A 107416-nucleotide genomic window follows, 5' to 3' on the forward strand; every position below is an offset into this window, starting at 1 on the left:
TCCAGCTGTAAGAGTTTTCTTTCCAACTCTTTTCGCCGCTCCATCTCCTCTTTGAGGTACCTCTCAGTTTCCTTCTGTTTCTCCCGCTCCTGCTCTAATTGTTCCAGGCGGCTATGGACTAATCCCATTAATTCAGCTACGTGGGATGGTCCGCCTTTTTCTGATTCGCGTCCATCTGAGGAATTTACCTTCGGATTTTTCACTCCAGAGGTACCCTCTCTGTGTTGGTTGTTATCTTCCTGGTGTTGGGCCAGGTCTTCGTTGTCATTACCCATGTCTAGATTCTCTTGTTCAGAATCTGTTTCCACATGGCCTTCTTCGTGGGATCTGTCCGCCATCGATGGATGATCTCTCGGGTCCCCGGCAACAGCGCCAATGTTACGGTGGGTAACCGGAGATTAATAGGATGGATGGCGTTTGGTGGCCCAAGTGTATGAAGGAGGAGGCTTCCGGATGGATCTGCAACTCGGGAGGCTCCGTCCGACTTGTGCTCGCGAGCGAATGGGGGGTGGTACCTGCAAAGACACTCCGATGCCTAAGTTAGCAAGAGTGTAAGCAGGTCTAGAGAGTATTGGGCTTAGAGATACCTGAGGGGTGTCAGTGTATTTATAGTGGTGAGCCAATAACCACCGTTGGTGTAGTGCCGTATCTTTAGGATATTAACCGCCCCATTATCTTGGGGAGGTTAAGATATGACTTTAGGTTAGAGAGATTTTAGGGGCGGTTACTCATTTGAATGAGTGTTTATCTGCCAACTAATCTCATATCCGACTTCTTCAGACCAAGTCGTTGTTGACACCGACTTCTTAAGTGGAGTGCGGCGATTAGGTAGGCTTAATCCTTTGGATAGGCCTTTTATTTGGACCTGAGCCTTTGATATTGGGCCAGGGTATGAACAACACTACTCGCATACCCACTCCATCCACACTTTGAGGTTTTCTTAAACCTCATCTTAGTTTTAGCTGGAGTTTAAACTTGGTGCAGCTTGATGCAGCTTGATTAAGAGAGGCAATTTGATTGCCACGTGGCCTAGGCCTCCGCTGCAGGGCCCTTTCGCTTTAACTTCACCTCTTTTTGTTTTGAATTTCTTCTCACTCCAAATTTCCAAACAACATGCTCTTCTATTTGGGTCTTTTTAAGTTTTAATAGCTCATCAAAACTGAGGCCCTTTGGGCTTAAAAAAAAACAGAAAAAACACAAAATAATATATCTTCGAAAATGGGGACCGGCGAGTATGGTGGACGCGCTTCCATGGTAGCTTAGAAGAGAGTCAGAAACTACTCCACCATAGTCTACAGCTGAGTCCACACTCCACAGTCTCGCCTCTCGAGCGAACGAGTGAGTGCGTCACGGCCTTGTTTTCACTCGCTGAAAAACCTAACTCCCCAAAACACATCGGAAACAATCTCATGCAATCAATGTGACTCAATTACTGACACAGTTAGGCCCAGGTAAAATCATGCATCATCTTACTATCGTCGTCATCATCATAAAAAAATTACGATAATGAAATGGTTATCATATTGTAATTATAATAATAATTTCGCCCTACATTTCTCTAATTAAATTTTCCTCTCCCTCCTTCAACCATACTCAAAAAATATCCCTTCTCTCTGCTCCTGTCAGGTTTCGACGCTTTCATTTTTCCCTCCTTTTACTACTAAATCAAATGCGTCAGCCTTTTACATTTTGTTTCTTAATCTCCATTGCGGAAGCTTTGACTTTCACGTTTCTCATTTTTTTCCTCTTACGTTGTTTTCGTTTTCATTTTTTTTTCAGGTTTTCGGTCGCTTTTAGGTTTTGATTTTTGGACTCTGTATTCGATCAGCACTCTCCAGGTAAGATATTAGTGCTGAAGATTTGTGCAAATTTATCGTTGCATGTTCTTGTCACTGTGATTTGTTTTGCATCTTGCTGATTGAGTTAGGCTGTGAGCTTGTTCTCTGTTTCTATATGTGTGCTTTTTTTGTTTGTTCGTTTCAGCTGTTAATTTTCACTTAGTGCATTCTTTCATTCAATTCGATAGCTGAAACAAAAAGATTTCATGTTTTTCTGCCATTATTGATATGTGGCACCAGCTTGTTGTGCTTGATAGCAGCACAAGCCAATTACTTGATAAGCTGATCAAGGCTTTTTGTTCAACAATCAGCATTTTTGAGTTATGTTGACCTAACACCCCCATCACCCGCCCGCGCGCCCGCCGCCGCCACCAAATGCAAAGCAGTATTGTATCGGTAAAATAACACAGTACAATATTTTTCTTTTAAATGGATTTATTTCTTGATTGTTATATGGAAATGAACTAACAATTTGGAGTTAAGTTAGGTTCTCAATCTTAAAACAAGGCAGTGTGTAGTCTGTTTTCTGCTTGGATTTCATGTTGAGCTTGATACGTTTTCATTGATATTATATTATTGTTATTATATTTATTTGTGTCCAATTTTTCATTTTCTTTTCTTAAGTTATGCTAAAATTTTTTGAAAAGGGGAACTGAATTTAATTATATCTAGTTTTTTAAATTAGTGGTGACAACATATAAACTGAAAATGGAAGAAAAAAGGCCCTACTTTTCTGTAATCAACCATTCCTTTTGTTTTCTACGGTATTATAAAATCAGTATCAAAGAGCAGTTTAATGACTATAAATCATATTGTATTTTTCCCATCTCTGGCATCTTTGAAATTTAATTACATTTTGCATTTCAGAGCTTGTACCAAAGTTTCCGTTGGCTGGTTGGAAATGGCGCCAAATCCAAAGGTGGTAGCAGCCTATCGTGCAATGGCAAATCTTGGGATTCATGAATCAAAAGTGAAGCCAGTACTAAAGAAGCTCCTTAAGTTGTATGATAAAAACTGGGAGCTTATTGAAGAAGAGAACTATAGAGCTCTGGCAGATGCAATATTTGAGGAGGAGGAAAATCCGGTCTATTTCCTACTGTATTGATTACTGGGTTATTTATTTATTTATTCACTTTTATTAATACTCTGGTCTATTCAACATAGGATCATCCATTTGTTTGTATATGTAACAGGTGCCGGAGCAAGAGCAGGAAAAGAAAAACAAGAGAGTTGATGTAAATGAAAGTGATTTTTATGTCGCTAAGTTATCTGCATTTCTTTGTTGATCTTATTCACATGCCTGATTGGATGTCATCCTTACTTGTAAATAATCAGGAAGCAGAGTTAGATGATGAAGTGCAAGATCAGCCACTGCGACCTAAAAAGAGGTTGCGCTTGAGAGGTCCAGAGTTTCAGTCTTCAAATAATCAGATTAGCTGTGGTCCCAGTTCAGCTGCTTTTCCATTGAAAACTCCTAAATTAGAAGATGACACAGTACCTGGAAATGGTTCTATACTGCATGCTCAAAGTGCTGCAGCATTATCTGATGGAAATGGAATGATTGAAGCTCATCAAGTTCATTCACAAGATGACATTATTGACAAGGGAAAGAAACCTGTATCACCTCAAGTTACTCCCAGAGGAAGAAGATCTACATCGGATGGAGTGCCACCAGCAGTACTACCTAAAGAACCAGCAGTTGAACCGCTGAGCACTTTGTCTCCAAGAAGCAAAATGGCCCATCCTCTTGTATGGATCAAGCCCAAGGACGAGCCAATTGATGACGCACGAGATAATGAGGCTCCCATTTCAATGATTCTTCCTGGTATTTATCTGATTGTGCATTCATGAGGGATTATTTATTTATTTATTTTTCCTCCAGTGGTTTAATATCTTGGCAGTGTCTTTTCCTTCATGATCAACTTTTGTTGAATCTGATGATAAATAATGGGGTTTCAAAGTATATGGGAAAATTTTCATGGGAAGATACAAGATTTTTTACCTAAGTTTAAGGGTTAACTAAGAGTGTAAGACAAAGGACTTGTTTGGGTGAGCTTTTAATAAAAGATCTTTTTTCGAGTTATCTTTTTTCGAAAGATCTTTTAAAAAGTAAAAGTAATTTTATGTTTGGATATTTCATGTAAAAAGATCTTTTTATCTATCAATTATATTTAGGTACAACACTATAAAAGTACTTTTTTGTTTATTTATTACGTGAAAACATCTTTTTCTTTTTGAAGTAAAAAAGATCTTTTTAAAAAAGATATAAATTGTAGCTTCTAAAAAGACATTTTTTATTTTTTAGTGCTTTTGCTTTTACTATTAAAACTTTGCCAAACACGCTGAAAAATGAAACAAAGATATTTTTTCAACAACTTAATGACACTCAAACAAGCTCAAAATATGTGTGATATAGTTTTTGTAGAAAACTGTGAATTTTCGCTTAGATACTGAAGATGGCACCATACAGCAAGTCACATGGTTTAAGTATTTTAGGCCTGTTTTGCAGAATGCTGGGGGAGTGCTTTGAGAGTTATTTGTGATAAAACAAGTTTCTAAGGGAAAACTTTACTAGATGGCTATATGTTGACTGGGCTGTATATTGGTTGTGGAAAATTAACAAAGAGAAGGAGCTTAATATTGCATAGATTGGATTGATGGATACACTAAGCAAGATAGGGTTAGGAATGGATGTAATAGGAGTGCTTGGGTGGCACCTATAATATAAAAGATGGCAGAGTCACGCCTTTGGTATTGGTTAAGTGGAGGATAGCATAATAGCTAGATATGATATCCGTTGAAAATGTCTGCAATATGATATTATGGCTTCATCTGATCCTTATAAGTTGTAACTGATACTATCTAGCAGAGAAAATGTCCAGTTATTATTGTATGTCCTCAAAAGATGTAATTTGCAACATTCTGCTTAGCTGCCGACTATTTGAGTTGAATTGGCCATGATTAAAAATTCTTTATCATCAAGTGTCCTCTCATAAATGAGAATTATCAGTTAGCATATGATTCAATTGGCATATGCAGTGTGCAAGTCCTGAATTGTAGGTGTTGCATACTGTATGACTTTTGTGTTTCTAGAAAGTCTCTAATCCAATGCTCAGATTTGGCATTTGCTTGCATACAAGAGAGGAGCCATGGTTACTGGTTCCAGAAGTGGTCCTCTACTTCAGTCTTAAACCAACCAGATGTTACATCTCTGCCATTTATTTTTCTTTCAATATAGATTTCCATTTTCTTCTATTAGTTACTGTGCTTCCAACACAGATTCAACTTTGATTGATGAGTTTTATTCTGGATTTGTTCTCCCTCAAAAGAACCATCTAGTGGAAAGGATTCTTCAATGATGAATGGTGCAGCTGGACAGCAAGATTGTGACGACACTGTGGCATCACATTGCTTAAATGATGAAGTTGCTGGTGAAGATAACCTTCGCTCTTCAAATGAAGATGCCCCTTCTACTGTAGAGATAGGCTCATCACCTGTACAAGAGGTAAAAATTTTGGAGCTCTAGTTCAGTTCTTAGCGGATTGGTTTTACATTTTTCTAGTTGTAATCTGCTTCTAAAAATGGAGGATAAATATTTATTATCTGATAAAATTGTGACTTTCTTGTCCTTGCTTGTGAATCTGCTGAGAGATTTTGTTGATTTTATGTTCCAATTACTGATTTGAATGATGACTCACAGGAAGGATCTGCAAAGATAACACCAAACATCAGCATGCCAAAGGAATCTGAGTCACATGATGCTCTGGTTGCCGGAGGAAATGAAGATCTAGTTACACCTTGCATTTCAAATGGATCTGCCAATGTTAATTCTCATTCTTCCTTGCCCAATACTGAAATTCCAGTATCTCTGCCCTGCTCGTGTGGTCTGGATGACACTTCACCAGTTCCCCAGGAGGTTGGAAATAATGATTGCTTAGCAAGTGATGATGGAAGGGAGCTAGTGGATCCTATATCTAATAATTCTCATAGCTTAGTTACTGTTCCAAAGAATCAGCTTACTACTAATGCCATATTGACTGTTCACGATGTTAATGACATATCAAAGGGTGAAGAAAAAGTGAAAATTTCATGGGTCAATAACATTACTGATGATTTCCCACCATCCTTTCATTACATACCCCGAAACCTTGTATTCCAAAATGCTTATGTTAGTATTTCTCTGTCTCGTATTGGGAATGAAGATTGCTGTTCTACTTGCATAGGCAATTGTGTCTTGTCTTCTGAATCATGTTCTTGTGCGAATAAAACTGGAGGTGGATTTGCCTACACTGCACAAGGCCTACTGAAGGAAGAGTTCTTGGATGAGTGCATTGTCATCAGCTGCAACCCTAAAAATTGTTTCTATTGTGAAGACTGCCCAGTTGAAAGATCAAAGAATGATGATTGTTCAGAACCATGTAAAGGACACTTAAGGAGGAAGTTTATTAAGGAATGCTGGAGTAAATGTGGCTGTGGTAAAAAATGTGGCAATCGGGTTGTCCAGCGAGGAATAACTTGCAACTTGCAGGTGGGTGGGTGTTTAAGTATTCTTAACAATTGCTTTCTTCAATGTGGAGGTTGTATACTGTGTACATTGTTTAATGCATTTCCCACCTGGGGTTTGTTTTGATGAGTATCTACTAATAATTATGTGATTCAGGTGTTTTTAACTTCTGAAGGAAAAGGTTGGGGTCTTCGGACGTTAGAGGACCTTCCCAAAGGGGCATTTGTGTGCGAGTTTGTTGGAGAAATTCTAACCGTCAAAGAATTGCATGAGAGGAGCCTAAAATATCCCAAAAATAGGAAATATACATACCCAATTCTATTGGATGCAGATTGGGAATCAGGAGGTGTGGGGGATAAAGAAGCACTTTGCTTGTATGCAGCATCTTATGGAAATGCTGCTAGGTTTATTAATCACAGGTATTAAAATTTCTATTTTTTCACCAGGACACTTTTGTAATTCATATATCTAGATTCTCTTGTAAATAAGCTATGAGTTTTTCCTTTTTAATTCATCCACCAAACAAGCGACTATTAAGTCAAATTTCAGTTGAAAAAGCAGCTAAATATAGTTTACATACCATGGGTTTTTTCAAAACTGGCTGCCTACGGCCAATGGTTCAAGTCTTGTGTAAGTAAGCGATTTGTATACTCCATAGATCTTTGGCTGCAAAACTCGCCCTACAGATTTGACTTTGACACTGTTTAAGCAAATAACCTCCTCCTTTGTTCGGTCATTTCTCCAGTATCGGTATAATTGTTGACAGCTATTTTGTTATTTAGACATGCACATCTCTCTGCTTGTGTGCATTTTTGTGGATACTGGAAATAACTAAAGATTATAGAAGGCGAAAAGTTCATCTATATTGTGATTTGAAGAGTTTGATGCAATTGTGATGTTTATTGAACTCTCTGATTGTGATGACAAGTACTTAATACAACAGATGAAGTCGGTAAGGATGGAAAACCTTTTTATCTGAAGTTGTTAGTTGTGTGCATGTGTTATTGGATTTTTGTTATCTATATAAACTTCACTATAAGAGTGAATAGGCATATTTTAGTTTTGACTAATTAATTAGAAATTGTAAACTAGAAGATTTCTAATAGTTCTATTTTGTTTTGGCAGATGTTTAGATGCTAACTTGATTGAGATCCCCGTTGAAATTGAGGGCCCAGATCATCACTACTATCATGTGAGAAGTTAGCAAATCCTCTGAATTGCATCTGAAGTTTTTTAGTTGCTTTTGTTGGCATGAGTCGGATGACAGGCTCTCTGTAAGATACACTGCTTACATACGCTTTTAACATCCAATTTGCAGCTTGCCTTATTCACATCCAGAGAAATAGCAGCACAGGAGGAGCTCACTTGGGTGCGTGGTTTTGGTTTTGTTTGGTGAATGGTCTTATATTGCATTGATTACATCAGTTTTTTCAGTAATGCTAATTTATTGCGCTTTACTGTAAACTTTTGAACAAAACAGCAATGAAAAACAGAGTTGTGATTATTTAACTGAGAAATGCCAGTCTGATGGCTAGTGGCTGTGTGGCACTTGGCATGCTATACTGACTACTAAGCATTATTGAGGCATCTCGTTTATTGTGTAGTTCACATTCTAAATATCATTTTAGTTTATTTTGCAATGTATGTTTCTGCAGGATTATGGCATCAACTTCGATGATCATGATCAGCCTGTTGAGCTGTTTGGGTGCAAATGTGGAAGTAAATTCTGCAGGAATATGAAGCGATCAAGTAGTAAGTTCAATCATCTATTTATGGTAACGTGCGAATTTGTTTCTTTTCGACATTAAAATTGTGACTCTTCACCTTTTTTGGATAATGCAAGCTTCTTTGTGTGGCCTGGTGGCCTCCTCCACTTTTGGTCTAGTCTGTTTCAATATTTGTTTTGTATAGTGTATTTCAAGTTTTCAGCCTTCCTGGTAGTAACAAGTATACTTCTTCTGCAGCCGAGTTAGTGTGATATCGTATTTGATAGAAGATCTTCTATCTTTCTTTCTTCGGCACTTTTATGTCTGATTCATGTGAAATCATGACAAAATGTCTAAATCTGCTCTCGAAGCTATTGGAAAAAGATAATATTGAAAATTGTGATTGCTAACTCAAGCAAATATTTGACTATCATAACTTTATGATTTACACTAGATAACCTATTCATCTTTTTTCATTTGATTGAGTAAAACGCAGTCAAATTCAATCTTGGTATATTTTATTCTCGTGCTTTATGTACGAAAAATGAAGTAACTTGTTGGCTTTGTTGAATGCGCCCTTAGTTTATGATTCAGTTGAGCTCAATGAATAGGGTTCATGATCATGATTGTATTAGAGGAACTCATGTCATGATTTGCATGTGGGACTTCTTGGTTTGTTCTTTAGTCAATCTTTGCTCGTCATAAACTCGGAAACCAATACTTCATGTTACTAATTTCACTTTTTCGTAATGTAGGATCCGCAAGATCGTTGGCTGCAAGATGATATAGTCATTCTGTGTTACCACCAATTTTGCTTTAGACCAATGTCAGCAATGATTAGTAACGAGTTTCAAACTACTGGATTTATATATTTTTGTTAGTCATTTTGCGTGGAATTTGGAGACTAGTTGCTTTTTACGCCCATCTATATACATGCACCAAAAAAATGAGACCTGCTAACATTACTCGAAATATAATGCTCTTTAAAGAAGGGTATTCTTGGTGTATTGGATCGTTGGACCAATCTTTCTGGTTCGACAAATGAAAACAAGAGGACTTTTTGGTAGTGAATGTTCCTTATGTTCATATTAGTGATTCGAATTTCAAGGTGCAAGATGTTTGGAGGGATGGCAGGTGGTGTTTAAAGAAGTGTTATTCCTCTATTTTTAATAATGTGCGGTTGAGCTCAATAGATACAATCCTATTGTTCAATGTAGACCAACCCTTCTGGTTAGGCCATAAGGATCGGACACCCATATCCCAGGATCACACAATCCTGTTACATGAAATGCGCCAAAACCAAAACAAGCCACTCTTGCAAGAAATAAATGAATTCCAAAGATTTTTGGCAAATCCAAAGAGGGCTTGCCTGTACGTTCATCACAAAAGATTTTTAGATCCTAATAGACCCAATGACAGATAGCCGTCAAAAAGCACAAGTCCGAAAACACAATATGTGCTCCAGCCACACCTTTATAACTCCAAATACCCATAATTGGCGTAGTACCTCCTGTGATACTCCAACTGCCCCACGAATTGGTTATTCCTAAACGAGTCATGAAGGGTATAACAAGAACAGGGCTAGTTGGATATGGGAATATTCTAACTTTTATACAATTAAGAATGGGTATGACTGGGTTGCATAGAAGATCTTTAATTGGCAGCATAACAATAATTGACAGTGAGTACGAAGATTAAAAATTTTGAAAAGATCAAATTTTTTGTGTGACTTGCTCTTCATGAGGTTTTGTCTACTGTGTCTCTGAGTTAAAAAGAGATTTTACTAATTTCGATATTTGTCCTCGTTGCTACAATGAAGTGGAGTCCGTTTTTCATTGTTTGCGTGACTGAAGTATGGCTAAAAATATGTGGCATATGATCGACTTTTCTTCTCAATCTTTTTTTTTTCTCGAACTATAACTTACAGAATTGGTTTGCTTTAAATGTTAAGAAGGATGATTTTCTTTTCTTGTCTGCTGTGTGGTGGATTTGGTGAAGCCGCAACAATGACATTTTCAATTCTGATAAATTTTGGTTTCCAACTAAGCTTCAAATCCTTGTATATAATTCTTGTAAAGATTTCAACAAATCAGTTCATGCCCGAGAAGTTGGTGTCTCTCCTTCTTTGTTGATTGATTGGGTAGTTCCACCAGTGAATAAGTTCAAGATAAACTATGATGCCAGTTTTATGGGAGATATTGGTTCAACGAATTTTGGTTGTATCATTAGAAATTTAGTTGGCGAGTGCATGAAATGTTGTGTTGGTCATCTTCCATCTAGTTCAGTTCTCAGAGGGGAGCTTTTTGCTATTTGGTGGGGTTTTGACTATAGCTTGGGAGATAGGTCTTCGTGATCTCATTTGTGAAACGGATTGTCTCGAGACTATTTTTTCTTATACAAGCTACAAATACCTCTCTTCATGCCTTGGATAAATATATTATGGGTAAAGTACGAAATCGGTCCTCTACGTTTGGGCGTAATTCTGTTTTGGTCTTTAAAGTTTAAAGTGTCCTATTTAAATGTAAAAAAGTTTCATTTAGCTTCAATTTAGTCTCATCGTGAGATCAAAGTTAAATAATTAATAGAATATCTTATATGACAGTAGTACAAAAACAAGGTCGATAATTTGGAAAACAAGTGCAAGCTCTAAAGGCACAAAATCAACCGTGGATACATCAATCCATTTATTTATCATTCTCCTTAGTTCTATAGAAAATATTTCATTTAAATTGTAAGAAGAATGATAAATAAATGTATTGATGCATTCACGGTTGATTTTGTGCCTCTAAAGTTTGTACTTGTTTTTCAGATTATCGATATTGTTCTTATACTGTTATCATGTAGGACATTCTATTAATTATTTAACTTTGACCTCACGGTAAGCTAAATAAAACTTTTTTAGATTCAAATAAGATATCTTAAACTTTAAGGACCAAAATAAAATTAATCCCAAATATAAGAGACCAATTTAATACTTTACCCATATATTATAAAAAAAATTCAACATATATTAGTTAGAGACTCCCATGCTTTTCTTAATTCGGTGTTGTGTTCTGCTAATATTCTTGCTAACTCCTTAACAAAGAAGCTACAAGGCATAATGAATCTTATAAGGAATGGACTATTTCTGCTGAGCATATTAGAAGGCTAATTCGAGAGGATTTAAAAAAACTTTCAACTTTTTAGTTGAGGAGTTTGCTATTTTTTTGTTTTTCTATTCTTTATCAAACACAAAGAAAAAAAAAAGACTTGGTTTATAAAAAAAAATTTATGTATAATATTACTCAAAAAAAATATATCTCATTTTTTTGTAAGATGAGTTGGATAACCCCATTCATACTTGACGGATTTAAAATTTCAATATTTTTCTTTTTCGGATGTATTAAGATTTCCCATTCATTATTTAATATTTGATGTTACCCAAGTTCGGGCGTGGTTACTTTTTATTTGATTAGTACAAAAATTAAAAAAGGATATTCAATGCGAGCGCCTGCCTGTTGGGGGGCCAGGCCCATAGTACTCCATAAACCCTAGTTAGAGTCTGAGAGTGGCATATATATACCCCAGAAAGACACAAAATTAGGGTTTGTGTTTGTGATCTCTAGAGAACCAACAATGGCGTCCAAGAGAGGTGCCTCTCCTCTACTTATTCAATTCTTCTCTAAATCCAACTAACCTTCATTTTCTACTAATTCACAATTTGATTCTTTTCTATTTTGTTGTTCGATTTCTGTTCAGGTCGCGGTGGAAATGCGGGTAACAAGTTCAGGATGTCGCTCGGTCTTCCGGTGGCGGCTACGGTGAACTGCGCTGACAACACTGGTGCCAAGAACCTCTACATCATCTCCGTTAAGGGGATCAAGGGCCGCCTTAACCGTTTGCCTTCCGCTTGCGTCGGCGACATGGTGATGGCCACCGTCAAGAAGGGGAAGCCTGATCTCCGTAAGAAGGTGCTGCCAGCTGTCATCGTCCGCCAGCGCAAGCCCTTCCGCCGAAAGGACGGTGTTTACATGTACTTCGAAGGTCATAACAATAAAGTCCCTTCGCTTCTTTTATTTGCTTCAGTCATGTTTTATTCTTTTAATTTTTAGCTTTAATGAGGATTCATCTTTGATTTTGGTTAGATCATTATAGGTTAGCCTCTGATTATGGTTATTATTTTTTATTACTGATTATTGTTGATTAGGATTAGCATTTTATTTGTGTACTAACTTAACTATTTTTATGTTTGGAAAATGGTTTTTGATTGGGGTTTTTTGAATTGTGCAGATAATGCTGGAGTAATTGTGAATCCCAAGGGTGAAATGAAAGGTAAATTATTTCAATAGTTTTTTTCCTTTCTGCTTTTAATTTGACAATAATGGTGAAGAAATGTTTGTGAGCTTGTTCCTTTAAGAAAAATGAACTAGCTGTTGTATTGGATTATGATGTTACATTATTTTCTCTACATGTTTTTAAATTTATAAGCGGTTCTTTGTGTTGTGAATTTGTGGTTGTGGTTTTGATTTGTTGTCATTGTTGTTACTGTAGGTTCTGCCATCACTGGTCCAATTGGAAAGGAGTGTGCTGATCTATGGCCTAGGATTGCAAGCGCAGCCAATGCCATTGTTTGAGTTTGATTTCTAGCAATTATATATGTTAAAGTTTCTGCTTGTTAAAGAAGCCTCCGATTTTGGTTTTAGCTTCAGCTGTACTGAATGTGATAGAGATTTATATTATTATAACTTATGTGAGAAACTTTTTATGGCATTAAGTGGTAGTTTTAAAGTTGTGTTTTTCTTTGTTTTTTATTTTATTTTTATTCACTCTATTTGTTGGGATTCATGAGTATCTGGGTCTATCAATTTAGTTTTATGATAATCCTATGAATGGGTACCTGTTTAGTGTGGGGGGGGGGGTAGTAGTGATTTTAAAGGTTTAAATTTTTACTCTCCTCATTCATTGGATATGAAACACTTAATTCGAGTGTCTGCGTGGCACTCAATGTTGCTAATTGGTTTCTTTGCGGTGAATAATTCAAGTCTTAAACACTCCCCCAACAAAAAAAAAATCATTTTGTTAGTCTGTAATGCAGGACCAGTGTGTAATTTAAGAGGATTCTCACTACTCAGTCAATGAATTTTAATGCTGAAATGTTCTGGTGAATGTTCACCCTATTAACTATTGAGGTCGATATTTGAGATCCAACTTTTAGGAAAAGTGTTTAATGGGACTATGAAAACGGCACAACCACATCCACTGGTGTCTGTCACCAAGAACAGCACTGCGATCACTGTTGAGCTGCCATGACCCAGATGCTCCCTTGCCGCATCCACGGTGTTTCGGATAGGTCAACACACCCCATCACCATCTAAGATTGTCGCACAAGATGATCCTCTGCCTACTTTGAAGCCACCTTTTGCTCAAGCTGCTGCAGGGATACACTGAACACGGCACTAAATTTTCCCTAATTTTGAGAAGTGGTCCAAAATGGTCTCCAAGCTTGCGAAATTTGATCCGAGAACTAAAGTCCAAATCTTGTGAAGTGGGCAGAAAGCTGCTGGCATTGGTGTAGGCGGTGGATTACGTAGCAATATATCTTCGGGTATACGGTGCCTCATCCAACCCAAAAATGTTACTTGGGTTGTTTGGGACTCTTATTGGATTTTATGTTAAATGTGATCGTACATTCATACTTTTGAAGTAGTGGAGAATAGCAAAAATGCAAGAGTGGAGAATATCGATAAAATTTTTTTTAAAGCATCTCCAAACAGAAGCAAGAGGAACTTGAGAGGAAATCTTCCATCAGCACCATCTCCACTTATTGCTAATCAATAATCGTCCTCCTATCTATTGTTTCCCTTGAATATTGTTTTTCTTATTATAAAGTGGATCCACAATATATTATCTATTTAAAAAAAATCAAAATAACAAATAAATAAAGTCATGTGATGAAATATATTTGGAATGTTTGGCATCATTTTCGTACTTTATTGTACTTTGTTTCGTCTTCGATCAATCAGTTTGTCATTAAGAAAGTGTCCATGAATTTGATTTACTAGTGGATAATCTCAAACTTTGCATGAGAATGAATAAAATACTAATGTCGTCTCTATTCATATTCAGTTTCTGAATTAAAATTTTGTTACCGTGGGCATTTCTCTTATGGTATCTAATAAGCCATTATTTTTTTGGAAAATGCTATGGTATAGATCAATAAAAATATCTATACCTATAGAAATTAAATAACGTGTTAATTCTTAAAGTGACAAGTGATCACTTATTGTTTTTGGTTGGTCAAAGTTGTCATACCTTGATTAACAACGGACATTACTTTCAGTAATTTGTCTGCTTGAAATATAATTAATTTTTTTGTTTTTATAATTATTTCTTTTTTATTCAAATATCACAATGAAAATTTGTCTTGACCAGAAGAATATTGTATCGCCCTCCTCTCAGATTAAACAACCCTTCGTCTGTTCTTTCTTTTTTTGCTTGTTATGTTATTAATATTATATCTATTATAAGCATTTCGAATTTTAAATGTTATTTAGAAATTAATTCTAATATTCAAGTAAAATAGCATTTTATGTGATATAAAACAATCATTTAAAATTTAGAAGGATTTTAGTTGAGAGGAATTCAGACATGAACGTATTGTGATTTGAAAAGAGATGACCAGGTTTAGGATTTATCTATTTATTTATTTATTTATTTTTGGCAAAAAAGACCTTCCAATACATTTTTTTGTTTACTTTTCTTTTTATTTTATTCAAGTGAAAAATCCAAATTTAATAATTATTAACATAAAATCCCAAACTTAAAGCAGGTTCTTATAGTCACCAAAAAAAAAAAGCAGGTTCTTATTATTTCTACGAAAAGGAAAAAACTAGTTTCCCAACAAATTCTAATACTATATGTTTATATTATGATTTTGTTTTTTTATTTTCATAACCCATCACTATTTTAAAATGCCTTACTCTAAGTTTTAAGTGATTGCTTTATGCCATATAAAATTTTATTTTACTTAAAATGAGAATTATTTTCTAAACAATTATAATATACATAATATTAAGGGCAAAACACTAAAATAAGCCAAGGGGAGAAAATTTTTACGCAAATTCGCCAAACCAAAATCTGGTTCATAAATCAACTAATGCATGTTTATCTCGATCTACACATAATTCGATTTCGTCCCTCGGCTTTTTTTCGCTTTAAAAAGGTCCTGAGGTTCCGGTTTGTTTTAAAATCGTCCTTTTTACCAATTATATTTTTTTTATTACCAAATTACCCTTTATTAAAAAAATTATAAAATAAAATAAATATAAAATAAATAAATAAAAAAAGAAAAGAAAGAAAGAAAGGAGGGGATAACAGAAGCGGGGGTGGGTGGGGAGAAAAGGGGGAGGGAGAAAAGGGAGGGAGGGGGTGGGGAGGGAGAAAAGGGGGGGAGGGGGTGGAGGGGGGAGACCCATGCCGCTGCACCGTCGCTGCCCGCCGCCTCCGCCCGCCGCTGCACCGCCGCCGCCCGCCGCCTCCGCCCGCCGCTGCACCGCCGCCCATGCCCGCCGTCACACCGCTTTTTTCTTCTTCTTCTCCCGCCGCCGCACTCACCGCCGCCCCACCCACCGCCGCCCCCTTTTTCTTCTTCTTCTTCATCTTCTCCCGCCGCCATACCCACCGCCGCCCCCCTTCTTCTTCTTCTTCTTCTTCTTCTTCTTCTTCTTCCCACCGCCACACCCACCGCCGCCCCCCACTTCTTCCCGCCGCCGTCCCCCGCTTCTTCTTCTTCTTCTGTGAATTCTGTGAATTGAATTTTTTTGTGAAATTTCTGGATCTGAATTTTTGTTTATCTGAGTTGAGTTCTGGATCTTTTATGATGATTTTATGAGTTGAGTTTTTGTTTGTCTGAATTTGAATTATGGATCTGAGTTTTGGATCTGAGTTCTGATGAGGATGACGATGATGATGTTGATTTTCTGAGTTTGGCAGTGGATGGGGGTGGTGGTGGTGGTTCTGGTTCTGGTGGTGGTGGTGGTGGTGGTGGCATGATTTTGGGGAAGAAGGGGTAGGGGCATTTTGGTCCGAAGGACCATTTTAAAACAAACTGAAATTTTGGGGACCATTTTAAAGCGAAAAAAAGCCGAGGGACGAAATCGATTTTTGGCCCCTACGTTAGGGACCAAAATCATACTTAACCCTGCTTCGAATTATACACAAAATTCACACACACTAATTCGAATCCTGATTCGAATTACATATATACAATAATTCGAATCAGGGTAATTCGAATTACACCCTAATTATTAAAAAATTAATAATTTATTAAAAAAATAATAATTTAAAATTTAAAAAATATATATTTTATTTCATGCATTAAAAAAAGCTTAACAAAATATTTAATTATAAGATTTCTTTAAAATATTAATGAGCTATCAATTTGAATTTCATACGATACTCTTTTGTCCATTTTTAATAGCTCATGAATATTTTTTAATTAATTTTTTTAAAATATATGGTGAGATATTACATGATTCGAATTACGCATGGGAAGTTCAATCACTCTAATTCGAATTATATGGTGAGCAATTCGAATTCTATACAATACTCTTCTACCCATTCTTGATAGCTCATGAATATTTTTTAATAAATTTATTTTAGTTATACCACAAAAAAATATTTTATTCTATGCAAAATAATTTAAAAAATGGCTTAAAAAATGTTAGGAGTACTATAAAAATTTGTAATGTTCTAATGACTTAGGTAAATATATGCATGTATACAAATTTTAAATAAAATACTCTACATAGTCAATAATAATTTAGACATTAAAGAAAATATTTTATTCCATCCAAAATAATTAAAAAATATATTTTATTCTATACAAAATAAATTTAAAAAAATGGCTTAAAAAATGTTATGAATACTATAAAAGTTTGTCATATTCTAGTGATTTAGGTAAATACATGATAAAAATATATTTTCTTTAATTTCTAAATTATTATCGACTATGTAGAGTATTTCTTTAATGTCCTAAGTCATTACAAATTTTTATAGTACTCCTAACATCTTTTAAGCCATTTTTTAAATTATTTTGCATAGAATAAAATATTTTTTTGTGGTATAATTAAAATAAATTTATTAAAAAATATTCATGAGCTATCAAGAATGGGCAGAAGAGTATTGTATAGAATTTGAATTGCTCACCATATAATTCGAATCAGAGTGATTGAACTTCCCATGCGTAATTCGAATCATGTAATATCTCACCATATAATTTAAAAAAATTTATTAAAAAATATTCATGAGCTATTTAAAATGGACAAAAGAGTATTGTATGGAATTCGAATTGATAGCTCGTTAATATTTTAAAGAATTCTCGTAATTAAATATTTTGTTAGCTTTTTTTTAATAAATGAAATAAAATATATATTTTTTTAATTTTAAATTATTATTTTTTTAATAAATTTTTTAATAAATTATTTTTTTTTTTAATAATCAGGGTGTAATTCGAATGATTGTATGTGTGTAATTCGAATCAGGTTGATTTGAATTAGTGTGTGTGTGAGTTTTGTGTATAATTCGAAGCAACATGATTCAAATTATGTATAGATCGAGTTCGAATCTAATTGATTCGAATTACATATAAACATGCATTGGTTGATTTATGAACCAGATTTTGGTTTGACGGATTTGCGTAAAAATTTCCTTCCCTTAGGTTTATTTTAGTGTTTTGCCCTAATATTAATAACATAAATTGAGAAAAATGAAAGAAGCGAAGAAAGAAGGCATGTCAGTCTAAATAGGGATATTTTCAAAATGAGGTATTCCTTTCTATTACATGCGAAACAATGCCAAAATTTCTGATAAAAGAAATCACAGAATGAAACGCAAAAACTAAACAGCAAGAAAATATGCTCCAATTCCAAAGTTAAACAATAAGAAGGGAGCAACGTTAAATCTAGAATTGTGCCTCCTTTTAGCATTTTTTTTCCTTTTAAATTTTATTTCGTCCAGATAAAGAAAGAGTTCAAGTTGGAGCTGTTGTACATAGTAGATAGTACAAGAAATTTGGACTGTTTGGACTATAGGAGGGTGGTAAGACTTATCTGAACTGTACACTAGAATCTCACACTGACCAAGGTATCAAATGTGGATTACCAAAACTTTTTATCATTTTTCAGCTAAATTAAAAGTAAACATGCAAGTCCTTATTGAACAAAACAGGACAGGAAGATCTCGTTAAGTTACGGAGCTCTAGATATCAATCAGACTAGCCTTCCTTACTTAAAATAGAATCTTTAATGAATCAGTATCGTCTTTTCTCAGTTCAATGCTGATTCAACAGATCACATTGCCTCACTCATCTGTCCTCGGACGCTTTGGGGGATGACCACTATCTTCACTTTCAGAAGCAAGTTGCTTAGGATCTTCGGGAGCATCTTGCTTCCCACTCACTTCCAGTGATTTTTTCTCAGCTGTGGCATTGCCATTAGCTTGATGAGGCGCTGAACTGCAAAGGTCCACTGGGGTGGCTTCCATTTCACTTTTGGCAGGTGAATCTTTCATGGCATCAGAGGACACTCCAGATGTACTATCAATGGCAGATGATGATGCCTTGAATGGTTCAATGCCACCAGATTTGCATTGCTTCTCAAACATCATCTGGAGATACCTTCCTTGTTCTTCTATACGTAACTGTAGATTTCTTTGAATCTGATGCAAAAAGAAGGGGGAGAAAACTGTATCAGCTAAGGCAAAAAAGGACATTATAAATGTAAGAGAAATAAGTGTAGAGTCCTGACAGTTCATCAAAGAGATTTAACAAAAACATAAATTCTATAGGCATATTTGCTGATTACCAAATTCCACATGGCTAAATATAGTAACGATATTTTGTTACTCTTAAATCAAGGAAAACGGAATATAAGAATCAAGAGGAGTTCAAAGGCCTTGAAAAATGTCCCATGCATTGTTAGTAGCAGTAAAAAGGAAAGAGAAACGACTGAGATGCTGACCTCCTTTTGCAGTGTAAGATACTTCCGTAACTATTTTGTAAGCTATTTTAGACTAATCAGAGACTACTGAATGTTTCTGTTTGACTTGGAGTTTATATATGTTCAGTGTATTTGTTTACTGTGAAATTCAACTAATTTTACCAATACATAAATTCCTCCTTAACTTCTATGGAATGGCTGGGTTGCTCTTATAGCTGATGTATTTTGTTTCCCCTTACTATTTGCAGCTTCTGGAGGATTTATAACTAGTAAGTAATTGTTGGTCCTTTCTTTATGCTATAATTTCCTATCAACAAGCTCACAAACCTCACTTGAAGTTCATTTCAAAACTAGCAACTCTTAAACTGTTATTCTCACTAATTCCACTTAGCTATAAATGATGAAATTCTATAGTATTGCAACAGAAATAAAGCTTGCAAACAAACTCCTTAAAACATGTCTTAGCCATGTAACAATTCACCAAACATATCCTACTGTAGATTCCCAAATAAAGGAAGCACATACCTCAAGCTGCTCGTGCAAGCGCTTCTGAACCTCCATCTGCATTCGCAGAGCTTCAGTGATTTCAATACCACTGTACAACACAATGATGAAGTCAGAAAAAAAAAATCGTGTCTGTCCATGGAAAATGACCTAATATTTAAAATTATGGATATTGCTTTAATTAGCAACATCAGATTGCATTAGAGAACAAAACGTTGTCTAACAATTGATGCATCAATAGTCACAAGAACCCAGAAATACTACATAACAGAAGTTACTTAAAATAGCAGTAGATAATTAACTTTCATTTTTAAATCTAGAGATGGCATATAATTAACTTACATTTTTAAATCTAGAGATGGCATCTCTTCAATGTCACAAAAACACAGCAATATTACATAACAAAAGGTACTTAAAATAGCAGTAAATAATTAACTTACGTCTTCAAATCTAAAGATGGCATCTCTTCAATGGTACCTAGTTTTTTCTCAGAAGATCCTGTGAACACAATATAAACTGTCAACCAATAGCCCATTATCTAACTACATATACAAAGAAAATGCTACAGATTTCAAGGAAGCGACTTAAGACACAGTACTAGATTTCACAGAGCTAAGGTTTCACAAGATTACCAATATACAAGATTGACCTAAAATTGATTTTTTTAAGGAAATAATAGAACTACATACTATTACTTTTGTAGTTATATAATATCAAAACTCTACTTCTTTTCGGTTTTCGCATAAAAGTATAAAATAGAAAAGTGGATTTATATGCATGTTAATGCTCAATAAGATACTCAAATCTACTTCATGTAGCCTAGAATTTTCACCCAATTTCCATATATATATATATATATATATATATATATATATATATATATATATATATGGAAATGGAAGATAGCATATAGATATGGTTTAATAGTTTGCCTTTAGAAACTTCAAAACATATTTATGCAAACTGTAGGATAATATGCAGTGGGAACTTGCATTTAAACAGAAGGATAAAACGGCAGAGAAAAATTGACACCAAGAATAGAAGGAGAATCAATTAAAACATATAATCATTTTATACAAAGTGTTGAGCCATTTACACCAATGTAATGCTTTAGACTCCTACCCCATCCAATAACTTCTTATATAATGTGATTCTTTTTCTTCCTTTTTCTTCAGCATATTTTATGTGAATTTCAAAACTTTTGGATCAAGAGCAAACAAATTTCCAGTAAATTTTGCAAAAAGTTTGATAAAGTCATCCTAACAAATATACAAAATTATATTAATACAATGCATATTTTATGTACCTTCAGATGACTCTGGTCTATATCTAGCTGTCCTGTATTTCTGCATTTCATAGAGCAATTAATTTCATAAAAGACATGTAACAAAACAAACTTAGAAAGATAAAGCAAATTGCACATACCTGTAAGTGGCTTTTAACATGGTATATAGTTAGTCCTTCAACTTTCATGAGTTTCAGCACGCCCTTAGGAGTAGCTCCTGCAAAAAGAAAACGGGAAAAAAAGAATGATCAAGAAAATGAACAAACCAAAGCCCTTAATTAGCAAAGTAGAGAAAGAGGGCTGGACTTACTTTCACTCCCACCTAGTTGATTGACAGCATCCACAAAGGCCTCATGAAGCTCGGGTGTCCAACGCATCCGGGGCTTGGCAGGTGCAGAATTTGCTGAGGAAGATGGCGTGGCACCCACATGATTTTCTCCAGATGAAGCAGGTAGTTGTTGATGGCCTGCTGGAAATTGTGAAGATGATTTTGGAACCTGGAACACCACCTAAAACAACAAAATGAAGTCAATACATTCCTAAAACCGTTAAGCTAATATAAATTTGAGGAATAAAAAAGTCTAACCTTTGGTTCAAGATCTTGAATGTTGTCAACAAGAATATCATTCCAATTTGAAGTCAAAGTGTCATCGTCACTGATTAGCTGGTCAGCCCACTCCTGCCAATTATTTTGCTTAGAATAATCCTCAGATGCCATAATATTGCAGGCACTGCTTTCTACTTGACTGCGGTCAATGGGGTTACTAGTGGGCAAATCAAGAAAGCTATTCAGGGAATTTGCATGCCAGGAAGCACTGTTTCCTTTGGAATAATGGGTTGGTGTGGTCGAAGGTATTGGTCCATTATTTGAAGAATAAGGTAATGGCAACGAAGCAATGTTACCGAATGTCGGTGACAAAAAATGAGTATTTTTAGATTGTTTATCATGAGGTGAAAGGGATGAATGATGAAGATCGGTTGAATATCCCGGAGAAGAAGAAAACATAGGCCCAACTACTCCACTAGAACTTGAATGAGTAAAAGGTCTTGTTGTAAGCTCATTTTCCACAAAAGTAGGCTGTGAATCAGATAATTTGGAGTATGTATCTTCTAGAGACGGTGGAAGGCCGGCCAACGAGGAAGGAAGTGCTCCTGACATCCCCATGTTATTGAGTTGCTTTGCAGGGTGTGCTTTCATTGTTTTCCTACATTGTTAATTGAAAGATAAAAGTGTCAATTATCCCAGTCAACTAATGTATGCACAGGCCTCAGGTCTTCCAACGGATTATAATGCTCACCAGAAAAATACTACACAAATTGCATTCTGTTCTTGACGCCCAGACTAGACAAGTTGTCATCAATGTTCACACTGATTAAGACAAAAATTCTTCAGTCTCAGCATGAAAACTTATTGATCACAAGTCTTAACTTTATAGAAGGAAAATAATGTACAAAGACCCTAAACCATCATCATAGCTGTTATGATCCAAAACTCAAAAGCTGCATGCAAGATATATATGCAATGCCTAATAATACTTCGTAGTCAATTAGGTATACTCGTCAGTCGTCAAAATTTAGTCCAGAAATCATCAGATGCCGCAGCCCCTTTTTTCTTTTATCAAGCAATATACATAATCAAACATATTCAAAATTATCCTGAGGTTTACTATTATGCAGTTTACCATTTAACCAATATAGAAAACATCAGTTTAAGGTTTTCCAGGAAAACAAAAAAGTCAAAGTGAGCAGTTGGGTTAAGCAAAAAAAAAAAAACAAAACAAAACAAAACAAAACAAAACGAAAAGAAAAAAGAAAAGGAAAAACACATAGAGACACAAGTATATGCTATCCCGATAAACACAAAACCCAATGGACCAATGAGTGCTATGCATAAAGCCACAGTTCACACATAAATTCGCATATGAATTCTGTTTCAAAATTATCCCAACACAAATCTTTTGTTTGGTTTTGGTGGTTTTTTTTGGGGAGAAAGGGGGGGGGGGGGGGGGTTGGTAAATTGCCAACCCCAATCAACTATGAAATACAAATTACTGCATTTACTTCTTCTCAGTATTACAACAGAGACTGGAAGAAGGAAGGGAGCTGAACCAAGTCTTAAGAGATTCAAACTTGATGAAATTTGGTGATCCTTTAAAAGAGTTTTTTCTCCTTTTTTTCAATTAAAACAAACAAAAGCCATGACTATCATCGAGCAACAAGAATCATGTTTTGACAACTAAACATCCAATAGTAGTATGAGCATATAACAATCTCATGGTTCAGAACTCAAAGTGCTCAAACTAAGGTTTTACTTCACATCACAAACAAAAACACTAATTAACAGCGTTAAGCTTTAAAAAAAATTATTTTCCTCTCTCCATGTAAGTAAGCACGAAACTTACGAAGAAAAAGATGCTGAAAAATCTATTGAATTAACCTTAAAAAAAAAACTGATAAACAATGAACTGTTTAATAAGCAATAGAGAGTTGGTAGACGGAGAAGAAAATGAAAGCTAAAGGGAATAGGTGAAAAGAAGAAAAGTGAATCAATTGCGAATTGGACCGCAACAAACATTGGAAAAAGAGGAATTAATTGCATGAAATGAAAATCTAACCTCGAAGCGAAGAAAAACGTAGGGTTTCGGTTTCAGTTTCAGTTAATTAGCGGATTGGAGGCGCAGAGAGAGGTGGTTTTTGAATTCCGTCAGCGGCAGCGGCAAGCTAAGGTAGCGGAGCCACCCGAAAGGCGAAGAATTGCGATTTGCGAGTGAAAGAATGGAACGAATGCGTCTCCATCTCTTGGGAATACCCACCGTGCCTCTCCCACGCGCCAATCCCCGCGCGTGTGTTGACGTGGACGTGTTTGTGATTGGTGATTCACTCACATTCCCCTCACTAAGCTTCAAAAAGAATTCCCCAAACTAACTAACTATCTTTCTGTCTATCATTCATTCATTCATTCTAATAAAGGGTGCCATTCATGTACTACAATTCTTACTCTTACTAACATAATTAGAATGATCTAAAATATAAATATATATTATATCAAATAATTAGTTCAGTTATCTGTTTAAATAAAGAGAAAATACAGGGAGTCAATGGAATATTTGTACAATATGTATAATGAAGATTTAGAGATATAATTATTAGTGTTACCTTTTTCTATCAGCTCAAGCTTTTGGGATGAGTGGTATTATGACATGGTATTAGAATCCAGAAGGTAAAGAATTCGATTCTTAATAAACCCCAAAATTAATTAAGTATCACTTAAATTTATGAAAAATTAGTAAAAAAAATAAAAAAATCTAAATTTATTGTATTTCAAGTAGTATATTTATGATGAACAATTACTAAAATGTAAAATTAAAACATTATATTAAATAAATGAAGAGATTTCTATTTTTATCTTTAAAATTTTATTAAAAAAATATTGAAAAATAAAAATATAAATAAAATAAGTCTTGAGTTCTTAACATTTATCAATATTAGCTGCTATTGTTATGACTCAAATTGAGTAGATAATTATGTTTTGGATTTGACTCTGCCTCAAGTCATAACGGTTATTTACCAATTTGACTCTGTTTTTTTTTTTTTGTCAAAATCTAGAAATTCAACTGTAATATCTGCTATTAAATATATCTGCAACCATGTGACTAAGTTGCTTTAATACAACACTAGAGTATCTAATTCTAATCTTACTAAGAAAAGCAGATTTGCGTTAATTATGTTTCTTTGTGGTGACAAATAAAGTTACCTAGTGATCCTTTTAAATAGCCCTTTTATTAAAAAATAAATTATTTTCTCCCATCATAAAAAGTTCATTTAGACTCGATTTGGCGCAATAGAGTAATAGAATAACATATGTTCCATATTCATATTCATAAAGCCTTTGACATAGATGAAGGGTTAATTAGCACCACAAGAAAAAGAAGAGACAAAAGCTTATTATGCTCACGCAATATAATAATGGGTAAATTAAACAATATAATTATAATTAAAGAAATTATCTATTAAGCAATGCAGTAAATGGAATTTGGTAGTTTGAAGGTTCTCTGCACAATTGGAATGATATTTTCTAGCTTCCATTATTTCATCATCAAGACCCCTGCCGACATAAATTTTTCACCTTAGTTCTTACTTTAATTAATTGATAAAATTGATTTGGTTTGTAATGTGTGGCTGGGGAAATAAAGTTATATAAATATAATTACTATATACGAGAAATTATTGGGTGAGTACACTAGCAAAATCACATGAAATTTATGAGTGTGTCACAGATATATGAGTGTGTTTATCATGAACTCAATGCTCACTAAAAGAAAGAAAAACGGTTAATTTTACTTTAGTCTAACTCGTTTTAATTTATGCGTACTTCCTTATCTGGATTTTAAAACCGGTGATGCTAAATACACACTTTATATGCGTTACACATCTAAATTATTTTGAGAATAGGGTCTAATTAAATAGTCTAAATTTAACAAAAATTAATTTCATTAATAAAAGTGTGTTTATACATTTCAATTTTTACTTAACATTCTTTTCTTTATCATTATTCTTTTATTATTATTGTATTTTTTTTTCTAGTAATTTGTAGTATTATGTATTTTTTTGTTTAATTTTTTTATTTTTATTCTTATTAAAAAAGTAATTAAAACAAAAAAATTATAAAAAAAAAAGAACAAAAAAAGAAGAAGGAGATCATGATGATGAAGAAGCTAAGAAAAAGAGGATGAGAGTTTTGAATTATGCAAAATTGAAGGTTGTGGTAGGCTTAGAGAAGGGGGGTTGAATCTATGCCTTCCTTTTAATTTGCTGTTTTGACCCTTTTTAAGCAAAGCTTTGAATCTGATTCTGTTTGAACTCAGCAGCGGAAATTTATGAGACAATTTATTTTTGTCTCATGAAAAACAGAAAACAGAACATGACAGAGAAGAAGAAGCTAACACCAGCATATATCCTGGTTCGGTTGCTTTGTGCTATGCAACCTACATCCAGTATCCTCCACAAATATGGAAGAATTTCACTATAGTTAACAGTATTACATACACCAATTTCACACTCAAGTTCTAGCCTAACTTGACATTGGCTATGCTAACACCTAACTATCTTCTCTTAGTGCTAACCCAACTAAGAAAGGGAAACCAAACAAGTGCAAGATACAAGACAATTAACCAACCTAAAGAAATCTGAAAACAACTCTAGGCTTTTCTCTCAAGTGTATCTCTCAACTATTTCACTCATGGCTTTTTCTTAAGCTTTCTCACTTTGCCTTTTCTCTCAAGAAATTACAGAAAGATAAGCTTAGAAAAGTACATTACAATCAGAAAAACATGAAGGAGATTGACTTCATCAACAGCCTCTAAGTTATGTGAAAAACCAGCTTTGCAAACCTCTGAATTTGTTCTTCAGTATTGGCAGAATGCTTCTTTGATAGAGAGCATTGTCCAAGTAGAGAAACTTCACAGGGAATACTTCACAGAACTCAACTTATCAAACTCTGGTTTTCTCTCCTTACCTTGAATGAACAGCAAGCTCTTCTTTTATCTTCTTGCACGTTCTTTGGTTCTTCATCCAAGGTCAACACCTTGAGCCTTGAGCTTCACCAACCACAGATTCACTTTTTCTATTCAATCATCAAATTGGAACCTTTCCTTCTGACTTTTCCAACTTGACCGAAAGCCATGAATATGTAACTGAACTTGTTTTCCAATGGTCAACCAAATCTGAACCCTTGAATACCAACTTGGTCCCCAAGTCTTGAGTAAGACCGTAGATACACAGCAGAATAGGGCAGAGTGCAACTTTCCCTTCACAGCCATTTTCGGATAGAGCAGAGAGTAGGGAAGAAAGGATGAAGATCTGATTCATGCAAGATGATATGGTTTACCTTTCTTAAGCTTGATTTAGCTTGGGATTTCTGTTTTAGCTTCTGTGCTTCAAGCTTCAACTCTCTCTCTCTTGCTTCTTTGGTTAATGGCTTATGGAAGAAGCTTTTCTTCTCTTTCTCTTTCTTGCTTTTTCTGAAATCTTGATGTGACTTGATTAGAAGGAAGAAGAACGTTGCTTTTAGTTAAGCAGGAGAGAGGGAATTTCAATTCTGAAACCAGTTCGGGCTTGGATCATGTAACCCGTTTGGCCCATCTGATTTCTTTGGCTTTTATCCTTTGCTTTTGTTTGGACTTTACCCATTAGCCTTGCTGCATTGTCCTTATACCTTTTGGGCTATTAACATTTTGGCCTGCAACAATAAACAATTAGTTAATAAGTAGATATAATTAATCAACACTAATTATTTATTTTGCTCAAAAATAATGTTTGTCATCATTAATTAATTTAGTTAATTTCTTAACTCAACAATCTCCCCCTTGATGACAAACATAATTTAAGCAATAATCAAAAGGAAATAAGTTTGAGTTAGGTTTAGAAAAACTCCCTTTGATTTTATGTTGCTCCCCCTATCCTTTTCAACAGTAGCTCCCCTTGAATTTATGCTTTCCTCTTTATCCCTGTTTCACATTGTTCTTAAAGAAAGCACGATAAAGAGTTATGTACAATATATCTTGTACAAGGGTTATCAAATGAGCAACATCACATAATCATCCTATCATTAATTGTATGTTAGCAGCACAAGGATTCGAATGAACTACTAGCAGCTGCATCAACATCAAAATTACCAAAAAATACTATCCTATCCTTACTCCCCCTTTTGTCATCAAGGGTGGACAACCCAAAAACATCAATTCAAACCCTGCAAGGAAAGGTTAGATAGTAATTCAAAAGTTCTAACTAAAACAACAAAAGTGCAACAGTATTTAGAGTTATTACAGTCATCCAAAAAATTGAAAAAGTTCAACATATGCAGAATAAATAAAATTCATGAGACAAAACGAGAGCAGCAGCAGCAGTCTTCATGAGACAAATCTTAGGCATCAGAACCATCTCCTTCCGAGGCAGCATCCTCTTCCACATCAGTGGTAATGTCCTCATCATTGTTAAGGTTATCAATGAAGGTCATGAGCACAGCCACTCTATCCCTTGATTTCTTCAGAAAGTTCTCATGCTTGCTAGCTAACTTCCTTTGTTCCTTGCTCAAGGCAATCATGTGATTTGATTGAGACACAAACTCTTGAGCTACATCCTTGACCACATTCAGCAGAGTGGATTTCTTCCCAGTGGAAATTGAAGTACCCTCGGTGGAAGGAGCAGGAGAATCCTCATGGACACATTCTTCATCTTCATCATCTAGTACGACTCTTTCAGATCTAGTGGTTCCTTTGTTCTGTTTCACTGAACCACCCCCCTTTAGGTATGAATGTCTATTTTCATATGTCTCATTGGTCAAGTCAACACCAAAATACTCAAATATGCAAGTTAGAAACATGCCATAAGGAAGTGCTTTATCTTTTGTACTTCGAACAGAATCAAACATGTATCTAGCCATCAAGTATGCAAAAGAAATTTCTGTTTTTGTAATAATGGCATATAAAACAAGTGTGTCAGTGTAAGAAACCCTTTGATATGAACCACTTTGAGGAATCAAAATGTGGTTGACAATGCGGTGTAATTGAGCACGTTCATATCCTAGGGCTTTGTGAGTGGGTGTGATTCCATCAATTAAAGAAACATGTTCACAAATGTGAGCCAATGCATCAAGATAAGAAATTCCAACACCTTCATCCCACTTAACCGAAGTGTAAGCACAAGGCCCAACATCAGTATACTTCAATGCATCACTGACAGTTTCATTATTTAAAAAGATGTCTCTGCCCTTAACATAAGAATGCACACTTCCTTCATGATAGGTCATGTTCGCATAAAATTCTTTGACCAACTGAGGATATACAGGTTTTTTGATGTCAAAAAGGTGATTCCAGTCTAAAAATTCTAAGTTTGCAACAAAAGGAAAACCTTTCTTTTTCAAATCAGGTAAGTCAGCCAGAAAAGATGGACATAGAGTACGGTACTTAATAACTCCATCATAGAAATCGTGGTTCATGGAAGATTTGAAACGATGGGGGTTAAAATCAGAGTGAGAAGTCATATAGTGTGATTTGTGAGCAAAAGGATCAACTTCAGGTTCTCTAACAGATGAGAGAGGAACTCGAGCTTTACCTCTCTGTGAACGCACAGGTACTGACCTTGCCCTGGGTTGTTGTGGCTCGGGAACAGGTTCCTCCGTCGCCGGACGCTTCCCTTTGGATAAGGGTGGCTTTGAAGAGCTAGGTTTTGAAGAGGCAGGTTTAGAAGGCGTTGCCTTTGGTGGTGGAGTAGGTTTGGCAGGGGCAGGATACCTTGGAGTAGTCTTAGTTCGAGCCATGGGATCACACCGAGGAGGAGAGGTTGGAGGAGAAGGAGAAGGGGTAAAGGTTCGGTCTTGAGAGCGAGTGGAAGGTTTTGTGGGCAGTTTGTATATCTTTTCACGAGGAGCCCTTTTTGCAATGACTTTCTTCCTCATAGTGGTGTGAGAGGGAAGAAACCGAAGGGTTGAGGAGAAGTTATGGAGGGAAGAGAGGGAGTGTTGGTAACCGTACCCAAAAGCAAGTTTCTAAAACCATGCAACTGCATCACCATTTGAAAAGACTTGACAAGACATGACCTCATAAAAGAAAGATTTTATTTGATTTTTAAAATTTGAAAACAACAAATTTAACCTGAAACCCTTTTTCGGCCAAAATTAAATTTACTTGAAAACCTTTTGGGCCACAAAACATTTAGTGAAAGCCTTTTATGAAACACAAAAAAAACAAACAGGATTGTAACATTCACAATTGGGCCTTGAGGTGGTATGAAATCAATGAAACACACTTGGACCACTCTTGATCTGAATAATGAGGTTGGCCCCAGATTGAATTTTACTTGAAACAAGCCCAGATCATACTGACTAGATGGAAACGTTCATCACTTGCCCAGAATTGTCTCATGCCTGTTTATGAGACAAAAAGCTACAGCAAATACATCAGTGTTTTTCAAACAAGGAATCATAACTCAAAATTCCTAGACACGTCCTAAGCATGCAAAATCTATCCTCAGCCAATGGTTTTGTGAAAATATCTGCTAATTGTTCTTCTGATTTAACAAATTTAATGCAAATATCCCCCTTTTGGACATGTTCTCTTATAGAGTGAAATTTCACTTCAATGTGTTTGGTCCTAGAGTGCAAGACTGGATTTTTAGAAATATTGATGGCACTCATATTATCACACATTAAAGGAATATTTTCAGCATTTAATTTGTAATCAGCAAGCTGAGTTTTTAACCATAAAAGCTGAGAACAACAAGAAGAAGCAGCTATATACTCAGCCTCTGCAGTGGATAATGCCACTGTTGGTTGCTTCTTGCTTGACCAAACATTTAAGGACTTTCCAAGGAAGCAACATAAACCAGAAGTGCTCCTTCTATCAACTCTGTCACCAGCAAAGTCTGCATCACAATAACCAACTGCAGAAAAGTTATTAGTCTTAGGATACCAAAGACCAAAGTTGGATGTGCCATGAACATATCTAATGATCCTTTTAACTGCAGAAAGATGTGACTCCTTAGGTTTGGATTGGAACCTAGAACACAATCCAACACTTTGCACAATATCGGGTCTAGAGGAGGTTAAGTACATAAGAGAACCAATCATCCCTCTATACCTAGTTTCATCAACATCTTTCTCATTTTCTCCCTTATCCAATTTAGAATTCGGGTGCATGGGAGTTCCCATGGTTTTAGCATTTTCAAGACCAAATTTCTTAACTAATTCCTTGGCATACTTTTCTTGATGAATGAAAATACCATTTTCAGTTTGTTTAATTTGTAGCCCAAGGAAGAAATTAAGTTCACCCATCATACTCATGTCAAATTCACTTGTCATGAGCTTTCCAAATTCAGTACAAAGGGATTCATTAGCTGATCCAAAAATAATGTCATCAACATATATTTGGACTAAAATAAAAGAATTATTAGAATTCTTGATAAATAGAGTTGTATCAGTGGTGCCTCTTTGAAAACCATTTTTCAAAAGAAAAGAGCTAAGTCTCTCATACCAAGCTCTAGGAGCTTGTCTTAAACCATAGAGAGCTTTAGACAATTTAAAGACATGATTAGAATGCTCTTTATTTTCAAAACCAGGGGGCTGCTCCACATATACCTCTCTATCTATCACCCCATTCAAAAATGCACATTTCACATCCATTTGGTATAATTTAAAACCACAAAATGCAGCATAGGCTAAGAGAAGTCTTATGGCTTCCATTCGGGCAACAGGGGCAAAGGATTCATCAAAGTCTATTCCTTCTTCTTGGTCATATCCTTGTGCCACTAGTCTTGCCTTGTTCCTTACAATGCTGCCATCTTCTCCCAACTTGTTCCGGAATATCCACTTGGTGCCGGTCACTTTCTTTCCACTTGGCCTTGGAACCAACGTCCACACTTGGTTCTTTTCAAACTCAAGAAGCTCATCCTCCATAGCCTTAATCCAAGATGGGTCACTAAGGGCTTCCTTGACGTTTTGAGGCTCCATTTGTGAAAGAAGGGCAATGTTTGAACCTTCATTTGCCTTTCTAGTGGAAGACCTAGTTTGCACTCCATGAGAGACGTCCCCAATGACAAATTCCTCAGGATAATTCTTTAAGAACCTCCATTCACGAGGTTTAGTGGACTTGGAGGCAGATTCGGTCACCAAAGGAATCTGTATGCTGCTGTCTGCAGAATTTCCCTCAGGTTCATGAGACAAAATGGAATTGTCTCTTGAATTTTCAGCATTTGCTGTTTCTGGTTCAGCTTGTCCAGAATTTTCTTTTCCATGATTCTGAGCTGATTCATCATCCTTTTGAGCTTGATTTCCTGCATCACCATCTTCCAAAATGCTTTGCACCAAGTTAGTATCACAAAATGTGACATGTATGGACTCTTCAATAATTCTAGCATCTTGATGATAGACCCTATATGCTTTACTAGTTGTGGAATATCCTACAAACAAGCACTCATAAGCCTTTGGATCAAATTTTCCCAAATTTTCTTTGTTATTTAAAACAAAACATTTGCATCCAAAAATGTGCAAGTAATCCAAGTTTGGTGGGTAGCCTTTCCAAAGTTCATAAGGGGTTTTCTTCAAAAATTTCCTTATGATTGTTCTATTCAAAATGTGGCAAGCTGTGTTAACCGCTTCAGCCCAAAGGAATTTTGGAACATTACTCTCACAAAGCATGGCTCTTGTTATCTCTTGTATGCTTCTATTTCTTCTTTTCACAACACCATTTTGTTGTGGAGTTCTTGGACAAGAGAAGTTGTGAGATATTCCAAATTCCTCACAAAAGGATTCAAACAGATTGTTTTCAAATTCAGTTCCATGATCACTTCTTATAGAAGAGATTTTCAAATCCTTTTCATTTTGAATTTTCTTGCAAAAAGGTTCAAAGGCCGAAAAGGCTTCATTTTTGTGAGCAAGAAATAAAACCCAACCAAACCTAGTATAGTCATCCACAATTACTAAACCATAATGTTTACCACCTAGGCTTTGAGTTCTTGTTGGACCAAATAAATCAATGTGTAGCAACTCAAGTGGTCTTTTAGTAGAGATGTCTTCCTTTGGTTTAAAAGAACTTTTTGTTTGTTTTCCCATTTGGCAAGCATCACAAGTGATGTCTTTGTCAAATTTAATCAAAGGGAGACCTCTCACTAACTCTTTCTTTACAAGTTTGTTTATTTGAAACATACTTGCATGGCCCAATCTCTTGTGCCACAACCACTTTTCAGATTCTTTAGAGTGAAGACAAGCTACATTTTGATCCTTTAGTTCATCAAGAGTAAGTCCATACATATTATTGAAACGCTTGGCAACAAACATAACTTCATTTGTTTTTTCATTAACCACACAGCATTCAAGTCTTTTGAAAACAACTAAATATCCTAAATCACACAGTTGGCTAATACTCAAAAGATTGTGCTTTAAACCACAAACAAGAAGCACATCATCAATGAAGGTTGATTCCTCATTACCTACTTTTCCAACAGCAATGATTTTACCTTTACCATCATCTCCAAAGGTCACAAAACCTCCATCATACTTGTTTAGTTTGATGAAGTAGGTTGACCTTCCAGTCATGTGCCTTGAACATCCACTATCCATGTACCACATGTCCTTTTTGTTCTTGGATGCTAGGCAAATCTGCATGATGAGTTTCAAGTAGCCTTAGGTATCCAAATTAATTTGGATCCTTTGAAGTTAATCCATCTTGGTTGCCCAAGTGCATTGAAATCACAAACAACATTGTAGACTTTGTTTCCTACAACTCTCTTTTCAATGAAGCATTGTACATATGAGTGACCAAATTTCTTGCAATTAACACAATGATTTTCTTGAGTGTGTTGCTGAAACTGATGTGAGTTATATTGCTTGAAATGATTAAAGCTTTGAAATTTTCTGGTTTTTGGAGGAGATGCATTTCTTTTAACAAACTGATTTTTGTTAAAGTTTTTCCTCTTTGCAAGAGTATTTTCACCAGAATTTTTTTGGACATTATTGCCTTTCGAATATGAGGTTTTGTTGTAAAATAATGGTTTCTTGAAAACAGCCTCATTTTTTGTGACATAGCCCAAACCTGGTCGGTTTGGACTCGGACCAGTTCTTGGTGAAATTTCAGTTTTATTTGTGTATTCTTCATCAGATTTTTCTTCACAAGTGGAAACATATCCGATACCTGATTTATTTGGTATGGATTTTGTATTTGATGAAGAGGCCACAAATTTTATAGAGGAAGTGTTGGAAACAGCATCTTCCTTGGCTATGTATCCTAAACCAGATTTTTCAAACAATGGTCTTTGTCTTGCAAGTAATTTGTCCAAGTTACTAGAACCTTGTGCAAATTTTGCCAAGTCACCATTCAGCCTTTTAATTTTGTCATTTAATCTTTCATTTTCAGCAATTAACTCATGTGAGGGATCCACAATGTGCTTTCCTTTTAATTTTTCAAGTTCAGATTTTAGAAATCTGTTTTCTTCAATGATGTCTAAAGCACATTCAGTTTCCTTCACTTTTTCTTTTAAAAACTCATTTTCAGCTCTTAACACATCTCTTTCAGATCTGCATTCATTGTATTTGTCAAGCAGTTTTGAGGTGTTTAAGGTAAGATCATCAATAATAGCATGCAAGTCCTCAATGGTCAAATCATAATAGTTTACCTCATCGAGATTGTTGTTTCCAGCCATGAAACAGTCCTTGTCATCTCCTTCAGATTCTTCTTCTTCATTTGAGTCATTCTCAAGATCTTCCCAAGCTGCCATGAGTACTCTCTTCCTTTCCTTCTTTCCTTTGTCCTCCTTTTTGAGCTTTGGACAGTTTGACTTGAAGTGTCCAGCCTCCTTGCAATGATGACATGTCACCTTGCTCAAGTCTATCTTGTGCTCCTTTGAACTTGAGCCCTTGTATTTGCCTTTGCTCTTCAACATCCTTCTAAATCTCCTAGCAAAAAACAAAAGCTCGTCATCTGAAATACCATCACTTAACTCACTCTCTTTCGGTTCTATTTGTGACTTAAGGGCTATTCCCTTTTTCTTTGAGTCTGTGTTTGTGTGTGTGGCTTCATAGGCAAGGAGTTTTCCTCTCAGCTCATCATAGGTTATAGGACTTATGTTGTTACTCTCGGTTAGGACAGTGGCAGTGTTTTCCCACTCTTTTGTGAGGCTTCTAAGGAGTTTTCTCACCAAGGTTTGTTCTGCATAGTTTGTACCCATAGCATCAAGGTTGTTGATTATGATTGAGAATCTCTCAAATGCTTCATCAATGCTTTCTCCATCCTTCATGCTAAACATCTCGTACTCTTTTCGCAGCATATCAATCCTCGTTTCTTTGACTTGTTTGGTGCCTTCATGTGTAACCTGGAGTTTTTCCCAGATTTCTTTGGCTGTCTTGCATCTAGACACCTTCCGGTATTCTTCAAAGCTGATAGCACAGTGAAGAAAGTTGATTGCTTTCGTGTTCAACTCTATCTTCTTCTTATCATCTTCATTCCATTCAGCTTCTTCTTTTGGAGTCACCACTCCATCAGCACTTGTTTTTGTTGGGATCTTTGGACCACTCACAACGATCTTCCATAGGTTGTAGTCAATGGATTGGATGAAGATCCTTATCCTTTCTTTCCAGTAGGAATAGTTCTTCCCGTTGAAGAAAGGTGGTCGGTTGTTTGACTGACCTTCAGTGAGGGTGTAGGCAACTGTGGTGGTGCCCAAGTTGTTCGCCATTGGATCTTTGCTCCAAGCGGTTAAGCTTGATTCTTGAGACCTTAGCTCCTGATACCAATTGAAGGTTGTGGTAGGCTTAGAGAAGGGGGGTTGAATCTATGCCTTCCTTTTAATTTGCTGTTTTGACCCTTTTTAAGCAAAGCTTTGAATCTGATTCTGTTTGAACTCAGCAGCGGAAATTTATGAGACAATTTATTTTTGTCTCATGAAAAACAGAAAACAGAACATGACAGAGAAGAAGAAGCTAACACCAGCATATATCCTGGTTCGGTTGCTTTGTGCTATGCAACCTACATCCAGTATCCTCCACAAATATGGAAGAATTTCACTATAGTTAACAGTATTACATACACCAATTTCACACTCAAGTTCTAGCCTAACTTGACATTGGCTATGCTAACACCTAACTATCTTCTCTTAGTGCTAACCCAACTAAGAAAGGGAAACCAAACAAGTGCAAGATACAAGACAATTAACCAACCTAAAGAAATCTGAAAACAACTCTAGGCTTTTCTCTCAAGTGTATCTCTCAACTATTTCACTCATGGCTTTTTCTTAAGCTTTCTCACTTTGCCTTTTCTCTCAAGAAATTACAGAAAGATAAGCTTAGAAAAGTACATTACAATCAGAAAAACATGAAGGAGATTGACTTCATCAACAGCCTCTAAGTTATGTGAAAAACCAGCTTTGCAAACCTCTGAATTTGTTCTTCAGTATTGGCAGAATGCTTCTTTGATAGAGAGCATTGTCCAAGTAGAGAAACTTCACAGGGAATACTTCACAGAACTCAACTTATCAAACTCTGGTTTTCTCTCCTTACCTTGAATGAACAGCAAGCTCTTCTTTTATCTTCTTGCACGTTCTTTGGTTCTTCATCCAAGGTCAACACCTTGAGCCTTGAGCTTCACCAACCACAGATTCACTTTTTCTATTCAATCATCAAATTGGAACCTTTCCTTCTGACTTTTCCAACTTGACCGAAAGCCATGAATATGTAACTGAACTTGTTTTCCAATGGTCAACCAAATCTGAACCCTTGAATACCAACTTGGTCCCCAAGTCTTGAGTAAGACCGTAGATACACAGCAGAATAGGGCAGAGTGCAACTTTCCCTTCACAGCCATTTTCGGATAGAGCAGAGAGTAGGGAAGAAAGGATGAAGATCTGATTCATGCAAGATGATATGGTTTACCTTTCTTAAGCTTGATTTAGCTTGGGATTTCTGTTTTAGCTTCTGTGCTTCAAGCTTCAACTCTCTCTCTCTTGCTTCTTTGGTTAATGGCTTATGGAAGAAGCTTTTCTTCTCTTTCTCTTTCTTGCTTTTTCTGAAATCTTGATGTGACTTGATTAGAAGGAAGAAGAACGTTGCTTTTAGTTAAGCAGGAGAGAGGGAATTTCAATTCTGAAACCAGTTCGGGCTTGGATCATGTAACCCGTTTGGCCCATCTGATTTCTTTGGCTTTTATCCTTTGCTTTTGTTTGGACTTTACCCATTAGCCTTGCTGCATTGTCCTTATACCTTTTGGGCTATTAACATTTTGGCCTGCAACAATAAACAATTAGTTAATAAGTAGATATAATTAATCAACACTAATTATTTATTTTGCTCAAAAATAATGTTTGTCATCATTAATTAATTTAGTTAATTTCTTAACTCAACAAAAATTTATTAAAAAATAACACTGGAATTTTTTAAGCGTGACACAAAAATTTCTCAATTTTGATACCAAAATTTATTAATTGTGATATAAGTTCTTGTTAAGAGTATGAAACAAGAATTATGATAATATGGATGGTAATAATGATGATGACGACGACGACGATGAAAAAGAGAAGGAGGAGGAAGGAGAGTTTTAAATTGTGAAGAATTTATCGAAAAATAACACCAAAATTTTTGTTTCTTCTTTTTTTCCTCTTCCTCATGTGTTATTGTAGTTATTTATTCTTTTTTGTTTGATTTTTTCTTCTCTTTTTCTTGATTTTATTCCTTTTAAGAGAATGAAATAAAAAAAATTATGGAAAAATGAAATAAAAAGGAGGAGATGAAGAAGAAAAATATGAAAAAGAAGAAAAAAAAGTAATAGTAAAAGATGAGGAGGAAGAGTTTTGAATTGTGCAAAGTTTATCAGAAAAAATAACACTAAAATTTCTTAATAATCATACAAATTTTTTTTTGTTTTAACACCAAAATTTGCTAAAAAAATATAAAAATATCTTCTTTAATGCTGTATTTTTTTTCTTCTTTCTTTCTTTTATTGTTGCTCTTACTTTTTCTTTTAGAAGTATTGATTCTCATACAATAATTTATTTTTTGTGGTTACTTTGATATATGATTTTGTGGTTGATGTTGTTAGTTTTTATGCTATACAAACAAGTACACAAACAAGACTATAAATCATGAACAAAAATACATCCAAATCAATTTTGGATCAGCCAACGTCATCAACATGGCTATGACACCGAAACCACTACAACTACATTCGATGACCTAATTACACCAAATCTAAGTGAATGAGACCGAATGCTTCTCAATTAACTCAGAAATGCATTGAAATTACTTAATAATTACGACACACAAATTCGGTTCTAAAATTAACATACAAACAATACTGAATTATGAATGAAAATACATCCAAATCAATTTTGGATCAAACAACATCATCAATATAACAAAAATTCGACAATAAGAATAAAAATAATGACAACAACGATAACGACGATATGTATAAAAAGAAGATGATAATGACAATGATGATAATGGTGGTGGTGCTGGAGGAGGAGGATGAGAAGGAGGAGGAGGAGGAGGAAGAGGAGGAGGAGGAGGTGGTGGGGGTGGTGATGATGGTGGTGATGACGATAACGAAAGAGAAAAATAACGAAAAAGAAAGAGAGGAAGAAGAAGACAGCATTAGGAGTGAAGAAGAAGGAGGGTGAAAAAGGACGTGCGCGAGTGAATTTGAAACATGAAGAAGAAGAAGTGGCAGAGGTAAAGAAGGACAAGCGCGCATAAATTTGAAACATTTTATAATAACTTGGTTAAATTTGGTGAAATATTTTCTTTGGTTGTAAAGCTTTATTTATAAGACAAAGTTTAGGGAATAAACTATGCATAATACGTGTAGTCAACTTAAACAACCTTTTAAAAATTCTGATTTTGAAATTCAAAAAATTAGGATTAGGTTTAGAAACAGGCGCCACCCAACATCAACCACTACTTTGACTTCCCGCTCCAATCACTCTTCCCCGAAGCCGCCACCTCCATCGACGATTCCAGTCTTTTGCGTCCTCCCCCTCCACTGCATCTTGCCACTGTGTCCTCCCTCCTTCCCTACGTTTGTGAGTCGCCCCTGTGGTTTCTCCTTTCAACGCGTGTGCCACTTGTCCATGTGTCTTTCACGCACCTCCACTGCGTCTGCCAGTTGCCCCTGCATCCTCCCTTTCTATGGAGTCTCTCGGCAGTGTTGTTCCATCTTCATCCAGCCCCGATCGTGCATGATATCCTTGCAATACAACATGATATTATTTTAAAAAAATTTGACATAATCTCCCCTAAAATTGGACATATATCCACATATACAGTTTTCATATATCCAACCAACCTCAATCCACTGCATCAGTCAAAACTTAATTAAATTCACAACATATAACTAAGGCACTAATTAGCATATGATAACCAAATCCTAAATCCTAAATTAACATATAACTATATCCTAAATTAACTTAAACCAAAATTCTAAATTAGCATATGATAACCAAATTCTAAATCCTAAATTAACATATAACTAAATCCAAATTAACTTAATACTACATCCTAAATTAGCATAAGATCACCAAATCTATATGAAAATAGTGCTAAATTTTAACTAGATTATAGAAACAATGTTATCATCAATAATAAGAACAAAGTAAGTACTAATTATACAAAAATCATTTCAATCATCAACACGATGAATGAAAGTTAGGGCACAAGAAAACTAATAGAGTAACAAAATCCAAACTCTAAATCCAATGTCACAGTAATTAATTCTAAATCTTAAATTTAATTTCATATTAACATAATTTAAACTTTAAATCTCAATTTCACATAAATTTCATCAATTTGAAATTAAAACATATATTAAAACCAATTTCACAGCAAAATCCAAACCTTAAACCTAATTTCATAGTATTCAATTCTAAAACCCAATTTCATAGTAACATAATTTAAACTCTAAATTCAAATTTCTCAGAAATTTCATCAATTTGGAATTAACACATATTAAAACCAAGTTCATAGCAAAATCCAAATATTAATTTCAAAAAAATCTAATGGTAGAAACGGCCAACTTACTTGCAATGGAAAAGATGGCTAGCAGCATAGCAAATTCTTTGTCGTAGAGCAGAAGCAGTACATATTCTTTATGAAGTAGAGGCGCGACTTGAGCAAAATTGTCATCACGGAGAAGCGATAATACAAGGAGAGGAGGCGGCAGGACTGACGGAGCGGCGGGGAGAGAAGAGGGTTAGAGAGTATGGGAGAAAAGAGGTTAGAGAGAGAGAGGGGATTTCAAAATGAAGGGAAGAGGGTTTGAGCTTCGAATTTTAGGGCTCGTAACCGTTAGATTTACCAGTGGATAAATCCGATGGTAACGCATTGCAGGTCACCAAAATGCAACGATCCACTAATGGGTTTACTGGCAAACTTTTCACGCTACATTTCACACCTATTTTTCTCGTTTTCCCTCCAATTATTACCAACGAATTTACCGCTGAAAATGTAAATCCGCCGATAATGATTTGACCTGATGGATTTCACATTAAAACTGTCCCAAAATCCATCGATAAAGCCGACGCTAAATCTGACGGTATTCAGCGCATCTTTTATAGTGATAGCCCCAACATTTTTCAACCTAAAGGGCATTACTACATAATAGTAGTTTGCCTTAGGAGTGATGAAAGATGTTTTCTCCTTATCCGGCTTGTACATCAAAATTTGATTATATCTTGCGTATGCATCCACAATGGATAGGTATTTGTAGCCCGAAGCTGAGTCTACTAAAGCATCAATACTGGGTAGATGGTAAGGGTCGTTGGGACAGGCTTTGTTGAGATCGTTATAGTCAATGCACATTCTCCATTTTTCGTTCTGTTTCTTCACAAGTACCACATTAGAGAGCCATAACGGGTATTTGACCTCTCTTATAAATCCGACTTCTAACAACATTTGGATTTGCTCTTCTACAATTTTTGCTCTTTCGGGGCTTAGCTTTTATCATTTCTGTTGTATAGGTCGTGAGCCCGGATAAACAGCAAGCTTGTGGCTCATGAGGTCGGGATGAATCTGGGCATGTCAGAGATTTTTCAGACAAAGAGGTCGGAATTGTTCTGTAGAAAATTAATGAGCTCTTGTTGCAGCTGTTTTTCTAGGTTTTCCCCTATGTTCGTCTTTTTTCCAACCTCGTCCCCAATCTGGACCTCTTCAATTTTTTCTTTTAGTTGGGTCTTAGTTTCTCCTGAGCTCAGACACCTTCGAGTTCTATGGTATTGACTTCTTTCCCTTTTGCATACCCCCGTAGGTTCAGGCTTTCGTTATAACACCTCCTTATCAATTTCTGATTTCCTTTTACTGTTGCTATTCCCTCTAGAGTAGAGAATTTCATGCAAAGATGGGAAGTCGAAACTATTGCTACCAATCGATTTAGGCCTATACCAAAGGTGGTGTCAAGAGGGATGAACCCCAGAGGTCAGATAGGAGTATCTCCCAAGTCGAGGAGGGTGTTTGAGTATGCTTTCAAGTCCTTTTCCTCAAGGCTCAACTTATCAAAAGCTGGTTTGAATAGAATATCTGTCGAACTCCCTTGATCTATCAAGGTTCCGTGAAGGTTTGCATTGGCGAGGATCATTGTGATTACCATCAGGTCGTCGTGTCTGGGCATTACTCCTCGTGTGTCTTTTTTAGTGAAGGCAATTGTAAGCAGATCAGGAATTTCGACATCTTCACCGACCTGGTATACTTTTTTCAAGTGTCTCTTTCGAGAAGATTTTGTTATTTCCCCTTCTGAAAATCTTCCAATGATCATATAGACATGCCTTTCGAGAGTTCGTTGAAGTCGGTCTTGCTTATCCTTGTCTTCATCTCTCTTTCTTTTACTATGATTGTCCATCTTATGAGCTAGGAATCTGTCTAGCCGACCTTCTCTAGCTAATTGCTCAATCACATTCTTTAAATCGTTGCAATCATTGGTGGAATGGCCTTACATCTTGTTGTATTCACAATATTCAGATCAGATTTTACCTTTCTTGCTTTTAATGTGTCTAGGATGTGGTATCTTCTTAATGTGGCAGATTTCTCTGTATACGTCAACAAGGAAGACTCGTAGCAGGGTATAAGAATGGTATCTTCGAGGTCTCTCCGAGTTATACTCTTCTTTTTTCTTTACCTCTTTTTCCTTTCCTTGGGCTTGATTCTGGTTGTTCTGTCGTGATATGGGTTCCCTTAGTCTTGTTGTTTCTTCCATTTTATTGCCACCTTAGTTAACATAGTTGAGAAAGCTTCACAGCAAGTTGCATCCGACGCGTTTGCAAAATACATGCGACTTTTGAATTACTCAGATAATGTCTCAGATCGATCATTTTGCCATAGAGGTTCATCTCTGGACTTTTAAAGTTTCTGAAAACTTTAGCTTGCATGATTTCTTCTATGAATGGGTCTTCGCCTCCTAAAGGCATTTCTTCTCTATCAACTCGGGCTCTCCTTCCCTTGAAGTTGGATTCCAGCTTCTCGGATTTTTTTTCCAGTTCTCTTTATCGTCGTATCTCCCTTTGTAGAGCTTGTTCCAATTGACGTTGTCATTCTAGCTCATTCTCAAGCTTATCTAACCAACCTTGATGTTTGTGAATCAATCCCATGAACTCAGTAGGATCTCTTTCTCCCGATCCTCTCGATTGATGGACTTTTGGGCTTATTTTTTGTCCTCCTTGATTTATAGGATGTGGATCTCCAGTAACACCCTTTCCCTTGTAGGGTCGGGGAGGTATGACAAGTGCGTGATCGTTGTTATGTTGCTCTTCCTCATAGGCCTCGAAATGGGAAGTCGTATGTCCGTCTTCTAGGATGTCGTTCGCTATGACACGGTGTTGATTTTCAGGCCCCCAACAACGATGCCAATGTTCCAAGCTTACCTAGAACCAATGTGATTTAGGCTTGAACGTGAGGTCCAAACTTTTTTTGAGTGAGATACTCCTTTGTCTCCTCCGGCGAAACGATGCCATTCAAGCTCTTTGAAAAGGATGGGTGGTGGTACCTATAAAGGATTCCAATACTTATGTTAGCAAGGGTTTTAGGCATGTATTTAGTGAATTGGAGTTTGAGGAATACCTGTGGGTGTCTAGGTATTTATGAGTATAAAAGTGGAGTCAATAACCACTTTTTAAGTAGTTCCACCTTTGATGGTGGATTAGTTACTCCCTTTTGGTACGGAGGTTATTGAGATCTCTTTTTTAGATGAATAGGAGAGATTGTAGAAGTTAATTACTTATTTAAATAAGGATAAACCCATGTCGCTGCATCCAACATAGTGTAGGTATGAATATGGATATTTGTAGAATGTTGATTGAGCTCCATTCATTTTTGGGCCTGGCTGAGTTTTAGGCCTAGGTACATATAGTTACATAACGAAATTAATTTTATAATTAATGAACAAAAATAGTTTTAATTGTTTATAATTATGCATAGTTCATGCAAAAAAAAAATATTTAAAAGATAATACAAAATCAATTTAAAATAATTTAAAATTATTTTATCTTTTATTTTTAATTACTGTTTAATTTATTTTGTATTTAATAATTAATCAAATAATATTAAATTAAATAAAATAATTTTATATTGTTGCCTTTTTAATATGATAAAACAAAAAATTAGAATAATTTTTTGCACATTAATTAAAAAGTATCTCTCGACTTTTGGGATGTGTATTTAGCATCATCATTTTAAAAAATGAATTTAGCTAACATATTAATTTTATTAATTGAATTTTTTTTATTAAAAAGACAGACAAAATTAAAATTTCATTTCCTAGTTTTTCTGCGGTCGATAATTATTGAACTTTTCTTTCTTTCTTTTTTTTTTTTTTTTTAACTAGTGGCCTAGTGGAAAAAAAATTATCAACATCGAAAGGTCAATTTTGTATATTTTTAGAGTTCAGAGGCTAATGCACAAGGAAATAAAAGTACAACAACTAAAAGAAGATACTTTTGAAAATTTTTTAAATATTTTAAAAATTTCGGTGTTTGAATACGTGAAATTATTTCTATATTTTTTAGCAAAGAAAAAGGGTAAGGTTAGTTACCTCATTGTAAGCGAGTCCATCAATGATACCCAACATTAACAAGGTTATCTCCAGTGAAAGATCTAAGCCTAGGTTTGTTTTTTAGAATACGATAGGATAAGACACTAAAAATAAAATAGGATAAGATATTGATAGATAAAAATATAAAATTTTGTGTTCTTATATTTTGTTTGATGATAAATTAGAATAAATTATGAAAATTTAATTTATTCTCATTTTTTTCATTTAAAAAATTTGAGATAAAAAATATAATAATAAAAAAATATAATTATAAAAAATAAAAAAATAATAAAAAAATAAAAAATAAATTATATCCCTTATTAGTGTTCCTATATTCTTTATGTTAAGATAAATACAAAATACACTAATTCAATATCTCTGAACACACTACATAATTTTGTGTCTCTATATCTATGTTTCAGTGTCTTGTTTTTGTAAACAAATGCAGTCTAAGAGATTCTTTTCTTGAAGAAATAAATTTTTTTTATGCCTCTGTTTTTTATTTCATGGAAGAGCCCTAGTGTGATCTAGAGCTGGTGCCTTGCTTTCCATCATCCATGCTTCCAAAGAGCTTGAGTTCAGCTTTTCTCCCCTAATTAGTGTTTAGTAAATAATTAATTAATTAAATATTAATTGTATCCTAGGACATTAAAATCGTATCTAAATAAAGTAATTTAAAAAATAAACTAAAAAAGTACGTAACATGAGTGATGATGTGACTGTGACACTACAATGTTGTTGTGATTAAGATCAGACAATTGTTTTGCTTAAATCTAAGGTAAAAAAACTCATTGGCTATAGAGATTATCATCAGCTTAGAGCAGGTAGGTAACCAATCACCTAATTCAACTTTTAGCAATTGAAATATAAAATTATTTAGACATAAAAGTAGCAAGCAAGCATGGAGACAGGATTTTGGTCCTAAGTCCTAAAATACTCGTATCAAGACCGGATTTTGAACCAAATTCTTGAAACAACTTTTGAAAATTTCTTCAGTAAATTTTTTTAGAAAAAATGGGAAAAAGATAAATAAGTCCTAACTTTTTGTCCTGTGGATATTTTTAAGCTTTTGACTTTTACAAAATTTAGACGGATCAGTCTCTGACAGAGACATTTGGACGAAGGGACTGATCCGTCCAAGTTTTGTGAAAGTCAGGGACTTAAAAATATTTTTCATTGGTCAAAAATAAAAATATCTGCGGAATAAGAGGTCAGGAACTTATTTGTCATTTTCTCAAAAAATTAATAAAAAGTAAAAAAGGTGTAGTGGATTGCATACACCACTATATGACATATCATATTATATATCATACTGAACTTCTTTAATTTACGGAAGACTTAGCATAAAATATACAAAGTTGAACCAATTAAACTTAATTAAATAGACTTCATTAGATGTTAACTAGTGAAGTATAGAACCAGTATTCGGACCAGTTGGATCCAAGTTGCAAAAAATTTACCTAATTAATTAATAACAAATCTGCTAAAATAAAAAAATAGCCATGATATTTAGTAATATAGATTCGCAGCTGCTAAAATATGGTCAAAGATAATTAACAAACAGCACAAATATTTTCTCACGGTATGAAGAAAACTAACAAATAATCAACCATAACAAAGTCATATCCCATTAAATAAAATTGGCTAATAAAAAAAACCAACCATTTATAATATTTTTCTTATCTCATTGTAAACATGACCAACTTGAATTCAATCAAAGCTAAAAAATTGTCTGCTACACATTCAAATTAACAACTACGGCATAAATCTATTTGCACCATTTTATTTCATTGAATTTAAATGCTCTCATAATGTTATATTCGCACATTAATTCTCCTTTATTTATTTATTTTATTTTTCAGTATATATATATATATATATATATATATATATATATAGATATAGGTGTATTTTAGTATAGATCAAAATTGTATAAAGAGTATAGATTTTTTTTGCAGCTATTTTTGATTATACGAGAAAATTTGTTTTTAGAGATTGAATTTGTTAATAGTACTATTTGATTACATAAAAAGAAAATATCTATAAACTTACATTTTTACCATATAATTCACCTTATTTGCATCTACATATATTAATCGAATCATATATAAAAAATCAGTAATAATAGATAAAAGATAAATACAGTACTAGAAAAAAAATATCAGCTTCTTTTTTAATTTCTCATTTGAGATGAATTCATAAACCTTGAGTGCATTGTGTGGACTCCACCTAGATCTACACATCATAGTTACAAAAAATAAAAAATTAAATAAAAATATGTATAAACTATAAAGGGCTACCACAACTAATATAGAGTAAGTAACACCAAATTAAAAGATAGACTAAATAGATATGCACTAATAATAATTAAAAAATATTAACAACAACAATAAAAGGCTACAGTAGTAGCCATTTGGAACTTACCCAAAACCCTGCTTCTTAAAATAAGGAATTGTGGAGAAAAGGGTCTCATCAATATCAAAAATCCAAGAATCTTTGCCATCGCCTTTCAAAGTGCAACATCCACTACTCTTTCACCACTGCCCTCTCAGAATCAGCTTTGTAGTGAGATGAAGTCATGTACCTGAAAGAGTCTAGCAGTTGAAACAATACAAGAAGAATATGAAAGCACTTACAACACAATATGACAGCAACTATAATAAGTAAATATAGCAAGTAAGACAATAACAAGAACACACCGATATTTTAACATGGAAAATTCTTAAAAACTACGGGTAATCCAAATCAATGAAATAGTTTCACTATAATCAAACGAGGTACAAGAGAGTCTCAAACAAAATACAAAAACATGCATATAACCAACCAAAACATCAAATTCCAAAACTTACAAATGAGAAGCAAGAAGATGAAATATACCCAAAAAAACAGATGAAATATACCCAAAAAACAGAGCTGCTGTCGAAGCCAATTTCTCCCTCTACAGACCTTCAATTAAAATCTTCACCGTTCACAATGAAAAATAAAATGTGAAGAATCTACAGTCTAAAAAAATGAGAAACTGCCGTTCAAAGATCGTTGCTCTGTGTAAGAACGGAAAACCTAATTTATTCCACTGCAAACCTCTAATAAACATCTCCACCAACCAGAATAAAGAACAAGATCAGAGGAACACACAGTTTAAATTTCAAGCCGTTCCAACAGTAAACAAATGAGAAACTGCCATTTGAAGTTTACAGCTTTTGATAAAAATGAAAATTCTATTTTCCCTCTTCTTTCTCTTTTTGGTGGCTACTCTTTCTCACTCTCAAAAGACTTCAAAATCTGAATTAGAGTTGTAACACTAGAATGTAAGAATACACCCTAAAAAATTGAGTTTGGGCCTCACAAATGAGAGAAAAAACCCAATCGTACTTCCTCACATGATCCACATATTCTTGTGGCACCACACTGAACCTCTTATGTTGTTTAATTCCACATTGATCCTCCAACTCTCACAGTATGTCTTCAAGGTGTTTGTTGTTTTGTCTACTACTTTGAATCTCCATTTTTGGTTCAATATGTTCCAATATGCACTACTCACTATGCCAATGAAAAGGCCTAAGATGGTGATTAGTGATAATAGAAAGTTATTTGCCATTTTGCACAAAATAGAGGTGGAAGATTCCTATGAAAATTGGGGATTGTGTAATGAAACATATAGGCATGAAATGCAACTGTGGGACATCCTTTGATGATTTTGGCCTTCTGCCTAAAAAGGAGTTATTATTAATCGAAACCTTTTAGCTTTTACTCTATTTTTCGATATTACTCTCTTGATTTTACTTTTATTTTTTTATCTCTCAATACAAAAAAATTGATATATCAACTTATACTTTGATATGTTAGTTTAATAATGTAACATTTTCACAAATTAAAAATAACAAAGATAATAGCCAAGTGAAAAATCTTTGGCACAGTTGAATACACATATATTGGCTATAGTATAGTGCATTTGGAAAGGAAAACTCAAATGACACTATCTTTCTTAGGATATGTTACTCATGGTTTTCATACCTCAAATATATGCAATTATAATTTTGTTATACATAAGTAAACGATCCATCTACAGGCAAAATGCCGTAATCTATAAAATGTATAAAGAAAATTGTTATTAGATGGCTTTGGATGCAATTAAAAGGTGTTATTCGAATTGGACAACAGTGAGGAGAGATAATAATAGTTGACAAACTCAGATATTGTCCCTCATTTGTAAATACATATTATTAGTTAGCGGCAATGAGTTATAATTATAAAGTAGGACGCACATGGTCTGATCTAGTCCAAAGATTCGATCCGAACCAAAATTTTTTTTTGTGTACGTCAGCTCGAATTTGAAGTAGTTCGAATTTGATTTGGGAAAAGAAAATGAAACTGGCGAGAATACCTCAACCGAGTCCGAGCTATAGTTCGGGTCACGTTGTCCGAGTTTAGGTATTCTCTCAGATTTGATATTCACTGGACGATGGGAATGAAACTTGTTTGCTTGGAAGAGTCGTCCACTTTGTGCCTCTGCAGTATCTGAGAGATTAGTCATTGGACTTCCGACCTGATGGATACCCTGTTGCAGACCAATATATATATATAACATACTGCACTTAGGGCATAGAGTTAGCCAGGAACGCACAACCCCCTTTTGTCTCAGTCCTTCACATGCAGCACTGAAGGTCTGAACCTTTTCCCTCTCAGCCCACTCTCTATCTCTCACCACCCGCCACCGTCAGTACTGTCACCACTCACCAGCTCGCCACCATTGTCTCCCTGTCTCTTCAGCGAAGTGCGACGACGCTTCTCTGTGTAAAATCTGGTTATTTAATAAATAATTAACTCATAAATTAAGATTTATTCTAGAAAATTAGAAATGTGAATTTTATGGTTTAATATAATAAAGAAAATTAAAACGAGAATTTCGACACTAATTTTAAAAAATTTGAACCAAGATTGGGTCGAACGGGCTAAATCGAACAAATCAGGCCGTATTGGGCCTAAGGCCCAACCCATTCAGCCAAGACACATTAAATAACCATGTTTTCCTCTCTCCTTCAGCAAAACACGCTGAAGCATCTGGAGAAGAGGGGGAAGAACACTCCGTGAACCTAACCCTTGGTATAACTTCAATCCTTGATAATTTTTGATCTGGAGTTCCGATCGCCGCACCGTTTGCGGCCACGCGACCACAGTGTCGAGCTCTACAAAGTCCACAATTTTATTTAGGAGGTGAGCCATGAATTCATTTCAGTTTCTCCAGCCCTTGATTTCGAAATTCTTGGGTAAATATGTTGAGATTTTGGGTTCTTTGATGTTATAGGATCCAATTAGTTTGAAGAAAATACTCAATCTCACCCCTTTGATCTTTGGATATGGTAAGATTCTCAACCTTAGGTGAAATACTTGAAGTTTTGTGATTAGTGATTTAGTTGGTATGTGTGGGTGTATGTTATGTGTATTAGGATATGTATGTATGAATGTTGGAGCTTGATTGAGGTCTTGGGAAGGATTGGAGTGGGCTTTTGGTGCTGGAAGATCCATTTGAAAGGTGTTGGAGTCTTGAAGGGTTGAGGAAAGTGAAAATTTGAGGTGTTCCGGATTTGAGCGGGAAATTGGCCAAGGTATAGTTTCGATTTCCTATGTCTAAAATGTAATGTAATTATGAAAACTTAGGCTAGTGACCCATAGGGTAGGATTGAATTAAATTTGATTGTTGGAATTGTTGTAGGATGATGTACGATGATTTGATGATTTGGGTTGTTTTGATGAATTGTGATGTTGGTGTTGATAATACGGTGTTGAAGATTGAGATTGAGATTGATCATGATGATTATTGGCAATATAATGATGATGTGTGATTGTGTTTGTTGAAAAATGTGTTAGTGTGAAATATTTGATAATTGAGGTGGAGGAAGGTATAATGTGAATGAAAATTGGTGTAAAAGAGTGATTTGTGGTACAAAAGGTATGTTATGAAGTATATTGGAGCTTGGTGTAGTTTAGGTTTGGTTTTGGTTGAAAATTTGGTAAGTTGAGAATTTAGTGAACTTTTGTAAAAAATGAATTTTTGATGAACTTCAACGGATCATATCTTGAGCTACCATTTTTGAAATTTAATGCTTTTTATATCAAATAAAAGATAATTTAACAAGCTTTAAAATAGTTTAAATTTTGTGAAAATTTGAATTCTGTAGAAAAAGATATGATCGTTGAAAGTTGGTGTCTGAAATCTGAATTCTGTGAATGCTGTAGAATTTGTGATTTCTGGTTTGTGTGCGCATGCACAGCCTTGTGCTCACGTACACCCTGTGGATTTTTGAAACTGTGCGTACGCACACACGGGGATATAGTTACTGCTGGGAGCGCTAGCACGCTCTGTGCGCGCACACAACCAATAAAGTTTTGCAAACTGTGCGCACGCACAATCCTATGTGCGCGCACACGTTGAGAGCTGTATCATAGCAGAGAGCATCCGTTCAAGTTCTTTTCGGGACTTTGGTGGATATGGCAACTAAGGAATAATGACATCTTTAATCCTCATGAAACTTGGCCTCCGAAAAAAGTGATCTGTGTGGCATTAACTTTAGAAAAGGAGCTTATGAATATTTTTGAATTATATCATATGTCCCTTCCCTCTACTCTAAATGGTTTTTGGAATCCCCGAGATTGTAATGGTAGTTGGCAAATGGAGTATTTGGGAATGATTGAGAGTAATAGTATTCTTCAAGGAGAATTGTTTGCTATTTGAAGAGGATATCTCTTAGTTTGGGATGTGGGTTAACGAGATGTTATTTGTGAGATGGATTGTGTGTGGAAGCATTTAATCTTGTTACTCAAGATGGTTTTGGGTTTATTGATCCATTGATGCTCAAAATAAGAGATATTATGTATTAGAATTTGCGTGTTGACTTTCGTTTGATTATGAGAAATGCAAACACGATGGTAGATACCATGGCAAAGATGTCGATGAAGTTACAACTTTCGCATGTGAAATTTCTTTCACCTTGGGAGGAGTTTAAGAGTAGTTTTAAATAGAACTGTCCTTCTATTTAAACAGTTTCTTATTTTATTTGTTTTGTTTTTCTTTATTTAGTTTATTTCAGTAAAAAAAAAAAACATAATAACAATAAGATATCCAAAAAAAAATTAATAATAATAATAATAATAATAATAAATAAATAACAATAATAATAACAGTAAAAACTAAAAAGACTCAGGGGCGAAGGTTGTAGATGAGGAACGGCTTCGAAAAATGTAGTGTGATTCCCAGAAAGCTCCATATATCATTAATTCATTATGTAGAGGGACGGCCTCGAAATATGTGAAAGTATGATTTTGGTATGTGGTAATTTGTGAATTGATCTCTCTATCTTTCATTAATTTTTTTTATTATCTGATCCTTTAAAGTCTAGAAGATACTTTCCACACAGTAGAAAGCCCCTTCTTTGAATAGTGGCGACTCACGGGCGATGAGTTGTGTAATCTGAAGTGAGGATTTGCAGTAGTTTATCCTGCTTGAGTTGTTGTTACTTGCCACCAAAAACTCACTAACTTCATCTTCTTCATCTGTGTCGGTGATTTCATCTTTCTCTTTCTCTGCTCTATGCTTAAACTGTGCTGATAAGCTATGCTCTGTAGCTTGTGTGCGTCTTCGTGCTTAGAATATCGATATGCTATTTAGTTACTTGGGATATGTGATTGACCTCATAATTTATCATTACTTTGAATAATTTGACTTTCAAGAATTTTGTCATATTCGAATGTATTGGTTCCAGCATCAAAATGTCGTCTAGCAGTTAAATGTGGATGCAAAGCTCCATCCAAACTCTGAGGAGTCCGGTAGTTCCTTCGACAACTCGAATTCGGTGCGGTTGTCTTCCGGTACAGCCAAGGTGTGACAGGGTTACAACAGCTTATCTTCATCATATGCAGAAGGGGAAGTTCGTCCAGCCCTTTGGATGAGAAGACATTTAGGGTCATTGCATACAGTCAGAATGCATCTGAAATGCTTACCATGGTTAGCCATGCTGTTGATCACCCTGCTCTTGCCATTGGCACCGACGGCCTTAAGTGCTGCTGCTTTGCAAAAGGCCCTTGCAGTTCCCGTGGTTTCACTTCTTAACCCCATTCTAGTTCATTGCATGACTTCTGAGAATCCCTTCTATGAAATTGTCCATCGTGTTAAGCCTCATGAAGTTCCCATGACTCGGCCAGAGCGCCCAATCTTACAAGCTTGCGGCAAAAGCAATAACTAGATTGCAGTCTTTGCCCAGTGACAGCATGGAAATGCTTTGTGACACCACGGGTTATGACAGGGTGATGGCTTTAAATTTCATGAGGATGATCATGGGGAAGTAAATGCTGAGGTTGCAAAGCCAGGCCTTGAGCCATATCTGGATTTTCTCCAAGGTCCATATTATAGTTGATTGTCATGCAAAGCATGTGAAGATGAGTTTCCATTGATTTAACTTTGTGCGGTTCAACTTCAAGAGCTGCTCATAGTTTCCACTTGCCACTTGCAATATATGAATTCAATTGCTTCCCTAGTTATGGCAGTTGTGGTCAATGATCATGAAGATGGGGATGGCTCTGATGTTGTTCAGCCACAAAAGAGAAAGAGACTTTGAGGTTTAGTAGTTTGCCATAACACTAATCCAAGGTTTGTTCCCTTTCCTCTAAGGTATGCTTGTGAATTTTTGGCTCAAGTATTTGCCATCCATGTGAATAAGGAATTAGAGTTAGAATATCAGATTGTTGCACACGCAGACACTCTTGTGCAATATGCTAATGCGAGATGCACCCTTTGGCATCGTATCACAGAGCACTAATATAATTGATCTTGTGAGATGCGATGAAGCAACACTCTTGTATAGAGACAAGGTATGGAGATTAGGTGTGGCTCCAAGTGAATCTCGGATAAGAGAGTTAGCTTTATGGCCCTCAAAGTGCCATAAGGACTCCACGGGTTTGAGTACAGATAGCTTGTCTAATGCAGGCTTCCCAAGAGTTGCTGCTCTTGGTGACGTTGTTTGTGGAATGGTAGCTGTGAAAATTTCTTCCATGGATGTAGTTTTCTGGTTTAATCACACACTGCTGCAGAAATCAGATGGGATGGTGTAAAGTGTTAGAATATAATTAGGATCAATTAGTATTATTTAGTATATCTGAATATTTATTATGGAGATTACAATCTTTATTATTACAATTCTCTTAGTACCTATAAATACCCTTTTACATTGTATCATTACAGACAACTTAAATAGACAACTTGATTACACTCAATAATACACAAATCTTTTCTCTTGTTTAGTCTCTTGTTTCTAAGAGCATGAACCTGGTCACGTCTTGGTAGAAGGGACAAGCAGTGACGAGTGAGATAGTTCGATTAATTGAAACAGCATCAATGCCAATTTTGGTAGTTAATATTGATGGTATGGTCAATCCATTACAAGAACTGCAGGGTATGTTTTTTTTCTATTCCCTTTTGGTCATCCATGAATGTTGCATTGATGAAGAATTAACAAAAAGATACCTACAATCTCAGACTTTCCATATTCGCTATACATCATTTATTTATTTGTTTTGTTACTTTGTCATTAGGTAAAGAAGAAAAGAATTTTCAATTTGAGATCAAAACACATGGTGAGAAGACAGTCATGGACAAATTCACTCAAATTGAAGGTGGCTATAGGGCGTTTGTACTTTGTACAGAACCCGAACCCACTGATCCCCCCAATATTTGGCACGAATGAATTTGGCTGGTGTTGTGAACGGAATTCAGCCATGACAAAGATAACTGGATGGAAGAAAGATGATGCGATGGATAAAATATTTGAAAAATAAATTAAAAAGAAAAGGAACAAAATCAATTTGAATAAACTACTAAAATTGTACTTGAAAATACGTATCGTTGATAAAATAAATCCTAAAAAATGCTAATTATGTTCTAGTTCTTCACGACTATCTTAACCATTGCCACATACAAAAAATATTTCCAAATGGGATTGCACATAATTAGACACAACAGAACTAACCTTAAAGTCGGTTGCCCGATGTAATGTGATGTCTTCAGCCTGTTGATGTTTCCGTCGTTTTTCGTCTGACGCACCATCGCAATATCAGTCAATAATAGAGAGGAGAAAGTGCTTGACAAGGTCAAACTGGTCCAGAAACACACTGTGAATGACATATATTTTTAGCCGTCAATAGGCCTTATCTCCTTTACAGTGTAAACGAGATAAGTATGTACGTATCTTGTTTATATACACGTGTAAACGAGATAAAAGAAGGTATTTATTTCGATAAATATTTTTTAAAAGATTTATTTCAGTAATTATTATAATGATTTTATTTATTAAAATAAAAAAATCCAATTTTTTTATTTATTGATTTTTTTTATAGGTTAACAAAAGAACCAAAAATATCGTATAGTATTATTTTCAATTTATATTATTATCTCATGTGATTTTTTTACTCCTTTCTAATGAAGTGTTGAGAGATCAAAGAATATAACCACCTAGCTATAGGTTCTATCAACTTGAGAAAATTATATTCATCTAAAGACATTTAGTGGTGCTAGTAATTATTCAGGAGATAAAATTTGTGGTCGAATAATGAACCATATATTGACTCCAAACGCATGAGATGATGGGTAAGATGAAAAACAAAAAGGAAGTGGATTCTTGAGTAGGCCACCTGAAAGCTGAAACTATTTTCCATAATTTACTACTCCTAACAAAGTTGGCACTAACCTTCTACTTTTAATGTGAGTGGTCAAAATTATGATTTCAATGACGATTTGATGGCAATAATGTAAGTTTATTATATAATATCTATAAGGTGGAAACTCAAGTGCAGTCGACTTCATGTGAAGTTGATAGCCGAGAGCCGTTTGATAAAAATTTAGTCAAATCAGTCAAATCATCTAACGGCTCTCAACTATCAACTTCATGTGAAGTCAACTGCACCTAAGTTTTCACCTATCTATATCTATGTATGGAATTATGAGTTTATGACTAAGAGATTGTATTGTAGCCAATATATCATGGAAATTTTCATCTGGAAAATTTCTGTTTTAACAATTACAATGTCATAAGCCCAGAAATACATAATGACAAAAACAAGTAATTATGCTAAATAATCCTATAATTACAAGGCAAAATATATACATACAAAACTTGTTTGATGCAAGACTAGTTATTATTTTTGAAACCTGTAAGCTTGCTCATTGTTATCATCTCAAATGGCTCCAAAAGACAAGCCTGTGTAGTAGCTGATAGGTCTTGTGCCACAGAACGCATTGTGGGTCTGGACTCTGGAGCCAAACGTGTGCATGCCAAAGCTATGCTCACTGTGAACACCACTGCCTCAGCTAATTCCCCTGTTGGAGGTGGCAGCCTCTGGTCTAACACATCCCTCAGAAGCACCTCTGAATCTTCCATGCATGACAAGGACATGTTTGTCAACAGTTCTCCAGGGTGTTTTCCCATTATTATCTCCAACACCACCACTCCGAAACTATACACATCACACTTGTCACTGACCCTCATTGTTTGGGCTAGTTCTGCAAATTACACATTTTGTTAGACACTACATTCAACTCAAAAATTTTAAAATAATAAATTAATGAGTTTCTCATCTTATAAATTCCTCACTCTTCTTTGCTTTTAGTCCACTACTCCTCACACTTGCAACATTAACAGAAAGCAAGTTATACTAGAATTGAAATTGGTTGGAGTGAATAGTAGTAATGCATACATACCTGGAGCCATGTAGCCATAAGAACCAGCCACTGAGGTCCATGTTGAAGCCTCAGAGCTTAAAAGCTTTGCAGTGCCGAAATCTGCAAGACGAGGTTCAAAGTCCAAGTCTAATAATATGTTATTCATTGTTACATCTCTGTGCACAACTGGTGGATAGCAATCAGTGTGTAAGTAGGCAAGTGCATGTGCTATTCCCTGCACAACTTTCATCCTCTTCTTCCAACTTAGCTCCAATATTCCTTCCTCTCCATACAGCACTTTTCTCAAGCTTCCTTTCTCTACATATTCATAAACCAAGAACATCTGTTTCCTCCTTGAGCAAAAACCATATAGTTTGATTATGTTCCGGTGTCTCACACCTGTCAGTGTTCTTATCTCATTCTCAAAGCTCCGCCGGTTTACTGGTGAAATGTCATTAGAGTCCGAGATATTGAGTCTTTTGACAGCAACAACTTGACCTGTGCCTAATTCTGCTTTGTAAACACTTCCAAATCCTCCCTTTCCAATGCAATGCCTATCATTGAACTCATCAGTGGCCTTGGCAAGTTCAGAGAATGTGAATTGTCCATCCCTTCCCCACACAATGCTAAGAGCTTTATCACTAGTTTGAGTGCTTTCGGACTCTTCGTCATTGAGTTTGGGGTGTTGTCGCCATACAAGGATTGCAACACATATCAGTCCCAATAGTAATCCACAAATTGGTATAAGAACACCAAGAAGGACCCTTTTGTTAACTCCTCCAGATTTGTTTCTGTTTGTAATGCATGGATGTAAACCTTTTACCTCACCACACAGACCTGGGTTTCCTTCATATTTAGCATTTGCTGTTTGGAAAATACCATCACTTGGGATTGGACCAGTCAAGTTATTGTAAGAAAAGTCAACGGAATCAAGGCTGAGCATGTTGTCCAAAGACTCTGGGATTCTGCTAGATAAATAGTTGTGTGAGACATTGAGAACCTCCAATTTTGCAAGCTTTTCAAGGTTCTGAGGAATTTCTCCTGTAAGAGAGTTGCTGCTGAGATCCAAGAGGATCTGGAGTGATAACAGATTGCCAAGTTCGGATGGCATCTCCCCTGATTGATTATTATGGCTTAAATTCAGGCTTACTAATCTTTGAAGATTACCAAGCTCTTTAGGAATGCTTCCAATAAAATTGTTGTCTGAAAAATCAAGAAAATTAAGATTAGCCAAACTGCCAATACTTTGAGGGACTTCTCCAGACATATGATTCTTGCTCATGTTGAACATGAAGAGCTTGGTTAGTTTCCCCATTTCAGGTGGGATATTGCCTGTGAATTCATTGGAGTCCAAACGCAGATATGCCAGTTCATTCAGCTTACTCAACTCGGAGGGGATTGTTCCTGAAAGTTTATTTTTACTCATTTCCATCCTGGTCAGGTTGACACATTCACCCCACTTTGGAGATAGCTCACCAACAAGAAGATTTTCACTGAGTGAGATAAACTCAAGACTTGGATAAACCCCAAATGCTTCTGTGATGTTACCAGAGAATTGATTAACATCAAGCCGAAGTTTAACTAGTCTTGAACAATTTCTCAAAGACTTTGGCAAAGATCCAGAAAAACTGTTATTATTGGCTGCCAAAATAGTTAACACAGTACCATTACACAAGTCAGGTGGCAATTCTCCTGAGAAACTGTTGTTTGAAAGGTAGATTGTATCCAAATCAGGACTATACTTTCCAAATTCTTGAGTAATGTTACCCGAGAATTTATTGCTAAACACAGAAAAATGCACTAGAGCAGGCAGTTGAGCTATGGTATCTGGTAACTCTCCACTTAATTTGTTGTTGTTGACATCAAAATATTGTAGTGATTTAAGTTTCCAATATCCTTGGGAATAGTCCCTGATAACTGATTGAAGAAAAGGTTCAAGATTGTAATATTTGTAAGATTCCAAATAGTTAGAGGAATCTTACCAGAGAAATGGTTATCTGAAAGGTCTAATTGTATCATTTCCTTCAGGTTTCCAATCTCCACAGGTATTGGACCTGACAATGTGTTATTGTACAAGAAAAGGTAATTGATTTTTGTGAGCAAGCCAATTTCTGGAGGAACTCTTCCTGTTAAATTATTGTTTTGGAGTTGCAGAGATATCAACTTGGTCCAGTTTGAGATCAATGAAGCAGAAATTTGACCAGAAAAAGAATTTTCAGATAATCCCAAATGTAAAAGTTTGGTCAGATTGGATAATGATAAAGGTAAAGAACCAGTCAAAGTATTGCCTGCTAAAGCAAGAAAAGTTAGATTGCTGCATAGGCCAAGTTCAAAAGGGATTGAAGAATTCAAAAAGTTAGTGCTAAGATCAAGATGCTGGAGTTCTTTGAGTTGGCCTAAGGATGCAGGGATTGCCCCATGGGCTGAAATGTTATTCAATTCAAGAAACTGAAGGCCAGATATCAATCCTATATTTTCCGGAATAGGACCAGTAAACATGTTGTTTCCCATTCGAAGTTCTTTGAGATTTGAGAGCTTGGACAAATTGGATGATAGTGGTCCTTGCATACCACAGTTTGTAAGGTTAAGGTACTCAAGCTTGGTCAAATTGGTGAACATGGATTCTGGTATTGTGGCATTGAAAGTGTTTTGGGAGAGGTCAAGGAAAGTTAAGTTGTGGCAGTTGAGCACAAAACTTGGAAATTCAGGGGTGAATGAATTGAGATCCAAGTCAAGGTGTGTTAGTGAAGGCAAGCATGAATATTGAGACCAGTTTTGAGATTCAAAGTAGTTTGATCCAAAGTCAAGGTACCATACCTTGGGGAGACTTGTGAGATGATAGGGAATGATGCCAATGAAATTGTTGTTGTGAAAACTGAGATATTGAAGTTCCCTTAACTGGCCTAGCTCTGAAGGCAAAGTGTCTGCAAAAAAATTGTTTCCCAAGTCTAAGAAAGTGAGCTTGGAGAGTCTTCCAATGGAAGATGGCAATGATCCATTGAAGTTGTTGCCGTTGAGGTTGAAATAGGTGAGGTTTGGAAGAGAAGAAAAAGCCAAGGAATCAAGAGTACCATTTAGGTAGAAATCAGAGAGGTTTATGTGTGTGATTGTTGTGTTTGTTTTGTCACAAAGAATGGCTTCCCAACTGCAAAGTTTGTCAAAGTTGTTGAGTGACCATGATTTGAGTGAAGAAGGAAGAGGAAGGGATAGAGTATTTTTCCATTTAACAAGTTCTTGTGCTTCTGTTATTGGTGATGCTGTGACTGAGGTATTTATTGTAAGTAGAGATACAAGAAATACCAGAAAGACAATAGAATGTGTTTGTTGGAAGGTTGTCATGTCTAACAACCAAGTAAAATGCAAAGCTTTCTCATGGTGTTAAGGATGCTTCCTTCTTATATATAGTTGGTGTATGAAATTTGTTAGTGCCGGTCAAAGTGAAATGTTTCTTGAAAGAGATCCGTATGGTAGCGTTCCGGACAGAAAGACTAAGACTGAGAGACAGAAAGGAAGAGACAGAGATTGAAATAAATCTTAGTATTCTGTTTAATTTGCACAAAGGATAAAAATTGGAATTAATTAATTGAAATGAGAGTATTTTAGGTATAAAATGTTATTAAAGTTTCAATCTCCATCTCTAAAAACTTTAGTCCTATGTGTCTCTACTTTTTGGAAATACTGAAATTTTAGAGACAGAGACAGAAATTTTAGTACCAATTTCTGAACCAACAAAAATAATACTAAATTTTAATTTCTCAGTACCTCAAAACAAACACTACCTATATGAATAACAGGGTCTTTGTAATAAATTAAACTACTAAAATTGATTGAAAGTGAGTTCCTGTTTTTTGTATATAATAAATATATGGTCCATCATATGTGGGTTGTGTTAGGACCTAGGATTATAATATCATTGATATGTGTTCAATGTTCATTATTCTTTTTAAAAAGAGAAATACAAGCTGGAATGTCTTGTTGACTTAGTTCATGTGTTCATCTATTTTTCACATGCTTAGTGTCATAATAAGTGGTAGTATTTGTTGCACTTGCTAATTTGCTATGAACTTTTTTATTGATATTATTAACCTTTAATTTAAATTTCACTTCACTTCTTGTAGCAAGTATTTTATTTAGTCCAAATCATCTTAACTTGTTTCAACTATCATTACCTAAATTACTTAGAATTTTCTTAATAAAGTTCATTAATTTTGCATATTTATTTTTTATATTCAAACTAATAAGTTTATGTGTTTTTCAACTAGTTTAGCTAAAAAATACACCAAAGAGTGGATAGATTATATATATATAAAATCTGTGTTTTTGGCCTCGTATAACTTACAGACCAATTCTCAGTTTTGAATATTAATTAGGGTTTAGTCATTCCATATTTGATAATAAAAAATATTATGTATATAATAAAATTAATTATTATATATTTATATATAAATATATATTATTTATATATAAATAATGTATATTTTATATTTTAATATATATTTATATTAATAATTGTTTTTAATGTATAATTAATAATGGTTTAATAATAAGGCCCCAAAATATTGAAAGAATTTGCTAGCAACATCATCTTTTTACAGTTATATATTGTTGTCTCTTTCCTCAAATTAGTCTCAAATAACAGTTTCATATTGTCAGTTTACTCGTTCGCTTAACTAAGTGTCGGGAGTTTGAATCTCACCTTATACATGCAGTAACCTATTAACTAGCAGTAGACCCTTAAATAAAAATTAGAAACGCAAAAAATTAGTTCTTGACCGATCGAGTTGAGGGATACCGTAAAAAAAAAAAAAAAAAAGTCTCTTTTCTATATGAGCATAATTTGGTTGACTCTTATATCTGTCACTATTGTATGTCTTGCATATGCTAATATATATTCCGTTGTCCAATTAATTGACCCAACTTGCCAGTCAATTAGTTTTGTAAATTAGTGCGTGGTACTTTTGACGGGGTCTAAGGATTTATAAGATTTTAACATCGATTTTCTTTTTAAAGGTGAAGTAAAAAACTAAGGTATCTAATTATTTTGAAATTAAAGTAGTTATAAACATAATCAAAATTGCAAATTTAATATGATTAGACTTTTACCTTTTTTTCTTATTTTACTAATTTATTAATTTTAAAATGATTTTTAAAAAATATTTAAATATTGAGTTAATGTTCACATCTTTTACGGTATCTTTAAGATGTGTAGATGTTAATAGAACTATAGAAGTCTTTCTAGCTGAATGGATAACTAGTAACCCTTTCACTTTACAAGCATGGGTTCAATTTTTATTTCTTACATTTTTTAACTTTTATTTAATGAATTTTTTTATATATTGTTCGTTTTACCTTTTACTTTTTACTTTTTCCCCTTAATTCTTGAGTCTGTTATTCTTTCCTGCTTAATTCTTGCATCTATTATATAAAAAACATTTAATTTTTATAACAACTAATTAAATGTAATAGGAAAATCTATGTATATAAATGAAGTTATTTAAAAATTTATCTATTTTCTCATGATATTAACTAAATTATTTATTAATATGAATATATTTTAATATCTTATTTATTAATTTATTTTAAATACATATATCAAAAGTATTAGAGTAAATAATCTATATTTATGCTACATTCTTTATAATAATAAAGAATAAAAAAATCAGAATTTTATGTGAAAAGAAAAAAAAACTTTATATAGATGAGTTTTTTAAAAAATTTCTTTAGTTACGAAGGATATTAACACTACAAGAAACACTGTTATAATCGACGGCAAAATCGATGGCGTGATACGTCGCTTTTAAATGTGTCGATTTTTCAAAAATCTAATAAAATCGACAGCTTGTCAAACCGTCAATAAATTTTAAATAAAATCGACAACCTTTTCGTTAATAATATGAATTTAAGATTTTTAGATATTTAACACTCTGACTGTTGATAATCTTATGTAAAATTGACGATACGGCTGTCAATATTTGATTTATTAAAATTGACAAATTAACTGTCGATTAAATTATTAAAGTACCGATAATATCGTGATCTATTTTTATTCTTTTTATCTATTTTAAATTAAAAAAAAAGCAGTTACATTGGTGCTGATTTTTAATAGCCATATTTTTTAAATTATTTTTTTTCATTTGAAAACAGTAGACAATTAATGCAAATAAAATTTTAAATATAAAAATAAAATTTATACAAAATATTAGATAATTAATGAGACAAATAAACTTTTAAATATAAAAATAAAATTTATACTAAATATTAGATAACAAACAATCTTTTAACATAAATATTCAAGACAAAGATAAATAACTATGTTTTGATTATTTACTATTTAGACAAATCTTGACTATATTATTACTATGTTTTATATAAATTGTTCAGATTTATAATACCAATTTAGTTGACCAATTTTTTTTATAATATAGTATTTGATATAAAAATTTAAATAACATCATATATTAAAACTTGAATTTTTAATTTAAAATATAAATATATAAAATATTTTACCTGCTACACAGAAAATATTGCACTTTCTATATTTTATTTATTTTACGAAAAAATATTTTTTGTGTTTTATAATATTTATTTATCTCTTAATTTTGTCTTTCGATTATTTTTCACTCACCTTGTCTCGCATATGAATGTCAATGGATAATAAATGATGGATTGTCTTTGGGTTGAATAGAATGAGAGATTGAAACATCAAATGTGAAACGAGAATGAATGTATGAATAATAGGAAATATCAATTTTAAAGTCTAAAATGTGTAGCCAGTAGCCTAGTAGAGTGCGAAAAGTGTGACCCAGTTAGTTATTAGTTAAAGAAATTTTATAACATTGAATATACGGATATAAGGTGGAATTCAAACTAATAATATTTATTTATTGGATTCTAGTAGGGATGGTCAAGGATGGAACTCTTAACATTTTGGATCTAAAATTCTAATATTATATTATGATACCACTCATCTCAAAAATTTTAACTGATTAGAAAAAATAACACTAATAATTATATCTCTAATACTCTCTAAATTTTTATTGTCCATATTATACAAATATTCTATTAACTCCTCGTACTTCAATATTTGACTAAATCAAATTCATAATGGCACTGAAAATCTATAATTATGAAAATAGGTCCCCCTACATCTATTAAAAGAGGTTTTTTAGTTGCTTTCATAGTAAACGAGAGATCAATTTATATCATATAAATTAAATTTATTTATTTAGCTCAAAATTTAAAAGTTACTAAAATAGAAAGAATAAGAGTTTGACTTAAAAAAAATTTTTAAAAAAAAAAATTAAATAGAAAAAAATTATTTTATAAACATTTTAAAAATAATTTTTAAGTATTAGATATGCGTTATCTACTCCTTTTTTCTCCTTTTTCTTTTTTTTTTCCTTACAACGAGGTCATCTTTTTCTTTTGTTTTTCTTCAACATTTTTTTCTTCTCTTTTTTTATTTCTTCTTCTCATTCTTCTTTTTTTTTTTTTAATCCTCCTTCATTATTGGATGTTAACGTCATCTTTTCCATCTTCTTTTATTCTTATATATGTTTAATTATTTTGATTCACAACACAATTTTTTGTTCTCTCTATCATTCATTTATTATATAATTGATTTAATGGTACGTGTATTTAATGCATGAAATAAATTTCACTAAGTATTTTATTTGAATAAAAAATATTGTATTTAAATTAACTTCTACTCCTATAGTAAGTAATACAAAGTTAGAGAAATATTTATATAATCTTAATATATGTTATACGGGTATTTCAAAATTTATTTTTGTTCAAACTTTAACTTTAAATTTAATTGACAAAACTATCTAACAAATTATTTGTTTTAAATAATTTTATCGTACTAACTTAATTTTTAATAAATTATAAACATCAAATTAAATTGTGCTCATCATCTTAGAATTAATAATACTAATCTTCTCCGATAAAAAGTAATAATTTTTAAATTGTTTGAGTATCTCTGTTTGGTCTGGACAGTAATAATGTGAGTGATTTAAAATAATTTTAGAAATTATCCAAAGACTAACATTTTTCGTTATGTATACGTAAATTTTGGCCGGACAATTTAATCTAATTGAAGGCTTTATCTTTAAAGTTGGAGATATCTTGGATTTTCACCTCTCCTCTCTAGTGCATACGATTAGTTGATTCTTAATCCTGTCTCTGTTCTAAGTCGTGTTCCTTATTTTCGTAAAAAAATCGGCAAGCTTGGATTTGAAATAATATTTGTAGAACTTTTCAACTTCTTCTAATGTCTTAAAAAGCATTCCCATCTTTGGGACAAATTTTTCATCCACAACACAACTGGTCTGCATGGTGAACCGAAAAGCTTTATTACAGTAAAACAATTATATAGTGCACAGTAAACAAAACAAAATATATTCCTCTAATTTTTTTAAGACTCCTTTCTGCATACCAAACCGAACCCATGCTCATAGTGAAACAACTCTATAATACTAAACGAACCAAAAAATTTCTCACAGTGAACGAAATATAATACATTATACAAAACCAAATTTAAAACAACTCTGTTTACAATTTAGATATTATCATTTCAATTCAGATTTAGATCACCTCCGTCTATTCAATTAAATTCAAATAAAATTAGCAATTTTATTCCATTGAATTCGACTCAAAATTCAATAATCCAAACCTCATCAAATTGATGCGTTTCAGAAGAATAATCCAAATCGCACTCATTCAATTGATTTGAAGTTGATTCATTCATTGTTTCAATTTAGAAATCAAGATTGAAGAAGAAAACGAAGAAGAAAAAGAACAACGAAACTAATTACTTCGAAGTCAATCCAAATTCATAATGTAGAAAAGAAAAATGCAAACAGAGGAGAACAAAGAATTTTATTAGGTTGAAGAAGAAGAAGAAGAAGAATAAGAACAGAAAAGAAGAAAAAGAACGAAAACACAAGAAAAGAACAAGGTTTACGTTGAGAAAGGTTTATCACGTAATAAAAAGTTTATGTTATATACATTATATGAGACGCGTGTATAACAAACGACTGTGGAGTAGAAGAACGCGCGTATAAAAAGAAAGTTACTTAAATAACATCCATATATTTTTTACATGGATATAGAATTTTTCCGTAAATTAGATGTATGATTTTATTTCATGTAATAACCACGAATACGTTACCAAAACTCCAAAAGAAAAATCAATTATCAATTCTTTCTTTGTTTTGCTTTATTTTTTGAAAGTGAAATTGAAAGTGTTTAGTTTTTTTCTTAAACAATATTAATTAACTCATAAAAGTTTGAGCGCAGCCTACAAAATTTGATCGAATATCTCGCCTTCTATAAATTCGCGTTGATCAACCAAATAATTATATGTATCAATCAACACGATAATCATAGAAATAAAAAAATTCGTTCACATTTTGTAGGTTCAGAACTTTATGAATTAATTAATATTATTTGAGAAAAAAAAACTAAAGCACTCTCACTTTCACTTTAAACAAAAAAGCAAACATAAAGGAAGAATTGATAATTGATTTTTCTTTTGGGATAATATTAGATAATTAATAATTTTTTGAATAATATAAACAATTATCAATTAAATTAAAATATATTATATTTTTAAATTATTTATCTAAATTTTAATATTAAAATAATCATTCGTACACCTAGTAAAATGAGCATTCGATATATCTATTATTCACATAATTTAATATTTTCATTATCCACCTATATTTTTTCTTTCTTTTAAAATTTTATAATTAATATTATTTGAGAAAGAAAAAACTAAAGCACTCTCACTTTCACTGTAAACAATAAAGCAAAAATAAAGAAAGAATTGACAATTGATTTTTCTTTTAAAATTTTGGTAATGTATTTGTGGTTATTGAAGAAAATAAAATCATATATTTTTTATTTAATTGTTAGATCTAAAAATGGAGTAGAAATCTAGAATACAAAATTTATAAATAGATGAATAAATTAAGTGATTCAATTACCCGTTATTTATTCTTTGACTTCCTCTTATTTTTATTTTTATTTTTCATATACGAGATAAGATGATAACTTCGAATTTTACTAATTAAAAAAAAAACTTGTATGTAAAACAATCCATACATATACAATAGTTATTTGGTTTCCCCTTACTTTTATTTTAGGTCAACCCCTTGGTAATAATAATAGTTTAATTGCATTAGGATGCTTTGGAAATCAACTTCAACTTGTTCAACCTCGACTATTCGAGCCCAAACCAACCTACTTATTTTATTTTTATTTCAATGCCCAATTAAGCATTTATTTTTTAAAATAATTTGATTATTTATTGATATATTTTTCAAAATATTTATATTTTTCTTTTATTTCCTATTTTATTGTCCATACAAATGAGATACTAATACTCATATCTTATTATCATAGTCAATAAAATACGTTCAATCTAATTTTTGAATTTATGATTAACGAGATACATATCTCATTAGTGGTGACAATGAAATATGTATATTAATATCTTTTAAATAATAAAAAATAAATATTTTTCAAATATGATATATTAATAAATAATTAATTTATCTTATTTATTTATTTAAAAAATCCATTAACATTTTGCCTAACTGTTTGCTTTTGAAATATTTGCCACACTCTACCCCACACGTCATTCAGTGTTTAACATTTATAAACACTAGTTAGTGAGTTGTCATTTAATTAATTAATATATGTAAGAGTTATAATTTATACCCGAAACATCCAATAATTTTTCCTTCGGAGTGTAATTTGCACACCCAATTTTTGAAGTTGTGTTGTGTTTTTTACACCCAAAAGGTGTAAACTGTAAAGTCAAATAAGAGATAAACAAGATTTATATTATATTAAAATTTAAAGATAACAATAAAATGAATGCCAATAAAAAGTTCCATCCATAATTAAGTAAATGTTTCGAAAAATATTTTTTGATTTTTTCCAGTCCAAAATACGTGATGCTTCATTTAGCTGTCATCAACCAGGAGTGGTAATATGACAGGTAAGAGTAAATTTTTGTCCTCTTTAATTTTGTTCTATTCTATAATAATTCGTATTAAATCTGTTTCGTTTTTATCTGTAGATAGTAAATAATTAAATTTTAATCTGTTTTTATTTATTTTTATAATTATTAAAAATTTAAAATTTAACAAATAAAATTAAATTTTAAAATTTATATAATTATTATTATATATATAACATAAATTAAAAAAATAAATATAATATAATAGTATTAATATTTTATTAATTATTTTATATATATTATATATTAAAAATATGATAAAAATTTAAGTACAGTTAATTTTACGTAAAATTAATATTTAAAAGTTATTATATAAAAATTTAATCAAATTAGTCAAATTATTTAATGATTCTCAAATGTGAGATAGGTACCCACGGATTCAAATAGGTCCACTTTCCGTTTCATATGAATTCATGATCCGATTATTGATTCATTGAATGGTCAAATAATTCATTGGGCACTTTCACACTGGGACGCAAATATTGACATATTGTTATTCAAATATGCGGGCCGAGTTAAACGTTCTGCTTCGAGGGGTCCAACACCAAAGACATCATTTGAGAAGAGGCAAAAATAAATTATAAATAGATAAATAACAGATAAATTAATCTAATTTGAATGAGTTTAATAGTTAGTTTATTAATTTATTGAAATAAGTATTATTATTAAATTTTTTAATACACTTATAAAAATATTCCGAATTTTTTATATTGTTAAATATATATTTTTTAAAATATTTTATAAATTGAATTTAAATATAATTTTTTATAAACATGATTAAAAAATAAAATATTTTTATTATTAAAATTTGATAATTTTATGCCAAATATAATTTTTTGTAATTTTTTGTTAATGACTAAAAATATTTTTAAAAAATAAAAAAGTTTCTAAAAATTGAATTTCGATTCAATTTTTTATTTACTTTTTAAATAGTTATTTAAATATTCTTATAAAATTTTAAATCATATTCTTAAGAGATTTATTAAATGTAAAATTTAGAATTATTTTTGTCACTATTTTAAAAAATTACAGATAATTTTAATAGTTTAATCATAAATAAAATAAAACTAAAGAGGACAAACTGAAAAATAAAGATCCTTATGTTATAAAAATTATTTTGGAAAGCAATCCCCCTCCTTGCCAATGAATATTAGGGGTGATAAAACAGATTGTACTGATCCGTCGAACCTGCTAAAAAAGTTGGGTCAGTTAGGATCTGAAATTCGTTAAATTCGTATCGCTAAATTTGAGAGTTTTGATAGAGCGGGATTGCCGTACCAAAGATTTTTATTTTTTTATTAAATAAAAGAGTAATTAGTGCTACAAAATTAATAATTATATAATTTTTAAACACTATTTTTTTTATTTTTTATTTTTATTCTTCTTTTAGTTATTAATTTTATTTATTTTATTTTATAATTTTGTATATATGCTCAATGCTCAAATTATGTGACTTGTTTTTTAAAATAAAAATAATTTTATTGACAAATAATATTTTAAACAATTTTATTAAAGTTAAAAATTAAAAAAAGATAGTAAAAAAATTATATTGTAATTTGACTATTTTTTATTTGTATTTGATTTTTTAATTATTATTTTTTATTAATTTTAATAAATTTTAATTTTTTTTAAAAAAAGAGTTAAACGGGCTAGCCTGCCGACCCGCAAATCCGCCATAAAACGTAGCGAACTAACATTTTAAATTCACTTTAGTTGGCAGGACAGACTGTTCTGCCCCATTTTATGGCGTGAGCCTAAGCAGAACAGGCGGGTTGGAGTAGGTCGATCCGTTTTTTCACCCTACATTGAATATGCTCCATAACAAAAAAAAAAAAAAAACACTAAATTAGTTATCATAATAATAAATACCAAAATCAGTCATTATTTTTTATATATATATTTTATATTTTATATTTTAATACATATTTTATATTCTTTAAAAAAATATATATTTTATACTAATTACTAATTTTGATTATATTTTATATGTTGTAACAATAAATTATAAAAATAATAAAATAATTATATCTTTTAAACACTAAAGATTATCAATTAAATATATTTTTTATGTTTTATTTATATTTTAATTATAAATATAAATACAATTAAATTTAATTATTTATAAAAATTGATTATAAATATAATCCTAAATTACTCTGTATTTTTATACAAAAAGCTAATCTTTGTATCCATGTCTTATGGTTGTTTTTTATATATGAAGTCAAATACCCATTCATATACAGCATACCTTCCTCCTATAACATCCAACTAGCACTGAATGGAACATTCACATAAAACTTCCAATCTTATAATACACCACTCAAGTGTCTCAGAACGTAACTTGTTTATTATTTTCGCTGCACTACTTTTTTCAACGTCAAAAGAAGCATACATCACCAAACATAGTTATAAACTTATAATAAAATGTAACTGAAAAGGTGAAAACTCTGTTGCAGTTAACTTCACGTGAAGTTAAAATCGTTAAATAAAAATTTAGTCAAATCAGTCAAATCATTTATCGTCTCTCAATTATCAACTTCACGTGAAATTGACTGTACATGAATTTTCACCAACTGAAAAAGAATAATATTATTAGTTCCAAGTATCAAAACCAGGGAACAGTGGAACAAAAAAGTCATACCAAAATAATAAAATCAAGCTAACATATCAACTAGCAAATATGATCTTCCTTAATATATATATATATATATATATATATATATATACTTTGAAAAGAAGGACCATTAAATTTTCCAACATGAAGATAACTTTTCATGTAATGTATGCCATTCTAGTTTTTTCATCAACACTTGCACAAATTTCAGCACAGAAAGAAGCAGAATCACTGATGAGATGGATGAAAAGTTTGAACTCTCCCATGTTGTCTTCATGGAACATCACAAATAACAACACAAGTCCATGCAACTGGAAAGGAATCAAGTGTAACAATGGTGGAAGTGTTGTTGAGATAAAGCTTCCAAATTCAGGCCTTGATGGAACTCTCAACAGGTTTGATTTCTCTTCTTTTCCTAATCTCACTACACTCAATCTCACCATGAACAACCTTGTTGGAAAAATCCCATCTGAGATAGGAAATTTAACAAAATTGCAAGTTCTTGATCTTAGTAGCAACAATTTCACATATCAAATGCCACCAAAAATAGGTAACCTCTTAGAGCTACAAGTTCTAATCCTATCAAACAATTCATTGTTGCAACAAATTCCATATGAACTTAGCAATCTGCAGAATTTAAGAATTCTTGAACTAGGTGGTAACTTTTTAAGCAATCCTGACCCAAAATTCAAGGGCATGACATCCCTAACAGACCTTAACCTCACATATAATTCTCTCACAGAATTTCCACCATTTGTTCTTAAATGTCCAAAGCTTGTGTCTCTTGCTCTTTCAATGAATACTATTGGGAAAGTTCCAGTTCAATTGTTCAACAGTCTCAAGAACCTAACAACCCTTGACCTTACACAAATCCAATTAGAGGGTCCAATTCCAACAGATATTAAGAATCTTTCAAAGCTTAAACACCTTGGTCTTGGAATCAACCAACTAAATGGTACAATTCCAAAGGAGATAGGTCTATTATCATCACTTGAGATTCTTGAACTGCATGAAAATTCCTTCCAAGGACCAATACCATCCACAATTGGAAATCTCAAAATGCTTCAGAGACTTGATCTTCACAGCTCAGGGATAAATGCTAGCATCCCAGATGAAATAGGCTTCTGCACAAACCTTACTTTTATCGATATGTCCGGAAATAACCTCACAGGTTCCTTACCTCTTTCAATGGCTTCACTAACAAGAATCAAAGAGATGGGAATATCTGCTAACTATCTATCTGGAGAACTTCATCCATCTCTTCTTTCCAATTGGACAGAAATCAGCTCCTTGCAACTCCAAATGAATTATTTGTCAGGAAAACTTCATCCTGAGCTTGGTTTGCTTCAAAATCTTACTCTCTTGTTCCTCTACTCCAACCGGTTTTCTGGACCAATTCCACCAGAGATTGGAAACTTATCAAGCATAGAAGATCTTGAACTTTCTGACAACAATTTCAATGGTTCTATACCATCAACCATTGGAAAGTTGCAGAGCCTCACCCAGCTAACACTGGCCACAAACCAACTCAGTGGAATCCTTCCTCCTGAAATAGGTGATTTGGAAAGTCTTCAATCCCTTGACTTGAGTGGAAACAACCTTGCAGGGTCTTTGCCATCATCAATAGTTCGTTTGGAAAACCTCAATCTCCTTTATCTTCACAACAACAATTTCTCAGGAAGCATTCCACAAGATCTTGCACCTTCTTTCTTAACCAATTTGACCTTTTCCAACAATAGTTTCTCCGGGAAGCTACCTTCAGGAGTATGCAGGGGAGGGAACCTTGTCTACTTAGCTGCCAATCAGAACAATCTAGAAGGTCCAATCCCAGAAAGCCTGAGAAACTGCACTGGACTAGTCAGAGTTCGTCTTGAGAAGAACTCTCTTAGTGGAGATATCACGAATGCATTCGGCATATACCCGAATCTGAGCTTCATTGATTTAGGACAAAATCAGCTTACTGGTTCATTGACAAATAACTGGGGAGAGTGCAAAAATCTCTCAAGCTTTAGCATATCTTCCAATAAGATTCAAGGGAACATCCCTCGTGAGCTTGGAAGTTTGCCAAAGCTGCAAAATCTTGATCTCTCAAACAACAATCTAACAGGAAGCATCCCAGTGAAGCTCTTCAGTCCATCTTCCCAGCTGCTTAAACTAAACATGAGCAACAATAATCTCTCGGGTCAGTTACCGACCAGCATTGGAGCACTTTCACAGCTGCAATTTCTGGATTTATCAGCAAACAATATGAGAGGGTCAATTCCAAAAGAATTTGGAAACTGCAGAAAGCTTATATCACTGAAGCTGAGTATGAACCAGTTAGATGGCAATATGCCAATTGAGCTTGGGAATTTAGTGGAGTTGCAGCCTCTGTTGGATCTCAGCGGACAGATAATCACACAGCTGGGAAATCTGATAGCCTTGGAAATTTTGAACCTTTCCCATAATCAGCTTTCTGGGACAGTTCCTTCTGCTTTGGAAGGACTAATAAGCCTTCAGTCAGTGGATATTTCTTATAACAAACTTGTAGGTCCCCTCCCGGACCTAGCTGCTTTTCAAAATGCTTCGTCCGAAGCTCTAGCCGGCAATGCAGGTTTGTGTGCTGGTACTGCTAGCAATAGCAAAGCAAATTTGATTCCTTGTGTTGGAAGCAAAAGCAGCAAATCAAATAAACATAAGGTGGTCATTGCAGTAGTCATTCCACTTGCTGTTCTATTCATTTTATTAGTTTCCCTTGGAGTCTTCGCCTTGCTGCGCTACAAGAGAGTCGATCAAGAAGAAGAGGACAAGAGTGAAGAAGGAAAGGACTCACTCTTTGTATGGAATCACAGGAGCATAGTAGAGTTTAAGGACATTCGCAAGGCGACTGAGAATTTTGGTGACAAGTACTGCATAGGCATAGGAGGACAGGGAAGTGTCTACAAAGCAGTGCTTCCAACAGGTGATATCTTCGCAGTGAAGCGTCTCCACCAAATTGAGGATATAGACTTCTCCGGACACCAGACAAAGAATTTCATGTCTGAAGTTCATGCCTTAACCAATATTCGCCACAGAAACATTGTTACAATGTGTGGTTTTAGTTACTCGGACGGGTCTATATTTTTCATATATGAGCATGTGGAGAGAGGATCTTTGCAGAAGCTGTTGCAGGACGACGAGGAGGCGAAGATGCTGACCTGGAATATCAGGCTGCAGATAATAAAAGGACTTGCAAATGCATTGTCTTACTTGCACCATGATTGCAAGCCCAGCATTGTTCACAGAGACATAACAGGGAACAATATTCTCTTGGACATTGATTATGAGCCTAAACTATCTGATTTTGGGACAGCAAGGTTGCTGAAAGAAGAAGAATCAAATTGGACAGCTCCTGCTGGATCATACGGCTATATAGCACCAGGTAACTTGTTCAAAATTTAGTCCATAATTTCCATTTTTCTACCATGTATTTAAGTAACATTATCATAGCTTTTAAATATTTAATTTTCATGATTTGTTTCTACTAATATGTTGTGGCCCTTTTAATGTTCTTGCAGAGCTTGCATTTACCATGAAAGTGACTGAAAAATGTGATGTATATAGTTTCGGAATTGTTGCACTAGAGATTTTGGCAGGGAAGTACCCTCATGAACTACTTTCGTGTCTAGAATCTGGGGGATTTGATCAACACCTTGTGGATTTTTTAGATAAGAGAATTGATCCTCCAACAAGAAATTCTGTTCAACTCCTGGTATTGGTGGCAAGGATGATTCTAAAATGTGTTGATAAAGATCCTATGGCAAGACCCACCATGCACCAAGTATGCCAAGAGTTTTCTTCATCTTCTGATTACTCATCCTCTAACCCGTTGAGAATGATCAAATTAAAAAATTTAATAGACATGTAATAATAAACATTGTTCAACACTCTTTTTCCTAAGTGCTGGTTTGTATAGAGTAACCTCTGTCTTTTTATTATTATCTTTCCTTTTGCATTCTATAACTGATTTATTCAATAGTGTATAGTTACAAGACAATTTATGGTGCAACCAAAATACTGCAAAAATAAGAAATTTTTTAATTGAAGTTGATTTTTAAAATCAGTTTACTGTGAACTGACCTACTTACCTAGCCAACACTATCTCTTTGGTAATGAATATGTGAAACTTTATGGCTAAAAATGAATACAAGAGAATGTCTTTGGTGGGGAAAAAATAATCTAGTCCTTTAAAGATTAAGTAAAAATATTCTTAATGTGTGGTTCAGATTGAATCTGTATATAAATTATCCATGATATTACATGTGACTCAATACTTATCCTAGTTACAAACTGGTACATTGCGGTTTGGTTAGATCGATAACATGATAACTGGTCTAAAATTTTTTTTTTCAAAGAAAGGGTTAATATTTGGTTTAGTGGGTTGAGTGACCGTTGGACTTTAAAAAACTTTAATAATTTAAAAGTAATTTATTTATTTTGGGCCAAAAAAATAACTATAATAATAATAATTAATTATAATAGTTAAAAAAAAACACTTATTTTTATATTATTATTATTATTCCATTAAAGATTCCTAGCAAAGGAGAATACATTATGCAAACTATGCTAGCGATAATGACTGGAGAGTTGTTCTACTTGAAGAGATTGACGAAACAAGATACTACTGTGTACATACTACTAGACGATTCAAAGAATCTGAAAAGCATTATCATATTACATACAAAAAGATTCTTGCAGTCAAAAAAGGGATAGAGAAGTTCAATTTTCTTTTAAGTCCTTACTACTTTATCGTGGAAATGGACAATACATCATTTCTATCAATATTGGATGCCAAAGAAAAGATATTTTTAGATTCACAATTCTTAAGATGAAAATATTTGTTCTCCCGCTATAAATTTACAATTAGGCACATAAAGGGAAATCACAACATGATAACTAATTATCTCTCTCGTCCTAATAAAGAACTCCCATAAAAAATTCTCATTTTTATAAAAAACCAGAGTCATTTCCTTTCTCAGCCAAGCAAACAAATTTTACTGTAGTCAAAATTCTAACCCGACGATGTCTGTTTTACTAGCTAAACAAAATGGGCAATTTCTGCTCAATATGATTGTGCCATAGTTATTCTCGCTCTCACCATGTATCACCTACTTTGTGATAGACAATTATCGAGATCACTCCTTGAGCAACTTCTGATTATGTTTACCCCTATCCCATCCTGGCGAGAAAAACTTGACAATGCACTGGATACTCTTGGAATATGGAATATCCCTAATAAAAAGAAGCAAAAATTCTATTGCTCTTTTGTCTTAAGAAGACAGTTCCATTACTAGCAAAAAATTTGCTATACAAGAAGCAACATCAATATAGTAGGGTATTCAAAGATGTGTTCCACAGATGAAAAGATTTGTCTCAACTATCTCGCCAAATATCTTACTTTTTGCAATAACTCTGATATCTATACGCTATCAGGAATTATTGAAGAACTTTCTCTTTCACAAGAAGAGGATGGTTCGAGTTCCTTCAAAACAATACAAGAAGAGTTAAGAAAATTTTAAACTGATTTCTTTATTGCATCCAACTCTTTTCCAAAATCATCACTTGCTCAAGACTCAAACCCATGGGATAATCCACCGCTTTCTTAAAACACTTACAATTATGAAGAAGAATCGGATGCAAGATTTTATTCACTCTTATCTAGCCCAACACACATGGATACAGGAATTGATTATGGCACTGAAGATCCAGCTGAAGAACCGTTAACTGCATACAAACGATTTGGTGATTATTATTTTCATCAAGAAGATGAGACCATATTTGCTCCACATATGGAACAATAGATGACATTATGGAGCATGAGTTAATCACTAAGTTCTGATCCTTAGTCAACAAATAATTATGAGTGTACAATAAATATATAATAATAGAGTTGATAGGATCTTTATCCTTATCCTCCACGTGTCTTATCCTCCACGTGTCTGTATCTTAGTAGTTTGTCTAAAGTTGCTTGTCTTTATATAATGTAGCGGGAGATAAGATTTCTTCTTATCTACCACGTATTTTGTCTTTGAATTTGGTTCCTCTAAATTTTAGATTTTTACTTTAGAGGATAAAGTGATATTTCTCATTATTGAATATTTTTTTTCTCATGTTTTTTCTTGGTCCCACCTATAAAATAAATGCTGATAGATCATACTTCACTCTCTAAAGTAAAATTCAAAATTTAGAAGATTCAAATTTTTTGTCTTTATTAGAAGAAAACCTCTAGACATTCATCCTTGTAAAAGATCAACTCAGTTCCAATAAAATTCATTGTAAAATATTCATCATGAATACTTGGTTCCTGTGAGCTATTTTTCTCAACTAAACTAAATATTAACAATTAAATTCAGTCATCAATATATTTATATATAAATACATGTGTAATTTAATTTATTTTTAATGTGTATTTATATTCCAATGTGATTTTATACTAGTAGCTTATCTTTAAGACTGATTTTAATGTATTAATTTAATTTTAGGTATATTTAAGGCTTATATTAGTTTGAAAGTTGGTTATCTTTTCCTTATCTCATAAAAGATTTGTTTTAGATGGAATTATCCTATTTCGCACCTCATCTTAATTCCTTTGTGTCAATTTTGTTATTTAGCTTCCCTCTCTTGCTTATTTCCCAACAGAAATTGCACAAGCATGGAAGAACAAAGGGATACATATAAGGAAAGAAGATAAATAGTATAAATCCAACACCACTTACAAAAGAAAATAGAACATCACAGCACAAGATACATTCACAAAAGAATTAATAATAAAAGAAAATGCATTCCTAAGAAGAACACAATGAGGAACATAGTTGGATTTAGAAGAAGCAGCACCCCTCAATCAAATGAACCAACACATGATTTCTCTTTCAGTTTCATCTCACCTGTACCCCCTCTCTTCTACATGCTCTCTCTGCTATTCCTTTAAACGAAGTTGCAGAGCCAGTATCCTCAGAAGTCCCCATAACATTCCAGTAAGTCCCTACACTGCCTATAATGGCCTTCTCATCCGGGCTTCAACTCGCCAACTTCCTTGGCGAACAAGAAACTGAAAACTGTTTGAGCTCTTCAGCTGTCAATGCACCTAAAATTGGCCTGTCTTCATGGCTTATCACTGAATTCGAGCCTTGTGAGCTCGCGGGTGTATCCACATTCAGACCAACCAAGCTAGCCTTCTTAACAGGCGTAGCTTCTGATGAATCCAACCAATTAGAAAGGCTGGCATCAACTGCAATTTCCTTTGATAGATCAGTTTTAGATTTATCCCTGAAACTTGGTTCTGCATTCAATCCAACCCAAGACTCTTCACTTGAAACATAATTCTCTTTCTGAGACCTTAATGGTGGTGTTCTTTTGGCCTTAACTGCTTTCCACTGAATCAGGTTTTCAACCGGGTTCAGCACAGGATGAACATAACCACTTCTATCCCGAGCATTCGGATTCAAGCCAATTGACCTCAAATCACTATCACAATTTACCATTGGATTCTCCACTTCCTCAACAAACACTTGATTCACAGAAATTCTTGGCCTTGAGCATATTAGTCCATCTTCAAAGTCCTCTCCAAATTCATCATATTCTTCTCCCATGCCACCATCACCATCTTCATCATCATCATCATCAGTAAGATCACTATCCCAGTAATCCATTTCTTCATCTTCTTCTTCATCACTATCTCTGCAATTTTGGTATCTATGGTTTGTTGAGTAAGACACGGCCGAAGTCACCGAACTATTTTCTTCAGAGCAAGACCTTTTCTGGCTTGATGCTTCCAAATGTTCTTCCTCTCCACATTCTTCTTCACTCTTCTTCTCTGGCTGGAAATCATCAACTTCATCCACCAAAACAGGCTCATAGGTTTTCACATTGGTATCAAAAGTTACTTTCTTTCTAGTGCTGCTATTCAGGTTCAAATTCAAGTTCACCTGCTCCTCAGGTTTAATCCTAAATCCAACCAAAACCCTTCATTTCAACTCCAAATCCAAAACTAATGACAAAAATAGAAAGCTGGAAACTAATTAACTTACTTGACTTGTGATGAAGAACTAAGTCCGGTTTTGGAATGATCTTGAAGAAAAGATAGAATTTGTTGCTCCCGGCTGCTACAATCACCTCGCTGCAACAGTGTTGTGATTGATTCAATGAAATCATAGAAACACTTAATAAAAGGGAGAAAAGGGTGATGGAATTTGAGAAGAAAATGAAACCTTGCGTCTGTTTCTTGTGCGTCTGGCATCCTTGGTGGAACCGAAACAACCAATGAAGCAACCCATGACTGTGTCTTTTCAATGTGGATGAGAAAAGAGCAAAGCCTCAAGAAAGGGGAGCTTCTGTAATGGGTTTGTTGTTCTTCATTACAGCAAATGCGAGAGAGAGAGAGAGAGAGATTTTTTATTTTTTACTTTATTTAAGAAAAGTGGGAAGTGACCGTTAGGATAAAAACAGAGTTGTTTGTGGATTGTGATGACAGGCTGTAAATGGCATTTTTGTTATTATTATTATTGTTAATATTGTTTTTCATTAGGTTTTGGTTTTGAGTTTATGTCTCAAACCTAAGTTGATCTTGTGGCTTTCAAGGACATTGGAAAAATATCGTAACCGTTAGCGCTGTCTCGCACTCATTGTAGGCAATATGGATGCGATTACAACGTTGTTCCTTTGTCCCAAAATTTTGTGGGTAGTTCTAGGAGCTAATGGTCCAAACGTACGATGTGTATAATGGGTTAAATCTTTGGTTCATGAATAAAATGAACTTATTCATCCTAAAAGCGTAACATAACAGGATAATATAATACTAATGGTCATATTTCTAATACTTTCTAAGCCTCTATTATACACATTATACGCTTAGGCCATTGACTCCCTATACTTTCTCTAATTAGAAGAAAAATAAATTCATTTTGAATACGGGAAGTAAAAAGTTATAAAATACGGACGACACTTTTTTTTATTTATACTGTCTGTGTATTAGATATATTATTCATTAACATTTGTTCGATACGTATGTTTTTTTTGTATTTAATTGTATTTTAATAAAAAATAAAAAATAGATATACTTAGATACATTTAAATATTATCACGTGTTAGTGAATTCAGTTTTATTCTTAATATGTATTCTTAAAATGAATTTAGAAATAATATATATAATTAATTATTAAAACAAAAAAAATTAAATACTTTATATTATTAAAAAATATTAAAAAATAAATTTATATTTTAATATCAATAAAATACCAAAATATAATTATAATTTATTTAAAAATACTTTATATTTTATATATATGCGATGCTTGCATATATTATACAAATTTTAAATTTGTATATATGTATATCTCGTATCGTATCATATTTCTTATCTGTATTAGTGTTTCTGCATCATAACTAAAAAAATCTTATAAAAAGATTTTACTATGCTCCTCCTTTGTTCGAGAATAATAAAAAATAAATACGTTCAATTTTAGAGGTATAAATTAAGAATAAGTATAAAAATTAATTTTGACTTCTTAGAAGATTTAAAATTTAAAAATTATAATTTATGTCTTAAAATTTAGAATTTAAAATATAAAATAACAAATAATAAAAAATGAAACTATAGAATTGAGAGAAAAAAATAAAATAGCTAAAAAGATATTTTTAATAAAACTAATTAATATTTATCAAAAAATAATTAACTCTAGAAAAGGAGCCACATAATGAGAAAGTTCCTAATTTTAATTTTTTATATATAAATTATATGTAAATTTTAGTTTAGTCATTTTTAAAATTTTATTTTAATTTTATTTTAATTTATAAATATTTTTTATTTTTTCTAATATGTTATCTAACTCCACCCCTGACAAGCTCTTTAGTTGAATTGATTAATTATTAAAGAAATTTTACTAACAAATATTAAAAATAGTTGTTAAATATATTCCAAATCGAAAGTGTGTATTAACTATTAAGATTATTTACTTATAAATAGTGTAAAAAATTGGCATATAGGATGCATGTTAAAAGACAATAAGTGAAATTAGTATTTTAATATAAAAGATTTCATATTAATAATCATAACAAGTACATTAACTAAATGCATAATATAAAGAAAATTAAATGACTAGACTTTGTTCCAATGCATTGGGTTCTTTATTAATTACTCTTCAAGTATCTGCTCACTAATCACTATTTAATTATAGATTGCCAATTAAAACATAGCTTAATTATGTGATGATGAGTAAATTAGTAGCTGCAGGTTTCGTCACTTGTCAGAATCATTATGACTTGTTAGGCTGAACCAAAAAAAAAATGTAGAGGAAAAAAATGAAAATAATGGGGTGAGAGAGGCTCGAACTCTCGACCTCAGGATTACTCTCAAAGCTATGAGACCTACGCGCTAACCAACTGCGCCACCACCCCATGTGAATATATTTTTTGTGCTGTTTTTTATGATTTTTAATTTTGACAATTTTTTTTAAAAAAAATAATTACAAGAAACCAACTTTATGTTTATGTTTATAATTTAAGATTTATAATTTAAAATTTAAGATAAATAAAATAATATTATAAAATTAGTTACCTTACCCTACTCTTTTTAGAAACTTAAAGAGTATTAAAATCTTGATCCATGTTATTGTAAAGAGAAAAAATGCTAAAAAGATGAAATTTTTTTAATAAATAATTAGATATTTATTTAGGACATATATTATTTTATTTATAATAATTTTTTAAAATAAATTATACACTTATTTTTATTTTTTTCACATAAAAACCTTTCATTATAAAATTGTTCTAAAATCATATGAAAAAAAAAGAAAGAGATTGGCGAAGAAATGGCTTTCTTTTATGTCGTGAGCCATTCCAATTTCAACAGATTGATTATTGAAATACAAGTTGATTAATTATATTTTAAATAAAGACGTCATCGCGAAGTAGATGAAAATTACATAATTATTACAGTCAACTAAACACGTTCAATTGTGCATAAACAACAAGTGCTACAAGACAATTAAAATAATAATTAAAATTAGAGTACTTATAGGGAGTCAATGGTCTAAGTGTGTAATGTGTATTAATGGGCTATTGAGTTACAAAATAAATATCACCCATATTATCCAGAATAACAATCCGAGTACTAAGGATACTAAACATCTCAGGTTATGAAATCACTCATCTAAACTGACCTTTCGGATCTAGAGTTCTAATATCATGTCATGATACCACTCATCCCAAAAGTTTCAGCTGATGAAAAAAAATAATACTAATAGTTATATCTCTAATACTCTCTAAGCCTCCATTGTATATATTGTACAAATATTCCATTGACTCTTTATACTTTCTCTTAAAATTGACTCCGTTTGTTTTTTTCCCTCTAGATTCCGTTTTTAGATAGCCCATGCAAATGGACAACGTAGAAGCTTAATGACCGCTATAAAACAAAAATAAGCTTTCAAAATCATATTGGATCCCAATCATAGCTTATATATATAACATATTAATAATAGAAGCTTATTAAAACTAACCTCATAATAATACTCCCCAGTCCCCACCCACATACACAAGAACCAAAATTTTGTGAAGTGTGTGATATCTTTAATTTTGATTTTGTCAAGCATCATGGGAGTGTTGTTGAGTGAAGAAAAAGGAGAAGATTACACTGAAGATGGCACAGTGGACCTCAAAGGTAGACCCGTTTTAAGGTCAAACACTGGGAAATGGAAAGCTTGCTCCTTCATAGTAGGTAAACATACACTGCTACATTATTTTTTTGAGAAATACTATTTGTACGCCAAAATCAGTTACTAAAATCAGTCACTAATGTATTTGTATATAAATATATATGTGGTTTAATTTATTTTTATAATGTATTTATATTCCAGCATGTATTTTATATTAGTGGCTAATTTTAGTGACTGATTTTGGTGTACACGTAGCATAACTCTATTTTTTTATCTAAATATATGAACAACATACATTTTAAATGTAATTATTAGAATTTAATTTTATTCGTACATTTAATGGTATGAGAATACAATAACAAAAATAATTTTTTACATTGGCTATACATAAATAGCCGGATATAATTAAATATTTGTGTAAAATATTTTAATTTATATTGTGAGTGCATCAAAATTAAAGTCGCGAGTGTTATGTATTTATATTTGTAGGGTATGAAATGGTGGAGAGGATGGCATACTATGGGATAGCATCAAACTTAGTGGTGTACCTAACAAAGGAGCTGCATGAAGGGACCGTCAAATCTTCAAAAAATGTAACCAATTGGGTTGGAGTTGTATGGTTCATGCCAGCCATTGGTGCTTACATTGCCGATGCATACCTTGGTCGATATTCGACCTTTCTAATTTCATCTGCCATTTACCTCTTGGTAAATATATAATAGTTTTATTGTTGCTGTTCCTATATATCTCTTCAACAAGTCTACAATAATAATAATAAATTAATAATATAACTTTTCTTTTGGGACTTATTAGGGAATGTGTTTGTTGACTCTAGCGGTTTCACTACCAGCACTAAAACCGCCACCATGTCCACAAGACAAAGATTGCCAGAAAGCAACATCATTGCAAGTGGGCCTATTCTTCTTGGGCCTATACATCATTGCAGTGGGCACAGGTGGCACGAAGCCCAATATCTCCACAATGGGAGCGGACCAATTTGATAAGTTTGAGCCCAAAGAAAAGGCCCAAAAGATCTCATTCTTCAATTGGTGGGTCACATTCATTTTAATTGGCACCATATTCTCAAACACTGTGTTGGTATATATACAAGACAATGTGGGCTGGGCCCTTGGGTATGGGATCCCAACAGGTGGGCTTTTGTTCTCGATTTTGGTATTTTTGTTTGGGACTCCTTTTTATAGGCACAAGTCGCCATCTGGAAGCCCATTAACGAGGATGCTTCAAGTGATTGTTGCTGCTGTGAGAAAGTGGAAGCTTGAGGTCCCTGATGATCCAAAAGAACTATATGAGCTTACTGTTGAGGAGTATGCAATTAATGGAAGGAACAGAATTTATCATAGCCCTTCATTAAGGTAAGAAATTAAACGGAATTTAATAATTTAGAGTACACAGACAAAGTAGCCCTATCATTAATTAAGGTTAAATTATTTCAACAAAGCATTTTACATCGGTAACCCTAATAAAAGAAGGCAAAGAAATTTTTTTTTGGTAAAATATATTTGTTTTCACAAAAATTTGCAAAATTTTAAAAAATATTTTTAAGTTTTATTTTATTTCAATTTTGTCTTAAAATTTTTTGATTTGCATTAAAAATACTCTTGAAGGCTAAATTTTTAAAAAATTTAAGACTAATCTAATAATAATGCATGAGAATTATGTTTGATTTGCTCGTGTTAAGAGATTGTTTTTATGAAATTATTGTTGAATCGATTTTAATTTTTTTGAAAAATTAACCGTCAGAAGTATATTTGATGCAAATCAAAAAATTTTTGGGATAAAATTAAAACAAAATAAAACTTACAAATATTTTTAAAATTTTTGTTGAATTTCAGAAACAAAAAAATATACTCTACCCAATTTTTTTTATCAAAAGGAATGAATTTGTTTAAGAAATAGATAACTCACATGAGATGTAACCTAGCAAGGAATTGTGTTATATTAACTTATGGGGGTAAAATATACTTTAGGATAGTTTTGATATAAATACAAAATGTTAAGAACAAAATTAAATGAAATTAAATATTAGAAATAGGTAAAAATTCAGGTGAGTCGACTTTACGTAAAGTTGATATATGAGAACAGTTAAATAAAAATTTAGTCAAATTAATTAAATTATCTAACAGTTTTCAGGTATCAACTTCATGTGTAGTCACTACACCTGAGTCTCCACCTTAAAAATATTTTTTAAAAAATTACAAATATTAAAAATAAAAAATATATTTTATTCTAAACTTATTTTTTATTAATTAAAACTAAAATTGAAATGGTTGTTATAGTTTCCTTGACAAAGCTGCAATAAAAACGAAGCAAACACAGCCATGGATGCTATGCACAATGACACAAGTGGAAGAAACAAAGCAGATGATGAAAATGGTTCCAATAATGGTGACAACATGCATGCCAAGCACAGTGATAGCACAAGCAAACACACTGTTCATCAAACAAGGCACCACTTTGGACAGAAGCATAGGACCCAATTTCAAGATCCCACCAGCATGTCTCACTGCATTCATCAACATATTCATGCTTCTCAGTGTTGTTACCTATGATCGTGTCCTTGTTCCTCTTGTTAGGCGCTACACCAAGAACCCCAGAGGGATCACCTTACTTCAGAGACTTGGAATTGGACTTGTGATTCACATTGTTATAATGATTACTGCATGTTTGGCTGAGAAGAAGAGACTCAGTGTTGCAAGACAACACAACCTCTTGGGCCAGCATGACATCCTTCCTCTCTCTATTTTCATCTTGCTTCCCCAGTTTGCATTGGCAGGTACCTATTAAGATGTCACGTGAAGTTGATACCTGAAAATTGTCAGATGATTTGACTAGATTTTTATCTAACGATTTTTAGATATCAACTTTTAGATATCAGATGATTTTACCCGAAAAATCTATATGATAAAAAATTATCATCGATAATGCTAGGAAGATAATAATTAAAATTTTTTTATTTAATTGAATAAAGTATGTTTTTTGTCTTTAAAGTTTGACAAAAGTTTTAAAAATATCCATAAATTTTATTTTGTTTTAATTTTGTTCCAAAAATTTTCGATTTGCATCAAATATACCCTTGACGACTAACTTTTCAAAAAATTTAAGACCAATTTAACAATAATGCATGAAAATTATGCTTGATTTGTTTGTGGTAAAGGTTGTTCTTATGAAATTGTTGTTGAATTGGTCTTAAACTTTTTTTTTTAAATTAGCCGTCAGGGATATATTTGATGTAAATAAAAAACTTTTGGAATAAAATTAAAATAAATTAAAACTTAGGGGTACTTTTTAAAATTTTTGTCGAATTTTAAAAAGACAAAAAAATATATTTTATCCTATTTAATTTAATATTTATAATTTTATGCGTATAATTTACATATTTATTATATATAAAATTATATAATTATTTTAATAATAATTAATAAATATTAAAAAAGTAAAAAGTGATAATTAATAAATCTAAATAAGATAATTTTATATTAGTTAAGGTGATATTTGATTATTGTCTTTTAAATATTACTGTTTATCTTATTTTATTTTTGGATCAATTATTTCATTCTGATCCAATTTCTGGCCATTTAAATTAAATTTGGTTTAGTAAGCTTTTAAGAAAATAATAATTAGTAAGGTAAATAAAATGAATGAACAATAATAAATAACTCTTTTATATTTAAATGTATAGAATAATTTTATTTAAGTAAAATTATACATAAGTTGAAGCTTACTAGCAAATTAAAATGATCATGGATTAAAGCATAAATTTAAAGTTTTTTTTATATGAAATTATATAGTTTGAATTTGATCAATTTTAAAAATTATATTTAATAATTGATTAAATTTGATCGAATTTGAAATATAGATACTAAATTCACACTCTATATAATTAATTAGATCATGTTTAAAAATTTATTGATTTTATTATATTGATCGCTACTAATAATTATATACTATATTGTATACAAAAAATCAGCCACCATGTAAAATGTGTACAAAATACACATCATGTAAGATGTAACATTATTGTTAAATTTATTTCTAGCTAGAAACTTTATTATATTGGATTGATTTGGATTGAGTTCAACATCTTTGATGATGATGGCAGGAATTGCTGATACCTTTGTGGATGTTGCTAAGCTAGATTTGTTCTATGATCAAGCACCAGAAGGCATGAAAAGTTTAGGAACATCATATGTTTTCATAAGCTTGAGCATTGGAACGTTTTTCAGTAGTTTCCTTATATCAACAGTTGCTGATCTCACCAAGAGAAACAATGGTCAAAAGGGTTGGATTTTGGATAATCTGAATGTCTCTCATTTGGATTATTATTTTGCATTCTTGGCCATTCTTAGTGCTATCAATTTCCTCTGCTTTTTGGTGGCTGCAAAGTTCTTTGTCTATAACAATGATGCAACACAAGCATCAATAATTGGCTTGGAGATGAAAAATAATAATGCTTCATCACATGACAAAATGGAACTAAATCAAAGTAATAATCCTTAGGGAAACTAGTTTCTCTTTTGTTACTACATATAAGCATTCTCAAAACGTAGATAATAATAAAGCTTCAAATGATACTACTGTTCTTGTATGTTGATTAAAACATCAACCAAATTTACATGAGGCTTTTACTCATGTATGCTTGAAAAGAAATCTACTGATGCATTTCTAGCATATACAAAACTAAACATAACTAATAGTGCATTTTATGTATATTTTACAATAACTTTCATTAATCTGACTCTACATACTTTCAAATATTATTTAGAGTAATGACAATAATATAAAGTTATTTTATTTAATTTAATATTTATAATTTTATGTATGTAACATTTATAATTACATATTTATTATATTTAAAATTATATTTTTATTTTAATAATAATTAAGAAATACAAAATAAAAAATAATATATTTGTTTAGATTTTTATTGCTAAGTTCCTTTTGGGGGTGAACGCGGATCGGATCAGATCGAATATGGCCAAAATTTTGATCCGGTCCACACTAAAATAATCGGATCGGATATTAAATATATTTGCAAAATACAAAAATATTTTTAAAGGCTTATTTTTATAAAAAAATATCAATAAATTCATTTTTTCTATTTTTTAAATATGTTTACTATTAAAATAATATTAAACAAAATTTTTTTAAATAATAAATTAAAATAATACAACATATATGATAATTATTAGTTGAAATAAAATATAACAAGAATATTTACTCTTTTTTTGCGGATATGCAGATACCTACACAAAATTCGCAATCAAATCCTATTAGTGTGTCGATCAGATCCGATCCGATTCGATAGCCTTGTGGATGAGGTCCATATCCGCAATTTTTGTATCAAATTTGGATAAACACCACGGATATGCGGATCGAATCCGAACCATAAACCCTCCTAGTTCCTTTCGACTAACAACTGATCTATATATTTTGCCCTTTTTATATTCATTATATGCTTTTTTCTAGTGACGCTAAAATTCACTAAGAATCTGGGCCTGCATATGGATCAGGGTTAACTGCTGCAGTTACCACTATTGTTTCTGGACGTTCGACACAGAAATCCGTCGACAAAGACACTATTTTCATGCTGTCGACACAGAAATTCGTCGATCAAGACACGGAACCACCCTTTAGTATTCCTTCTCTAGAAGTTGGAGATTTGAGTTTTGATGACATCAACTTTGATCTGGAAAATATCTTGTCTGAAACTCGACAGGTTTACTCCTCTAAAGGAACTATGAGATTGCCTTCTGGTCCAGAATTGAGCATTGTTACCCCTAAAGCTGAGAAGTCAACTCAAGCAGCATCGACCAAAGAAAAAATGTTACAGAAAAAGTTAGGGTTAAGTACGATTTTGGTCCCTAAGGTATAGGTCGAAAATTTTTTTCGTCCCCAACCTTTCTTTGCATACAAAATCGTCCCTAAGGTTTAACTTAGTTTTAAAACCGTCCTTCGAACCAAAATATCCTTTTCCTTTTTCACCAAAATATCCAATTTCTATTCTTCTTTTTCTTTCTTCTCCATCACAACAGCATCTCTTCTTCCTTTTCTTCTTCTTCTTTATCACAACACCAAAATATTATTTTTTGGACTCAATTGCACATTCTGAATCTTCTAGGCCAACCTTTCAGTTCAGAGTTATTGTGGTCTAATATGTTTTCTTAAACTCTATCATTTCTGGGCCCAATGAGTATTACAAAATCCATGTGTGAATTTGTATTTTGTCCTTTAATGAAAAAGATTTCATTTTTAATCAGTTTTATTTTACCTAGTATTTTTAAATAAAATCAAACTATGCTTTATAATGTCAAGTCTTTTCAAGGTTTAGTCATAGGTGATGCAATTGCATGTTTTAAAAAACTTTTTTTTTCTTGCTGCAGTTACCAAACCTCTCTCTTTATAACTCCTTCCACTACCTCTTCATTTCTTCCCCAGTACCATTAGTAATTTGTGTGTTCGAAACTTTTATCCACACCAATGAAGAAGAAAATCGTGATTCAAAAGAGTCCAAGCGCCAAAATCCTCAAACTCCCTTAAAAACCTAGAACTTCTCCTCTTTCCAAAGACCAAACCTTCACATCATCACCATCTCCACCAACCTCTCCTCCTCACACCAATCTAATGACATGCACCAAAACCACTTCAAGGTATTCCTCCTCTTCCAAGCCGACGGCTCCACCCAGTGCTCCCTCTAGACTAGCCACTTCGAAAGGGAAGTGTCCTGCTGCTGAGGAGCCTGCGCCTGAACCATCGCAGCTTAAACCAAGGTCAGACCCTCAACGTTCTCAAAGAGGTAACCCTCATCTCCCTCTCAAATCGGTTAAGGAGCCTTCCATTGACCCTTTTGAACACAAATCACAATTCATGACCTCTCACTCTAACTACAATCTTCACCGGTTTTTTATCTACCATGAACCATGATTCTATGGTCTTGTATGCTATTCTCACTAAATCTGAAATTTTTTTGCATACTTAGTGGTAAGGCATATGTTTGATTACATAAGAAGTGAGAAAGATAAAGCTCTTCCTTATGACATGTTTTTAACCTGTATTTTTGAACATTTTGGTGTTGACCTGTCAAATGAGACATATGAAAATAGACACTCATATCTAAAAGGAGGTGGTTCAGTGAAACAGTAAAAAAAGGGACCAACTCGAACTGAAAAGGTGGTCCTTGATGATGATGGTGATATTGACTATGAGCCAGAGGACTCTAATCCTCCATCTTCTTCAGGGACTTCAACTTCCACTGGACATAAATCGCTTCTATATGGTGTGGTGAAGGATGTGGTTCAGAAATTTGTCTCTCAATCCAACCATCTGATTACCTTAAGCAAAGAGCAGAGAAAACTGGCTGCTAAGCATGAAAACTACCTCAAAAAGTCCAGAGATAGAGTGGTAGTTCTCATGAAGTTCATTGAAAAACACCTTTGAGGATGATAATGTGGCCTCTGACCCTAAAGAACCTGCTGATTTTGAGGGGGATGGTTTTAATGCTTAAGGATGTCTCTTCCTTTGTTCTTTTCTGTTTTTTTTTTTTTTTTTTGATAATTGTCTCATGGAACAAATGTAGTTTGGTTTGAACTTTATCTTATTTTGGATGACTGTAAACAATTAACTACTGCTTTACTTTGCTTGTGGTTATATAGTTATCTGGACTTTGCCTTAACACATTGTTGCAGGTTTGAAATCACTCCTATTTTCTCCCTTGATGACAAAAAGGGGAGTAGTAGTACATGATCTGTTTTATGATCTATCTTATGCTCTATTTTTTGTGATGATGACATGCTCTGTTTTGTATGTTTTTACATACTCTATTCCTGGGAAGTAAAATTTTTTCACATAACCGGTTTAAGGTGTTACTTTGGTTTAGACAATGGTTTGAAATTCTTGATATATGCTCTATCCCTTGATAATCATTTGTATGTTGTACCTAATTGTATTCTCTTTGTAAATATGTGAACAGAAAACAAATGAACGGTACAAATTCAAGGAGAGCAACCTTTGAAAAAGAAAGGGGGAGTAAGTCAAAAGCAAGTGACATCATCTAAAGGGAAGTACTTTAACTTTATCTAATTCAATCCCTTTGATCATATTTCTTAATACTATGTTTGTCATCAAGGGAAAGATTGTTGAGATAAAGAATAAAATTAGTTTAAGGATGATGACAAATATTAATTTATTGGGTTAAATACCCAATTGTTTATTTGATCAGCTTTTGTTAAGTATTGCATACCAAAGAAATAAAATTTGCAGCAGCCCAAACAAATGGAACAAAGAAACAGAAGCTGCTAAAGTGTGCCAAATCCACAAACGAAGCCCAAATGGAATGTGGCAAAGAAATCACTCGGGCTGAATGGAAAGAAGCCAATCCAAGCCCAAGTTACTCATTCAAGTTGAAGCCATCCAAAACCAACATCCACAAGGTCCTCTTCGGTCAGACTCATGAAGAAAGAGAGAAAGCTTCCTCTTGGGTTATTCACCAGAGAAGAAAGAAACAGAAAGGTAAATCACAAAAGCAAATGTCTAATTGCCCTAATCAAAGCAAGCTAGGCTAAGTCAGAGGATAAAGGTGATTTATTTTCATTTTCATGCAAATTATTTTCTTCACTCCTTCTCCAACTTTCTGCGACACCATTTTTGGATTAATGAAGAAAGTAGTGTCTGATTACTTCTGCTGAAAATCAATGGCTTACAATGTTACTTGGAGCCAAAGCACATTTTCAAGGGTTTGAATTTGGGATTATCACTGAGGAAAATCATCTCTGCTGCTCTGTTGACCACAGTCAAATAAGAAAATCAGATTTGATATCCCTAATTTAGGGGTTGATTGAAGAAAGAGAAGGGATGGTTTATCAAAATTCAAAATTCAAGAAGTTAACTTGGGAGAAACCCTAACTGTGACCCAGCACAAGGAACAAAAAGAAAAAAGGTTTCTGGTTGAAAGGCAAGGAGAGAGAACCCGAATAGAGAGCTGTGTGTGAAATCTCATTACTGAGTTTGAAGTCTTGGAAGCATTGCACCTACCCTTAAGGGAGCACTCCGCCAAGATGAAGAATGAAGTCTTGAGTTCTATTGTTGGGTTCAGTTCATAGTGTTTAAGCTGTTATACATCAATCTCCTTCATGTTTTACAGTTTTGTATTTTATTTTCAATGTATATCTTTTTGTATTGTGTTAGAGAGGTAAAAGGCTGAGAGAACTATATTGAGAAAAAGCCTAAGAGTGAAAAAGGTTGAGTGAAACACTTGAAAGAAAAGCCAATAGTGGATTCTGATTTTCTTTAGTTATAATTTTCTGTCTTGTGTCAAGTACCTGTGAGGTACTCCTTACTAGTTGGGTAAGCACTTAGTGTAAAGAGTTTAGGTATTAGCATAACCAAGTCAAGTTTAAGAAGAAACTTGGGAGTCCATATAGGATTATGTGAATCCTAGAAAATTGGTGTATTTAATACTTTGACTATAGTGAAAATTATACCACTGTTGTGGTGGAGACTGGATGTAGGTTACATTGTACAAGGCAACTAAACTAGGACACATGACTGTGTCAACTTATTCCTTTCTCTCTCTGTTCTGTTTTTTTATATTTATGAGATAAAATGAAATTGTCTCTTAAATTTTTCACTGCATAGTTCAAACAGAAATCAAGTTTAAGTTGAGTAACAAAGGATTTGTTTATTAAAGCAAAAAGAAAGCCATAGATTCAACCCCCTTCTCTAAACCTTTTGTAACCTTCATATTTTATTTTCTCAAATATACAAAGTTCATAGAAATGTGGTACTGTGCATTGTAGGTTGTTTTCTCTACTGGTAAAGTACCAGAAGATAAAAAAAATCAGAACACAAAAAAATCAGAAGAAAAAAACACAAAGAAATCAAAGAAATAGAAGAACAATGAAATCAGAAGTGCAACAACAATAAGATCAAAGAAACAAATTCTGAATCAGAAGCACAAGAACAATGAAATCAGAATCAGAAGCACATAAACAATAAAATCAGAATTAGAAGCAAAAGATCAAATCAGAAGCAAAAGAAATTAGAAGCAGAAGCAGAACGAATCAGAAACAAAACCTTAGAAGCACCAACCGCGAGGACTAGAAGCACTGACAGCAGCGACGACAATGAGACACCCCTCTTATTCTCCCTAGCCGTGCATTTTCTCTCTCTTCATGAGCTCTCCAACGGCAGCAAGGCTCGTGGCAAGGCTCATGTCTCCACTCTCCCTCGGGAGCTCTCTCCCCCTCTGGTTTAGATTCTCGATGACGGCGGCGGCTCCAAGCCTCGCCGGCGCCGTCTCCCCTTCCCCTTTCCCCTCTTCTTCCTTTCCTCCTTCTTCTTCTCCCCCCCCCTCGCGATCCCCCCTTCTTTCCTCTCATTCGTTCTGTTTTTTTTTTTTCTTTTTTTTAGTTTCTATTTTTTTGTTAGGGATAATTTGGTAATAAAAATTAAAATTTTTGGTAAAAAGGACGATTATAAAACTAAGTTAAACCTTAGCAACGATTTTGTATGTAAAAAAAAGTTGGGGACAAAAAAAATTTTTAGCCTATCCCTTAGAAATCAAAATCGTACTTATCCCAAAAAGTTACTTTCCCTGTGCCCACGAGTCCAAATCCTCAAGTGGTCAACAAAATCAACATTGTTCTTGATCGCTTGAACCATTCCATTGAGGATATCAATAACAATACTGTCTTAAAGGCTTGACTTATTGATGTGCTTGCTTTTCTCAATCAATGTATTTTTTCGGACACGTATCTAGCTCTTAGCTCATTTATTGAGGACATCTCCTGCTACCTTTCCAATTTTTTTTTTTGCTGACCAAGAACTGAATAAGTCACTTGAGATTTTAGTCGATTGTGATGCTCAGCTGAAAAATATGACACGGTTAAGTCTCAGGTCACTGAGATTTTGTCAGAGGGTTAGACAAAGGAATGACAAATGGAGTCGAAGATTGTAGCGTTAGAGAAAGAATTGACTGATCTAAAATCAGGAAAAAATAAAGTCGCATCCACCAATGCTGTTCTTTCTCTTTGACTGAAAAGGATTGAAAAGGCTCATGCTTCCAAACTTTCAAGTCGAAGTGCTTTAGTCGAAACAGTCACTTGAACCACTAATACCCAAGAAGCAGCGCAAGAATCCTCAAGCCTAGACCAATGTCAAGAGGATATGAAGCTCATGTTTAGGAGCTTACTGTAGCTCTCTTTTGCACTTATTTTATTTAGTATTCTCAACTTGCTTTGTTTTAGTGACAATGGTTTTTTTCGAGATACTTACCATTTACATGCATGGTTCGACTGCTATTTGTATCTCTTATCCCATACGCATTGCCATCGAAAAAATTTTCTATTTCAAAGGGTCCTTCCCATAAAATAGACCATTTGCCTTTGACTTGCTCATCAGTCGAAAGTACTAATTTCAATACTAAGTTACCAACTGTAAATGTTTTACCTTTCACTTTTCGATTGTATGACTTAGATATCATCTCTTTTTGTTTTATCATTCTATCTAGCACCATAAGTCAAACTTGGTCCAAATCATTTAATTCATCAATCATACTCAACCAATATTTTTCGACTGGCAAATCATTCTACCTTGCCACCCTTTTGTTTTGCAAATTTATTTCAAGTGGCAATACAGTTTTATGTCCATACATTAAATTATAAGGTGTCGATTTAACTGATTCCATTGAAGAACACCTATAAGCCCATAACACCTTATTTAGTGTAGTGTGCCAATTTCAAGACTGCCTCCCTATATGCTATTTTATCAAAATAATCGAAATTTTATTAATGATCTCGACTTGACTATTAGCTTGTGCATAGTAGGGAGTCGAATGTACTATTTTAATGTCTCGTGACTCAGCAAACTACTTTATTTGTCGACCAGTAAGCATGGTTCCTTGATTTGTAGTTAACGTTTAGGAAATGCCAAATCTATGAATGATCGACTTCTCAATTTTTGGGAACCTTGACAGAATATCTCGATAGAGTGTTGAATTGAGTTTGTATCAAGATCTCAAGTATTGGAGAGCAGATACGACTCCTCTAAAAAAGAGTGGGCTCGACCCGAAAATTACTTAACATTTGTGTCTAAATGTATGAGATGCTTGAACAATGAAAAATAATAAAGAATTGCTATATGGCAAATGAAACTTTAAACTTGCAATTTGAAAGAAAGCAAAAATGCTTGAAGAACAGAAGGAACAAATAAAATGCGTAAAGCAAATAATGAAAAGAAAACAAATAAATGAAAAGAAACAGAAAAAGAAAATAAAAGAAAAATAAATAAAAGTGAACTTTTAACACTCACATATACTGATGCTCTATGTTCTTTCGTTGCATCGCGAAGACTAAAAATTTTGGCGGAGGCTTATGAGTGATGATCTAGTATTTTTGAAGAAGTTCCAGAACTCTTTTGAGTTTTTAGGATTTATAAACCATGGAGATAGACTTATTATTACTATGGAGCATGTTGTCCACAATCTTACTTTCTTCTTTTTCTTAGTCATAACCATGAAAAATCTTGATCCCTAAGTTTTGATATCCATGCCTTTCTTTGTCTTTAAGTCTCACGTTTTTTCAATTTGCTCCTCAAATTTCGCACTCATGTCCTCCACTCAATTTGTAGGTCGAGTAACAAGAATTGTTGCTCAAGGAAAGGTAATAACTACATACCTTTCGACTTTGACGCTCTTTGCAATATCTTTCTTTGACTTTAGCTTAGTCGTTTCTATTTTTTTAGTTGAAATACCACTTCTATAGTCAAAATTATTGACAGTCTAAGCATCTTTTTGTCAAAAAAAATCTATCTTGTATACCAATAATAATTAAACGATAGTTAAAAATAATAAATTCTGATAGTCTTTTGATATTTTTAATTAATATTCGACAAATTAAAGTTACGTGTTGCACGTCGCGGTGGTGTCGCATCCAGCTTGGTTCATCAAGTTTCCTGATTTCCTCTACCTGATCGGTTCACTCGGTTTGATTCGGTTCGGTTTAGACGGCTCCGGGTTTGAAAACACTAACCCCAAGGAACTCAAATTATGACTTTAGTGCTTGCGTAGTAGCTAATAACATTTAGTGGCACGTCGATGTCACGTCAACTTCGAAGTCCAACAATTTCTAGTATAGATTGGTGACATTGGTCGATAATTAAAAGGTAGTGTAGTAATCAACACACGCAACGAAACATTCATGAGAATAAAAGTGACTAGTATTACGAAACAATCAATAATAAAATGCACCTAGCTATAGCTGATTCCTTTTATTCGGCACTTCATGGTTATTCTTGTTATGTTAGGTAGCTCATGCAAACGAGCAATCTTTGACTCTAACTTTACTTCACAAAACCTAAGCTTATAAATATTATTGTATTGTTCTTCTCTCAACATCATCGATCATATCATGGCAGAAGAGAAAGCTCCTGCTAGATTGGAAGAGGATTATACTCAAGATGGCACAGTGGATCTCAAAGGTAGACCCGTTTTAAGATCAAAGACTGGGAAATGGAAAGCTTGCTCCTTCATAGTAGGTAATAAATCAAATGAAGCCCTAATTTTTAAATAAATAATTTTTTTTCTTTCTTGTTGGTTGGAAAAATAAATGATACTAAACATTTAATTTGTGATGATGATAGGGTATGAAGTGTTTGAGAGGATGGCATACTATGGAATAGCATCAAACCTAGTACAATATCTGACAGAGAAGTTGCATGAAGGCATTGTGAATTCTTCAAACAACGTTAGTAACTGGGTGGGTTCTGTGTGGATGACGCCACTCGCAGGGGCTTACATAGCTGATGCCTACCTTGGACGATATTGGACCTTTCTTATTTCATCAGCAATCTATCTTCTGGTATGTCAAATACTGAATGTTATACAACAAACTAAAATTATTTTAGGAAAAGTATGACGAGCCAATGGAATATTTGTACAATGCAGAATGAAAATTTAGGGAGTATTAGAGATATAATCATTAGTGTTATCTTTTTTTTATTGGTTGAAGTTTTTGGGATGAGTGGTTTCATGACATGATATTACAGTTTTAAATCTGCGAGGCTCATTATTTTATTTTATTAATTTTTTCACTTTAAAATTATTTCATCATGTCATGTTGGGCATTTGACAGGGCATGGTTTTGATAACTCTAGCAGTGTCAGTGCGGGCACTGAGGCCACCGCCATGTCCAGTGGGTGTAGACGACGCCAATTGCCCACGCGCCACCAAATTGCAACTGGGCATATTCTTCTTGGCTCTGTACACTATTGCAGTTGGCACAGGTGGCACAAAGCCCAACATCTCAACAATGGGCGCAGACCAATTCGATGAGTTTGAGCCCAAAGAGAGGCACCACAAGCTCTCTTTCTTCAATTGGTGGATGTTTAGCATCTTCTTTGGTACCCTTTTCTCCAACACTTTCTTGGTCTACATTCAAGAGAAAGTCAGTTGGACCATTGGGTATGGGCTTCCAACTATTGGGCTTGCAGTTTCAATATTGGTTTTTTTATTTGGAACTCCCTTTTATAGGCACAAGTTACCTTCTGGGAGCCCTATAACTAGGATTCTTCAGGTATATGTTGCAGCATTCAGGAAGTGGAAGGTGCATATTCCTGGAGATCCAAAAGAGTTGCATGAACTAAGCATTGAGGAGTATGTCAGTAATGGGAGAACCAGAATTGATCATAGCCCTTCATTCAGGTTATGTTTGGATAAACTTTTCTAAAAAATAAATTCTTAGGAGAATACATTAGAATCAAGGCATCAAAGGTAAAAGCAACTTTACATACAATTTGTTATAATTTAAATAAGGTTTAGTTACTTTGTTGTTGGTCTTTATAGTTTGACCATATTTGTAATTACATCTTTATATCATTGCACTACTTTTAGTTTTGTGATTAGGTCCTTTTCGTGTCAAAAATGAAAAAGTTAACGAAATATTCATCGCAAAAAAATTGTGCTCAAAGATTTAATTAGGTTCTTAATTGTGTGCACCTTCAATTTGTAAAAAAATATTCTGTTAGTTCTAACATTTTTTACACTAGTAAAGATCTAATTACAAAATTAAAAGCAGTAGAAAGACCTACTTGAAAGTTGAAAGAAAAAAAATATAAGAACCTAATTACAAATTTGGTAAAATTATAAAAATCAAAGATAATAATTAAACCTAAAAATTACTTTAAAAAGGGTTTTTATGATTTTGTCTAGGTGAAACTTTGTGATCAGTTATTTATTTTAAAAATTGATTGTTCTTATGAATTTCTCCAGCTAAGTTCCACAATCTTAGAACCGTTTTCATGAATAAAGAGAAAAAGAAAACACAAAAGACAAAGGTGGCCCAAAATTTGGCATGACTCATTTGAAGTATTCTCCCCTTTATATATGGATGCAGTTTTCTAGACAAGGCGGCAACGAGGACAGACCAAACTTCACCGTGGATGCTTTGTACAGTGACACAAGTTGAGGAGACAAAGCAAATGACCAAAATGGTCCCTATTTTGATCACAACTCTTCTACCAAGCACCATGCTAATTCAAGCAACCACACTCTTCATAAAACAAGGCAACACCCTAAACAGGAGTATGGGACCAGATTTTGATATCCCCCCAGCTTGTCTCACATCATTCATAACCATCTTCATGCTCATTAGCATTGTTATCTATGATCGTGTATTTGTTCCCGTGATCCGGCGATATACCAAGAATCCCAGAGGGATTACACTTCTTCAGAGACTCGGAATTGGCCTCGTGATTCACATCATTGTGTTGATCACTGCGAGTTTTGTTGAGAGGAAGAGACTCAGCGTTGCAAGAGAACATAACCTCTTGCGCCAGCATGACCAACTTCCTCTCACTATTTTCATCTTGCTTCCTCAGTTTGCGCTGACGGGGATTGCTGATAACTTTGTTGAAGTTGCGAAGCTGGAGTTCTTCTATGATCAAGCACCTGAAGGCATGAAGAGTATGGGAACATCATACTTCACCACCAGCTTGGGAATTGGAAGCTTTCTTGCTACTTTCCTTCTAACAACGGTTGCTAATCTCACCAAGAGAAATGGTCACAAGGGTTGGGTATTGAATAACCTGAACGTTTCACATTTGGATTATTATTATGCATTCATGGCAGGGCTGAGTTTTATCAACTTGCTTTGCTTTCTGGTTGTTGCCAAGTTCTTTGTATATAATGATGATGTAGCACAAAAGAAAACAGGCTTGGAGATGAACACTGCTTCATCTCAAGGCTATAGTAATAATAGAATTAGCCAAAACACCCCACATCAAGATCACAATTAGCAAAATGCCAAAAACCAGTGTACTACTTCAATCTTTGGATCAATAACAAGGGGAAATTGAAGTTTTTCTACCAAGGGTTAAGACATCATTGCTGATAAACTTCCACCAATAGCTATGTCTTCATCTGCATGGTGACATCAAAAGGCTAAATGCAGCTGCTTACCAGATACATGAAAAACCATCCACAAGCTAAAACTGATTGGGAAGTAGATATTCTATGAGTAGTTGAGGATACAGTCAACTAATTCATGAAGTTAACAAGATTTCCAAAATATTAAACAGGAATTCATACAAATCAAAGTCAATTCCTAACTAATTGATATAGTTACTCCATACTATTACTAGCTAGTTGATGTTACATGAAACAACATACCTAAAATGGCAGAGCAAGATATAAATTCAATTGAAACCCTATACACTACTGATCAATTAAATTCTGTTGCAGACTTAACACCCTATCAAAAGATGGCTTTCGTGTTCCAGTTACAAAGCAGCATGTCCGATAGCAGCAATAGACAAGCATACTTTGAGTAACAATGCTCATAATCTATACAAGAAAATATGAGCTTCCCACCGCATTTTAGATAACAAAAGGCTGAAGTTTACATGCTGCAATTGACTCCAGAATCCACGTGTGACCAATGACTTCAGAACCAGTACTAGATGCTAGTTCCTCTGCATCATTCATTCTTTGCCAAATAATCGAAACTTCCTCTCCTAACTTGCATCCCTGTGGAGGATCAAGGTTGTAAACAACAAGGAACTTCGAAGGAACCCCTTCGAATTCAAGCTTTTTTGCTTCCAATTCTTCTTTGCTTCTCAAAACAGCACCTCCTCCCACTTCAATTAATTCTTCAATATCTTTCTTATATGTTGTCACATAATCTCCGGACAAATAAAACTTTAAGCCAGTAAATAGCTTTGGCTCCTGCAATCATAATTAAAATATTAGAATACTAGAATTCATAATAGCAAGAGATTTGCTGAATAATTAGATGAGTGAGCTCAAAAAAGGAAAAGGCAATCAAAGATGTCAAGTTGCAGCATTTCAAGTTATATGACAAAAGACAAGCTATGGCTTTGCATGAACATATGATACAATGAAACAGTATTTACATTGACCATTGCCCTGAGTCTGCCAGCTTTTGGGCCACCGTGACACCCTTGGTTGTCAAGTGTGATCTCGTATGGTTCTTCTCCAAGAGGATTCATCTCTTCCATGCTTGCTTTTACCCCTAAAATACGAGATAGATAGCATAAGCATGACATATGAATAAGCAGAAATAAATAGTGTGCATAACCAGCACAAAAGAAAACCACAGCAAGGCCAACTATTCATAGACAACTTAGAAGGCATAATAACTAGGCTAATGAGTATAAGATGTATATACAAGCATAAAAGATGAAATCAATAATAAAGGCAGTTTATATCTTAATAAATAATTAGGTTTCATAATAACTAGTGGTATTTTATGAATTTTCATGAGTAGAAAGATCAATGTCCCATGTCCCATTTTATGATATTTCAAGAATTATTATGACCACAATCAAAATAGATATTTTACATGAATTACTGAATTTGATCTCACTATCCCACAAATTCTAATCTTCCTTCCAACCACCAACCCTCAAATGAACATATCATTGCAAAGTAAGAACCAAATAATGAAGTCATTACTAATGATGTTGATAATCAGAAATAAAATATGAGGATAAAATCAAGTAATCAACGTAAGAACACATAGAACCACAATAACTTACAATCCATTTTGAGAACCCATTTTCCATTTAGAATTGCCATAAGAACTTTTAGTGTCCTAGAGCATGCTCCATTTTCATCAGTAGCTGCAATCACATGGGTGACTTCTGAAGTCCAAATCTTGGTAACTTTAGCACCAATCTTGCTTGCAAAATTTATCAGAAGTATCTGCACCATCAACAGAGGAAAGATTAAAAAACAAATATTGGGAAATACTCATTGGCTAATCACATGATGGACAGAGAAGAGACTAATGCCTTGTACTCTTCATCGAGTGTAGAATGTTTAACAGAAAACAAACATTTTAAAAAAGACTTATCAAAAGACTCAACATTCATTGTGTACTTTTGATGTTGAGTTCTAACCTTTTCCTCAGTTGATAAAGCAGATCCACAAAAAAGCAATTTTTTATCTTCATCCTTTGAACATCCCAGAGCGCTTGAACATTGAGATGGCCTGTATTTAGAAGAAAAACTTAAGTTCTGAGTGTTATCCCCCCCCACCCAAAAAAGTTAAACAAATAAATAAATAAAACAGGACAAGACAACAGCAACACTCAAAGGGCAGCCCAGTGCAAAGCATCCTGCATTATGTAGGGATGGAGAAAGGCCACATGCAAAGGAATAACAAAGGCAGCCTAAACTCCCCCTAATAAACGCAATAAACTTTCTAATATAGGAAGAGGAAGACTTTTTGGCAAACAAAACATGGATGTGAACTGAACCTTGGAATGCTCAATTATGAATTGGAATATGCTACACAATCACAGATTACAAATGGCATAAGTGCACTATATGAATTTTGCAAAATATTTTTCAATAAAAAAATGAAACATAAAGAATTCATTATCAGAATAATAGATATTGTGTAATAAATTTACACAGTAATATGCTGACAATTGACATCATCAAATTCTAAGAGAAATTGACATGAGACCAACTAAATTTATATATACAACAACAACAAAGCCTTGTCCCACTAAGTGGGGTCGGCTAACTAAATTTATATATATGATAAAAAAAAAGTCTGTATGCCATTTTAAAAATGTTGTGATACTAAATACCAAGGGAGAGGGGTAAAAAGGTTTAACACTCAGTACTCATAATTAATTTCAATAATAGAACACAGATAATAGCTCCAAAAAACATACAGGTGAGATGAAGTGGGATGCTTATCAGTTGTTTGTTTCCTAGACTTGGATTTCTCACTAGGAAATTTCACATGAGAATGCCCAGGACAAAGCATAAGATAACCCTCCTGTACCAGAGAATATACAGGCAATGTTAAATAAACAGGAGCTAAATAAAATTTTTCAAACAAATGGCAAAAGATAACCTTCAGTATTAAACAAGGGAGAGAAGTACATAATCCCAACGGCAATTTGAGACATCCATTGCACAAGGAGCATGATAAGTTCTTCTGCAGGATTTGACATAGCATCCAAGTGCAGCTCCCTTTAGGCCACATTTGCTGCATTTAAGCTTTGCTGCCCTTGAAAGTTCTGTCTTCAAATTCTTAAGAGTTTCACCAACAAAGTAAACTTGTGGTGCCCTGGATTCCCAATGTTTATATATGTTTATTATCTAAATACTAACATAAAGCTAATACAAAATATACATTAATCAAAATGCTAAAAAATGCATACAAGAAAGAAAAAATAAAACAAGAAAACAAAATATTTGAACCAATCCATAATCAGTCAGAATTAATATATTTTGTTAAGCTGATCTACAAGTCCATTTAGACAATATATATGCCATGAAGCTATAGTAATCACATAACACATTCTTAAGTTATCATACCAATCACTGCAAACTTTGTGTACATGGATGACATTTGGTTGCTTTGCTGCATCACCAATAACCAAATTCCCATTTGCACAATGCAGCATTGGTCCAGTAGCCTAAAACAAATCATCAAAAACAGGAAATTAGTTTCAAATTTCAATGAATTGTCCAATAGCACGTACAGAAAGAGCATAACAGTTTTCAAGGGAAAGGAGAATGGTGGGGCCAATAATGATGTGATGTAAAACAATTACAGTGTAAATCAAATATTACCTCTGAGATTTTTGAGGACTGGCAAAATGAACATGTACTTATATAAGAGTCATCTACATTAGCAAGCATCACGGCACCAGGGTCCTTTTCAGTTCTGAGCTGATCATTACCGTGGGTAAGATTTTTCTGCCTCTTGAGCTCTCTTGTAAGACCCTCCGTTTCAGAGGCTGAACTTTCAGACCTCAGTTGTGTCATTCTTTCCTTCAAATTTCCATTTCCTGTACTTGCTCTCTTCGATGAGGAATTTTCCAGTCTCCCAGAAGGCAAAAGCTAAAATGCAGAGGAAGGCACTTTAAACTTTAATAAAGTAAAGGACAGAACAATGTTTACGCCCCTCCCCCCCCCCCCCTTTTTTTTTCCCTCTCACAAAAAAACACGAGGGAAGTTCCCCCCTCATCAACTAATTTCACCATTTAATAAGTTTGCATCATAATGAGGTCTCTTACTAATGACAGTTAATCTTATTAAAGATTACTTAAATTAATTCCACAATGAATATTAATTCATGAAAATGACGCCAAGTGTTGAAACATTAAATGGAAGAGCATTAACACGGATTTGTTTTCTCTTACATGCTCACTATCTTGATCACTGCAGTCATTCTCTGAGCCCTTTGTGTCACAAAATGGTGGACTAGCTGGTGCTGATTGCGTCCCTTGATTCACATCCATTTCAACAACCCCAGAGTCTTCACGACCCTCAATTTTCATCTGGGAAGACCGCCTTGGATTCTCAACCTGCCCCCCAGAATACATCTCAATCTCCTCGCCCTTATCATGCACCGCAATACCACTCATCTTCCGTTTCTGATTCTTGCCAGCCCCAACATTATCAGTATCCTTGCTCCTGTGAACTGAATTTTGTAACCCTTGACATGGCTCCAAAACCCTCACATCTTCATTCACCAATTTAAAGAAATTAAATCAAACTAGTGATATGCAAGTACCTACTACTGTAGTGCCATTTTACTTTTCCTCTCAATTGAAATAGGATTTCCAAAAGCATAGGAAAATTGACTCACCAGAAGAATGTTGCGTAAACAAACTAGCAGAAAAGGTTGCCTCCAAGCTCCTATAAATCCCTACCACGTTTTCCACAAAAGGCACATGCCTTATATCTGCCACACACAATTAATGCACATAAAACAAAATTAATTTCAGAAACACGTTATTTATAGTTACCCATAGATAATTAAATTCACAGCCTCAACAAAACAGAGAAGTGTAGTTTACCTGATTGAGCATACTTCGCATTGCAGACAACACATTCGGAACCAGATGTTGTGAAATCCGCCAAACACGAACTGCAAAAGAAAATAAATAAATAAATAAATAATATTTCGATCAAACTGTAAGAACAGAACAACAAAATAATTCAAAAAATAAAATGAAAGGAAGAAACGTACTTGCAGAATAAGTGGTTGCAGGGTAGCAAAACCGGCCTCTTGAACAAGCTCAAACTGCATGCATGGTGCCACAAGCACCAGAAGAATAATGAAAAGTTCAAATTAATTACGAATCGATTACACAGAGAGAAACAACTAAAGCAAAAAAGGGGGCAATCACGTAATAAAATATAAAAAAGTCTAACCAGAGAGGGCACTTGAGTTCAAGAGCGAGCTTCTGGAAATGGAGCATCCATGGATTAAGCAGCTTGGTGCTGTTACTCTTGTTGCCGGTGCTGCTTGAAGTTCTAGAAGCATCCATTCTGGCGGTTTGTTCTGTTGAGTTTTTTGTGCGTGAAAGAGAGAGAAGGGAAAGACTTGAGAATTCAGATTTCATTTTAGATTTTATGAGGCAGGGGTCGTGTCAGACATGACGCCGTCGATGTATACGTGGACGGCTCAGATATCACGTTAGATTAGAGCGCGGGCTATGAATACATTGGCGCCTTGCAACGATGCCGTTTTGGCTTTTGCCTTTTGGTTTAGTTTCGACTTTCGACGACTATATAGATTCCCGCTGCTTACGAGATCAAAATTTATTACTCCCTCCCTTCTTTTTTAGTTGTCACTTGCTTGCTCTTCTTCGCGGGAAGCATTGCAATCAATTTTTCGATGTTCCACTAAAACGGGCAAATGACAATTAATTACTCATTAAACTTAAATATACTTAATGCTCAAAATGATTTTTAAATATTTAGCATTTAATTTAGTGTTTTAAAAAATACAAATATAATCGAAATTAATCTTTCTATTAATTTTTTATTACATATTAAATAGGTCAGTGATATGTTTATACTTTAGAAAAGTATAAGGAGTCAATAAAATATTTGTATAATGTGTATAATGGAGATTTAAGGAGTATTAAAAATATAATTATTAGTATTACCTTTTTCCATCGGCTGAAATTTTTAGGATAAGTGACATGATGACATCATATTAAAGTTTTAGATCTAAAAGGCAATAATTCAATCTTTAATAAATTCCAAAATTAGTTTAAACTTTTATTAACGCACGGATAAAAAAAAGGATATTTCTTTCAATAAATATTTTTTAAATTATTTATTTTAATAATTATTATAATTAATTTATTTATTAAAATAAAAAATCCATTACAAAAATCAGCATATAACTTTGTATTTTTTCGAGAGGAAGATTTCTTAAAAAATGTGTAATGTCAGGTCCACTTATTTTTATCAGAAATTTAGAACCAATTTAAAAGAATAATTTATTTATATAAATAATTTAAAATATAAAATTATCTGATATCCAAAAAAAATTTATTGTACGTTTGTCTTTAAATTTATTATATAAATCATGAGTTTTATCCATGATTTATATTTGACCATAAATAATAACGAAAATCAGTATTTATATTTGAAACATAATTTAAATTTAAGTGTAGGCCATAAGTAAATCGTGAATTTATTTAATGAATTAGTTTAAGTTTTTAAAATTTTGTAAATTATGTGGAAAGACCATGATTTACTATTTTACTAGAATAGTCATTAAACCAACATAAAACTAAAACCCGAAAAATATAGGATTTAGTGCTAGCCTCAACTAGTTCCAATATGCATATGATGAAAAACTTGTTCTAAATCATTGCTACAACGCACAATTTAGTGGGAGAACAATGTTGATCTTTAATTTCAATATATTATCTATTTGAGAAGGAAGGAATAAGTGTTTTAGATTCATATAAAATTGGAATAATTATTATTGAAAAGTATGATATTATTATTCTTGTCTTGTTAATTTTGAGATAATTTGCAGCTATAAATAATACTTTTCAAAACTTTTGTTTAAAATAAATCAATTTTAGAATAGTTATTAATTTTTCTTAGAGTTAAATTTATTAATAAATAATAATTACAAATGTTATCATATTAGAAACAGAGATATTAACATAAACTAGCATAATTAACAGCTCATTAGAGTGCATAGTAAATAAATTAAATATATTAATTATTAATTTCTGTAATTTGTAGCGCTTTTACAAAAATGCGTAACATATCATATTTTGTTTATAGTATAAACGAATTGAACTAACGCATATTTCATTTACACAGTAAACAAAATAAGGTTGAAAATAGGCGGTCCTATGACGTGTGCACACGTGTTTTGCAACGTCCTTATTTCGTTTACAGTGTAAACGAAACACGCGTAAGTTCAACTCGTTTATATTGTAAACGAAATAGGCTCAGTGACGCCTATTTAAGGGGTTTCGTTCACAATTTTAAAAGTCAAAATTTACTCTTTACTTTACTTTTTTTTATCAATTTTATCCTTGTTTGACCAAATCGGCGGCTCAGTTGAACATTATGGCGGACGATGCGGACATTATCCAGCTAACGCCACATGACATTGTCAGGGCAGAGGACTTTGAGGTTGTTGTTGCTGTTTATTTTATTATTTATTTTTATAGTACTCATGTTAGCCCTATACGTAATTGATTGTAGAAGTAGTGCCTAAATAGATTCTAGTTATACAACAACAACAACAACGCCTTATCCCACTAAGTGGGGTCGGCTACATGAATCAAACGACACCATTGTGCTCTGTCATGTATCATGTCTACAGAGAGACCGTTTACATGTAGATCTCGTTTGACCACCTCATGGATGGTCTTCTTAGGTCTTCCTCTGCCTTTCGCCCTTTGTCCATCTTCCATCTCATCCACCCTCCTGACTGGATGTTCTATCGGTCTTCTTCTCACATGTCCAAACCACCTGAGACGCGATTCAACCATCTTTTTCACAATGGGTGCTACTCCAACTCTCTCCCTTATATCTTCATTCCTTATTTTATCCAATCGCGTGTGACCACTCATCCATCTCAACATCTTCATCTCTGCCACACTCAGCTTATGTTCGTGCTCTCCTTTAGCCGCCCAACACTCCGTACCATACAGCATAGCCAGTCTTATAGCGGTGCGATAGAATTTACCTTTAAGTTTTAAAGGCACTTTTTTGTCGCATATAAAACCAGATGCACTCCGCCATTTTGACCAACCTGCTTTGATACTATGATTTACATCATGTTCAATCTCTCCATTATCCTGTATGATGCACCCAAGATACTTAAAACTTTTAACTTTTCGTAAGGTGTTCTCTCCAATTTTCACCTCTATATTGGAGTTTTCCCTTCTCAGACTGAACTTACATTCCATATATTCCGTCTTGCTACGGCTTATGCACAGACCATACACTTCTAGAGCTTCTCTCCATAACTCCAACTTCTTATTTAGGTCTTCCCTTGACTCTCCCATAAGGACGATATCATCGGCAAAAAGCATGCACCATGGCACAGGCTCTTGGATGTGCTCTGTGAGTACTTCCAAGACTAATGTGAAAAGGTATGGACTTAAGAATGATCCCTGGTGTAATCCTATACCAATAGGGAATTCCTCTGTCACACCACCTTGAGTCTTCACACTAGTTGTGGCCCCATCATACATGTCTTTAATTGCCCGAATATATGCGATCCTTACTCTCCTCTTTTCTAAAACCTTCCATAAGACCTCCCTTGGTACCCTATCATACGCTTTTTCCAAATCAATAAACACCATGTGTAGATCCCTTTTATTACTACGATACCTCTCCATCATCCTTCTTAATAGGTATATCGCTTCTAGTTATAGCAATATGTAATTATAAGTAGGTCGAATGTGTTTGTAAGATGTTAGAGGAACTTTGAGTTAGAAATTCGGTTGTTGTACGCTACTTTATTGCATGGTATTATGTATGTTAAAATCAAAAACTTTTTACCAATGAAATTTATGTCACTGAAATTTAAACTAAGTACACGAACACATTTAATTATGTTATGTCCTATTTAATAAATGTAATTATTTTTTTATTAAATAACATATTATATATGCAAGAATATATTAAATTTTTATATATTAAATTTAAAGTAACATGACCAAGAGGCAACTCGCTGTGTGCGCAGCAGCACTGAATTTTCATACTCAAATACGACCCCGTTGTCTCCATTTTTCATTAGGCAATCGGGATACACACAACCAAATATACACTACTAGTATATATGAATGATTTGGAAAAAGTTTAGGCCAAGGAGGTGAACTTGTTGTCAAAAATACAATGGGTTGCACATCTTTTATAGTTGCTATAAGTTTGTCTTATTGTATTTTATTTACAAGTAAACAATCATTATTCCACGTATTTTGTTTATACGGTAAACGAATTAAAATTACGCGTATTTTGTTTATAGTATAAACAAAATATGCGTTAGTTTAATTTATTTATACTGTAAATGAAATGCGACATATTACGCATTTTCGTAAAAATGCTACAAATTACAAAAATCAGTAATTAATATATTTAATTTATTTATATAAATAAAAAATTTTATTATATATTTTATGCGAATAATTAATTTTTTCATATATATTATTTGTTGATTATTATTATATCGATAATATTATATAATTAAAGTATTTTGGTAATAAATTTAATTAAATTGATCCAATAATTTATTAGATAATCAAAAATAAAATATTAAAAAAACAACTTATTCTAAGTTAGTGACTTCGTGCATTAATGTCGACGGGTGATATATAATAAAAAAAAGATGTTTACTACGGTACGATAATAAATTCATACGTACCGATACGTTTAAAATATGGACAAATAACAATAAAATATGTGGAATTTATTTTTTACGTCAGCATTTAATTTTTTTTAAATATATAATATATCACCACTTTTATTAAAACATCCTTTTAATTAAATAAATATAAAAAATATTTATTTATTTAATTTTATAAAAAGACTTAAACATCCTTCATTTATTTGATTACACAAAAATACCCTTTTAAATTAATCAAATTTTAGAATTCAACTAATCCTAATTGTATAGCTTCAAATAATTGAAACAACAAAACAAAAATATATTAAAAAAACAAAAAATCATAATTGTTCTTCATCTGTGTTAAACATATTAAAAAAACAAAAAAACCAAAATTGTTCTTCATCTGGTTCAGAAACCCTCTCGTTCACGCCTCTGAAGGTGTCCCGTCTTCTTCATCTTCCTCTCTCCTCTTCCTATCTCCTCTCTCTCTGCTCCTCGATCTCTCTCATTTGTCTCACTGTGCGTCGCACGCAAGACGCCATCGTTTTGCTGGGATGCCCTAGCCAATTACCCAACCCATCCCTCCCATCACCCTCGAGCTCTTCCTTCCTCTCTCCATCATCGATCTCACTCCCTCCCAAATATTAGGTGTTTAAATATAGTGAGTAATCAAGTTTAATTAAGTTGTTTAAAAATAAAAATTTATTCGCGTGTCATTATTATTATGTTTTCAACGTCTTTGCTATCATTACTGTCGTCACCATCGTCATCGTCGCTATTACCCGTCGTTGTCATTGGCACTATTGCTTCTTTTTTTTCTTCTTTTTGATAATACTGCTGTTGTTTAATTTCTTCTTCTTTTTTTATCCTCAC

At 33.4% G+C, this 107416-nt stretch overlaps 9 protein-coding genes, 2 long non-coding RNA genes, 1 other non-coding gene and 2 pseudogenes across 22 annotated transcripts; 8 read left to right on the forward strand and 6 right to left on the reverse strand.

The window, feature by feature from the left end:
• The first annotated feature begins 1095 nt into the window (after positions 1-1095).
• On the forward strand, positions 1096-9119 carry LOC112695165 (probable inactive histone-lysine N-methyltransferase SUVR2). Of its 6 annotated transcripts, none has more exons than XM_025747404.3 (13): positions 1096-1451; positions 1780-1838; positions 2150-2234; positions 2706-2922; positions 3032-3073; positions 3174-3663; positions 5168-5343; positions 5539-6366; positions 6499-6761; positions 7468-7534; positions 7661-7711; positions 7998-8094; positions 8804-9119. In XM_025747404.3, exons 4-13 carry the CDS (start codon positions 2740-2742, stop codon positions 8830-8832), a joined length of 2226 nt encoding a protein of 741 aa, XP_025603189.1. In that variant the 5' UTR covers positions 1096-1451; positions 1780-1838; positions 2150-2234; positions 2706-2739; the 3' UTR covers positions 8833-9119. The 6 variants fall into 6 exon arrangements, with proteins under 6 accessions (XP_025603189.1, XP_025603187.1, XP_025603190.1 ...); XM_025747405.3 differs by having other exon boundaries at positions 1226-1451; positions 2079-2234; XM_025747407.3 differs by lacking the exon at positions 1096-1451 and adding an exon at positions 1551-1626.
• Positions 9120-11469: 2350 nt separating this feature from the next.
• LOC112695166 (large ribosomal subunit protein uL14x/uL14z/uL14y) lies at positions 11470-12815 on the forward strand. The gene is made up of 4 exons (XM_025747409.3): positions 11470-11679; positions 11787-12071; positions 12318-12359; positions 12579-12815. The coding sequence occupies exons 1-4, from the start codon at positions 11664-11666 to the stop codon at positions 12659-12661; spliced, it is 426 nt and encodes a 141-aa protein (XP_025603194.1). The 5' UTR covers positions 11470-11663; the 3' UTR covers positions 12662-12815.
• A 5167-nt stretch (positions 12816-17982) lies between these two features.
• Positions 17983-23823, reverse strand: LOC112695167 (protein PHR1-LIKE 1). Of its 4 annotated transcripts, none has more exons than XM_025747412.3 (9): positions 23429-23823; positions 22112-22182; positions 21400-22018; positions 21124-21310; positions 20954-21030; positions 20835-20874; positions 19969-20026; positions 19550-19619; positions 17983-18743 (listed from the first exon to the last, which is right to left on the reverse strand). In XM_025747412.3, exons 3-9 carry the CDS (start codon positions 22009-22011, stop codon positions 18387-18389), a joined length of 1401 nt encoding a protein of 466 aa, XP_025603197.1. In that variant the 5' UTR covers positions 22012-22018; positions 22112-22182; positions 23429-23823; the 3' UTR covers positions 17983-18386. The 4 variants fall into 4 exon arrangements, with proteins under 4 accessions (XP_025603197.1, XP_025603196.1, XP_025603195.1 ...); XM_025747411.3 differs by having other exon boundaries at positions 21124-21322; XM_025747410.3 differs by lacking the exon at positions 22112-22182 and having other exon boundaries at positions 21124-21322; positions 23429-23789.
• Positions 23824-43364: 19541 nt separating this feature from the next.
• Positions 43365-46961, reverse strand: LOC112698005 (acid phosphatase 1-like; annotated as a pseudogene).
• A 1443-nt stretch (positions 46962-48404) lies between these two features.
• LOC140173164 (uncharacterized) lies at positions 48405-49292 on the forward strand. The gene is made up of 4 exons (XR_011862044.1): positions 48405-48577; positions 48669-48723; positions 48811-48969; positions 49077-49292. It is a non-coding gene; the product is annotated as an uncharacterized lncRNA (long non-coding RNA).
• A 995-nt stretch (positions 49293-50287) lies between these two features.
• Positions 50288-52657, forward strand: LOC112698006 (phytochrome A-2-like; annotated as a pseudogene). The gene is made up of 2 exons (XR_011862527.1): positions 50288-50335; positions 51142-52657. The product of XR_011862527.1 is annotated as a phytochrome A-2-like (transcript).
• Position 52658: 1 nt separating this feature from the next.
• Positions 52659-53729, forward strand: LOC140173394 (uncharacterized). The gene is made up of 2 exons (XR_011862045.1): positions 52659-52809; positions 52949-53729. It is a non-coding gene; the product is annotated as an uncharacterized lncRNA (long non-coding RNA).
• Positions 53730-54356: 627 nt separating this feature from the next.
• On the reverse strand, positions 54357-58442 carry LOC112695168 (MDIS1-interacting receptor like kinase 2-like). Its single transcript, XM_072196497.1, has 2 exons — positions 55110-58442; positions 54357-54911 (listed from the first exon to the last, which is right to left on the reverse strand). Exons 1-2 carry the CDS (start codon positions 56500-56502, stop codon positions 54541-54543), a joined length of 1764 nt encoding a protein of 587 aa, XP_072052598.1. The 5' UTR covers positions 56503-58442; the 3' UTR covers positions 54357-54540.
• Positions 58443-68828: 10386 nt separating this feature from the next.
• On the forward strand, positions 68829-72791 carry LOC112695169 (uncharacterized). Its single transcript, XM_025747414.3, has 2 exons — positions 68829-72113; positions 72250-72791. Exons 1-2 carry the CDS (start codon positions 68858-68860, stop codon positions 72597-72599), a joined length of 3606 nt encoding a protein of 1201 aa, XP_025603199.1. The 5' UTR covers positions 68829-68857; the 3' UTR covers positions 72600-72791.
• A 2595-nt stretch (positions 72792-75386) lies between these two features.
• Positions 75387-77345, reverse strand: LOC112695170 (uncharacterized). 2 transcript variants are annotated; one of them, XM_025747416.3, is made up of 3 exons: positions 76939-77345; positions 76759-76847; positions 75387-76675 (listed from the first exon to the last, which is right to left on the reverse strand). In XM_025747416.3, exons 1-3 carry the CDS (start codon positions 77002-77004, stop codon positions 75748-75750), a joined length of 1083 nt encoding a protein of 360 aa, XP_025603201.1. In that variant the 5' UTR covers positions 77005-77345; the 3' UTR covers positions 75387-75747. The 2 variants fall into 2 exon arrangements, with proteins under 2 accessions (XP_025603201.1, XP_025603200.1); XM_025747415.3 differs by having other exon boundaries at positions 76759-77165.
• Positions 77346-79037: 1692 nt separating this feature from the next.
• Positions 79038-79123, reverse strand: TRNAM-CAU (transfer RNA methionine (anticodon CAU)). Its single transcript is given in 2 exon segments — positions 79038-79073; positions 79086-79123. It is a non-coding gene; the product is annotated as a tRNA-Met (tRNA).
• Positions 79124-80320: 1197 nt separating this feature from the next.
• Positions 80321-88143, forward strand: LOC112698007 (protein NRT1/ PTR FAMILY 5.2-like). The gene is made up of 10 exons (XM_072197385.1): positions 80321-80444; positions 80872-81089; positions 81196-81434; positions 81567-81755; positions 82680-83176; positions 84503-84886; positions 85914-86238; positions 87051-87196; positions 87611-87815; positions 88086-88143. Exons 1-10 carry the CDS (start codon positions 80321-80323, stop codon positions 88141-88143), a joined length of 2385 nt encoding a protein of 794 aa, XP_072053486.1.
• Positions 88144-94040: 5897 nt separating this feature from the next.
• LOC112695172 (protein NRT1/ PTR FAMILY 5.2) lies at positions 94041-96757 on the forward strand. Its single transcript, XM_025747418.3, has 3 exons — positions 94041-94253; positions 94527-95095; positions 95787-96757. The coding sequence occupies exons 1-3, from the start codon at positions 94056-94058 to the stop codon at positions 96685-96687; spliced, it is 1668 nt and encodes a 555-aa protein (XP_025603203.1). The 5' UTR covers positions 94041-94055; the 3' UTR covers positions 96688-96757.
• A 175-nt stretch (positions 96758-96932) lies between these two features.
• Positions 96933-102525, reverse strand: LOC112695171 (BRCA1-associated RING domain protein 1). The gene is made up of 13 exons (XM_025747417.3): positions 102097-102525; positions 101912-101965; positions 101739-101809; positions 101528-101623; positions 101079-101401; positions 100507-100776; positions 100249-100349; positions 99811-99997; positions 99597-99703; positions 98812-98902; positions 98449-98614; positions 97804-97922; positions 96933-97615 (listed from the first exon to the last, which is right to left on the reverse strand). Exons 1-13 carry the CDS (start codon positions 102285-102287, stop codon positions 97268-97270), a joined length of 2124 nt encoding a protein of 707 aa, XP_025603202.1. The 5' UTR covers positions 102288-102525; the 3' UTR covers positions 96933-97267.
• Positions 102526-107416: the final 4891 nt, after the last annotated feature.

The sequence above is a fragment of the Arachis hypogaea genome, chromosome 6, assembly GCF_003086295.3.
Source record: "Arachis hypogaea cultivar Tifrunner chromosome 6, arahy.Tifrunner.gnm2.J5K5, whole genome shotgun sequence".
NCBI lineage: Eukaryota > Viridiplantae > Streptophyta > Magnoliopsida > Fabales > Fabaceae > Arachis > Arachis hypogaea.

What these genes read in the sequence shown, in the direction of transcription:
- LOC112695167 (XM_025747411.3), bottom strand. Translation starts at nt 22,011, where the DNA reads ATGAAAGCACACCCTGCAAAGCAACTCAATAACATGGGGATGTCAGGA. An exon ending in TTCAAGATCTTGAACCAAAG is followed by an intron (nt 21,323 to 21,399) that starts GTTAGACTTTTT and finishes TTGTTGTTTTAG; the next exon opens with GTGGTGTTCCAGGTTCCAAA. An exon ending in CCATCTTTAGATTTGAAGAC is followed by an intron (nt 19,620 to 19,968) that starts GTAAGTTAATTA and finishes TGTGTTGTACAG; the next exon opens with TGGTATTGAAATCACTGAAG.
- LOC112695172 (XM_025747418.3), top strand. Translation starts at nt 94,056, where the DNA reads ATGGCATACTATGGAATAGCATCAAACCTAGTACAATATCTGACAGAG. An exon ending in CATCAGCAATCTATCTTCTG is followed by an intron (nt 94,254 to 94,526) that starts GTATGTCAAATA and finishes GGCATTTGACAG; the next exon opens with GGCATGGTTTTGATAACTCT. An exon ending in GATCATAGCCCTTCATTCAG is followed by an intron (nt 95,096 to 95,786) that starts GTTATGTTTGGA and finishes ATATGGATGCAG; the next exon opens with TTTTCTAGACAAGGCGGCAA.
- LOC112695165 (XM_025747404.3), top strand. Translation starts at nt 2,740, where the DNA reads ATGGCGCCAAATCCAAAGGTGGTAGCAGCCTATCGTGCAATGGCAAAT. An exon ending in TTGAGGAGGAGGAAAATCCG is followed by an intron (nt 2,923 to 3,031) that starts GTCTATTTCCTA and finishes TATATGTAACAG; the next exon opens with GTGCCGGAGCAAGAGCAGGA. An exon ending in GAATATGAAGCGATCAAGTA is followed by an intron (nt 8,095 to 8,803) that starts GTAAGTTCAATC and finishes TTCGTAATGTAG; the next exon opens with GATCCGCAAGATCGTTGGCT.
- LOC112695168 (XM_072196497.1), bottom strand. Translation starts at nt 56,502, where the DNA reads ATGGAAATGAGTAAAAATAAACTTTCAGGAACAATCCCCTCCGAGTTG. An exon ending in TTATGGCTACATGGCTCCAG is followed by an intron (nt 54,912 to 55,109) that starts GTATGTATGCAT and finishes TGTAATTTGCAG; the next exon opens with AACTAGCCCAAACAATGAGG.
- LOC112695171 (XM_025747417.3), bottom strand. Translation starts at nt 102,287, where the DNA reads ATGAAATCTGAATTCTCAAGTCTTTCCCTTCTCTCTCTTTCACGCACA. An exon ending in CAAATTGCCGTTGGGATTAT is followed by an intron (nt 99,704 to 99,810) that starts GTACTTCTCTCC and finishes TCTCTGGTACAG; the next exon opens with GAGGGTTATCTTATGCTTTG. An exon ending in GACTCAGGGCAATGGTCAAT is followed by an intron (nt 97,616 to 97,803) that starts GTAAATACTGTT and finishes TTATGATTGCAG; the next exon opens with GAGCCAAAGCTATTTACTGG.
- LOC112698007 (XM_072197385.1), top strand. Translation starts at nt 80,321, where the DNA reads ATGGGAGTGTTGTTGAGTGAAGAAAAAGGAGAAGATTACACTGAAGAT. An exon ending in AGCTTGCTCCTTCATAGTAG is followed by an intron (nt 80,445 to 80,871) that starts GTAAACATACAC and finishes TTATATTTGTAG; the next exon opens with GGTATGAAATGGTGGAGAGG. An exon ending in CATCTGCCATTTACCTCTTG is followed by an intron (nt 81,090 to 81,195) that starts GTAAATATATAA and finishes GGGACTTATTAG; the next exon opens with GGAATGTGTTTGTTGACTCT.
- LOC112695169 (XM_025747414.3), top strand. Translation starts at nt 68,858, where the DNA reads ATGAAGATAACTTTTCATGTAATGTATGCCATTCTAGTTTTTTCATCA. An exon ending in ATACGGCTATATAGCACCAG is followed by an intron (nt 72,114 to 72,249) that starts GTAACTTGTTCA and finishes ATGTTCTTGCAG; the next exon opens with AGCTTGCATTTACCATGAAA.
- LOC112695170 (XM_025747415.3), bottom strand. Translation starts at nt 76,967, where the DNA reads ATGCCAGACGCACAAGAAACAGACGCAAGGTTTCATTTTCTTCTCAAA. An exon ending in AGTTCTTCATCACAAGTCAA is followed by an intron (nt 76,676 to 76,758) that starts GTAAGTTAATTA and finishes GGTTGGATTTAG; the next exon opens with GATTAAACCTGAGGAGCAGG.
- LOC112695166 (XM_025747409.3), top strand. An exon ending in TGTTTACATGTACTTCGAAG is followed by an intron (nt 12,072 to 12,317) that starts GTCATAACAATA and finishes TGAATTGTGCAG; the next exon opens with ATAATGCTGGAGTAATTGTG. An exon ending in TCCCAAGGGTGAAATGAAAG is followed by an intron (nt 12,360 to 12,578) that starts GTAAATTATTTC and finishes TTGTTACTGTAG; the next exon opens with GTTCTGCCATCACTGGTCCA.